This window comes from Perognathus longimembris, chromosome 11 (assembly GCF_023159225.1).
Source record: "Perognathus longimembris pacificus isolate PPM17 chromosome 11, ASM2315922v1, whole genome shotgun sequence".
NCBI lineage: Eukaryota > Metazoa > Chordata > Mammalia > Rodentia > Heteromyidae > Perognathus > Perognathus longimembris.
In genome coordinates, this window is record NC_063171.1 from 29,527,969 (window position 1) to 29,672,147 (window position 144,179).

Below are 144,179 nucleotides of genomic sequence, written 5' to 3' on the forward strand. Positions count from 1 at the left end.
AGTATTTTAGAGAACGCTTTCTAGTCTCAACTTTCTAGTGCAAGATTGTGATAACATTGCTTAGAATGCACTTTCCAATACAGAACTCAGTCACATGTAACAAAGGGACATTAAAATGTGGATAGTTCGGACTATTTTAAAGTATCAGACTTTGAATACAGGACTAAAATCCTATACAAATATCTGATTAATAATTTCTTATGTTTAGGGAATAGTTAAATCAGTATGTTGGATCTTTTGAGTCAAAATATAATATTAAAATTGAATTCAGTGTATTCACTTGTTTTTAATGTGGTTACTAGACAATATTAAATTAAATAGATGGAGCTTGAATTCTATAGAACAGCAAGGAGGCCAGACTTCATCAAGCTTATGAAATGGGTTTAGCCATCATTCTGTAGTCTCATAATTGCCTCATACATTTTAAAATAAGGATTAAAAATTTACATGTGTTTTCTTTTCATCGGAAGAATGTATGTATCCATGTTAAGTCATTTTGGGGCTCTATTATCAGGCAGAAAGAATCTAAAAGCAGTACGTGGCCAAAGAACTTAAACTCGGTTGTCAGCCCTGAGTTGTAGAAGCATTAGGCAGTAAAAACGACTGGTACAGATCCTCAGATGACGAGAGTGAAAACGTTACATTGTGCTTTGCAGTTGTTAGAGCATCGTGGGAGCCGGTGAGGCTTCCATCAGGAAGCCACCTGTGGAATGCGAGCAATGGGATGGGTGCTTTTTTTTTTTTAAGGAAGTGTAACACTTTATCTCCCTAACATTCTGCTGGGTAGGTAGCATTCTATTAGGCAGGACGCATTAATCCCAACAATAAGTACTCCCGGTATTCCCAATTTTACTTTTTGCTATGTACTTGGACCTCTCAAAAGCTGGAATCCAGGGGACACCTGACAGCTCCAAGCCTCCTTCCGCAAGACTGCGGGCCACGTAGCACAGCCAATCAGGGCTTGGGGTATGGAACGTCATGCTAGGGACTCCTAGCCAATCGCCATAGTTCTTTTTTTCTGCCCCGCCCCTTTACTGTAATGTTTGAAGTCACGTGCGGCCATCTTGGATCCGGGCGGAAGTGACATTAGCACTGGTTGATTTAAAGCCTAAAATTTAAAATCAAGACAAAAGTTTGTATCACTTCTGGAAGCCTACATAGGTAACATCCGCCGAACGTACTGGGGCTGCTGGGACCACAGAGAAAACCGCAGGGCCGTCGCTGCCGCCCTCACTTAAGATGGCACCTGTCGGGGAGTCACCTGTGCGGCCGCTCTAGCTCGGTTCCGGGTTCGTTCGCCTCCGCCGCGGCGTCGGAGGGGAATGCGAGGACCTGAGTCCTGTCCTGCTTCCGGGCCAGGCTCGTTGCTCTCTGGGGAAGCAACCCTGAAGGTTGCGGGCGCCGGGGCCACGACCTCCTTCGGTGAGGCAGAGGTGGTTGGTGTCGAGCCGGGGCGAAGAGGGGACGGGAGCCCAGACCCTCGGCCTCCAACCCGCCGCCCTCCGCAGGTATCTGGGAGCCCGGAACTGCGCTCCCGAGGTCGGAGCCAGGGTCGTGGGGCCGGGCGGGGGCCGGCGAGCGGTGGGTGGGCGAGCGCGCGTCCGCCCGCGGGGCCGCGCTCAAGGCCGGCGCGGGGACGATCCCGGGGCGGCCCCTGCTGCCGGTTGAGCTCTGATCTCTTCCGCTTGCCAGCAGCAGCAGTTCCTGCGGATTTATTTTGGGGTGCCTTCTAATCTGGGATTCTTGGGTGACCCCCTGCCCGGGGAGGCCGCGGCGGCCTAGCTCCCGAGAGAAGCGGTGAAACGGTGTTGGCGGGGAGGTGTGCGAGGTGAGGGGCCGGCGGCAGGGCGGGGGTGCGCGGCGGGCGGAGGAAGGGGTGCGGGGCCGGGGAAGAGGTGCGGGTCATGGGGAAGGGGGGCTGGTGGGCGAGGGAATGGGGTGCGGGTCATGGGGAATGAGTGCGGGTCCAGGAAAGGGGTGCCGGGCTCCACACCAAATCCCGGTCGGCCCGGCCCTCTCCTGTCCTTGTGCAAGGTGCTTTAATTTTAGCCTAAAAAAACATTTCTCCAAAGCTTATTTACTGAATTTGGGGGGTCGTTGTGGCTGCTCTTCTTAGCTTACTAGTGTGCAAGTCCACCTACTATCTGGAGTCATACCTAGTACTTTTGGTCCTTGGACGCATCATGCTTTTTTTCCCCTTGTCAGCTAGTAATAATAAATTGAGTTCAGTACAGGTGATCCAGATCCTCTTTTGGTAAAGTTGGTAGTCGATGCCTGAAAATCGATACCGTGTATTCTTAGAACTCACAGTTGTGCAAGCCAGTAGCTTTGAACTTTTAAGCTAAGAGAGCTGGGACCAAGATACATCCCCATTAGTTGCTGAGAGAATAATTAATAGAGAAATATTTTTCCCCGGAGAATACTGATTTCTTAGAGAAATGTGGGAAATAAGTTTCCCAGTGACCTAAACAAGGGCTTTTCCCATTCCACAGTGGCCTCTCAGAATCTTCACCTGCTGACTGTGGAAGCAGAAGGGTGGAGAGGGAGCTTGAAAAAGGGAAGACCATAGCACACACTTTAAGACAATTGCCAATATTTTATTAGAGAATGGAGATGTTGATTTCTGCATGCTCTCTATGCTTTGTACTTGCTGTTTGTTTTTTCTGTACTTTCCTTTTTTTTTTTTTTTTGGCCAGTCCTGGGCCTTGGACTCGGCCTGAGCACTGTCCCTGGCTTCTTTTTGCTCAAGGCTAGCACTCTGCCACTTGAGTCACAGCGCCACTTCTGGCCATTTTCTGTATATGTGGTGCTGGGGAATCGAACCCAGGGCTTCATGTACAGGAGGCAAGCGCTCTTGCCACCAGGCTATATCCCCAGCCCTTCTGTACTTTCTTGTAACTTAATTTTAGCAAGCACTATTTGGTGTGTGTTCTAAGAACAAGAGGAATCATTTGTTGAAATGTAAGTGTTCCTTATCTTACATTTCAGATTATACTTTTATTAACTTTAGTTGTGCAAAGCAGCGTTTTAAAAATTGTTTTGAAAGCGCTATTTGCATCAATAGTGTTTGTGCCTTTTAAGGGCTGAGATGTAATTCCATGACAAAGTGCTTGCTTAGGCTGTATGAGGCCATGGGTTCCATCCACAGCGAGAGAGACGGATTTGCACATTTTTAGATAGTTTTTGCTGAAGAATTAAAAATACTGCTCTAAACATTCTTAAACTGCGTTCATCAGCACAGCCTTTTATTCCCCCCTTTAAAAAAAAGTTTGCACTGGACTGATAATGTAACTGCTGTTCAACGTGTTAGCCTCACATTGATGTTATCAGAACAAGTCTGTCAGCATTAACACTGCTTCAAAACAAGATGGCATCGACATCTTGAATTCTCTCAAGTCACTTTGCTCTTTTTAAATTTTTAAATATTGGGGATCTTAGACATAAAACATATTACTGTAAAAAAAAAAAACCTACCAGTTTTAATTCCTTTCTCACACTTCTATAAAGAATTTTTAGTGTGGGCTAGGGATATGGCCTAGTGGCAAGAGTGCTTGCCTTGTATACCTGAGGACCTGGGTTCGATTCCCCAGCACCACATATACAGAAAACGGCCAGAAGTGGCGCTGTGGCTCAAGTGGCAGAGTGCTAGCCTTGAGCAAGAAGAAGCCAGGGACAGTGCTCAGGCCCTGAGTCCAAGGCCCTGGACTGGCCAAAAAAAAAAAAAAAGAATTTTTAGTGTAGTGATAATATCAAAAGTCAGAAGAATTTTCTACAAGGAAGTGTTTTTCGTTGTTTAGTAATAACTCATGAACTGATGGAGCCATTGCTTACCTCGGCTAACTGCCTTTCATTTCTCTAGAGCACTGTCTTCGAATCCTGGTGATGGATCTCTCATTGGGATTTGGACTGATAGTGAAGCTAAATTAACAGTGTGATTTTGTGTGTATGTATGTGTGTTAATGCATGTTGACTTTTGTGGCTAAGCAAAAGGTTGTTAGGCTAGCCTCAGATAAACACTTTTGAGTAACACTTCTACAACTCATTTCTCTTGTCTGACTAGTTTTTCAGGCAGGAGTTAAGAGAAGATTTTTCTGCTTAGGAGATGGCAATTGGTTTCAAAGATCTTAGACCCAGTTAAGCCATCTCAGGGAAGGAGCTAATTGTAACAGTGTCATGCAGAGAGGGGAAGATTTGAAGCTGGGCTCTCAGCCTTGAGATGGAGGGTGGAGATGTACCCAGCTAATTTCTCTGTGTTTGCCAAGTTTCTGCTTCATGTGGTTTTGGCTTGCCATAGCCCCAGTTCTATCTTATGGTATACTACTTTGAGCTATGATGCTACTGATAGATAAGATAAGTTAGACTCCTGGGGGAGATACTGATCTGGCCAGTTTACCTCTACAGTTGATCTCATGGTCAGGCCATGATGGCTGACCTGTGAATTGACTGCCCTCTTGGGTCATTAAGCAGTGCCCAAGAAGAGGGGAAATCCTGGACAATGAGAGTCAGGTGCTAAGCAAAAACCGTCTCCTTTCTGAGGAGGAAATTAAGCTGAACTGGCCACCCACCGCTGTATCTCCAGATGAGGGGAATTAACAGTTGCTTTTTCCACTGATTTTATGTTGTCTCAGAAAAATAGTTCCTATAGGTGAGGTATGTAGCTACTTTAGTACTGGTTTTGTTTCTTTGTTGTTCTGTATAGATAGCTGCTAAGTAGGTAGGAACTTGGTGGATTTATTACCAAGCAGAATTTGTTCTTCAGAAATATTCTCAATTTTGAAAAACTCTCTTAGCCTTAAACTTGTACATATTATACCCCTCGTGTGGTGATGTATTTATCTGTGCTCGTTAAAGCCTGTAGTAGGTATGTGTTTTGAACACCATTTTATGCAGGTGTTCTAAAAGGGAGTAGGAAGCACACCGAAATTGGAAACACCAGCAACCAGAGAGTCTGGAATGATTATCTGGCTTATACTTGACTGAGACTACAGATTTTAAGGAAAACTTTCATAGACGTTCAATGAATTGTTGCCTGTAGTATTCATAACTAGCCCTTGCCATACTGCCAGTAAGAGCTCGTGTGTGTGTCTGTGTGACTGTCCAACTTGAACTCAGGGCCTGAGCACTGACCCTGAGCTTTTGTTCTCAAAGTTAGCATTCTGCCACTTAAGCCACAGCTCTACTTCCATCTTTTTGATGGTTAATTGGAGAGAAGTCTCACTTCAAACAACAATCCTCAGATCTTAGTCTTCTGAGTAGCTAGGATTACAGATGTGAGCCACTAGCTCCTCACTTAAGAGCCTTAACACTTTAAAATTTTTTTGTTATGGTAAAGCCAAAACTGAAAACTCACAGATTTTCCAGAAATATGTTGTTTGGCCTATACAAATTTGTTTTTAATGGACTCAGCAATACAGAAATTACCACAAGCTCTGAGTTTCTCATGACAGTGAGAGATGGGCCTGCAGACTGCTGCCCTCACAGTGCAAGCCCTCTACACTCTATGCCCGCACAAGTAGCTGGCCCTTCCTGTTCTCCATGTTGTACTAGGCTACTGTGGTTAACATTATCATCGTAACCCTGTGAATTGCTATCCCTGTTGTAAAATACAGTACATTTACATGGTAGAAGATACGAGAGGTACAAGCAAGTGTGTTTGTGTGTGTGTGTGTGTGTGTGTGTGTAAGATTGCCCATAATCCTCCCTTCATACATGTCATTTTCCTTTGGCTTATTTTCTAGTCTTTCTATACACATACTTCTTCAAGCTGTGCATAGACAATACAGTTTTAAAAGTTTTGACATCACCATATCAAAATAACGAATATATCCATTCTTTCCAAAATTTCCTTACACCTCTTACTTGTTCTGTGACCTCTTGCTAGGCAACCACTGATGGGCTTTCTTTGGTAAAGTAGTTAAGCTTTCTAGAATATTTGTGTGTGTGTGTGTGTGTGTGTGTGTGTGTGTGTGTGCATGTTTGTACATGCACATATACTAGCATTTAAAATTATACAGTTCTGAGTCCCCTGCCCCTCCCTTTTTCTTTTTTAGCATACCTTTGAAAAGTAGTGAAATTGCACTGTTTCTTTTTTCTTCAATGAGTTGTCTGTTCTGTTTTGGTCTTGCTGTTTTTACAGTTCTATGGATCAGACTGGGCCTCAAGCATTGACAAGTGCTCTGTAGCTAAGCTGCAGCTCTCTGCAGTTTTTTTGTTTGTTCCCCCCCCACCTCTGCAGTTTTATCTTCCCATCATTTTACTAGAATTTTAGTTTTTTTACTCATTTTACATCCTCTTTCCATTTGTTAATAGATTTTCATCATTGTTAGAAATGTTACGCAATTTGTATTGTTTTCTCTTATTTTAGGCATACAGGTGAGTTTTTCTAAGTCTTTTGTAAAGAAAAATGAGTAAGTAGATTAGGAAGTATGAATTGCCTTTTTTTATATTTTATGTCTTAAAGTGAAAGGTTGTATGTGGTTAGATTTGGAGAAGGACGAAGAGCTGTATGTGACTATTTTGTGACAAACATTTTCTTTATAGAGTTGTTAATAAGCATTGCTAGCAACTCGCTGAATTCATACCAATTTTACTGTCACATGTCCTAATTATAAGGTTGGAAGAAATGAATATATGTGTGTGGGGCTGTGTCTGGATATCTTGGGTATTTCTTGCTGCTCATGTTACAGATAGAGAATTAATATTTGAATCTGCTTTCCATTTTCCTTTAGCTCTCATTGCCTTTGAGGGGGAGCTGCAATACTGCCTACCACATAAGGGATGGGATCAGAGAACAGTGCGTTAAAGAGCTCTACACTCAAAGAACCACCCTTCACCTTGCCCTCTGGACTTGCTGTGTATCCCGCTGTACTGCAAGATGGCAATGTGGCTTCAGTTTTTGTGTATAAGAGAGAAAATGAAGACAAGGTTAATAAAGCTGCCAAGGTACTGAGATAAGTGACAACTTAATTGTACTTTTTCCTATCTCCTGTCATCTGTTGAGGCAAGTCAGTAAAGATCAAAGATACAGCTATACGAAATCATATTTTATTGTGTATGTCTTATAAAAACATCATTGTCCTTGTATTAGGAGTTTTGCTATCTTTTCTTTTTTTTTTTTAAGTGACAAAGCTAGGCGTTCAATAGGAAGAAAGGGTACACCATTAACAGAAAAGATGGGCTTGAACTAGATGACTCAAAGGGAAACACATGGTTAAGAATTTCAGTTTTCTTGGATTTGGAATGTAGGAGATGTTCTGGTAATACTAGAGGGCTGATCTTAGGGAAGGGAGGGATCACTTAGAAGATTTTGAAGATTTTTGGAAGAGATCTCTGCATGTACAAGGCTACCATCTCATGGTTTTAAGTATATGTATGAGATGCGATACATATTCATGAAGCCTTAAGTAGCAGTAAGACTGGCCAAATTGCATCCATTCCCTACTTTTCTATTATTGTACTTCTACTTCCAATCACCGGATTAATTGAAAACAAAATACTTTAATGAAGACTGCCTTAATAGTATAAAAATTATATAGGTCTTGTAAACCTAAGTTTGACTGTACTGATGCCTCAGTTTAGTTAGAACTGGCCTTAGGGAGAAGTCCTAACCACAACTGACTGCTAATTATCCCCCAAGGAGGAGTAGCTGTGAAGTGTTCAAGGAAGAGGTAGGATGTATGAGTGTCTCCCTATTCTTTCTCTTCCTGAGACATTGTGATGTGCTAGAAAGAATTTTGAACCCATGTGTCAAATTTGATGCTCCAGAAAGAGTGCTGGACCTGGGCTGTAGTTCTTGCTCACAGACTCTACACAGGTGGAAGCATCGTTTTCTCCTCAGGAAATCGCTTGTAGCTTGTACCTGGTCACTGCTATTCCTGGCCAACAAGACCGGCATATTAGTGTACTGACACACTGTCAGGTCTAGTGTTACGGAAATAGCTCAGTGGTAGAGCATGTACAAGACCCTAGTACTGCCAGAGAGAAAGAGAGAAGAAATGATTCAGTCTTGGAATATAATTCAGTCAAGTAACTCCAAGTGTCTAAAAGACAGGTTGTTTGTTGATAGTTTGTTGGATAGCAAGCTTAGTGGATACTCAGCCACTTACATCACCAAAACGTTTCTAAAAAGGAAAATACAGTTGTATTACTTAATTTTTCAGTGTTTTCTATGGTAGAAATGAAATTTCTAGGTGGAATTTAATATCTTTATTTTGGTAGACTTAGTACTGTAAATCCCTGTGTGTATGTGGATGTATGTATGTATATATGTATGTATGTGTATATGTATGTGGATGTACCTATACTTATGTCCTGGTTTTTGAGCTCTGGGCCTGGGCTCTGTCCCTGAGTCTCATTGTTCAAGGTTAGTGCTCTACCACTTGATCCACAGCTCCACTACTGGTATTCTGGTGGTTAATTGGAGATGAGTCTCACAGACTTTCCTGCCTGGGCTGGTTTTGAACCACAGTCCTCAGATTTCAGCCTCCTCAGTAGCTATGATTACAGGTGTGAGCCACCAATACCTGGTATTAGTTTTTGTGACATATATGTCCCAGAGACAAGTAACTCTGATCATGTCATAAAGTTTTAAAAGGAAAATCACAAGTAACTACTTTTGATGTATGAGAGTTTCTGTGTTGTAGGAAATGTAACGCTTGAGAGTGAAGGTTTTTTTCTCTCTCCAGGTCCGTGGATACAATAGGTTCATGCTTGTTTCTTTTTCAGCCATTGTTGGGCTTTGCAAACCTAGCATGAATCAGGGAAATTTGGAAAAGCAACAAGGTGATAAATATTTTATCAGAATATTTCTGATAATTTCTGAAACAGTGGCATTCACTATGTTAAGTTCTAGGAATGTGATGCCCTAAATACCAGAAACAGTAAAGCAATGTAATGAGCTTACCACTCACTCTAGTTGGGTCCCCTAGCCTACGTTTTCTTGTTTGTTTGTTTTGTGCCGGCATGGGGGCTTGAACTTAGGAACTAGGCTTTCTTACTTTTGGCTGGCCCGGAACCACATGAGCCATGCCTGAGCCCTCTTTCCTTTAAACTTTTCAGTTATGGTCCCCACTTTGCCCACATTGGTTTCAGACTAGGATCCTCCAACCCGTGCTTTCTGAGTAGGTAGGCTCACTGGTGGCTCACATTTATAATAATCCCAGCTCGTTGACAGGTAGAGATAGATAGATCATGGTTCAAGGTCAGTCTTGGGCAAAAAGTTCAGAAGATCCCATCTCAAAAACCATGTCAGGCATGGTGGGGCTTTGTACAAGTAAAAGACCCTGAATTTGAACTCTAGTATTACTAAAAAGCAAAAACAGAAATAGTTCACTATAGACTTCTTAAATAAGATGAAGTAGCAGATATATATACCTGAGTCTCAAAAACTGTATGTTTGATTAGAGCTCATTTTATCTTGAATCCATCAACTCTGATAGTATAATTTGCTTACTAGTGATTATGACTCATTTTTAATCAGTAGCCTGTAAGGAATGATAAATTCTAAGTTAGAATTTGATTACTATACTTTTCTATAATTTAAATGCTTAGTTAATGCTTTATGTTAATTATAAGTTTATAAAAATAGTTCTTGGCTGTCTTGATACCAATAATAGTGCTCTGTACATAGGTCAATGCTATACAAGTAATCTGTTTGGTAACCTAGAAGTCGTTGTGCTTCTCTCTATCATAGAGGTTCATACGTGCACATATTCACGCATGTGCGCACACACAGATATTTGAGAAACCTAATGCACTCAGAAGAGTCTTCTGTGACTCTAGAAGTTTAATAGATGAGTAAACTGATGATAAAAATTGTACTGAAGGTGGGGTATGGAGTCTTATGCTGTGCTTATATTCCGAAAAGTTGCTCCAGTACTAGCTGCTTATCTGTGTTAAAAAAAAAAGCCTGGTGTTATGTTGAAGGTTGTGCTTTGAATGCAGTCATCAGCCTCCTCTCAATCCCCCCTCTCCCCCTCAGGGGCCTATGGATTGTATGGTATAGCTTTAAGGTAGACAATTTCAGAAGAAGGTAAAATTATATGGGGCAAGATAATAGATTATGGATTTCTTCAGTTACTCAGGTCAGAATGTTCATAAAATGAAGGCTGTGGAAGGACTAGGAAATCTAGAGCTGTTAAGAGTATAACAGAACCAACAAGGGAAGGAAAAAAACTCAACAGACTCAACTCCCAGGTGTAGACACAAAATTGGTTTTTTTACTTGCTATTTATGTATGCCTATTGTCTATCTGCAAAGAAAGCAGATGGAGGAGATGAGTATGTTCTTTGTTTCTGAAAGTTGGGGATTCATACTCAAGGAATTATACACCATAATTGGTTGCAGTTCTGGAGAAAAAACATATTTAAAATCACATATATCTTTAGTGTTTTCTGTATATGTTATATTCATTTTATATAGATACTCTATTGCAATATATGTATACACATATACATAGAAGGTTCTCATTTAATAAGTCTTATATGAACAAGAAAGTGGCAGTAACTTTCCTGCATAATAAAATGATAAAAGTTCAAAAAGTACTTAAAGGGGATTAAACATACAATACAGTGGTAAAAAGTAAAACAAGGTAAATTGAATTAAAATGCTTTGTAATAGTATTTCACATTTGTTGGTAGCCTAGGATGAGCTAAAAATAGTTTTTAACTTACAGTTTTAAGAGGTTTAAAAATACAGTCTACTCCATATAGCATTCAAAGCCTAAAATATTTGTTCTATTTGGAGTTCACTGAACTATAAATTTAAGTATATGTCAAATTTACATATTCAGCCATTATAATTTTTTGTGGTCCAGTTTTTTTCCCCCGTCAGGAACTTCAGTTACCTGCAAAGGTAACCTTCAGTTACCTTTTTTTTTTTTTTTTTGCCAATCCTGGGCCTTGGACTCAGGGCCTGAGCACTGTCCCTGGCTTCTTCCCGCTCAAGGCTAGCACTCTGCCACTTGAGCCACAGCGCCGCTTCTGGCCGTTTTTCTGTATATGTGGTGCTGGGGAATCAAACCTAGGGCCTCGTGTATCCGAGGCAGGCACTCTTGCCACTAGGCTATATCCCCAGCCCCCTTCAGTTACCTTTTGTTGTTGTCTTACAGGCACTATGGGCCTGATCCCTAAAAAAAAGAAAGTATTTTTTTCTCTTTGTTTTTCAGATTAGTTAATAACTTCAGACGCACTACCTCCTTCCTGTGTTGTGCCCATTTGGTTAGTGCATTGGATCTCTAATGTCTCATGTTTGTTTTTCCATTAAGAATTGATCACATTCTCATAGTTATTTGTGGCTGAGTACAAATATTTTGAAGCAGTGAAGCTGAGCTTTTTGATTCTTCCTTAATACTCCTTGGTATGCTAGTATAATGGACAAATCAAGCAGTTAATCCCCTGAGGTTCAGGAGCTACTCTACCCTTCCCTGGAATAAGTTGTTCCGTCTCAGTTCATTTCCCAAAACTTCGCTCTGCTGGTTAGGGTCTATCCTGTACATGCTTGCTGGTTCAGGGATTTGAGAATTTGTGGCTTTGTAGAAAATCAGTACCTCTCCCTGACCAACTCTCTTCCCTCTAGGATATTCTTACATTCTGGTCTGCCTAAGTTCCTTCTATAATTCTTCTGGCCAGAAAAAAAAAAAAGCAAGATTTTTACTGCAGTCTTCTTTTTTTTTTTTGGCACCAGGATGTGTCTTGAATTTAGGGCCTTATGGTTCTTGCTTGGCTTCTTTGTTCACTACTGGCACTCTACTTGAGCCATCCCTTCAGTCCAACTTTTTGCTGGTTAATTAGAGGAGTCTCACAGACTTCTCTGTCCAAGCTGGCTTTCAGCCAAGATTTTCTAGGTCTCAGCCTCCTAAGTAGCTAGGATTATAGGCATGAGCTGCCAGCACCCAGAAATTAGGCTGCTCTTTGACATATCCAGCAGCAGTTATGGTGACAAGTGCATGCCATCCTGCCCAGCTTCTTCCATTGAGTGGAGTCCTCCAAGGTTTTTGTAGGAGCTGTCATTGATCCTCTATATCTCAGCCTCCTGAGTTGCTGGGATTACAGGCCTTGTTCTTTTATTTACTTTTAAGAATTCTCATGTAGTTGTCTCTGGCTCTTGGTCCATAGTATTTGACAGTAATAGTTGAGAGGGCCGGGATCTTAAACTGTTATGAGGAACAGGAAGTCTCTGTACAGTTACTTAAATATTAAGTGAATAAAATCAGAACAAGTAGAAGCTCATCTTTGTAATTTGGGGAGAGGTAAGGAGCTTGAACCTAAAGACAAATAAATACTTTTTGACTTTGACTACCATAGATAGGAAATTATTATTTTGGTTTTCAGTCAGTAAGTTCATCAACTCTTCTGTTTGTATTTTTAAGCATTTAAAGACACTTCGTCACCCTTGCTTGCTAAGATTTTTATCTTGTACCGTGGAAGCAGATGGCATTCATCTTGTCACCGAGCGAGTACAGCCTCTGGAAGTAGCCTTGGAAACATTGTCTTCTGCAGAGGTCTGCGCTGGAATCTATGACATCCTGTTGGCTCTTATCTTCCTTCATGACAGAGTAAGTAACCTGTACATTCCACCTCAGGAATTAAAGTAGATTGGGGAGATGATATGGGTCACAGTTCTTATAAATTGGGGTGTGCATGCATGTGCACATACACACAGGTATGTGTGTGTTTTCTAAGAGAAAAATAAGTAATTGAAAGGGACAGCTGATGCTCTGGGTAATTTTTGGAAATCACAACTAGTTCTCTGTCCCAGGGCATTCATATAACTTTATTTTAGTTTTTATATTTCCCTCTAATTTTAAGTTTGGGGTAAGTCTTTCTCTGAAGGTGGATGGTCTGTATTATAACATAGGTTTAACATTAATTGTTGCTATAAACCAAAACTTTTGTTTGTAGGAATTTTGCCCCATTTTAGGTTTTGAAGAAAGAAATGACTATTTCTTAGGAGGAAACAGAGTTTTATTCATATCCCTTCCCATGTAAGTGGGTGGGACTAGTGGAGAGAGCCCTTAACACTGTGTAGCCCAAATGTTTAACTCTCTGATGATGTCTTCTATTATAATGTGGTAGTTCCTATGTTAGGTTTACTTCTGCTCTGTGTAAGACCTATAGTTTTTTTTTAAATTATATTATCTCTAAATAGTTGTACTAGGTGGTAACCATTCAGTTTGCAGTTCTAATATTTCTTGATCAGTTTCACCCCAGTGTCTTACTGGTATTTGCATTCGGAAACATTAAGGTCTTTGTCAGTTTTCCTAGAATTTAAAAACACCAGTCACAGATTAGAAGTACTTGCATTTGACTTGTCTTAATGAATGTTTTTAAAGTGTTTTTGTTTTTCTATTAATGAGGGACAGAATCTTCAAATATCATGTGGAATATATAGTCTTTTGAAAGTATTTTTATAGGATCGTTTAGTAACAGGAATTACTAATGCTTCTCTGAAGAGGTATCTTCTTTGTTGGGAAAAGTATACACACATGTAAAACATTTGTGCTGTTCAAGAGTGCAAATAGGTACAAGAAAATCTCTTCCATCTTTTAAGTCTTCTCGCTGGAGGCAACTGTTGTCATCAGTGATTTCAGTGAAGTTCTTTGTGCATAATTACTGTTCTAAGCTTCCCTTTAATATATGTCACTATTGTGTATAAAAATACATACACATAGCTGGGCACCAGTGGCTCACACCTGTAATCCTAGCTATTCAGGAGGCTGAAATGTAAGGATTCCAGTTCAAAGCCAACTTAGGTAGGAAAGTCTGTGAGACTCTCATCTCTAATAAATTACTCAGACAAAGCTGGAAGTGGCCCTGTGACTCAAGTGATAGAGCACTATCCTTGAGCAAAACAAGCTCAGGGACAGAGCCCAGGCCTAGAGTTCAAGCCCCAAGACTAGCCCCCCTCCCCCTCCCAAAAAAATACACACTGATCACACCGGTGGAATGGTTTATAAGTGTTCTTTTACAAAATGATTTCTGGTTTGGAAAGAAACTTAAGTACCTGAACTCTATTCTCATTTTCCCCCTCTTACTTGACTACTGTGTTTTATAATTTTAAAATCGACTCTTCTGTGGTCTGTGGGATATTTCTGGTAGTCCTTATTCCATTTTCCTCTTATTTAGGCAGAATTTTTTAATGCCTCTTGACAAGATTTCAGGTGAAGTAGATCTGGGTTCGTGATAGAATGTGGTGAGGAAGAATTCAGAGGAGAAATTAATATAATAACCTATGGGCACAAAGATAAATTTTATCCTTAAAGACAGTGGAAAGCATGGTATAGGTTCTAAAGGCTTCTAAGTTTGTGTAAGGACAGGCACTTCCTCTGATTCCTGCAAAAATTAGGAGTGATTCTGTCTGCAGTGGTTTTCATATGTTTATTAACCTTTCTTAATAAGCAGCAGAGATACTAGAACCCTTTCTATTTGTATTTTCCTTTCTAACCTCCTTCAACTTGTCATTCCTTAAAGCATAATTGCATTTATTATGCCACATGTGGGAAGGTTTGTCATCATCTTTTTTTGTGATTTGTATTTAGCTTTTTGAAACTTTAAATATTGGAGTAGCAGCCACCTTGTTGGTTTTTTCCCCCAGGGACACCTGACACACAACAATGTGTGCTTGTCATCTGTGTTCGTGAGTGAAGACGGGCACTGGAAACTGGGAGGAATGGAGACTGTTTGTAAAGTTTCTCAGGCCACACCAGAGGTAAGCCAGGGTACGTTGTCTTCATTCCCAGAGATGTGATGGTATCTCAGTCGTGCCTTGCCACCTGCCTTCAGTACTAATGTGATCTTAGAATTCACAGGATTTTACTACTCAGATAAGCACAGGGGATTATGTACATGTTCCATTCTCTTCATTTTGTAGATAAGAAACCTGAGACTAAGAAGCAGAATGGTTTGCTCAGACATATTAATGAAATGCTCTGCCTCTCTGCTCCTTCTAGCATCTCATACTTAGTTTGGTCATACCATTTAATGCTAAATATTAATGTTATGTGTCTGCCTTCTGTCCCAGGGGTTGAGCTTCTTGCATTTTTTAGTATCTGTGGTGCAGTGAGTGCCTATTCATAGACACCATCATAGGCTTATACTCATTTCAAATGCTGCTATGTCCACAAAGACCTCTGTGAATACTTCTGCCCCCATTAAGATCTTTTTTCTCTGAACTTACCTTTAATGTACATAGTCTAACACTGTGTAGTCCTTTCTGTGAGATGTGGGGCACAGAATTCAGTTATTTGCCATGGTGTATAAGGCCCTTCCTTCACAGTCTCTTCCCCATCTGCCTTCTGGTTCTATTCTTTTCCACTTAGTGCCACTCTTTCCAGATCTGCTGCTGTTCATTTTCTTCTTCCTTTGGTGCTACTCTGTTGCAGGAACACTTTCCTTCTCCTGGGCTCCCTGGAAAATGTTAACTGAAGTCCCTCTGAATCTTTAGACCCTCATGTATTTTTCTACCCACCAAGATTAGTCATTTCTTGTGTTTCAGAACACTTGCTGAATTCTTAGTTTACCATCTTGGTTAAGAGCATATGGGTTGGATTCAAGGAATCTGTTGTACTCATTTCATGTTAACATCTAAATAATATTTTGGACATGTAAGCTCTTCAAAACTAATGTTTGAATAGGTGAGCAAGTGTGCTTAGTCTGTGGATTGTGGTTTTTGTCTTAAGTCCTCAACTTTTATATCTCATGTGATAAGATTTAAGATTCACTTGATATGGTGAGAAAATTGATAGATTTGTTTTGTGCTGAAAAGCTTTTAACTTTGAAATGGATATTACTGTGTTGTCCAGGCTGATTTTGAATTTGTGGTTTCGTGATCATTCTGCCTCAGCCTCCTTAGTTGGTAGGAATATAAGCAGTTTTAACCACTCTTTGCTGACAATCTCACAACTTCCCTCTTCCCCTCATACTGGGGTTTCAACTCAGGGACTCATCCTTACCAGGCAGGCACTTTCTCGTGGAGCCATGCTTCTAGCCCTTTTTACACTGGTTATTTTGAGATAGAGTCTTGCTTTTTCTCTAGGCCTATACCTGGGTCACTATGCTCCTATTCTTAATTTTTCAGTAATGGGGCCTAACCTCAGGACCTTGTGCTGGTTCAACTTACTTGCTCATGCCTGGCACTCTACCAGCTGAACTGTGCCTCCAGTCCAACTTTGCTTTTTTTTATCCCAGTCCTAGGCTTGAACTCAAGGCCTGGGCACTATCACTGAGCTTTTTTGCTCAAGACTAGCACACTACCATTTGAGCCATAGCTCCACTTTTGGCTTTTTATTAGTTAATTGGAGATAAGAGTGTCATTTTCTTTCCTGTCTAGGCTGGCTTTGAACCATGGTCCTCAGATCTCAGCCTTCTGAGTAGCTAGGATTACAGGTGTAAGCCAGCAGCACCCAGCCATCCTAGCTTCTTGCTGGTTAATTGAAGATGGATGGAGTCGCGTAGATTTTTCTGCCTCCAGGTTTCAGCCTCCTTCATAGCCAGAATTACTGGCATGAGCCATCGCACCAAGCACCTATGCTCCTATTTTCCCCTTTGCACAGTAGCTAGGATGACAGGTGTGTGCCACCATGCCCAGCTTCTTCCCTTGCAATGGAGTCTCACAGACACTTTTACACAGACTTACTCGGTCCTTCCAAGCGCAGCCTCCTGAGTAGCTAGGAGTTCTGATGTCTTACATGACAACCTTGTGCCATACCTATACTATTTATATTTTCTTAATTTAAAGATTTTAACATTATGTACTTAATATATAGTATTGATGTAAAAGTTTGACTGCTGTTTCTGTTCCTTACGCTTTTGTAACAGGATGAAAGAGGGCAGTTCGTCAAACATATGATTGAATTATTTCTCCTGTTTTATTTCTGTCTAGTTTCTGAGGAGTATTCAGTCAGTAAGAGACGCAGCATCTATGCCTCCTGAAGAGATGGTAAGATCAAACATTCAGATGTGGAGAAGGGGCTCTTGAAAAACTTTTCTCTGCCTTTTTCTTCAGTTGTACATTGTGCCTCATAATATCTCTGGCTTTAAAGAGCTGCTGAGATTAATCTTACTATCACAGCCAAGGACACAGCTTACATGTTTTAAAACCCATAGATCCCTGTGATCTATGTCTACAACAGAGGTAGCCTCATACAAAGGGTGCCTTGTCCATTATGGAAGTCGTTGTGCTTTGCTGAAAGCTGTAATTGTTGGGTAAGCAGGGACGTAGGTCTTTGCTTTGTGTTGCCTCAGTCATTCATTCATCTGCCTAACTGGACGTTAATTAGAGCTCCATGATTACAGAAGAATGATTATCAGTATCACCATGCTAATAAAGAAGGTTTCTAAGTCGGGCCTCGGTGACTCACATCTGTAATCCTAGCAAACTAAGGAGGCTGAGGTCTGAGGATCACAATTCAAAGCCAGCCAGGCAGGAAAGTCCATGAGAACTCTTACCTCCAAACCACCAGGAAAGTGGTTGAGTGCTACCTTTTGCAAAAAATATTGGACAGTGCCCAGGCCCTGAGTTCAAGTCCCATGACCACCAAACTTAGCAGATTTTATTTAACAAAAGCAGATGCCCCCCCCCCATAAGTTTATTCTATGACCACTCTAAACTTTGATTCCCAAAGACAAATTTCGTGTGCTTTGCATTAAATAGAAGTACAAACTTAAGTATAGACATAAAATATGTAATAATCACATTGGTTCAAATCACTGTTTTTCAAGTTACTGAATGTGGATTTCAACATAGTTTGGGGTCCTGACCAACATTTTGAAAAAAAATCAAAAATGCAATAAAAAGGTAAATATCATTGGGTATCTGAGGCTGTTAGGCTAGGTATTGTCTGGGTTGCAATTCAAAAATGTTTTGAGATCAAAAGACTAGTACTATATTCTGAACTTCTGACCTTTTTAAATTTTTTACCTTCTTAGCTTTTATTTTTGGGGGGGGGGGCGGGTGGCAGTCCTGGTGCTTGAACTCGGCCTGAGCACTGTCCCTGGCTTCTTTTTGCTCTAGGTTAGCATTCTACCTCTTGAGCCACAGAACCTCTCGAACCTCTTCTGGCCTTTGCTATTTATGTGGTGCTGAGGAATTGAACCCAGAACTTTCATGCATGCTAGGGAAGCACTCTACCGCTAAGCCACATTCCCAGCCCCACCTTCTTGGCTTTTTAAAACCCTTTTTGTTTTCAGTATAGGACTTTGAATTCAAGCCTCATGCTTGCTAGGCAGATTCTCTCCTTCTTGAGAGCTATGGTAAAAAAGCCTTTTTAATTTTTGCTTTCATTGATTAGGTAGGATCTTGTGTTTTGCCTAGAGATGAGTTCATACTGTGATTGTCCTACTTATATGGTTTCCCACATAGCTGAGATCACAGGCACATTTCACTGTCGCTGGCTTATTCACTGCAATGGGTTCTCCATAGCTTTTTGCCCTAGCATTCTTGTAGATCTCTGCCTCCTGAGTAGCTACAATTATAGGCGTGAGCCACTGCATCTAGCTTTTAAAAACTTTTGCTTATTCCACTTACTAGGAGATGTTTTGTTTGAGATAGACATGTCATTTTAAAGCCTACTACAAATTAGTGTGTGAGACTACGCTAAAGTATAATAAATTTGAATGTGGAAGAAAGTGTTTCAGAGAGAATTAGAAGTGACTTTTAATTTCTAGTTTTAATTGTGCTCACTGCTTTTAGTCTCCAGAATTCACAACTCTTCCGGAGTCCCATGGACACGCTCGGGATGCCTATGCATTTGGAACATTGGTGGAGAGCTTGCTTACTGTCTTAAATGAGCAGGGTGAGTTGGAGTTAGACTGTTTCATCCACAGACTGAGTAGAAAACTGATCCACACCAGTTCCGTGTGGAATCTAAAGTACCACTCTCTGAGCCTGTCTGAGCATAGGAACTTGGTGTTTACCACGTATCTGTCTAGGGTGGTAATTAGCAATGAGGGCAAGTTTGAATCCCTTTCATTTGAATAGTACAAAGATTTTTAAGTCTCAACTAGGATTGTGACTGTTGTATGATGGCCATCTTAATTGTAATAACATTATTGGTTCAAAGACTCAGTTCCTTACTGAGTCATCCAATAAGTAAATGCCATTAATGATTAAGGTGTAACAGTCTGAATAATAGAGTTCAATATGTTTTCTTTTATTGCCTTTATTTCCACTCTCTTCTGTGTTATCTATTTTTGCATGCTTGGCAGCCTGTGTCACTCTGTGATTGTTCCAGACCTTTATTTGTCCTGTTAAGTTGGCCGAAGTTGCCAGAGCTCTGTGCAGTGCTGCTCTAGTTTCTTCTGCTGGACTCAGACAGCGTTCTGATGTTCCTAGCATCATGTGGCTGTCATCTCTAACCAGTCCCAGCATAAATATTTAAGGATGAAACCCTTAAGGCTTTAAGGCACTCGTTGTGCTTTAGTGAACCTCTCTCCCTTGCACCCAGTATGACAGAGTGAAAATAGGGTAAATAAATGTTTCTCTGTTTTGTCTGTGGTTGAGAAAGGCCCTCAAACCTGCCATCTGGTTTATTACACCATCTAGGGGTCTGAGCTGAGTCCAGTGTTGAGGAAAGGAGAGGCATAGAAGGGGAGGCACAGAGCGGGGTGGCTGTGTTGGCAGGGCAACTCTGCACACCCACCAAGGAGTCTGGCTTGAAGCGAGGAAGAAGCTGTTTAGCAACAGCCAGGGCTTTGTTTGTTTGGGCTTTTACAGGTTGGTTTTTGCTCTCGTCAGTCTCCAGCTGTAGAGGTCCCAAGAGGAGGGCGAAGGCATTGGAAACTAACTGTAGCTCTGGATTTCAGTTTCAGCGGATGTTCTCTCCAGCTTCCAACAGACCTTGCACTCAGCTCTGCTGAACCCTAACCCACAGTGCCGGCCAGCGCTCAGCACCTTACTGTCCCATGACTTCTTCAGGTGAGGGCTCCGGGTGACCGAGCGGCTGCTTCCCACTGCTGCCTCTTCTCCTGGGCATGGACTCATGTCATTGCACTGTGGACGAGTATATAGTTGACCTTGTTATTATTAGGAGAGAGTGAATCGTGTCCGTGGGAGAAAATAGAGAGAGAAAGGGGTTGCCTCTCAGGGTCCTATTGAAGATTAAAAGTTTTAGAAATTCTAAGTTGTCAAAAAGGCTTGAGCTGTAGAAATCCTATTAATTACTGCTTCTAATTGTGAGGAAGCTAGTGGTTTATGATTGAAACTTAACTGAAAAGGTGAGTAACAAAGGCCTCTCCTTTTTGCTTGCGTTGTATTATTCCTATGAATTTGTTATTTTGAATTTTTTTCTTGGGCAGAAGAAGTTTATTTTTCTCTGTTAATAATATATGATGGAAGAGAAGTGACTTTAGAAGGGTGGGCACAGTGCTTATTGTAGGCTGAAGGCCTTTATTAGTAAAAGTAACTTGTATCAAGGTTTGTTTCCTTTATCTTTGTCTTGTCTTTTTTGGTACTGGGGATCAACCCGGGACATCAATTGCACTTACTAGGCTAGGGCTCCAGCCACTCAACTATGTCCCAGGTGTTTACAGTTATCCAGGAGGAGCCATGATGAAGGCAAAACTAATGTCACCATGCCAACAATTATCTCTAGAATAGTCCTGGGATATGTTATTTAACAGTAGTATTTGTAGTTACCAGGACTATATTTGTCATTTATTTATCAGGAAAAAAACAGTCCTAAACCTTGGCCATTGTAGGAAAAAATATTTATTTTTAATGGACAAATACAAGTTGTGAACATTTACTGTTGTAAGATTTTTCAACCAAAGTATCTTCCAAGTCATTTTATTTTTTATTTTAATTTTTATTGTCAAACTGATGTACAGAGAGGTTACAGTTTCATACGTTAGGCATTGGATACATTTCTTGTACTGTTACCTCCTCCCTCATTTCCCCCCCCTTTCCCTCTCCCCCCATGAGTTGTTCAGTTGATTTACACCTAACAGTTTTGCAAGCATTGCTTTTGTAGTCGTTTGTCTTTTTATCCTGTGTCTCTTGATTTTGGTATTCCCTTTCACTTTCCTAGTTCTAATACCAGTATACATGGTTTCCAGTGTACTCAGATAAGATACAGTGATAGTGCAGGTACAGCCACAGGAAGGGGATACAAGAGGATCATCAACAATAGAAGCTACGGTTTCACATGTCATGTTGAAAGTAATTACAACAGTGTATAACAGTCGTTTCCACAACATGGAGTTCATTTCACTTAGCATCATCTTATGTGTTCATAAGGGTATGGCTATTGGGCTCTTGTGATACTCTGCTATGAGTAGCCTGAACCTGTGCTAATTATTCCCTATGAGGGAGACCGTAGAGTCCATGTTTCTTTGGGTCTGGCTCACTTCACTTAGTATAATTTTTTCCAAGTCTTTCCATTTCCTTATGAATGGGGCAATGTCATTCTTTCTGATAGAGGCATAGAATTCCATTGTGTATATGTACCACATTTTCCTGATCCATTCGTCTACTGAGGGGCATCTGGGTTGGTTCCATATTTTAGCTATGACAAATTGTGCTGCGATGAACATTGTTGTGCTGGTGGCTTTAGCGTGTTCTTGTTTGTGGTCTTTTGGGTAGATACCCAAGTGGGGCTGCTGGGTCATAGGGTCATAGGGTAGCTCTATGTTTAGCCTTCTGAGGAATCTCCATACTGCTTTCCACCAACATTCCCACCAATGATGAAGTAGGGTTCCTTTTTGGCCATATCCCCTCCAACATTTGTTACTGTTTTCTTGATATAGGACATTCTTACTGGGCTGAGATGGAATCTAAGTGTTTGTGTTTTTTGTTTTGTTTTGTTTTGTTTTTTTGTTTTTTTTGGCCAGTCCCGGGGCTTGGACTCTGGGCCTGAGCACTGTCCCTGGCTTCTTTTTGCTCAAGGCTAGCACTCTGCCACTTGAGCCACAGCGCCACTTCTGGCCATTTTCTGTATATGTGGTGCTGGGGAATCGAACCCAGGGCCTCATGTATATGAGGCAGGCACTCTTGCCACTAGGCCATATCCCCAGCCCTCAGTGTTGTTTTGATTTGCATTTCTTTTATGGCCAGTGATGTAGAGCACTTTTTCATATGTTTCTTGGCCATTCTCATTTCCTCATCAGAGAAGTCTATTTTTAAGTCTTAAGCCCACTTGTTGAGGGGGCTATTGGTTCTTTGCGGTTTTGTTTTGGAGGAATGTAATTTTTTAGTTCTGCATATATTTTAGATATGAGGCCTTTTTCCATTGTATGGCCAGTAAAGATCTTTTCCCAATCTGTGGGCTTTCTGTTTATCTTGAGAGCTATGTCCTTTGCCCTGCAGAAGCTCTGTAGTTTGATGCAGTCCCATTTGTCCATCTTTTCTTTGATTTGTAGTATTTCTGAGTCTTTGTTAAGGAAGTTCCATCCTGCGCCAAGGAGCCCAAGTGTTTCTCCCACTCCTTCTTTTAGTGTTTTCAGGGTATCTGTTTTAATTTCGAGGTCTTTGATCCATTTGGAATTGATTTTGGTGCAGGGTGATATATAAGGATCTAGTTTTAGTTTGTTACATGTGTTGAACCAGTTTTGCCAGCACCATTTGTTAAAGAGGCTATCTTTCTTCGAGCCTATTCTTTTAACTCCTTTATCAAAGATTAGGTAGGCATAGTTCTGTGGGTTCATTTCTGAGTTTTCAATTCTGTTCCATTGGTCTTCAGGCCTGTTCCAGTGCCAATACCAAGCTGTTTTTATTACTATAGCTTGGTAATACAGCTTGAAGTTTGGTATTGTAATTCCTCCAGCACTGTTCTTTTTGCTTAGGATTGCTTTTGCTATTCTGGGTCTTTTATTGTTCCATATGAATTTCTAGATTGCTTCCTCAATTTCATTAAAAAATGGTGTTGGGATATTAGTGGATATTGCATTGAATTTGTAGATAGCTTTTGGCAATATTGCCATTTTGATTATATTAATCCTCCCAATCCAGGAGCATGGGAGGTTTTTCCATTTCCTTAGTTCTGCCTTAATTTCGTTTTTCATGTTTTTAAAGTTCTCATCATAGAGGTCTTTTACTTCTTTGGCTAAGGTTATTCCTAGGTATTTTATGTTTTTTGAGGCTATTGCAAAAGTAGTTGCTTTCCTGATTTCAGCCTCCGCGTTCGGGTCATTAGCATATAGAAAGGCCATTGATTTTTGAGGGTTTATTTTATATCCTGCAACTTTGCCAAAGTTTTGGATCAGCTCTAGTAGCTTGGCAGTAGAGTCTATGGGGTTCTTTAGGTATAGGATCATGTCATCTGCAAAGAGAGAAAATTTAACTTCATCTTTTCCTATTTGGATCCCCTTTGTGTTTTCTTCTTACCTAATTGCTCTGGCTGAGAATTCTAGTACTGTGTTGAAGAGAAGGGGAGAGAGCGGACATCCCTGTCTTGCTTCTGATTTTAAAGGGAATGGCTTTAGCTTTTTACCGTTTAGAATTATGCTTGCTGTTGGTTTGTCATAAACTGCCTTAATTATATTCAGGAGCGTTCCCTGGAATCCCAGTTTTTCCAGGGCTTTTATCATAAATGGATGCTGGATTTTATCCAACACCTTTTCCGCAAGATATAACCACGTAGTTCTTTACCTTGCTCGGGTTGATGTGGTGGATTACATTAATTGACTTGCGTACATTGAACCAATTTTGCATCCCTGGGATGAATCTAGTTTGATCATGGTGTATGATTTTTTTTTTTTTTTTTGGCCAGCTCTGGGGCTTGGACTCAGGGCCTGAGCACTGTCCCTGGCTTCTTCTTGCTCAAGGCTAGCACTCTGCCACTTGAGCCACAGCGCCACTTCTGGCCATTTTCTGTATATGTGGTGCTGGGGAACCGAACCCAGGGCCTCATATATACGAGGCAAGCACTCTTGCCACTAGGCCATATCCCCACCCCGGTGTATGATTTTTTTGATGACCTGTTGAAGTCGATTGGCCAGAATTTTGTTGAGAATTTTTGCATCTATGTTCATCAGGGAAATCGGTCTATAATTCTCTTTCCATGATGAGTCCCTGCCTGGTTTGGGGATGAGGGTTATACTGGCTTCATAGAATGTGAAGTCATTTTAGATGATTAGAAATGCTGGGCTTAAATAGACTGTCTCGTCAGAAGTTCCTCAGTAAGATCTGTGTAGTCAATCCAGAAGGGAGAAGAAGGCGGCAAGCACAGCATCCGCACCTCTAGCCCCATGGTGGTGAGGTGGTACAGCCAGAGCCAGCCGAGCTGGTTGGCTTAGATGCAAGTGAAGAGCTACAGAGCGAGAGGAAAGTACTGTGGACTCTGAAACAACATGGGTTTGAACTGCACACGTCCACTCACTCGTAGAACTTTGACATTTTTTGGAAGTTTTTGACAATTTGAAAGAATCATGAAGACATATTACATAGTCCAGAAATACCAAAAATCTAAGTGTGATGAATGCATAAAACACATGAGAATACTAATCTTTCTATGTCATGTATTACCATGAAGTATGGACAGATATAAGTTACCATTTATCAAAATGTACACACAATGTTTACAGGTTGTATGGTGCCATTGTCAGCCAGTAAATACAAGCATGTAAAGATGTATTATTGAATCATAACTATAAACTAAGACGTTCTATACTACTATAATGCTTGCCAAGCCACCTCCTGTCACTATTATGATGAGCTAAAGTGTTTTGTCAGCTTAAGTACTTAAGTACCATGTGTAATCTTGGCATGAACAGCCAATTGCTAGTATAGTAAAAAGAGACCTCTGTGGTCCTTGTGGATTTTTCATTGTATATAATACATGCAACATACAAATTATGGCCAGTGGCCAGTAAGTTCTACATTTTGTTGTTGTTGTCTCCTGGTCCTGGGGCTAGAAGTCGGGGCTGTCTGTAAGCTTTTTAGCACTCTAACACTTGAGTCACAGCTTTATGTCCAGCTAACTTTTGGCAGTTAATCAAAGATAGTCTCTTAGACTTTCCTGCCTAGGCTGGCTTTGAATCACAATCCTCAGATCTCAGCCTCCAGAGTAGCTAGGATTACAGGCATGGGCCACTGGCAGCCAGCCTTCTGAGGGGTTTCTGACTGTGTGGCACATGGATTGGTCAGTGTCCCTAACCCTGGGCTGTAAATAGGGACATAAGATGTGGAAGGAGACTGGGGAGTATCTGTGATTAAAAGCGTGCTGCGCAGTCTGCCTAGCTATGAGCTTTAGGCACCAGGAGCAGCAGTCACATACAATGGAGTGTAAGTAACACTCATGTGGAGCTGAGCCTTCGGGACTGCCTGTGGCCCTACCTACAGGAGCTGACTCTGCCTGATTCAGAGACGGAATAACTTTGAACAGGAGAAATAATTCCCGTGACTCTCAAAAGAAATTCCACTTTCATATGTCTTTACTTTTTCTTTACCAAATGCTTGGGAACCTACAACTGTTTTATAATGGAAATGTAATTTCTCCATGAATATCTCATTTAACAATGTCTTTTTACAGTGAAAAGTTATGGTAACAAAACCATAAAGCATATCACATGTGTGTTTTAAGTTTATGTCTTCACAAATGTCTTTGGTATTACGATATCAAGTCCTCTGTAGGTTTGTTCCATTTGTCTCATAAAAAATTATGTGTTTTTTCTTCTTGGTGCTTCTGGGGATTGAATTCCAAGACTTAAGCTTGCTAGACAAGTGCTCTCTCGCCTGAGCCATGCCCCAGCCCCTTTTGGCTATAGTTCTTTTAAGACAGGGTCACAAGCTTTGTCCACTATTCCCAGCTGTTCTTCGAGGTATGGTCTTCAACCCTTTTTCGCCTTCTTTAATGGTCTCAAAGCTAGACCTTCCCATCTCTTCTTCCCGAGTGCTGGGATGACAGGCATGGGTCACCTACCAGGCCTTCAGATCTTTAAAATAGCACATAGGATATCTGTGGTTATGGCATCAGGATTTAAACATGCCTTCTCTAATCTGTTGTACTGCTTTCCCTTCTTTCCTTTTTGGCATTTAGAAATGATTTTCTAGAAGTTGTGAATTTCTTGAAAAGCTTAACATTGAAGAATGAAGAAGAAAAAACTGAATTCTTCAAGTAAGTTCATAAAGTTAAGATCTTCAATAACTTGAGTTAAATCCATGCAGTTCCTCAGCTAATCTGAAAAGAAGAATCCTGATTTCACAGTACTTACTGAACTTTTCCTGAATTTTAATAAGTTTATTTCTAGGTGCTGGAATAGACAGCTCTGATGGAGACAGGTACTCAGACTGCTAATGCTTATACAAGGAGTATATGTGCAGTGAGAAAGAATTTCCTGGGAGTCTTGAGGGCCCTTGGTAAGGAGGTGGTAGTGGAGAAAAGCTCCTAGAGATGGTGTCCATTCAGCAGATGTGAGGACAGGTATAAGGGTGTCAGTGATATCAGTGAAGAAGACACCAAGGATGAAGATGTCAAGTGAGCAGACCTCCACCAAATGATCTGGAGAGTACTGGAATGGAGGACTCTTCAGGCAGAATGAGGGGCTCATTGTTGGATGTGTTGGTATGAAGCTAGTATTTGTGGGTCTTCAGATAGATATGCTGGGGCAATTGGGCATATCTGAGTGTGAGGCTTAGGAGCAAAGTTTTAAGCTGATGAGCTATAGATGACAAACAGTGCTGAATGGGACAATGGCACTGATCTATGCTGTGCTATGCTATACTATACTGTATTATACTATACTATGAAGCTTCCAGCCAATTGAAGGCATGAATGGGAAGGATTGGCTGGTGAATGAGATAAACAGATAGATTGAGAAGAATCAGGACAGCTATATATTCCCAAAGAAGTAGATGGGGAACTTTAGAAAGCAGGTGGATCAATATGCCTGTTCATTTAGGATCAAGAAGACACTGGCAACTTTGTCTCAGCAAGAAGTATTTGAACAGAGTGAGAGAACAGTGGGTTCAGAAGGCTACATATGCTTATAATTCTATCACTTCAGGAGATGGAGAGCCAGAGGATCATGGTGTGAAGCCAACCTGGGAAAAAAACTTAGTGAAACTCTTTCTCAAACTTGGCATGGTAGTGCGTGCTTGTAACCCCAGATATACTGGGGGGCCACATATAGGATGATTTTGCTCTAAGAATGGTCCCAAGAAAAATCATGAGACCTTATCAGAAAAAAAATGGACCAAGGTAAAACCTGGAGACATTGCTCAAATGGTAGAGAACCTGTCTAGCAAGCACAAGGTCCTGAGTTCAAACCCTGGTATAATCCCCATCCCTTCAAAATAAAAAGAAGATAAATAGATGCTGACTAAAACCTCTTCCTGAAAACTTTGGAGGGGAGAGAACATTATTATTAAAGGCTCTCAGTCAGCTTCCTTGCTAATACTCTACCACTTCAGCCTTGTTCCCAATCTACTTTTTGCTGATTCATTGGAAATGGAGTCTCTGACTTCTTTTCTCAGGTTGGCTTCAAGCTTCAGTTCTCTGGACCTCAGTCTCCTGAGTAGCTAGGATTATAAGCTGCGAGTTCCCAGCACCAAGGAAGGAAGAAGGGCTTTTTAAGGATGGGAAAGATGGGAGCATGTTGACAGGCTGAGGGAAAGGAATGGCAAGTAATTGGAGCTGTGGTCATGATAGAGACTGTCAGAGCAGGGACCAGAGGGAAGAGAATATTCAGAGTGATGGCAAAGTTGAGGGCAGCCTTAAACAGCATCCCTGACTCCTGAGTAACTGGAAAAGAGGTAGGAATGTAGACCTTCGATGGAAGCAGTGTGGGGATTTGCTGATTATGCATGAAAGGGTATATATGTGCCTGAAAATGTAGGAAGCAAGTACTAAATAAGCAAGATTGCATAGTGGGGTATTACTATTGGTAACATATCTGTATTTCCTAGTAGAATGCTTTAAAGTCTAATTTTACTTACTGTGAAAATAAAGATAATTGGATATTATCTATCTTTTACAGTTAGGACAGTGTCTTTTATTATCTAAGATAGCCTGTAGCTTGTTAGGGAATAAAGGAGGAAAACTTTGCTAGTAATATGGAATAATTTGTTGAAAATGCTTCCTAGCTTGTATTGCAGGTGGGCGGACAAGCTGGCCTGGCCTGACATTTTGGCATTTTTCTTACTTGGCAACCAATGTACTCACCTTTTCTGTTTCAGATTTGAAAGACATGAGAAAGAAGGGTCACATGTAGCTAAATCACACATGAAAATCGATGTGTCACCACTGCATTACAAGCCTTTCTGTCTTTGCCCTCAGATTTTTGCTGGACAGGGTCAGCTGCTTGTCAGAGGAATTAATAGCTTCACGACTAGTGCCTCTTCTGCTTAATCAGCTGGTGTTTGCAGAGCCAGTAGCTGTTAAGAGTTTTCTTCCTCATCTGCTTGGCCCAAAAAAAGGTGATTTTTTTTCCAAGTATTTCTAGCAGTTAAGGGGTCGGTGATTATTAGTCCACTTTTGATGTACTGTTGTTAATGTTTGGCTTTAAGGTCAAAGCATGGTTACTGATCACTGATATGATTGCTCTAATGCAAACCTGGGTACGAAGGCCCAAAGATAATTATGGAGCATCTTTCTGGAGAGCGTGTGTACTGTTTCAAGTGGTTAACACACATGCATGTGCGCACAAATGTATAAACACACATGCAAACATGACCGTATTTTTAGGAAAGATCTTTACAGAACTTTGGGTTTTTTGCTGTGAATTGTTAAAGCCTGTACCTCCCTCATCAGAAACAACTTAACTTCCATTTTTGGTGAAAAATCACCGAAATCCTTCATTTATTGGAGCTTCAAGGATTTTTCTGAGTGTGAAATAAAAATCCCTGCTTTAAAACTTTATAGTTGAAACACCCCAAATCAGGGAATACATATACATGTATTCATACACACAAACACACACACACACACAATACAGGTTCATGGAATTGACAGGTACGAAGCTTTCATACTACTTTGCTAAAAAGATTTCAGCCAGGGGCTAGGAATATGGCCTAGTGGCAAGAGTGCTTGCCTCGTATACATGAGGCCCTGGGTTCGATTCCTCAGCACCACATATACAGAAAATGGCCAGAAGTGGCACTGTGGCTCAAGTGGCAGAGTGCTAGCCTTGAGCAAAAAAGAAGCCAGGGACAGTGCTCAGGCCCTGAGTTCACGGCCTAGGACTGGCCAAAAAAAAAAAAAATTTCAACCAAGGAGTATAATGGGTAGTTTCTTACACATTAATATTTCATTGTATCTGTAATTCAATGTGATTCTTTGTAGCCTTGAATTTCTCTTTATAGCTCTGTTAATAATCATTGGGTCCTAAACAGAGGTGAACCTGGATCAAGACTAGTCTACTCGATCTACCTGCAGGCATATGTATTTTTAAAGGCCCCAAATGACTCTTAGGCAAATTTCTGCTTGATAACGAGTACTGTAGCTACAGTAGTTCAGCATCAAAGTCCTATTGTAGCACTTAAATCGTTGATTTTTCCAACAAATTATAACAGCAATATTATACGTCACTAACCTACAAGAAATTCTTGAACTTATTGTAAATGTATCAAAAGCTACTCAATTCAGAGTTAATAAAACACTTGGGCAGTATTTTTCACATAAATTGCTACAAAGTTAGCCTTAGGTAATTTTGTATCATCCCAAGGAGTTAGGTCTTAAGAATTTAGAATGGTAGAGTATATGTAACATACTTGGCTCAGTTCCTGAATTATGTTCATTACAGTGAGTTTGTTTGTTCATCTGTACCCCTTCTGCACTTTGGGTAGACAATGCACAGGGGGAAATCCCTTGCTTGCTCTCGCCAGCACTGTTCCAGTCTCGCGTGATCCCTGTGCTTCTCCGGCTGTTCGAGGTTCACGAGGAGCATGTACGGATAGTGCTGCTGTCCCACATCGAAGCCTACGTGGAGCACTTTACTCAGGAGCAGCTGAAGAAGGTCATCTTGCCACAGGTCAGAGCCTGCAATGACTGTGGGGTTGCACACAGCCTTCCAAGGCAGGATCAGAAAAAAGTGAGCAAGGGTGTGTTAAATTGTGGAAATGAAAAGAAGAGTTTGGGGATATTGAGATGATAGTCTAGAAAGCCTGAAATCAGCAGTTTTGATTTCAGAGTTTAGCCTAGATGAAGAGGTATGAAGGATTGATGGGTTTGAGGCTTGAGTGGATTATGATGACCTGTAAGTAGATAGAATTCTAATTATATATAAAAAAATATGCTTGTTTACTTGTACAGTCTTGTTTTGAGAAAGTGCTTCACCTGTTAGCACTGAACTCATGATTATCTTACTGGGTTCTTTTGGAAAGCTGTGATCTTACATAAGCGATGAGACAAGGCCAGAAAAATACTGATGCATTGGTCCACTCCTGCCAAGAATTAGTAGCAGAGCAGGAGTATGATTCACTACAGCTGATACCATTGGAGACTAGCTGCTCTGTCATGCTTTGCAGTTTATCATATTGCACACAGCAATGATCAGTAACTAAAGCCCAGAGTAAACCAGGTAATGCTCTTAAAAAAAAAAAAACTGTAACTTGCTAATGTGAATATTGAGTGCAGATGCCTCACAGGTCATTGCTTTTACTAAACTGTCTGCATTTATTTTTATTTTTGGTAGTATTGGGTTTTTTTTTTTTTGCCAGTCCTGGGCCTTGGACTCCGGGCCTGAGCACTGTCCCTGGCTTCTTCCCGCTCAAGGCTAGCACTCTGCCACTTGAGCCACAGCGCCGCTTCTGGCCGTTTTCTGTATATGTGGTGCTGGGGAATCGAACCTAGGGCCTCGTGTATCTGAGGCAGGCACTCTTGCCACTAGGCCATATCCCCAACCCGTATTGGGGTTTTTAACTGGGCCTAAAGCTTGTGCTTGCTAGGCAAGTGCACTACTACTGACCCATGCCTCCTGCACTTTTTGTGAACTAGTTATTGTTGAGATTGGTTCTCACTACTTGGGTGTGCACCTAAATTCTATTTTTCACTTCCTGCTATAGCTGAAATGACAGGGGTACTTTACCACCTGTGATGGCCCAGAACCAAAATTGTCCCAATCTCAGCATTCCACGTAGCTAGGCATGTGCCACTATGCCCAGCTATTGGGTTGAGAAAGGTTCCTGTAAACTTTTTTGCCCAGATTTGAACTACGGTCCTCCAAGTAGCTATTAGCCATCATACCCAGCATGTTTCACTTTTTAATGTCTGAAAACCAGCTCTCACAGTTTTAGTGTGCAAATGGCCAAATATCCCATAATATCCAAGTCTTCTGTCTTTGTTTTAAGCAAATCAGATAAGTTTCTGAAATTCCACAGAAGATGATGCATAATAAACAAAGCATTTCTAAAGTCCTCCCTTAGAGCTGGAAGAAGGGGCAAAGAGCAGGAAGATGATTGCTGAGTGTTGTCACTGGTCTGCAGGTGCTCTACAGAGCATACCACTCTGAACTGTTAAGACCTGAGTGTAGATGTGGAGAGTTAGTTTCATTGATACAAATTTGATGGAGTTAATTGTTATTTCCTGTATTTTGATTTTTTTTTTTTAAGTCTGAGATGGATTGGGAGGGAAAACTTTTTGTCTTTTACCTCCTAAGGAAAAGGTAGTTCACTGAGCAAGCAAGTTCTGATTGCATCCCCAAAGCTTGTTTATAGGGGGACAAAGGGTAGGTACTATGCCTTTCTATACTTAGCATCTCTCTCGCTCCTAGGTATTACTGGGCCTGCGAGATACCAGTGATTCCATTGTGGCAATCACTCTTCACAGCCTAGCAGTGCTGGTCTCTCTACTTGGTCCTGAAGTGGTTGTGGGAGGAGAAAGAACCAAAATCTTCAAACGCACTGCCCCAAGTTTTACTAAAACTATTGATAATTCCCCAGAAGGTAAGAATGCCATTGAAAGGTCTAGCGTTTTATTATTTTATTAAGTTTATCAGGCAGGTTTATGTGCAGCTAAATAATACAGAAAAATGTAAGTTTTCCTTTCAAAACTCCTCAAAGTGAGTGAACTACTTGAGCCACCATTCTGGTCCCTTTTTGTATTGGCTCTTTTCTAGGTAGGGATTTGCTTTATGCTCAAGCTGGGCTGGGCTGAGACTCACCTACTTGTGCCGCCTGTCATCACTGGGGAGACAGACTTATGCCATAGCACCCAGCCATTGGTAAAGATGAAGTCATGTGAACTTGTTTGTGTGCCCAAGCTGGCCTTAAACTGTCATCCCTGTCTCAGACTCTCAGGTAGCTAAATTTCCAGGCCAGAGCTGAGTGTGATGGCTGGCAGCTGGCTGGCACCTGTCATCCTAGTTATTTGAGATGACTTACTCTGGAGGTATGATCAGAAGACTGTGGTCAGCCCTGGGGAAAAAAATAGACTACCCAAAAGATAACTAACACATGAAACAGCTGGGCCATGGTTCACCTGACAGACTACCTACTAAATAGGGGGGGGATCAGAGATTTAATCTCCTTTGATTTTTGAAGTTGCAATTAAGACTAGTGAGCTGTCAGCAGCCTGTTAGAGCAAAGTGTCCCTTTTTCTTTGTAATGTTGAACAAAGAGCACACATATAGAGGCGGAATTTTAACTTCTTTTTTTTTTTTTTGCCTTTTGCAGTTTGCCTGCATAGTCACAGGTAAAAGTTAATATTGAGGTTAATGTATGTAATGAAGGCAGTTCTGTTTGAAACAAAATTGTGGCACAGTTGAGACTAGCACACTGGGTGAGAACCATTGGGAAGTAGGACTTCAGCAGGAAGGATAGCTCCACCAATAGCCAAGGCAGAGCTTACAGATACTAAGCCCTGAGGTTTGATGGGACGAGGGCAGATGTGCTGGAGGAAGCTAGAGGCTTAGTGATAGTTTATTCCTGGCTATTCCCTTTTATTTTAAGACATGGAAAGTATTTGGCCAAAATTTTGCCAAATCTCCTTGACCAGCCCTGAGTATAAACAACATTTTCTAAAAACACCTTCCTGCAGTTGAGATAAACTATTAATATCCATTATTAAAGTATCCATTGTTAAAGCATATAGGTTCATAGTACATTCATGTAACTAGGTTTGCACTCTTTACTAGACAGATTTAAAAGGAAATTCGGTTTTAGATCTTCATCAGAGTATTTTCAAAGGCTTTAACTTTTTGATGAGGTAGATCATGAGGGTTCATACTTGAACCTTTTTATTCCAGGGACAAGCAACCCATTCTGTAGTAGGTATGTTTCTTCAGACATTTAAAGTTGTTCATTTATCCATTTCCCTTAACCACTGCTTACCAAACACATGATAGCAGACAGTTTTTTACTATCTCATTTCTTGGAGTTTTTATTTACCTTCAGATTCTCCCACACATGTGGTCGCCTGTAGCCCGCACAGTGAGATCTCACCAGTGTTGGAGAAGCCCTCTCCTGGCATGTTTCCTAACTGCTTCCTTTCTGGCAACATTCCCATCAACAGCAAGAAGCACATAAAGCAAGATTACTACAATACTTTCTTACAGACAGGTAGAAATTCTCCATTTATATGGGTTGCCCATTGCTTGGATGAAGGTTTTCCTAAATTAAGCTTAAGGGCACTTGAATTAAGCTTAAGGGCACTTTGGGAATTTTGATACCTATTTTTCTTATTTTCTTATTAAGAGATTTGGTTAGCATTGTCACACCTCATCATTATACCTCCCCAACTATTAAGCTTATGTCCCTAACATTCTTCCTAATTCATGAGAACAAGTTGATAGTACTTAAGGTACATTTTTGCATGAGATAAAATTTGGACTTTTGATGCCTTAACTGCATCTTCCAAAATGTACCAAGAAATGATAGACCAGGATATTATTGGGTTAGGCAAACTTCCTTGAACACATTTTTCAGAGCATATCTATTTAAAACATCTAGAAGGTAAAATTATCTAAGAACATTAGTGTAGACTATTTTTTAACTGAATTATGCCAATGGGCAATGTTTGCACCTGTTTGATAAAGAATATCTTAACTATTTTGTGTGGTATGTTTTATTAATATTATCCAAGCATTAGTATTAGGGTAACTTATGAAATATTTTAAATATTATGGTCTGGAGGATCCCTTAAGTAATTAGGTCTATACACTTCTTTAGGGCCAACCTTCTCTTATTAAATATATTGTTTGCTCTTAACTATTTTATTAAAGAATACTTGTACATTCTCATAGGCGATCAGTTTCCCCAGACCATTAAATTGCCCATGAATGGAATCTCAAATATGAAAAATACTCCTGGGAACAGCGTGGACTTCACACCAAGCTCTAAAACTTGTGAGGAATGGCCTGACTGGAATGAGCCTGAGGAGCCAGAGAACCAAACTGTCAGCTTTCAGGTTTGGCCTACAGAAGCCTGTGATGCCGCTAGGTCCCAGTGCACTAACCTGAATGTGGAGAAAGAATCTTGGGATGATTGTGAGCTCAGCTCAGGGACTCAAGTAAGCCCAAGAGGTGAAATCTCTGCTGCAGTGCCTGTTACCTCACTGAAACCGAAGCCAGTTCCTGTTTTGCTTCCACTCACTGAAGAGGCTAAGCCTTTGAAATCAGGTCTTCCTCACAAGACTAACTCTCTACAGAGCAGGGAAGACTCAGACCAAATCAAGCCACCAAAAGCACAGTCACAAGAAAGACCCCTTCAGACTCGATCAGAACTTGGTTTAGGAGAAGAATATACTATCCATGTAAAAAAGAAACCAGTACAAGACCCTGAGTTAGACTGGTTTGCTGATATGATCCCAGAAATTAAGCCTTCAGCTACTTTGCTTATTTTACCTGAACTGAGGACAGAAATGATACTTCCCAACAAGGATGATGTCTTACCAGTTATGCAGTTTTCCTCAAAATTTGCTGCAGCAGAAATGAGTGAGGTAAGTATTTTGCAGGGAGTGCTACTTATGGATTTCTTGTACAAGTCCTAGTTTATATTACGCATGCTATTTTCCGAATGAAGGAAAAAAAAAAACACTACTGCATGCAACTGATGCAGGTTAGAATGATCAAGTTGATCGAGGCAAACAAAATTAAGTTTTCCCCAGAAAATATAGTTTGGGGAAATGGTCAACTTATTACATTGTAACCCTTTTATTTGGAAAAGTAAATCAGGACAGACTTACTGAGTTAGATAGCTCTTGAGAAAGTTATTTTTCAGTGCAGTAGTTTTGTAAAACTAGTTCCTAGGTTGTCTTGAGTTTCAGCTTTAAGTTATTTTACTTCACATGAGGCCGTGTATCCTGGCACTAACATGTGTTGAAAATGGTCGTTTTTATGTTCCTAATTTTTTCGATTTGATGTGCTTCAGTAGGTTGTTGTTGGTATGTTTTTGTTGCAGGGAGACACTGAAGGCTGGGGAGAAGGAGAGCTGAACTGGGAAGATAATAATTGGTGACAACAGGTGTGAGTTAAATGTAGGAACAATTCCTTTTAAAAAATGAATACCTCAAAAGCAGAGTGTGTGGACAGGAAAGGCCCAAAGCAGCCTGTTTTCCCTGTACCAGGAGCTCTTTGTGAATCTGTGTGAACTCAGTTGTGAAGCCAACCTTGAGAGCTGGCTGAAGCCCCAGGGAAGTCAGGAGACCCATAATACTGGCTGCTAGGAGGAGGAACTGTTTGAGGCCAGTTTCCATGAAGAGCAAGTAGCTGAGGAAAGGCTGAACTTAGTGCTTTTTCCAGGATAATTCTGGAAGAAAAATAAATATAAAAATTCAAGCTGGTTAGCTTAATTTTGTGCCATTTCTTTACAAATGAGAAAAGTTCTATTACAAAATTTAACTTGCTGGAAAAAAAAGCTATAAATTATAAATTGCTATGGCTTCCTTAGGCAGCTTATTTGCTGAGAGTTGTACTATGAATGAAGGGTCCTTCAGTGGACCTGGCAGTTACTGACTGTTCCACATGTATTTCACTGTACCAAAGTTCTTAATGAAAAGTCTTACCCCTCCCCGACCCCATCCTGTAAATGTCAAATAAAAACTATTTTCACTAGATCCACTTTTACAGCTCTTTTTATATATGTGAAAAAACGTACATAAATGTTCATAATTAGAAATTTCATTTACAAAATATCCTGGCAGTTCTGTCTGGTGATATTGGGCCACTCAAGAGTCACCCTAGAGTATATGCTGTTTTAACCTCTCAATCCTTTGTTGCAGAGCTTCCATTTCCATGAGAAGCCAGGCTGGAGCAGGAGTCTTTTGAAGTAAGGACTCTGTTGCTTCCAAGGCCCCCATTGCTGCTTGCAATGCTGACCTATACTCTTCTTCCAGCGGGAGGTCATGGCGTGCTCTTTTCACACAAGGCTTTTTGGAGAAAAAAACATGAGATAATGATGTAAAAATTCTCATTTTAATAACTGGATCACAAGAATATGTAGTTCTCCACCCTCTGACCTCAGTCATCTAGAACAATGTATGAAGATGGTCTAAAGGTTGTGACTAAAACTTATACCTAACATCCAGGGGCAGAGACTGAGGTGCCAAAAGATCTAGTAGAATTTAGACCTTAGTGTGCAATGCAGGGGTTTCCACAAGGAAATGTAGCAGTCATTAAATCCTATTGTTGGTGCCACTTCTCTTCAGGAAAGAGCATGTTCCATGCCAAATACAAGCACATGTCAAGCATTACATTTGCATGGGATACCATTAAATTGCAAATAATACAAAGCACCAGTTTTGCTTGGTAGGATCCTAGTTCATAATAAATTTGGGGTGTTGTTATAGTCTTTGGAAGTCTTGGGAGACAAAATCACAACTGGCTACCCAATTGAAGCTTAGTAGTAGTGCCTATACATCCTAGTAATCTGTTTTAATTCCTCCTATCACTGTACTAAAGTAGGCCACTAGCCTGCAGTATTATATACACTACATTCTGAACCCTCAGGATTGGGGCTGGAAGCAGGTTCTCAGGCCTGTATTTATCAGCTATGTGTACACCTATATAGGACCATGCCGAGTCAGCCTTGTATACGCATAATGGTGCTCACCATCACACTCCTGGGAGTGGTTTGCAAAAGATTCAGTGCCTTTTTCTTCTCAGGAGTAAAAATACGATAAAGCAGCTAAGACTAAGGAAAAGCACTTATGGCATTTCCTAATGTCTCTGTCAGACAGCAGCTACATTATCCATTCTCAAAAGCCAGTCTGCAGATGTTGCACATTTTGAATTATAAAAATACTGAGTAGCAGGGACTGGTAATATGGCCTAGTGGTAAAGTACTCGCCTCGTATACATGAAGCTCTGGGTTCGATTCCTCAACACCACATGTATAGAAAAAGCCAGAAGTGGTGCTGTGGCTCAAGTGGTAGAGTGCTAGTCTTGAGCAAAAAGAAGCCAGGGACAGTGCTCAGGCCCTGAGTTCAAGCCTCAGGACTGGCAAAAAAAAACAACGAAAGTACTGAGTGGCAGAGAATTGCATATGGAATTGTATACGGAAAAGCAAAGGTATGTGAGAACATAAATATTTTTATAACATCTTCTGTAGTTTCAAAACAAAAAGTAGATAGACAATGGTCTATAAATGTGGAACCACAGCAGGGTTCTTTAGCTATTGAACCTCATAGCACTTCTTTACTAAAATTTCCATTATGAAACAAAAATCACGATGACCCTAAATCCTCCTTTTAAATTATTCCCTGGCTCAAAATAGTATTTTGAATATTCTTCGTGGTGTTGTTGCCCTTAGTGGATAAATTTTTAGACATTGCCAAATGATTAGTTTGATTTCTTGCCTCATCATTTTGATTTCTTACCACTAAACATTTTGGAAAGTAAGTTAATTTATCTCCTGTGGTTCAGAAACTACATTAGGTCTGACTTCCTAAGTATGTAAGTTTTCCCAACAGTTACTACAAATGACTGATAGATTATATTTTCTGTATTTCAACCTTTGTTAAGAGTTCTGTCTGGGGCTGCTAATCTTACGGAAAAAAATGTGGGGTTTCTTAAGTACAATAACTGTAAAACAGGAAAATCTTACCTGTGTAGTGTTTAGTTCAACATATAAAGATAAAAACATAAAAAAAAAAGTGATGAGGGCAGCATTCCCTCATTAACCACAATGAAAAGCAGCCAGACCTGTAAAGATGACTTCATTTCTACTACAGTCACTTGAGTGAAGGATTTTCGGAAAACAGCTTTTTCCTGTTTCACACGTTCTACTTTGGCAGCTTCAGTTTCATCTATACAACCAGACTTCCGAAGACCATGAAAAAAAATCAATTCAACAACACATAAGCGTTTTAGTAGATACAAAATGCTGTAATATACAGAAGAGGAATTAAGTACTTTGTGTCTGTATGTTTATAATGCTGAGTGTGAAATCATTTTGTCTTGTAAGCCAGTCAAATTTTAGAAGCAGACTCATCTATTAATGCTTGCTTTAAATATAATGTGGATAAAATTCTTCCAGTGTTCTTCCCTAAAGAAAGGAGGCTTTCCAAGAAAAGTCTTTACTCACTCGATTCTAAAGCCTAAAAATGTATATTTATACACTTACCTGTTTGAAGTCCAACTTACATGTATGTGACACAATAGATAAAATATGCAGACCCTAGTTTAACAATGGGCATATTAAGTACTTAATTTACTTAACATCAGCATCATGTTGACTTTCAAGGTATGCACAAACATAGAATCCCTAGGATTCAAAATTGTGATTCTAATGTACTGTATAAATATCCTATGAAGATAATTGTCACAGTCTTGGAAAAATGGATCTTGGCTTGTAAGAAAGCCATACCTAAATCATACTAAAAAGTTTTTCTTTTTAAATTCTCTTAGTTCTATGTAATCAGATGTCTATAATATGATGAACAACATAGAATTTGTCATCCCAACTGCCTATATTTTCAGTGAGACACTACTACTACTACAGACACAGTAAAATGCTTCAGATTTTTTCCCATAGACAAGCGACATTTTAGAGATGGGACCCAAGTTTTTGAATATGATACTCATTTTTGTTTCATGTACACTTCATATACAATAACCCAATGATAACTTTATGCAATGCATGAAACTGACAGTATGGAGTCTTTCCATTTCTTGGGTGCTTGAAGCTTTGGGTTTGGAGCATTTGCTTTAGGCATATTTCAGCCTACCTACTTAGTAACTCTGAAAAGTCTAAGTTGGTTACAAGGACAAAATTTTCCTTACAAAGATTAAAATATGAGCTATGTAATAAATACTTACCTTCTCCAGAAATGCTACTACTTTGTTCTTAGTTTCTTCAGAACTGAGACACTGTGGAACTATTTCTTCATGATGTGTTCCCTATTGAAAGATTCATAAGACCATATTTAATATACCTTAGCAACTTGCAAAGACAAGGAACATGACTTTTAAGAACCATTTTTATTAAAAATTTTGAGAATACTCAATGCAAAGAGTACTCGAAACTTTCAGACTATCTGGGATAATATTAACTACTGTACAAGCTTTGTTTACTTCTGTACTCACACTAGTCTCTATATATTCTCATAAGCAAAAGCCTAATCATAGGCTTTTGGATCACAGTTTTTTTAAAAAAAAAAAGCAACCCACAAAACCACAGCAGAAGTTGCTGGAACCACACTTAACAACTTTCCCCAAAATAAATATGAATTCTATCGTCATCCAACCCCAAAATCTGCCTGGAAGGCATTACATGAAAAGATCTGCTCTCAATGTTGTTAAGTCCTCGATATTGGGAAAGGTCACTACATATCTAGGCCTCACTTAATGTCTTGTAGAATCTTGTAATTATCTCCTCTAATACTTAACTTTTGCAATGGACGCTCAGAAATAGCTCAATATCTACATTAAATGTTCTAGAAGATTTGAAGTATTAACATACTTAGAAAGTCACTGTCCCCATGAAGATTTATTTTATAATTACCGCAGCAAACTGAGTAAATGCTTCCAAAGTATGTTGTTCTAGCAGCCAATTGCTATCAGCTAGCAGTAAGGCAAAAATAGAAGACAGGTGGGGCAGAATTTTGTCCTAAAATAAAAAAGAAAAAGAAACAACCCTGATTAAATAAAGAAAAAAAGTTCAGTGTAGCACAAGAAGTTGTCAACTGTCTATAATCTATCCCAGTAAGCATGTATGCAAAGCATGTTTGGTCTTTGCACTTTTGGTCAACAGTAGCATGCTACTATCTCAGGAACTTTGCACTTGTCATTTTCCCTGCTTAGAAAACTCACACATACTAACTAAAGCACCCAGGCTCTTAGTCCAAGGGTTTTTACTAAGTTGTAACACTCATAAGGATTCTACTTACGATGTCATTTTAAAATGAACTGTCAAATACATATTCCCTGTCTACCTCCCGTGCTTTGTATTTCTCTATTCACCACCATTTAGTACACTTTTTTACAAATGCACCCAGTTGTCTGTTACTTTCCTATAAGCTGACAGTAGGGATTATTGTATCGCCAGAATTAAAATGACACCTACCATGGCAACTCAAAATATTTCATGACTTCAAATGCCTCCTATATGCTCATGAATCTCAAAAATTTCCTCAGGACCTGACCTCACCCCCAAGTTGTAAGGCATTCAGTTTCTGATAGAATATTTATTGCGCAGTTAGGGCCCACAAGTGATGCAGATGAAACAATTATGAAATGAACTTATTGTATGGTAAAAGATTTCAAATTCAAGAGTATTTCTGGACACATGAGAATTGATAAGAAGCTGTCAATCTAGTTATACAAATTTACAGAATGAAAACCAATGTTTTAGTTATGTTCTCTTGTAAATGAAAGACATCTTTAGATGTCTTATAGGATAAAATTTTTAATTTCAAAGATTCTTTTGGGATGGGGGAGTGCCAGTCTTAGTGTGTGAACTTAGGGCTTGAGTGCTGCCCCTGAGATTTTTGCTCAAGGCTGGCACTCTACCACTTGAGCCAAAGCTCCACTTCCAGCTACTCTGGTGGTTAACTGAATATAAGGGTCTCATGGACTTTTCCGCCCAGTCTGGCTTCAAACAACAATCCTCAGTTCAGCCTCTTAGCTAGGATTATAGGTATGAACTACTGGCATTTGTCTAGTTTCAAATCAACCTGCACTGAGATACATTTTTGCCCTGATTATAGAGAAAGTTTTCACCAGTGATTTTAGTGGTGGTGGTGGTAGTGGTTGTGGGGCTTGAGCTCAGGGCCAGGGTGCTGTCCCTGAGCCTCTTTATGCTCAAAGATAGCACTCTACTACCACTTGAGCCACAGTACAACCTCTGGTTTTTGAGTGGTTAATTATGTATCTCACAGGGACTTTTCTGCCCAGGCTGGCTTCAAACTGTGATCCTCAGCTCTCAACCTCCTAAGCAGCTAGGATTACAGGAGTGAGCCACTGGTGCCCAGCTCATCAGTTTTTGTTTTTTTAATCTCTCAGGTAAAAACCAAGTCAACTACTTAGAATTATGTTTGTTCACACTATATAATAGTAAGGAGGACAAACTTTAGGATTCCCTTTAGCCTCATCTATCTTAAAATTCAGTAGACATGTTTTCCTAAGCCATTTCATTTGTATAAATAATTGCCTACTTGTCAGCACAAACTTTTTTGCAACATTAAAAAATACCTTTATAAACAAGCTTCCCTTTATGAATCTACAACTAATTATGAAATGTCCTAATTATACACAATCACCCAGAAGATCTGAATACAGTCTACCTTCAGAAAATGTTTGTGCTTGGGGTTCGGGGTAGTGGCAAGAGTGCTTGCCTCGTATACATGAAGCCCTGGGTTCAATTCCCCAGCATCACATACACAGAAAAAGGCCAGAAGTGGCACTGTGGCTCAAGTGGTAGAGTGCTACCCTTGAGCAAAAAAACCCAGGACAGTGCTCAGGCCCTGAGTCCAAGCCCCAGGACTGGCAAAAAAGAAAAAGAAAATGTTTGCTCAAATGAGAGTCTCCTCTCTCAGACCGCAGTGGCCAACTCAAAAATTATTTGTATGTTCACATACTTTTCTAAAAGAAAATAACTTAAAAAGAGCTCTATTTGACAGTTACCCTCTAATCAGAAAATGCTTATTTTTTTCTCCCACTGTCATTGTTAAAAAACTCACAAAATTTCAGAAATCAAAAGCAAAGAAAAAGTAAACCCTACTCATTATAGAGATTTTGTTTTAAAGCACAGGAACAACAGGAGTGTAGGTACCTTTATAACCTGAGGTATAAAAAGCTTTTCTAAGGAAGAGACAAAACCCAGCATTGCAAAACAGACGTGATCAGCAGGCTCCAATTTAAGTAGTGAGGTCTGCAAACTTACTACCTGGAGAGGATTAAAACCAAAGAAGAGCTGTAAGTGAAACAGTATCTACATAGAAACAAAGACTAAGATTTAGATAATTATGTGAGGAAAAACTAAAATCCAATCCATTAAGCTTCACAACCAGAACCTAAAAAAAATCAAATGGAGTCAGTTATTTGTGTTTTCTTGCCATATGCTTCTGCCTCTACTACTGAGGGAAGAAAATCCTTCTGTTCTTTAAAAACTTTATACACCTTAATCTTTAAAAATTATTTTGTATTTCAAATTCATTTGCAAAAAGTACATTAAAAAAAGGATTGACAAATCTGTTTAGAGAAAGATCCAATCTTTCATAACAAATTCAGTTTACCACATTCCAGGCTAATCCTTTTACTATATTTGTACCCTTGTAATTCAGTAATTGATATTACACACATCATAAAGAATACATCTAGTCAACACTCACTCTGCTAATTTGTCTTATGCACCATTGAATTTTTTAAGAGATGGTAAAAACAAAGCTGTTACTAGTTTCTGTTTCTCCCTATTCCACCCCATCACACATGATAAAATGTCTCTTCCATCTTCCATCATTTCCCAAAGTAGGAAGGCTTAATTTTTCCTACTAATAGTTTTTGTTTCCTACCTGACCTGTACTAAAGCTAAGTCTTGATTTAGGGGACCAGTTTTGTCGACTATGAACTTATCCAAAGCCTATATAAATCAGGTAAGAGGAAGTCCATCCCTATTTTCTGTGAGCTCAGAACCTCCCCAAAAGAATTTTTTGCGAATTATTGTCAAAGTGATGTACAGAGGGGTTACAGTTTCATATGTAAGGCAGTGAGTACATTTCTTATCAAACTTGTTTCCTCCTCCCTCATTTTTCTCCCACCTTTCCTCTTCCCCAATTACTGTCCCCCTCCCCGAGTTGTACAGCTGGTTTACAGCATATAGTTTGGTAAATATTGCTGTTGCATTGGTTTGCCTTTTACCCTTTGTCCATTTTGATCTTCCCTTCCCTACTTCCTATAAACGTATATACAATACCTAGGGTACCAAAATCAGTTACATTGACATCAGGGGTAAAACCAGGGGCAAGAAAGACAAAAGAAAATGGCACAATTTCACATGGTACGCTGAACATAACGATGATAGTGAAGTTCTACTACAAGGACTCCCACACAGTGAATCAAGCTTGCCTGTGTCCCAGCCAGGTAAGCCGGGGCCCAGTAAGAGAATTCAGTAGAACTCTTCTTTCAAATAACAGTATTTATTCAAAGAGAAAGAATCACCCACAAATTCATGTAGGTAATGTTCCATAAATTCATAGTTGCTAAAAATGTCTTTGCTAATGCCACAGATGTGTAGGGTTCAACATCAGAACTAAGACTCCTAATCCCAGGGAGTTAGAAGAGCAACAGTAAACATATTCAGCCTAAAGTGACAGAGAAGAACAGAGAAAGGCTGAATCAGTAAGTCCAGTACACCATACACTAGAAGGAAGAAACAGGGAAACATCACTGATAATGATGAGTGAACTGTGACACCTTCAGTTCACCAAGAAAGGCAGTGAAAGTGCAAGCAAGGCTCCAGAACTAGGCTGGAGCACAAGGGCTAAGCAAGAAGGAGCCATGAGTTCAAAGACCCAATACAGAAAGTTACAAGCAAACCAAGAAATCAATCATTATTAAAAGATTCTCTAATAAAGTGATTTCAGTTTAACAAACTTCATAGCAAACAAAGTAACAATCTGGCCACTGATCTTACCTGACTTATCAGCTGAGGATCTATAGTTTGAACAAAAAATCCTAAAATTGGCAGTAAAAGGCTGAATGTCTGTTCAACACAGGGCTGACTGGTTACCTTAAATAAGAAACAAAGTAATTATGATGCAGGTTTTCCACTACATGCAAGCTATTATAATAATCAGCTTTTACTGAGCATTATTTTATATCCCAGGAAATATGCAAAAATATTTCAAGATTATCCCAGCATGTCTATGAGGTAGTCATTATCCTCATTTTATTAATAAGAAAACATGGTGAGAGAAGTTAAATAATTTTCTCAAGATAACCTGACTAGGAAAAAGAAAAGTTATGATTCAAATCTACTTATTCTAAAGGGGATTCAGTTACTTTTGTCTGAAACTGGAAAGCTTTAATGTGCCTTTGTATTCAAAGAATTCCATTTCTCTCTGCCATACTTACTGACATGCCACACTATTGTTAAGCTACAACTACAGCATAATGAATGACTATTAAATGATGTGTGGACATCAGCAGAAGGTATTTGTTGAAGTCAGTAATGCAGGAGCAATGTGACCAAAAGCAGACATTAATGATAAAACTATCTGTGTTGTTTTCCAACATTATGGATTTTGCCTTTAGCTGATTACCAGGGGCCATATGTTTATTTTCACTTACTCTAAAAAGTCAATGTAATAATTGGAGTTTTAAATGAAAAAATCTGTTCAAAACAATTTCAGTACATTTCATTGAAATCTGTTCAATTTCAATGAAATCATCTATTTCAACCAGAGTGTTTACCATTTTTATTAGACAATCCTTTGACTTGGCTTTGCTGAGAATATATTTACATCCATTCACTAGATCCTTCTACCTTACTCTTCCCTTTCTAAAAGAACTTAGAATCACACAGACAGACCATACTAGTCCAAAGAAGAACAGAAACAATATAGGAAGGTGCTTTTTCTAAATTAGCATATAAATCAGGTTAATGGAAGAAGTTTTATTTCCATACATGCATATACTGTACTTAGTTCATATTTATCGACTATTACTCTTTATTATCTCCCCTTTCACTTCCAGTAAGTAATTTTTGAATGTATTTTTAGAGATATGCATATTATAAAAACTTTCATCTATTCACTCCCTATATTATTCTTATCCCCACCTCCCTCCTTTTGGTCCCTCTTCTTACACAGTCAGAAGAAAGTTTGAAAGGTGAGAAAAGTGTCCTGCATGTCATGAGAACACTTGCTAGACTAGCTCCGCCACTTTCCTAAGTTATAACTTCATAATGCTATCACACAATGAAAAATAATTGCCTGAGAATAAATGTCCTCATAAGTTATACCAAGCACCTAAAAAATTATACTGTATAGGGAAAATTTAATATATTCTTTTTTAGCACTATGTGTTCTTCAGTACATAATCAGTAGCTCTTCTTACCTGTTTAACACTTAAAAAAGCCCAAAGCTGATTCCCAACTTCAATAATTGCAGTCTGTTGTGCAACATCTAAAGCTTCAGCAGCAGAATTACACACAGCAAGTACAGCAGAGAGGGCTGTGTTCTAATGAGGGAGAAAGAGAACCTGAGACAAAAGGCCATTCCAAGGACCAGGAACTGAAAAACCTAGAGGGCTTATACTAGTCATTTAGAACTATTCACATAAATCTGCACAGAGTATTTCTCAGAAGCAAGTACTATATAGACTATTTTATAAAAAAAATAAATAAAATTTCTTTATTCACAGAAACATTTGCTTTATTTTCCTAAAACTTTTGGGTTTAGGCTAAAACTTAACCTAAAACAGAAACATTAAATTGTAATAAGTAGGTTTCATACAAATGGTAAGTATGGGTGGCATAATTTAAAGTACGCATCAATGCAAAGTTCTATTTTTTCACATGTAAATAGCAATCTTTAAACATTACTAATTTTGTTCTAAAATTTGAGATACTTCAGTGACAATGCATTTACTAAACAAATATTTACATGTACTACCAGACAGGCACAGGTGGCTCACACCTGTAATCCTAGCTTCCTAGCTACTCAAGAGGCTTAGATGTGAAGATTGCAGTTTGAAGCCAGCCTGGCAGGAAAGTCCATGAGACTCTTACCTCCAATTAAGCACCAAAAAAGCTGAAAGTAGAGCTGTGACTCCAGTGGTAGAGCACTAGCTTTGAGCAAAAACAAATGTTCAGGAACAGTGCCATGGCCGTGAATTAAAGTCCCAGGACTGAAACAAATCAATCAATAAATGTACTAACTAGAATTTAAAACAAAATCTCTTGGATTCATGCTTTCCTACTGACAGAAAAATTTAAATTTCTGGCTAGGATGGAGATATTTAGGGTGTGCTGGAGGTATGGTAAAGGCCATATAATTGATCAGTAACAATGACTTTAATCCACTAAACCCACTTTAGGTAATTACTTACAGCTTACTTAAGATTATGTTTATGTTATGTTAACATGCTAAGTTTTGTCCTAAGTACACATTAAGAATCTACTGAATGAACTAGATGTGAATCCAGAATTTAGAAGATGTTAAATGCAAATTAACTAGGTATTAGTTTTTCCAAAATAAATGTTTTATATTATCCTAATAATAATCCACTGCTATTAGATAATAGTGTCTGAACACTCAGTATGGAAACGAATGTCTTACAAAAACCCGAACTTCGGGCTAGGAATATGGCCTAGTGGCAAGAGTGCTTGCTTCATATACATGAAGCCCTGGGTTCGATTCCCAAGTACCACATATATAGAAAATGGCCAGAAGTGGCGCTGTAGCACAAGTGGCAGAGTGCTAGACTTGAGGAAGCCAGGGACAGTGCTCAGGCCCTGAGTCCAAGGGCCAGGACTGGCCAAAAAAACAAACAAACAAAAAAACCCAAACTTCGCAATTTAAAAGGGCAAATAAGCCAGCAACCCCACTAATGCCTTGTCCCTATACTTGCTTGATTTTTCTCCAGAAAAAAAAAGGGGGGGGGGGGATTTATGTACTGTCTACAGCTTAGCTAGAAGGCAAACACATGAGAATTTTTTGTTTGTTCCTCTAGTTTATCTCTCAAGCCTATAACAGAACTTAGTACATAAGGGCACCCAAAATATATTTCTATATTGGTTGAAAAAATTTAATGAGCAAATGAACACTGAACTGAAAAGTTTAGCTATTCGAACTATATCTAGTCAACTGTAAAAATATGCTTTCTATTTTTTTGTTGTGTTTACTACTTCTTGTAGTATAATCCTTCTTTATTCCATTATTTATAAAGGAGCAGGTTTGATCTTATGGTGTTAACTGGGTATGGTGGTACATACTTAAAATCCCAATACATGGGAAACAGCAGATTTCAAGTTAAAGACCAATGTGGGCTACATAATTAAGACCTTGTCCTAAAGTGGGGGGGGGGGGGGGGGGAGTCTGCTCAGTCCAGTCATGTACATCAGCAAAAGTGAGTCATTTCATTTTTCCCAATGTGTCTGTCTTGTGCAATAGAGGGAAGACCCCAACCTCAATATTAAGTTTTTCAAAAACACCTTTATAATATACAAATCTGAAAATCCTAGTTGCATGCCCATTTTATTATCAACCTACTACCTCAGAAAGTGCTAGATAAAGCTGGTGGATGAATCAATCCACTGCAAATTATCTTACTAGAGATTGGAGTTCTCCCAAAGTTGGACTGGTGTTCAGCCATCTCCTGCACTGTGCAGTGCCCACTCTGGTGACCTCCTGTGCAGTTTGTTTCCTGAGCTCGCCACATAAGGCCTGGAAGGAGATACACTGCCATAGAGGCAAATTTTCTGCTTCTTTTGGAGAAAATTTCTTGATAAACTCCACCTGAAATAAGGTGTGAAGAAACAATCTCAGACAAGTGGATGAATTTGGAAGAACTGTTTCCTCATTTACTATTTAAATGAGGTCATGTTAATGGGCTTGGCTTGTTTTGCTATTGCTACATTTGTTACTAAAATGGAAACAAAAAGTTCAAGCACAATACAAATGCACTGAGAGGGGAGGGGACAGAGAGATGGTGTTGGGGCAATACTCTGTGTACACATAAGTACCATTATGACACTCGTTAAAAAACCCATCACTGTAAAAAGCAGCTTTATCACAAAGCCAAACTGCTCCATGAAAGCTAAGAGAATTATTACACTGGCTGGTGAACATCATCTTCTGTAAAAAAAACAAACAAAACCCTGTATTTTACTATTTTTTAGTTTATGAGTACAATGCATCTTGATCAATGGCCTTTTATCATTCTCTCTATCCCTCCTATCCAGCCCCTCCCCCCTAAATTTTCATAAGATATGCACTGAATATTACAAGTGCATTCTCCTGCTCTTTTCCTCTTCATTTGTCTAATCTCCCCTACCTACCCTTGACCTCTCCCCACATCTTTCAACTGCCAATTTCCCAGTATTCATTTTGTTGGACTAAGTTTTCTAAGGGATTACACCATTTGAAGTCTCTTCTGTAAAGACCATACTTGTTTGTGTACACTTGCATACAACAATATAGGTGTATTTACATTTATAAACTAGATCTAGCTTCCATATATGAGAGGAAACATGCATCTGTGTGTTTTGGGACCTGACCACTTATATTTTCAGGTTCATCTATTTTCTTTCCTAATAGATGAATAAAACTTATCACTGTATTCATAATTTTATGTGCATAGATGCCACATTTTCTTGATCCATTCATTCATTGAAGGGTATCTAGGCTGTTTCCAGACCTTGGCTATGTGGCTGGGGCAGCAATGAACAGGATTGTGCAAGTGGCCTTACTGAATCCTGATTTGAACTGTTTTGGATAAAAGCCCAAGAGTGGTATTTCTGGATCATAAGGTACTTCTATACGTGTAATAAAATCCAATGAGTGAGCAAGTTTCCTTCCCAAATATGAATTATATGTAATAATGACTTAGACAATAAAGGGTCATGCCAAAATTCGTGACAGAAAGAGAACAAGATTCTAATGGACTCAACTATAAACTTTCAAGTTGAAATCATTTTAAATATTTCAAACTCATAAGGCAGACAATAGTTTATAATGAGTGAAATTAAACAGAATTATGACCTCCCAGTTTAAAGCTGAGAAGTGTATGCTGTAAATTTTACCTTATACAAAAACAGCAGCACAACTATTAGTATTCTTAAATAAGATATATAAAAATACTTTTTCCTTCAATTGACTTTGAACTTCTGCTTTTCTTTTAGAAGAAGAATACTAGTATTTGTGTACATACAATAATTAGTCCCCTACTGAACAAGAAAACATTTTAATATCCAAATATACTGTCTTTTCCCCTCAGGTTGTTATTCATCCCAGATGCATTCTCTTCATTTGTAATGCTGTGTCACTGACACTAAATCAGCTTTCAAACCAGGGCTTGTGGGACCTTAATGAAGAGTCTGCTTCACTGCCCTAGTGTTTCCCAAGCTCAGCTCTACCAAAAAACCACACAGGAGCTTAACAAAGAAACAAGTTACTGAGCCATATTTCACACTCAACATTCCATCCCAGATCAGAGGATGCACAAATCCACAGAAGCAGAGAACTTGCTCAGTCATGCCACTGTTTGTTTCCCGCACAGTAGCAAACAAATTAGACTTGTTATAGATGCAGTTTTCCCCCTAAAAGTTCAACTATGAAGAAGCATACTATGGTAACTCTTCAAAATAAAAAGAGCAGAGGATACAGATTTAATTACATGCATCTATGACATCCATTGTATGAAAATTAAATGGATTTAATCCCTTGGATTAATGAAGATAGAATCAGATTAATTATCTGTATATAATTTGAAGCAATAACATCAAAATCTACTCCAGAAAGAGGTAAGCTAAGTAACCAACATGTTAAAATTTTACGCTCAGATGACATTTAAATACAGAATAAACAGAAGGAGGGGAGCTTTTATGGTCATCTGAATCCAATTTTTACCATATGCATCCAGGACAGTAACAAAGACAATATCCTTACCTGATGGGGTGGGGCCATGAAGAAAAAGAGACGCTTCAACAGTATTGATAGGTTGATGAGCTGATGACATTCTCCCTGGCAAGATTTTATCTAGGAAAAGATAGGAAACAGACAAAAGATATGACTGACTTAAAATATGAGATTTTTTAAGAAGACAGATGCCATGGTTCTTTCTGAAGGATAAAATTATAGCTAGTTTTAACTTTTTATTTTGGTCTATTTTTTCTTTCCTAGAACTGGGATTTGAAACAGCCTTGTGCTTGCTTTCAGCTGATGCTCTACCACTTCAGCCATGCCATCAGCTCAGCTTTTTGTTGGTTATTTGAATATGGGACTTTCCTGAACATTTCTGCCTGGATTGGCTTGGAACTGCAATCCTCTAGAGCTTAGCCTCTCTGTACCTAGGATTATAAATGGTGGCTAATTTGGGACTATTCTTTCTTTCCCAACGCAACTAGTCTGCTTTCATGTTAAGAAATTTTGGCCCAGGTGTCTCAGGCCTGTACCCTAGCTACTCAGGAAGCTGAGATCTGAGGATTTGGGTTTGAAGCCAGCCCAGGTAGGAAGGTCTCTGAGACTCTTATATCCACTAAAAACTACCAAAAAGAGCCAGAAGTAAAACTGTGGCTTAAGTGACAGAGCACTAGCCTTGAGCAGAAAAGTTCAGGAACAGCACTCAGGCCCTGAGTTCAAGCTTCAAGACACACAACAACAGAAGAAATTCTTGAAATAATGTTTAACAATACTTTGTCATTTCTTTTCGAAATTACCATTTTGATGATAACTTGGTATCACAGACAATTAATGGAACATTTTAAGATCTTTTATTAAAGAACTTTTTAAGATCTTTCTTGGCAGTACTGGGATTTGAACTAAAGACTTGCACCAAGCACTCTGTCACTTGAGCCATACCCACAGATCTTTTCATTTTAGTTATTTTTCAGATAGGATCTCATGTTCTTGAGCATGCCAGCCTGAGACTACAATCTCCCTATCTTGTCTCTCACATGGCTGGGATTGGAGGCATGAACCAACACACCAGTCTTGTTCTTTAAGATAGGATCTCACTAACTTTTTGCTCTAGTTGTCCTCAAACCATGATCCTTTCTACTCTACCTCCCAAATAGCTGAGATTGTACGCATGTACCTCGATGGCCAGCCCCAAATTTACAAGAACTTTTCAATATCTCAAGTACAATAATACAGAAGTGAAGGGCAATGTAATATAGATACCTAATATTTCATAAATTCAATTTTATAATTTTTTTGGTAATAATGTACCAAAAGAAATCAAGTCCTATCTTAAAGCACTACAAGAGCTTTAATTTAAATGAGATTGGATTGCTGAGCAGAGTGGCAATCAGAAGGCTGAGGCAGGAAGATTGTCAATTAGAGGACAGCCTAGCTACATAGGGAGACACTGTCCAAACAAGCATTGTAACATCAAAATCACTGTTTTGTGCAACATGTGTTCAAGATTCAGTACAGGAAGTTATAATACAGATAATAATGGCAGCATAATTACTAAAAAACACAAAAGGGATGGAGGCTCACATGATCAAAGAGCAGGGACAGAAAAGCCTAGCAGTCACAACCATCTCAAATGAACACATCAATCATCCCACACGTTCTAAGCAAAACAGTCAAAACTAAAAAGACTTAAGTCATTAAGTCACTTTGTCTTTGTACTCTTGGATAATAAATGACTTTTCCTAGCAGCATCAACCACAATCAAGCTTAGTCCTCTCACAATGCCCTAAAACTCAAACAAGTTCAACAAAACCAGGATCCAAATGAAGTACAATTAAAATGAGAAATAGTTTATTTTCTACTTTGCTTAAATTCAACTTTATTCTCAACCTAGGTTGTCTTTCATTCCCAGAACAATCTCAACTTCCTAAAATTTTGGAAATATAGGAAAAAATTCCCATTTTTGTATTGTTAATGCTTTTAGAACTAAGCTTACTAAAATTAGTATTTATGCAGAACAAAGAAACTGTCAAAACCATTGAGCTCTATACTGTTTCTTTTTCTATTTACATTATCCAAAACAATCATATCCCCCCCAGAAAACATATGTGAAGTGGGTGTTCCAGTCCTTCGCAGCACTCACCAGATGAGCAACTAGGGTGACATGGTGCGCACAGAGCTCAGCAGTCCCGTATCTGCAATGTACAAAGAAGGCATCTGAGTGTCTACACTGTTCCAAAGAGGAAGAAGACAAATGTCCATACAGATATGAACATTCTGATAAAACACAGACACGGCTGTTACAGGCTGAATGTCTTATCTCAAATTGCTTTGGACCAGAAATATTTCAGAATTTGGATATTTTTGTACTTGAAATATTAACCTATGCATAATAAGGGATTCTGGGGATGGTAACCAATCTAAATATTAAATTCAAAATTGTTGCATATGCATCTTACCTATATATCCAAATATATAATATTTGTGAATAAAATGACGTTTCATTGATGCCATTTTCTATTTGCAACATCAAGTCTATGCTCAAAAGTTTGGGTTTATAGAGTATTTTGGATTTCAGATTAGGCCTAAATGTCCCTGGCAAAGGAATATGACAATATACAAATTTACCTAAATAAACATATGGACTAGCTCATAGCTTACATCAACAAAAAAAGAGGAGGAATGATTCCTTGTTCCTTTGTATAAAATTATTTAGAGACATAATTCAAAATTATTAAAAAAAAAAACTTTTCTAGGAACTTAAGGTCATTTATAGTTAGTCACTAAAAACCAATGCCAACTCCAAAACATAAGTATATAGTACCGAGCAACAAAGCACCACACGTCCATTGCTAACAAGGAGGTAATCATGTTCACACTCAGCACAGCGTTCAGAAGCACAGCATCCTAACGAAAACAAAAGTGACTTTATTAATGTGCTAAATCCCATCAAATATCATTATGAAAAGTCATATTAAAATAAGAATCCAAGAGGGAAACTTAATTTTGTAAGTATTTGAAGGACCTACAATGTCATTCCCTCACCAAGTATACTGAGCAACTAATCACTATGTTGGGCTGTGAGGAATCAACTTGTGTTTAAATGTGTAAATCAGTAAGATCCACAAAAATTAAGTACCCTGAAAAGTTTAAAGCAACATAAATAAAATTTGCTGTTACACTTTTCTTTCTGCCTTAAATTTCCATACACAATACTTTAGATTAGATGTCACCTATACCTTAAATTTGATCCTAGGATTTACTCAACCTCTTTTCTAATCCAATTCCATTCACATTTTATGCCTAAGATATATAGGAGACCTACTCTATTTTATTTTTCTTTTTGTTTATGTGGTACTGAGGAATTGAACCCAGGGCTTCATGCACGCTAGGCAATCACTCTACCACTAAGCCACATTCATTCCCAGCCCAACCTACTCTTATTTCATTAAACATTAGCTGTAAGTACAACAGGAAACAAGGACTATCATTTCCTAGAGCACAAATGAATTAAAGGGTAAAATGTGTAAGTTGAAGAAATGATGTGTACAAAAGAATATTCACTATTCCCACATTGTCTTTTACAGATAAGTCACAATTTCAATAAAGAAAAAACAAAAGTGTAAGCTACACTTTAACTGCTTACCAGCTCAGGAAAGAGCGAAGGATGAAAGGAAGCAATAAATGTGCACAGATGAACACAAACATGCTGATACAAGGTGACAGCCGCCTCAGCTTGCCCTTTACTCTTTACTCCCAGTAAATGAACAGGCAGAGAGAGTTCTCCAAAACACTGCTCAAAACTGTGGAAAATGGCTTTAAGTAGAGGTATCCTACAGGCAAAATGAGAACATTGAGCCCAACATTAATGGACGGTTATTTTAGCAAATCAAACTTTCAAGGTATAGCCAGTAACAGTTGCTAGTATGTATGAATACATAAAAATATACTCATTGGCAGAAAAAATTCTTTAAAGAACGATTTCCTGGACAAAAAAATAATTTCATCATTTACCAACTGTTTGTCATAGTACTGAGTTACACAAAATCAAAATAAACTACATGGAGTACAGTTCACACAGGGAGGGATCACTTTAATACTGTAACGGTTAAAAAGCTTATATGAAACACTTAAGAAAACATTTTTTTAAAAAGGTAAAATGCTAAGCATTGGTGCCTCAGTTATAATCCTAGCTACTCAGGAAACTGAAGTCTGAGAATCAAAGTTCACTGTCAGCCCAGGCAGACAAACTATTATCTCTAATTACCCAGCAAAATGCTAGAAGTGGAATTGTGACTTACGCAGCAGAGCACAACCTGTGGAGGGAAAAGCCAATCAAGAGTATATGGCCATGAGTTCAAGCCTGAATACCAACATTAAAAGAGAGAGAAACACAAATTGGTATAGACATCAAGCCCTGTATATAAAAGCAACCATGTAATAACCTCTTGTACGCAGCAAGGTGTATGTATTAGCAATGAAGGAGGATGGGGAACAAAAGTAGATGATGAGTGGGACAGCTTTAAAGGCAGACCTGGGCCCCTCTAACATTATGCTTCATTTTTTGAGCAGGAGAAAAGGAAGCTCAGAGCCAGGTTTGGAGAAACTGACAGAATGGACTACAGAAAAAGAATTAAAAACTTAGAGCTTAGCAATAATTCAGAGTATGGAACTATAACCTGGACTAGTGTTGGCAAGGAAGACAAGTGAAGTATCCCAAGAGACATACACCTTTACAGTATCTTATCAAAGCTCCTTTCTTAATGTCACTACTGAAATCTACTCTATTACAGGTAACAATTATTTTTAATGCTGACCACAATAAACAATGGGCCAAATTTAAATACTAAAAATACCTTAATATTTTTATCATGTTACCAATTTTACACCTACTTTTATAAAGTAGGTCATTGTAACTACAAACATACCTGACATTCAAAAATGCATGTTGTTTTCTGATGGACTTTATTATGCTGCCCAGGCTAGTCCCAAACTCCCAAACTCAAAAAAAAAAAAAAATGCTGCTGTCTCAGCTTCCCAAGTAGATGCAATTCTAGGAGCACAACATTTCTGGCTTACACCTAATTTCACAACCACAACAATAAGGCAACCCAAATTACCAGTAGTAAAATCAAATATAAACTCATTTGTTACCTGGTGGCAGCTTCCAAAACTTGGTTTTCTGTGCACCACAGGGCCTGCACATGCTCAGGCTGAGAGGGCAGCTTGTCCATGACAACAACCAGAAGTAGACATTGTGGAAACTGTAGTTCACATGGCAGGTCTCACATGTAATTAGGTTACACAGTAAGTTACAACAAACTGGTAAAATTATATCCTAAATATTTTTCAGAACTCTGATATTTTCATAAAGAAATTAAAGGCATGATTTTCTTTTTTGGGGGGGGGCTTGGGTGTGGGGCTTGAACTCAGGGTCTGGGTGCTGTCTCTGAGCTGTTTTGCTCAAGCCTAGTGTGCTCTACCACTTTAAGCCACAGCTCCACTTTCAGTTTTTGAGTGGTTAATTGCACATAAGAGTCTTAGGCAGACTTTTCTGCCCAAGCTAACTTGGAACCATGACCCTCAGATCTCAGCCTCCTGAGAAGCTAGGATTATAGGCATGAGTGACCAGCACCCGGCTAAAGGCATGCTTTTTTAAAAAATGAAAAATGTCTCAATAAAAATGAAAGACATTTTAAAACTTAAGAATGTGGAAAAGAATGACTACAAAGAGGGAAATAACACTGTCTCTAACACATAATAATCACTAATGATTTAAATGTTTGAAACTTACCTAATTTACTATCCAAAACTGCCTGCACAAAAGAATGGAGTGTGAGAAGCTGACTGACAAGTGGATCCAGTGTCACAAGGAAAGTACATGCTATTTCCTCCTGTTGTGCTTTGGAAATCTGGGCAGCATACAGGCTTGGAGGAAGCTTGCTAGAAAGGCAGGGAGAAAAAAATCATCAACAGCTGTGTTCTAAAATGATGTTTTAGTAGCAGAAATATGTAAAAAACATACAAGTACTGGTAGCTCACACCTATAATCCTAGCTACTAAGTTGGCTGAGATATGAAGATCATGGCTCAAAGCCAGCTAGAGCAAATGAATACTTAAGACTCTTGCTTCCAATTAACCAGCAAAAGGCTGGAAGTGGACATGGCTCAGGTACTAAGGTTCCAGTTATACCATAAGGGAAAAAGCTGAGGGAAAGCTTGAAGACAAGCCCAAGTACTGACACTGGCATATGTGCACATGCACACACACACATGCACACACAACATGCACGCACACACACACACACACGAATAACTTAAAATAGGTAACTTAAAATAGGTAGAGTATTTGCATTTACTATGAAGCAATACTCTTTCTCAGCTGCAAGAGCTTTATAAGAAATAAAATACAGGGCTGGGAATATGGCCTAGTGGCAAGAGTGCTTGCCTCCTAAACATGAAGCTCTCGGTTCAATTCCCCAACACCACATATATGGAAAATGGCCAGAAGGGGCGCTGTGGCTCAGGTGGCAAAGTGCTAGCCTTGAGCGGGAAGAAGCCAGGGATGGTGCTCAGGCCCTGAGTACAAGGCCGAGGACTGGCCAAAAAATATATATATATATAAAAAATAAAGTACACTAATGCTAAGGGGAATTAACTTTAGGCAAATGTTTCATTCAATTAGACATGTATTCAGGGCTGGGGATATGACCTAGTGGCAAGAGCACTTGCCTCCTATACTTGAAGCCCTGGGTTCAATTCCCCAGCACCACATATACAGAAAATGGCCAGAGTGGCGCTGTGACTCAAGTGGCAGAGTGCTAGCCTTGAGCAAAAAGAAGCCAGGGACAGTGCTCAGGCCCTGAGTCCAAGGCCCAGGACTGGCAAAAAACAACAACAACAACAAAAAAAAAAGACATGTATTCAATATTTTGCCTTTACTTTATAGCAAATGTATTTATTAACATAACACTTATCTATTAGTGATGAGTAAGGAAATAGTTAAGAATACTAAGATTAGTAAAACACATGAATCTATCCTTCAAAAGCTTCGATATTCATTTCGTTAAGCAAGCAGACAAAACTTTACTACAAGCTTGAGAACGATCACTTTGATGTTTTATTTTAACTTGATATATATTTAAACTTTGCATGTAAAAGATGGTATTGTTACATTTTAAAAATTATAAGACATTCTTTTTACCTGTGTATTTGAAGGTACAGCTGGTGCAATATAGAGCAAGAATCAGAGAGGAAAGGATGAAATTCCTAAAATAAAACAATATTATTTATTCCTTGAATACAACAGGATTTTCCAATATATTCTCCCCCATCATCCAGGTATGACACACTTTAAAAAATGATCTTACGTGAGAAAGAATGAAAAGGAGCTTGAGGCTTAGTACCTAAAACTCTTTACTGTTGTACCTACCATCATAACCAGAGTTATCAGTTATCAATTACCAAGCATTTAGTATGTAACCAGACATACATCAAGTGATATTTTAGTCCTCTAAATATACTATGTTATTATCTCCATTTTGTAAAGAAGGTTGAAGCTCAGAATCAAATAACTTAGAGCATGGAGCTAAAAACCATTTAGGCTGGGATTCCAGCCCTGGTGTAATTTCCTCATCCATTATTACCAGTCTATCTCTTAGAAGGTAATAGTTTATATTAAATTTTAAGATTTAAGGTAAAAAAGCTGCTCATCAAGTTAATATGGAGGGATTGTGTAGGAATGGAAACCAGTCAGAGGATGAAAGGAAGACTATGAAGGGGGAAAGGGTGAATATGATCCAAGTACTTTATACACATATATGAGAATAGTATGAGGTCCATTAAAACAGTAATAACAGTGAGGGTGAATTTGATCAAAGTACATTGAATGCATGGATGGCCATATAACAATGACACTCTTTTGTACTAATAAAAGAAATTTCAAAATTACTCTGGTTTTTAAAACCGGCATAATTAGACAATTTCGCTTTTAGCACACCAAGAGAGCATCAAATAGGTAACTACCATCATGTGCCATTTGTGTACCATCCACAATGTATCTCTGCCACTAGAATATACACCTTGCATGCTGCAGAAGACCAATGATAAGCAGACAACCACTGTAACTGCCCAGAAGGACCACTTGGTCCATCCACCAAGCCTAGCAACCTGTCAAAAGACAGTGTATCGGGCTGGGAATATGGCCTAGTGGCAAGAGCGCTTGCCTCCTATACTTGAAGCTCTTGGTTCAATTCCCCAGCACCACATATATGGAAAACGGCCAGAAGGGGCGCTGTAGCTCAGGTGGCAGAGTGCTAGCCTTGAGCTGGAAGAAGCCAGGGATGGTGCTCAGGCCCTGAGTCCAAGGCCCAGGACTGGCCAAAAAAAAAAAAAGACATTGTATCAGCCATGGAATTCTAAACATAATAAAGTCATCAAAGATTCCCTCCTTCCTCAAAGATAAACAAGGTAAGATCAAAAAGAAACTCACAGGAATAGCATTTTTGCAAATCATTAACATCTATTACTAATGTTTCTTTCATTGACAATCTGCCTGGACAACTTAAATTTATTCTATTCATAAAACATCAATTATCACTGCTATTCTAATAACTCCCATTTAGGCAGATTTCCTTAGAATTGACAGTTTGAGAATTTAAATGACTTAATTCAGAAATACAAAGAAAATAATTTCTGAATATTATTTAAAGACAAATTCGGTTACTTTCTGAAAATTCGTTGTTTTACAGAAATAATTTTGTTTATATTCATATTAATATTTTTAAGAAAATTGAATAAAAATAATGGTGACAACTTGGAAATGTATCAGATACTCAAAAGTAAATTCAGAAAAAAGTAAATCCAGAAGACTGGCTTTAGCAGAGTGATAAAAATAGGACAATTCACAATTCATTGTAGACTTTACATTAATGATTAAAAAAAATAAGCCTTACCTTGGTATAGTGTAAAATAGAGTTGGTAAAGAAACGACACAGTTTGAGTGTTTTCTGAAATAATCTGTAATCAGCATTATCCTGTTTACAAGAACATGAAATTGGCAAAACTTATAACTTCGAAAAATACTTAATTTTCAAAGAAAACTTATTCTCTATACGTTAAACAATACAAATACCAAAAGAGAAAAGAAGCATTTCAAACAGTTAATTCTATATTACTGAAAGCAACAGTAATAGTACTAGTGGTCTTTAATAGTTGACTTGAAAGTAAAATTTAAATAATCTACTATCATTCTTTGCTATATAAGAATCAGGTTAGCCGGGCACTGGTGGTTCATGCCTGTAATCCTAGCTACTCAGGAGGCTGAGATCTGAGAATCACAGTTCAAAGCCAGCCTGGGCAGGAAAGTCTGTGAGACTCTTATCTCCAGTACACTAGAAGTGGCTCAAAGTGGTAGAGTAAGCTAGCCTTGAACTGAAGAGCTCAGGAACAGTGCCCAGGCCCAGAGTTCAAGCCCCATGACTGACCAAAATAAAAAGAATAAGGTCAATAGCTAAAAATTAAAAACAAAAAATCCCAGATCCTGATATATTAAAGAAACAGTTGGGGCTGGGAATATGGCCTAGTGGCAAGAGTGCTTGCCTCCCACACATAAAGCTCTCGGTTCGATTCCCCAGCACCACATATATGGAAAACGGCCAGAACGGGCGCTGTGGCTCAGGTGGCAGAGTGCTAGCCTTGAGCGGGAAGAAGCCAGGGATGGTGCTCAGGCCCTGAGTCCAAGTAAATAGATAGATAGATAGATAGATAGATAGATAGATAGATAGATAGATAGATAAAACAGTTAAAAGACATGAAAAGGAGGGGAAAAAATACAAGCTATCAACTAATAATATCAAAGAAATCCAAATTACAAACTAATTCCTACCTTTGGGGAGGGAAGGCATGAAAGCTATTTAGTAAAGATTAAAATCACACAGAATGCCCTATCCTTAAGCTGGAAAGTAGGGGAATAAATGTTTTAACATTGGTGATGCACAAAATAAATCTTGATTCAAGTATCAATAACTCTCAAGTATCAAGAGCTAAGGTATAAAATTCCTTCACTAAATGGCAATTCAATATCTGGAACTATATCATATAAACACAAATACGAGCACAGGTAGTTATGCAATGTTTTTTATATCGTGAAAGCTAAAATGAACCAAGGGTCCATCACATAGACAGTGTCTAAGTAGATTTCTGATATATTCATATACTATAATTACAGCTACTAAAAAGAATAGAGCAGGGGCTGGGGATATGGCCTAGTGGCAAGAGTACTTGCCTCTTATACACGAGGCCCTGGGTTCAATTCCCCAGCACCACATATACAGAAAATGGCCAGAAGTGGCGCTGTGGCTCAAGTGGTAGAGTGCTAGCCTTGAGCAAGAAGAAGCCAGGGACAGTGCTCAGGACCTGAGTCCAAGCCCCAGGACTGGCAAAAAAAAAAAAAAAAAAAAAAGAATAGAGCAGATATACTGTCATGGATACAGAAAACCCAAAAACAGATTAAAAGCTTTGGAGTACTGCCATAAAGTTAAATTATACTGATAAACTTTCTCTAATTGTGAGCATTATTTTATAAAAAAAAAAAACTTCCCTTAATACTGAGTATGTTTGATTCTTTTCCAAATATAGCTTTAATAAAACTTAAGTCAGGAATCAGTAGCTCACAACTGTAATCCTAGTGACTCAGGAAGCTGAGATCTGAGGATCTCAGTTCAAAGGCAGCCCCAGCAGAAAGGACCCTGTGAGACTCTTATCTCCAATTAACCCCTTAAAAACCAGGGACTCAGGGGCTGGGGATATAGCCTAGTGGCAAGAGTGCCTGCCTCGGATACACGAGGCCCTAGGTTCGATTCACCAGCACCACATATATGGAAAACGGCCAGAAGCGGCGCTGTGGCTCAAGTGGCAGAGTGCTAGCCTTGAGCGGGAAGAAGCCAGGGACAGTGCTCAGGCCCTGAGTCCAAGGCCCAGGACTGGCCAAAAAAAAAAACCAGGGACTCAAATGCTAGAGCAAAAAGAGGACAACACCCAGGCACTGAGTTCAAGCCTCACAACCAAAAAAGAAAACTTAATCAAAATGTTAATGATGCAGTAACTGAATACAATCCTTCATTCTGACCTTTATTAGAAATTGAAAAGTGACTTATCTATAAATGACCTAACTTAATGTACTTTATTATAACACTCAAAATACATTAAGACAAAGTAGAAAATTGTTTTGAAAATGTCCTTAATATCAATAGTGAAGAGCAGAGGACATTATTAATCAGAATTTAAAGTATACAAATTAAGTTATGTTTCAGCAGGTTATCAGATTCAAATTTGCACAAATGGTCAAAAAATGAGAATTTGGACAGTTAGGAAACTTTTTTCAATTAAATTCTCTGATTTTTATACAAGATCTTTTAATATAAATTACAAAATAAACCATTCTGGTTAGATAGGCCCTGGACTCACTTTTTTTTTGGCACTACACACCATATTCTTCCTGGGGCTTTCTCTGCCTCCATTGTGTAGGGTCAAGATAGGCACAAAGGAAATTAGCAAGGGAGACACTGAAGATATGGTACACAGGACAAAAAAGGGAACAATGTCACTGCATTGATCAAGTAACTTTCCTTTTCAGCAAAGATGGGGGAACCTTGCTGAAAGAGATCAAAAAGGAGAATAGACAAGAGAAAAAAGGGTGGCTGTGAAAGAAAAAAGTTAGCCCCTTTCTAAAACTATTCTCACTTAGTACTTTCAGAACTCCTTTTCAAAGTTCTACCCTCATCTAAGGTCAGTCCTTCCACATTGTCTCTGTTCCTAGAGTTGCCAAGCATACTAGTTTTAGGCCCTGGATGAATTCTATGCTTCAATTTCCACAGCTGCTTGGTAGAGAAGAATATAGACATAAATGAAGTCTGTACCAACTTGCAGGTCCAAAAGAGGGACTGAATAATCCCTATTCTAGGAAGAAATATTCAATTCATTTCCCACTAATGTGATTAATATAGCTAGTAGGTCCTGAATAGTTAATCGTGGGCTGATTAAATAAAATGAGAGCACCAGTCTGAGAACAAAAAGCAATGTATATAATATTATTACAGGGAAATGAGCTGTAATTCTCAATCTTTGTACAGATTTTAGAACACATCTATTTCATAAACAGGATGCCAATTCAACAATGATTTACTGAAGTCAAACTGCACCAAAATCAATTCCAAATGGATCAAAGACCTCGAAATTAAAACAGATACCCTGAAAACATTAAAAGAAGGAGTGAGAGAAACACTTGGGCTCCTTGGCACAGGACAGAACTTCCTTAACAAAGATCCAGAAATGCTACAAATCAAAGAAAGGATGGACAAATGGGACTGCATCAAACTGCAGAGCTTCTGCAGGGCAAAGGACATAACTCGCAAGATAAACAGAAAGCCCACAGATTGGGAAAAGATCTTTACCGGCCATACAACGGACAAAGGCCTCATATCTAATATATATGCAGAACTAAAAAAATTACATTCCTCCAAAACAAAACCGCAAAGAACCAATAGCCCCATCAAAAAATGAGCTAAAGATTTTTTTTAAAAAGAGACTTCTCTGATGAGGAAATGAAAATGACCAAGAAACATATGAAAAAGTACTCTACATCACTGGCCATAAAAGAAATGCAAGTCAAAACAACATTGAGGGCTGGGAATATGGCCTAGTGGCAAGAGTGCTTGCCTCGTATACGTGAAGCCCAGGGTTCAATTCCCCAGCACCACATATATAGAAAACGGCCACAAGTGGCGCTGTGGCTCAAGTGGCAGAGTGCTAGCCTTGAGCAAAAAGAAGCCAGGGACAGTGCTCAGGCCCTGAGTCCAAGGCCCAGAACTGGCAAAAAAAAAAAAAAAAAAAAAATTGAGATTCCATCTCAGCCCAGTAAGAATGTCCTATATCAAGAAAACTAACAATAACAAATGTTGGAGGGGATGTGGCCAAAAGGGAACCCTACTTCATTGTTGGTGGGAATGTAAACTGGTTCAGCCACTCTGCCAAGCGGTATGGAGATTCCTCAGAAGGCTAAACATAGAGCCTATGACCCAGCCGTCCCATTTTTGGGTATCTACCCAAAAGACCACAAATAAGAACACGCTAAAGCCATCAGCACAACAATGTTCATCGCAGCACAATTTGTCATAGCTAAAATATGGAACCAGCCCAGATGCCCCTCAGTAGATGAATGGATCAGGAAAATGTGGTTGGTACATATACACAATGGAATTCTATGCCTCTATTAGAAAGAATGACATTTCCCCATTCATAAGGAAATGGAAAGACTTGGAAAAAATTATACTAAGTGAAGTGAGCCAGACCCAAAGAAACATGGACTCTATGGTCTCCCTCATAGGGAATAATTAGGACAGGTTTAGGCTAGTCACAGCAGAGGATCACAAGAGCCCAATAGCTATGCCCCTATGAATGCATAAGATGATGCTAAGTGAAATGAACTCCATGTTATGGAAACGAGTGATATATTACTGTTGTAATTACCTTCAACATGCCATGTGAAACCATAGCTTCTATTGTTGATGATCCTCTTGTATCCCCTTCCTGTGGTTGTACCTGCACTATCACTGTATCTTATCTGAGTACATTGGAAACTGTATATACTGGTATTAGAACTAGGAAAGTGAAAGGGAATACCAAAATTGAGAGACACAGGATAAAAAGACAAATGACTACAAAAGCAATGCTTGCAAAACTGTTTGGTGTAAATCAACTGAACAACTCATGGGGGGAGAGGGAAAGGGGGAGGGGGGGATGAAGGAGGAGGTAACAAACAGTACAAGAAATGTATTCAATGCCTAACATATGAAACTGTAACCTCTCTGTACATCACTTTGACAATAAATAAGAAAAAAAATAAAGATACTTTAGGAAATTCCCCCCTCCCAAAAATACTTAAGTACATTCCAATTTCAAAAGACTGATATACACATACACACAGGTATCCCTAAAGATTGGAATAAAGACACAATGTTTGAGTGTGGCTATCAGAAATACCTTAAATAAATACAAGATAAAGAAGTTAGAATTTTGTTCTAGGGCAGAAAAAAATAACAGGAGAATGCCATGAGCAACCATTTAGTATATAAAAATGAGAGATGTATAGACTACAGGTAATTAAAAAAATACAAATCAACACAATGTTCTAGATAAAATAGTCAACCATAAATTAAATTATTGATAAAATAATTGATAAAATTATCAACCTTCAATAGTCCTACAGATTATTTACTATTCATCAGTAGAGTAACCCACATATTCAAATGTGATTAAATAACTGCAAAGGAACTAAGAATTTTTTTCTAGTGCTGTTAGACACATTTACCTGCGATTCCGACTGTGTCATCTGTTCAGCCAACTGTAAACAAGACTGGAAGGAGAACAGAATGTCTTCACATAAGCTAGAAATAATATCTTTGTGTTTCAACTGGCTCTTTATAACTGACTGGTGCTTAAGGCTCTGCCTAAATAAATAAAAAAGAACACAATCACTACACGTAACACAGCCAATAACTCAGGCAATAAAGTATCTTCCTTACACAACATTTAGAAGTATATATAATGCAACACTTACACTCAAGGTGATGCAATTAAAATGGGACAATTTTATTTCTGAAGCATCTGAATTTATTTAAGTTAGTTCCTAATGTTTTATTTCTCTGTGTTATAGTTGAACTCACTCTATTCCAGACATTCTTTTAGGCGCTGGAGCTAAGAATACAAAGGAACACAATAACTGACCTATCTTATGAATGTGAAAAAATTGCAAGAATAATTATAACAGTATGCTAAATGCTAAGATGGACAAGTCTAAATGCTACAACTAGGGACTCAATCTTCTAAAAGTCAGGTTTTCAAAGTATACTATGATAAAGATAACCTGAAGCTGAGAACTAAAATGTAAGCAGGAGTAAGTAGCATGCACAGCAGGAGAGAGGGAAAAGCAGTAAACACTCAGGGAAAGAAGAATTCTATGTTGTTAATATAATGAGCTAGGATAGTGAAGGAAGCAAGGTCCAGAGAGGTTTTTAGGTTGTTACACTTAGTACAATGGGATAGATTTTAAGCAGTATAATGACATGATGATTTACTTATTAAAAGGACCACTCTGAGGCAGGACATGGTGGTTTATGCCTATAATTCCAGCTACACAGAAGTAGAAATCAGGAGAGATGTGACAATCATGGCTTGAAGCCAACATTGAAAAAAAAATATTAACCAAACTCCATTTCAACAAAACAATTTAGGCATGGTGGTACACACCTACAAAACTAGCTACTGGGATTCAGAAAGTGAAAATTATCTTATAGATAAAATTAGACTTAATTCAAACATAATGAAGGAATTATAGCTCTACAACAGTTACTGACTTAACTAAAACAGGATACTTGATAGAGGATTAAACAACAGTAGCAGAAAGCAAGTGATATAGGCATACTCTGGTCTATTTCACTATTTTGTAGCTAGCTAACTACACCAACCTCCCCTTTACCCCTATTTTAGAAGTATGAGGATAAAGAAGTCCAGTTTGGTTTGGGAGCTACAAGTAGGACACCTGGCTTACCAAACAGCAGTGTCAGTAAAGGTTACACTTACCCACATAAAATGTGTCAAGTTCCATCTAAGAAAGCATGAATAACTAGGATATGGGCTATGGAAAATACAATGTAGAAAGTAAAAACTATTCAGGCACTGGTGGCTTAAACCTGGAATTCTAGCTACTCAGGAGACTGAATTCTGAGGATCAAGGGTCAAAGCCAGACCAGACAGAAAAGTCCTCAAAACTGCATCACCAATTAACCAGTAAGAAAGCTGGACTGGAGGTAATAAGGCTCAAATGGTGGAGTGCCTGCTATGACTGATAAAGTTGAGCAAGAGTGCTAAGCCCTGAGTTTTTAAAGTCCTAGTAACAAAAATAAAAATTTCAAAAAAAACCCACAAAACTAAAAATGAATAAACTTACTTTATTATAAACTTCCAAGTATTAGCATGAAATGCTTGGTCCATACTGGAAATAACAGAGCAGATGTCCAACAATGAATGGATAACTACAAAGAGAGATAATAGAACTCTTAGGATATTCAAATGTCATATGGGATGTTTCTCCTATATTTAAAAGTATCTGAGGAGGCTGAGATCAGAGGACCATGGTTTAAAGCCAGTCAAGACAGAAAAGCCCTCAAAATTGCATCTCCAAAATAACCTGGAAAAACATGAACTGGAAGCATGGCTCAAGCGGTAGAATATCAGCCATTAGCAAGCAAGCTGAGCTAAGTGCCCTGACTCCAAACCCTAGTAATAGAAAGTTCAAATGAGTATTTGACTGAATTAAAATAGATAAGAGCAAGCAGCTCCAAAGCTAGAATGTGCAGGGATGTTTGGGGGATGACAGTGGGGACAGAGTGGATCAAGGCATGAGAACTGCAGGCTGTCTCTTGATGGGGCCACCTGCACTGCTTAAGCCCCTTCAGCTTCTGCTCCTTCAGCCTCTGGGCGGGCCCTAACCATTGCTTCTTGTCTTCTAAAGCCCCAGCCTGTGTCTGCAGCTGCCCCATTGGGGGTGGAGCCTGGGTGGGGGCCCAGAGCCCCTGCATCCACTGCTCTTTTGGCTAGCCTCCAAATCCCCTTTCGTGCTTTCTCAGTTTCTCAAGTTCCAGTTTTTCAATTTCAAGCAGTTCTCAACAGGTTCGCAATGTAGACACACAAGCAAGTATCTATTGACTGAACTGACATGATACTCAAGATTTGCTGTCAATAACCAATTGGGGGAAGGAGATTCTGATGCAATAAAGATGGGAGCAGCACCATTCTGAGACTCCATGAGCCTCCGGTGAATGACACTCTGCACTGGTCTGGGGATCATTTACTGAGTAGAAAGGGACAAGATAACTTTATCTTCACAATTCAGTGACGCTAACATTATCTCCGTTTTAAAGAGAAGAAAATTAAAGGATGAGTAGTCAAAGCTGTCTTAAAAGACACAAAGTTGATGAGGGTAAAGATTGTGAAATCAGTTCTAGCTCAAGAGTTAATAACTGTTGGCACTTCTTTAGCAGATGCCAACAAATATAAGTGCTAAGACTAAGAAAGATTTGTCATGAGCATGGACGTTTTCTCTCTCTTTCCTGGCTGACACCATGTGAGCTGCTGTCCTGTCACACATTTTTTACAGTCGTGAACGAACACCAGAGAGTGTGAGCCTAAGTGAAACTTTCCTTCCCAGAAGTCATTTATGTCAGGATGGCACTGGCACAGAGTTAACACATCTAAAAGATTCTCACCTGCTCATCATGGTTTTATTTATTTTCAATGTATACATAGGTTTTATCTCCTTCACTAAAATATTAACTTGAAGAAAGTAGGAACTTTGTCAACTTCTATGCAAAGCACATAAGTAATATTTCTTTGGCAACTTCCTGGAAAACCTGTATTGCTTGCACTGCAATCTCCTCTACAGTTCAACTTGTCCTTTTCAGTTCAAGGTGCTCAGCTGTACCTTGCACTGAGAGTGCAGAAGATAGCCCTAACTGATGCAGGCTAGGAGCTGAAGCATGTTGGAGGATGGAAGTGGAATTGATGACAAGACTCCCAAAGTCTAGAGCATCCAAAACCCAAAGACAGACAACCCTACAGTTTCTCTGGACCCTTCTGCCAGTCATATACATCCTCTTCCATACAGTTACTATGCCCATGCCTTAGAAGTTATCAGTTTCTTTGGATATCACTCTTCCAGCTGATGCACAAGAAACTAAAGGGAAACTACCAAAGAACAAGAGGCTCATCCCATTACCATGCAAATTCATCTTTCCTCCAGCCCCACTGACAGCATCACAGAGGCACTTGGTAGCTAGACAGTCACCATCCAATTCACATTCTAGGCTCTGATTGTTCAAAGAATTCAGTTTGCTTTTAAGTTTTGGAGAGAGAGCCATGATGCAAGCCACATCTCATAATCTAGGATCCTATACCTGCTAATTTGGAATTGTTTTTGTAGTTAAAGATATTTTTAATGATATACTGATTGGAGGCCATCCTACAGAGTAGGAGTTGGAAAGAACAAAGTCCTGATCCCTCAAGGGAAGCTAGGACAATCGGACCCAAAGAGAACAGAGAGCATTAGATGAAGTCATCAACCAGCCATCGATAGGACATCTACAGAGACAAGATCTATTTCCATACAGGCAGGATCTCGCAGTAAGCAGCCATAGTAAGTACTTGGGTAGTGTGGGCCCCCAAGTGAAGGGCAGAGTCCCAAGACCACCCATCCACTGAGGGTCACCTCTCTGTCATGAAGGAAGGTTATCTGCACAGACCCTCCTAGATGACCAACATTGGCAAAGATCTACCCCATGTGTCCCCATATAGCGGAGAATGAACACCCATCCCCGGGGAATGGGATGAGAACTACCTACTGGGACTCCTATTTTGGCCACCTAGAATGGTAATCTGCTCAGACCCTCATGAACTACCAACAGCATATTTTGAAACATAATGCAGGTCAGACCCACCACAGAGCCCTCCAGTGAGGTTTATTTGTAAGACAGAGAGAAGCTTCTGCCTGGACCCTTCTGAATGACCAATGATGACAAAATGTCCAACCATCATGGACTCAAGTAGCGTAGAACAGAGCCCTCAGGGCATCATCTATTAGGTTCATATGTCCGCCACGGATGAGGGCAATCTGTGCAGACCTTCCTTGATGATCAATAACAGCAATTACCCAATAGTCAAAGATGGAGTCCCAAAATGGATATCTACTGCGACTCATATCTGCCTAGAAGGAGGAAAATGTGGGCAGGGCCACCTTAATAACCAACATCAGCATTATTACCAATTTAAAACCTAAAATTTCTTGCTATGGGTTATGGTGAAAAATCTGAAAACGACAAACTATCTTACAGAGCACAAAGTGGCGCAGCTTGCTTTGTTAAATCTTATGGGTCAATTACCTTATGCAAATGTACAATAAGGCACCAAAAAAAGTTTACACTTAAAAAACTGACAACCTGGGCTGGGGATATAGCCTAGTGGCAAGAGTGCCTGCCTCGGATACACGAGGCCCTAGGTTCGATTCCCCAGCACCACATAAACAGAAAACGGCCAGAAGAGGCGCTGTGGCTCAAGTGGCAGAGTGCTAGCCTTGAGCGGGAAGAAGCCAGGGACAGTGCTCAGGCCCTGAGTCCAAGGCCCAGGACTGGCCAAAAAAAAAAAAAAAAACAAAACTGACAACCTATCCATTATTAATGAGCAGATATCATGAATCACTAGAAACAATATTGGGCTGAACCATTTAACTGGTACACAAATACAGTAATTTTGCACAATATTGTAAGCAGTTTTCTTCACTCACCTATTACCATATTCAAAATATCATCATTTGAATCTACTGATGGGTCCAGGAAAACCATGTCCAGCAATTCCATCAGTTGCTTTTGAAGAGAATAAGCCTCCTTGAAGAGGGCCTGGAGAAGGTCTGACACTAGGTGTAAACGTCCAGAATATACAGATTCGCTATTCTGATCACAAAAATGTAAAAATAAGCGCAAACATAAGCCTTTTAAAAAGCTCAAGAGCCAAATCTACTTTAACTCATTCTACCAGAGATCATAAACTTAATGCTTTTAACCAAATTACATATTAAACATGCATTTTAGTGAATATCCATTTTATGTATTTCTAGAGATGTAAGCATTTGTAAAATGATTTCTTTCTTTTGTGATCTTTCAAATAAAGAATTTAAAAAATATAAAAAGAGGTAAAGTACATGGCATTTTACCACACTGTCACCAAGTAAAATTAGTTAACTAGTATTTTTCATTTTCTCAACAAACATAAATATCAAAACTGTTATGTCCTATAAATTTCTTACCAAATATTTTGTGCATTAAAGCTACTTCATTCCCTCTGTAAAAGGAAGTTCAGGCACCTACTAATTAAGGTGACAATCACTGATACACAAAGACTACACAACAGAAAGACTACAGCAATTCTGTGATTACACACAAATCTTTATCATTCTTTCAGAGGAATAAGATAGAACAAAACAGCCCTTAAGGGGCCACTCTTATACTTTAACTACCTATTTTGCTGCTTTACTTGGCCACTTTGCCATTGATTCTCAGCTACTTAAAGTATTTTAGACCTTTTACTTACCTTACAATGTACAAATGTACTTTTTATTACATGAAGGACAGAAGAAGGAAGACTATGAATATTTTCTAGAATGACTGATTCCTGTGTGGCACAGACATGCTGAACACATCCTGTAAGAACTCCCAAGACCTGCACCATTGTCTGGAAATAAGAAGTTTCATTCTAAATATACATTTTTGTGTACACTAAAAAAGATACCAAACAATATGCTGTGTGCTAGGAGCACAGCAGTGAACAAAAACCTCCTCTTTTCACAGAACCATAAATATTAAACCCACTGGCTAGCAACTTAGAATCCTAACCCACACTTTAAAGCATTTTACATATAGGTCTTAAAATTGTAGGTAGTGTACTATCTTGTTACTTATCCTCTTATAGGAAAACAAGTATTTACCTAATATAAAAATATATAAAAAGAACTCAAAATTCACCTTTCTATATTCATTTTAAGTCATTACATTTAATTCTAAAAATACACAGCTAATCAACAGAATAAAAATTATTTTTATTTATTAAGAAAGAGGGTTTGACTATGTAGCCTAGGCTAGCCTAAAACCTGCAACCCTTCTGCCTCAGCCACCCAAGTGCTAGGCCTACAGGTATATAGTTGTAAATAGCCACTCTCTCTCCCTTTCTAATACATTGAACTTACTTGTAAAATATTCCTTAGAGTGGTCTGTATTTCTAAATTTTGGCTTGACAGACCTCCAGCTTGACTAGTTAATTCATACATCATGTCATCAAATAACTTTACAGCCTATGGGGGGAAAGTCAGGTTATATATAGGAATACAAATGACCAGAATAATAAAGATAAATCTTTAAGGAAAAAAAAACCAATAAGTTGATTTGACTTTACATTAGTATCAATCATCCATTATCTACCTTAACAATTACAGCCAACTAAGTAAAAAAAAAAGAAAAGTTTTCTACAACAGTCCCTAAAACCTAAAATAAGCTTTGGAAAGAAATGTACATTTATTATTTCAGTCTACTTAATAAAATAATAGTTAATAAGTTCGTTTGCAGATGCAACAAATGCAAATAATTCTCTGCAAAATAAACAAATGACTATCTTAATCAGAATTCAAGTGGGCATTTACAAGGCTACTTTCTGTTGGTCATAATCTGTAATGAATCATCCATTCCCTATTCACTTAGATTCTGAATACTTTGCCTTTCTGACCAATTCAAGATATCCTTCTTGAATTAGGACTACAGCATGTAATCTTACAACTCAACTTTTTGTCAACAAGGTTAACCACAAGGTCAAGTATACAATGTAGTTAAAACTATACAGTGTAATTTTAAAAAGACTTAACACTCACATCTCACTAATAGCTAGATGTTTCTCTGGTAGTGATGAAAAGGTTCCAAAAATGTTCACAGAGCAAGTTAATATGAGCAAAAGGAATTCTGATGATTAAAGGGAAAATTAAAAATATGCCTCAGTAAAAGATGAGTTATCCTAAATAAATCTGTTCATTTTGACACCAAAGTATCTTTAGTTCCCTCCACTTAAAAAAAGACACTTATATCTAAAATAATAATGCAGTCCGTGAGTTAATATTTACTCTTAAGTTACTTGAGTTTACAAATATTTCAGCTTTTAGGGCTGGGGATATGGCCTAGTGGCAAGAGTGCTTGCCTTGTATACATGAGGCCCTGGGTTTGAGTCCCCAGCACCACATATACAGAAAACGGCCAGAAGTGGCGCTGTGGCTCAAGTGGCAGAGTGCTAGCCTTGAGCAAAAAGAAGCCAGGGACAGTGCTCAGGCCCTGAGTTCAAGGCCCAGGACTGGCCAAAAAAACAAAACAAAACAAATATTTCAGCTTTTCTTCTTTTAAAACTTTAATAAATTTTGGCCCTGTGTAACAATTATGTATTACAGAGAATATAAAACAAAATGATTTTGCTAACTTCCATCACTCATTCCAAATTTTCATTAAGAGCTTTAAAATGTACATATATTTAAAGTCACTCACAAATAATTTAAATTAGTAAAGGATCCATCTATTTAGTAAAGAATCTGAAAATATCAGTTTATCACCCAATGATCAAACTAAAACCATTATATTCTCACATTGTCCACTTTTTACTACTTACTTTTACTTTATTTGATATATTAAAAAAACAGAGCCATAATTAAGATTTTTTTTTAAAGCCTAGGCTTTAACAATCTTTATAACGTGTACATTAGGATAACCATAGTGTACCTTTGGCAACACTTGTGAAAAGAAAGCTTGTTCCAGCGTTAGGTGGTTCATATGAGGTAAAAACATCTCTATAATAACTTTCAAAATTTCTGTAAAGCAAAAAAGCAACATTTCGTGAAAACACTAAATCATGACAAATGTGAAAATATGTAAGTGCTACCAATCTAAAGCTTTATCAAGCTTCAAAATCCTTGTTTTACACAAATAAACTTAAGTATTTAATAGTAAAAAAAGTATAATAGCACAAAAGAAAAATAAAGGAAAGCAGCAGCTTATACATATACAGCTAAAAACCTGTTAAATTGATTTGAATATATCTACTAAACACGATCTGCTATTAAGATGTAGTTTAAAACATACAAAACAATTTCACAATACTTTAAAATTTCTAAAAACAGTAAAATTCCAGTTTTTATGTAATCATGTAGACCCAAAGAATGACAGACTGAGAATTATTCTCATGGGAATCTTAACAATTTCAGATTAGTGGACATTTTATCATTTCTAATTCTGTGGACATCTCAGTGTTTTACAATAAATACAATTTCTAGACTCAAGATAAAAAATGTTACTTAAAAAAAACAACAAAAAATTCAGACCTGAGTGCCAGTGGTTCAAGCCTAAGGATCCTAACTTTTCAGGAGGCTGAGATGTGAAGATCAAAGTTCAAGGCCTGCCCAAGCAAATTCTTGAGACTCATCTCCAACTAACCAGCAAACGAGCCAGAAATGGAGGTGTGACTCAAGCAGCAGAGCATCAGCCTTGAGTGAAAAAACCTGAGAATAAGAGGCTCTGAATTGACACAAACAAAAAAATTAGACCCCTAACAAGCAACTTATATAAAAAGAATGTTAACTCAAAATATGAGTAAAAAGATCAAATATGAATAAAGAAAACAGGTCTTAACTCTGCCTCTTCTGGCTAAAACAATCTTACAAGACTTCATGAGGACAGATAAAGATGAGAAAGTCAGATTTTTCCAAGTGACAACTTTGCTATCACCTGGGCAAGTAAGTCTTTACTAAGTAAGAAAAGTAGTTTCTAAATGACACTAAACATGTTGGAGGATGAAGGTTACTAAGTAAACTGAAAATTATGTCATATATAGGTCTAATCATAGTGTTAACAACAAGGAAAAATTATATTATGCTTACACATACAGCACCATATCATCCACAAAATTCCTTGGCACTTAATCAAAATGAAATTTAAAATTTAAACTATGATTCGAACAAATTTGCCCCATGCTTTAAGTTTGCAGATGGCAGAAAATTTAAAAAAAAAAAGATCATAGAAAGGAAAAATAAAATTTCCAAGTCATATTTATTGACCTGTGGAATTCAGGCATTAATAACATTTAAGTAAATCATATAAACAATTGTAATTTACTTACGGATATGCTCAATCCAACTCTCAGAATGTTGATACATGGAGTAAAATACAGTCAAGGAAGATACTAATGAATATTCATTACTAACAATAAATTACAAAGGACTTTTGAAATTTAGCAATGATTCAAAAGTGACTGAAGTTAGATTCAAATTATTGGCTTACTTTTATTTTGAAAACTGAAAACACTTAAGAAAATAACAGTACTGTGAAAATACTTTAAGGAAATTACTAAGATAGAAGTTTACCTTTTCAAACTGTGTAGTTGTGAAAGACTTTTGACAAGAAAAACAGGGATACGAGAACCCATGGTTTCTAGTATTTCTCTCTCCACAGTATATCCGCCTTAAGTCTTCAAGATTCTTCTACACCTACCTTACCCACCTTCCCAGACTGAAATTCTTCTGCACACAGCAGAAACTTACAAATCTATGTCCAATATAAAAGCAGTACTTACTGCTACAAACTACACTTATATAACCAATGAAAAATACTAGAGACATCTTACTGTAAAACATAAGTGCCATGAAAGAATGTGTCAACAAGAGAAATGAATACCTATAACATCACAATAAGAATTGACTCCTCTTCTGAAACCTTAATCTTTGCATGTGTTTTTAACAGCAGTAGCAAAAATGATAAAGTACAGTCAGGAACTTATGGGAGTTCAGTAAGACAAAATTTACCTTATGGAAAAATTCCAGTGAAGCTCAAAAAGAGTCTTACGATTTCACAATTAGTCATGTTACATAACATAAACACAATGGTAAGAACTGAACGATATGAAAATATGTACATGGGTTTGGATATGGGATTTATTGCATTTTTTATTTGTTGCACTTAAGAATACTACAAAATTCTGACAATATTGTTTGAGATTTTCAAGCATTTTTGAAACATTTAACATTTTACTGAACACATGATTCAGGCATACTTCTCAGTGTTGAGGACAGAGCAGTGAGAAAATTAAATCCCTGTCTTTATACTTTACTAGTCAGTGAGGAAACCTAAGATAATTTCTGTTAGTAACCAAATATTCTCTAGTAAATTCCACAGAACAATGTGACATAAGTTTGACAGAGTGGGTTTGGGGAAACTACCTAAGATTGACTACAAATGAATTCACTTGACAACCTCTGATAAGAGAAGGTAACATTTGAAGCAAGACTTGAATAATAAAACTTCCAAAAAGCCAAGTATCAGGGTTGGGAAGTAGCTCAGTGGGAAAGCGCTTGCCTAGCAAGTGCAACGTCCTGGGCTCGATCCCCAGAACCAAAGAGAAACGTTACAAAAGCCAAAACAGGATCTAGCTGATGGCAGAGGTTGGGAGGATGCAAAGTGCATGGCCCTTTAACATGCAGGGTTGGGTCGCATTTACAACCACAAAGGCATGAACTGATGAACGGTTTGCACCAGGCAACGGAGGCGTTCACCAACTCGGGTGTTGCAGATTGAAATTAACACGCGAAGCACCTCTTTCTAATTAGCAATAAAGGGTAAAAGATCCCAGAGGAGCGGCGAGGGCAGGAAAACATTTGGCACCAGAACAGAACGACATCCTTTCTTCCTCACACTGCTGATACAAGAAAGATACAGCTCCCACTTACCACCGCCTGAACGGATTATAAAAACTCAAACACTTCAACTGTGAGAGAACCAGAGACGGTCTTAACGGCTGAGGTCGGAGTTCTGGCCTCCCCCAAGGTGCCCAAGCTAAGAAATCGCCCCGGCCGCCACGGGCGTTCGCGACTCGCCGTCCTTCCCACTCCCCTCCGGGTGAAGTAACAGCCAAGGATATGAGCAGCCGCGGCAAGACGGAAGGCAGCTCCCGCCGGCACGTCTCCACCGGCCAGCCACTCACTTCCTCCAAGGGCACAGCGCTCGCCGGAGCCGCGCGTTCCTGAGACATCCTTACCCCGCCGACGACCGCAAATTCATACCAGTCCCGCCACAACAGACGCCGGAAGTGGCACTGTCCCAGAAGGCTCTGCGCGCCCTCTGAAACCATAGAGAGGAAGCGAGGGAGGGAGTCCCTGGATGAGCCCACGCTCCTCGCGGACTGGAAAATGCCTGGGCCTCTCTAGCTCGCAGGAGGACTCGACTCATTGCTGAGCGCGCCTGCACGCCGGAAGAGCCATAGAGACGTGGGGTTTCTCTGCGGGTTGATTTCCGAGGAGCTTTCCGAGACGCCCTGCTTGCTGTGTCCTGTATCATTTGGCTGTCAATTTTATAACTAGATAAGACGTTTCGTGGAGGTAAGGTAGGAGTTCCACAAGTTTGCTAATCTCAGTCCCTTGTAGATTTGAGGGTGCAGTTTAAAGGGCAGGTCTAACCAGAACCTATAGCTTTCTTGACTCTCAGCCCACAGCTTGGTGGGATAGGTTTGGTTTGGTTTGGTTTGTTGTTATTTTTGTTTATGTCGGTTTAATTGTGTCTTTCCCCTATGCAACGGAAATAAACACCCCACCTGCAAGAATTGTGCAGATTAAAATAGGTAGTACTTAGTGTGTGGTATAGCTGATACAAAGATGTTCAGTAAAGTCGTTTGTACGGTCCTCCAGTTAATACAGTATCCTTATTTTTGTCTTGGGTCTACAATCAAACTAATCTTTATTATTTCATTCAGGGAACACCTAAGTACGCTGGTCTGGACTAAATGCTTTAGATGAGGCCATCTGGATGCATTTACACACACCAGAACATACCTGTACATACTTTTAAAGCAATGCTCACTAATCAAATGCAACTTTAAATTCCTGTTTACTTTTTTAGGCGGTAAAAGAAGTGAGGAGGTTATGCAGATTTAAAGGATGGATATGTTTGGGCACAGTGAAGACAGCTGAAAGACAATTAAGTATTTAGGCTGTCCTGGCTGAAAGTCGTGGCTCAAGAAAATAGAGTGCCTCCCTAGCAAAAAACAAAGCCCTTAGTTCAAACCTCAGTGTAGCATGCATGCAAAATAAATAAACAACAATATTTAAATCTTGAACTTTATGTTCATTCTGGTGCTGACCATGGCTGCTGTTGCTGTTGTTTTTAATTTACTTTCTTCTCTAACTTTTTCGGGGGTTTTTTGTTTTGTTTTTTGCCAGTCCTGTGGCTTGAACTCAGGGCCTGAGCACTGTCCCTGGCATCTTTTTGCTCAAGGCTAGCACTATACCACTTGAGCCACAGCACCACTTCCAGCTTTTTCTATATATGTGATGCTGAGGAATCGAACCCAGGGCTTCATGTATAAGAGGCAAGCACTTTACCACTAGGCCATATTCTCAGCTCTCTTCTCTAACTTTTGAGTGTATAAAGTTCAGTGTGTTTTCCCAAACCTAATACACACTTATACAGCTACTTTAGAAAAGGGAGATATATGTGGAGAGCTATTTGATATTCTAAACATTTTGGTTTAATCATTGTTTTTAATTTTTGTATCTTAGGGCACAGTTGAAAGAAGAACAAAGACCTCTAAAAAGTCTTTGGAAACATTTCTAAATATTTGCCATGGTGTATAAGCAGCTAAACAGAAACTGACCCAATGAAAGTAATTGAATAATTGAAGCAGATGTGAGTATATCATCACCTTGTTTAGAAGTTGAAGCATCTTCCTTTGAATTGAAGGATTCGTTGCACGTAAGAAGATAATGTCCTTTCAATTTAATTTCACAATAGAAGACCAGTTTACCGCCCTTGGAGATGGAGCTTTGACCCTAGATTCCTCAAAAGAATCATCAGCCTCAGAAAGTAGAAAAGGAACACAGAGGGGCAGAAAATGTTCCACAGCATCTTCCGATGTGTCTCAGAATCATTTGTTGAAAACTACATTAATGGGAAATACAGACCTCTCCCAAGATACTGACAACCCACCCAGAGTAACTAATGGGCCAGGTGATTTGGAGCCAGGTGAAAGATATCCCTGCTTGAGAGTTGCCAAAGAGCATGCTATGCCTAAAGATTTAAAGAAAGTGTTAGAAAATAAAGTCAGAGAAACACTACCAGGTCTCCAGCATTTTAAAATGTCAGTAGTGAAAAACAGCTTGTTGAAAGGGAACTTCCCTGGAGAAAACATGGTTTCAACAAGCCTTTCCTCTCACTCTGATTTAATTCCAGGTGTTTACGAAGGAGGCTTAAAAATCTGGGAATGTACTTTTGATCTTCTGGCTCATTTGACAAAGGCCAAAATAAACTTTGCTGGGAAAAAAGTGTTGGATCTTGGCTGCGGATCAGGGTTGCTAGGTATATTTGCATTCAAAGTAGGGGCCAAAGAAATTCATTTTCAAGATTATAACAGTTTGGTGATTGATGAAGTGACTTTACCTAACTTGTTGGGTAACTCCACTTTGGAAAATGAAGAAACTGATGTCAAGGAACCAGATATGAAAAGATTCAGAAAATCAGAAGTAGCACAGGAACTATCTAAATGTCGTCTTTTTTCTGGGGAATGGTCTGAGTTTTGCAAGCTTATACTAAGCCATGAGGAACTCTTTGTAAAATATGACTTCATTCTCACTTCCGAAACCATTTACAACCCAGATTATTATAGCGCTTTGCACCAGACATTCCTCAGACTGTTGGGGGAAAATGGACGTGTGCTTTTGGCCAGCAAAGCACATTATTTTGGTGTTGGTGGAGGTGTTCATCTTTTTCAGAAGTTTGTAGAAGAAAGGGATGTATTTGAGTTTAGAATCCTTGAAGTAATTGATGAAGGACTAAAGAGGTACCTAATTGAAATGACATTTAAGTATTCAAATTAATATTTGCCAAGACACCTAAGTGAAATAAACACAATAACCCAAAATTTGTGAATATTCAATTTCTGTTCTCCTATTTTATGTTAGCTTTATCCTGCGATTGTAGTGTTTCTTCATTCTTTTTTTCCATGAAGTACCTGGCTAGATTTAGGTCACTAAAAGGTAGTGAACCTAAATATTTGGTTGAAGGCCTTATGAAAGTAGGAAGAAGATTGTGTTTTTTAATATTTGCCTTATATAGTAAGGAATTGGAGCTGAGTGTTTGAATTCACATTGACATGAGACACTAGGGAATCTGATAAGAGTATAAAAGTGATACCGATAATGCTTAAAGGCTAACCACTTGGAGCCAAGTTAGAGACCCTATTGATAGGAAGAAAAACTTTTATCCTTCCAATCTGTCATGTCAAAGCATGCCCAAATACTTTATGTATGTCCAAAATGCCCTACGACTCACAATTCTTTTATATATGTCCTGTTCAAGACTAAAGTTCTAGAAAATTTCTGTGAATTTTGTGCTGGTACTGGGGCTTTCAGTTCTTGCTTAGTTTTTTCACTCAAGGCTGGCACTCTACCACTTGAGCCACACCTCCACTTCTGGCTTTTTGCTGGTTAGTTGGAAGTGTGTCTCTAGGATTTGTGTGTGTAGGCTGGCTTCAAATCACAGTCCGCAAATCTCAACCTCCTGAGTAGCTAGGGTTATAGGTGATAGACTCTGGCAGCTGGCATGATTTTTATTTTAAATTGAATGAAAGCTTTGTGGGGAAAAGAAGAATAAAGCCAAGAAATTTAAAGCACACCCATTCTATCCAGTGGTACACCACATTGCCATTCACCAAGAAGCTTTAGAGGAAGACATCATTTTTAGTGATTTTCTTGGCTTTCCATAAACTGAATTCTGTTTCTTGTTTGCTTTGCTGTTCTCAACTTTCTCCAAGATTTTACAAAGAAAGATTCTCTTACAGGGAAAAAAACTTCAGAGAAACATTCTAGTAAGGGGGGGGGGGGCGGGGAGAGACACGGGAAATGTGTTGGAGCCTGTGTTTTAAGGACTAAAGCACTCACCCTCTTAATTTTGTGGCTGGTTTTTATTTTCTTATTCTACAGTCTCCCTTTCAAATACTTGAGAAAGAAAGTCCTTTATCTTGTCTCCCAGCGTGGTTCAATATAAAGGAAAAAAACCTAAGATAGATTCAGAATCATTGGAGACTTTTTGTCTGGTAACTTTAATTAGTTTGCCATTTCTTATTATTGTCAGATACTATATGCAACTGCTTCAAAATAAAGCTAAATGCCAGAAGCAAAGTATAAATTCTTTTACTCATAGTTGTCTCTATTTGATCCTTCATAAAAGTGCTCACAAAGTTTTCTTTTTCACCGGAGTATCTTAGCAAGAGGAAGGCTCAACTCCCACCCAGAACCTGTGTGCTAGGTAGCAGTCCCTTTTATATAATTTTCCTTGTACTTGCAAATCAAACAAGAATTTTGCCCTGTTCTGATATGCAAACATACTCTATATCAAGAATTTATAGATAACTTACTGCTATCTAGAGAAAACAATTTCTATTCTCAATAATTTCAAAGAAATTAGTTTGTTGTAAGAAAAAGTTCATTCTTCATAAATATTTTTGTTCCATTCTACTTCTTCTGAGACTTTTATAAAAGCAGAGTGATAAAACTGGGTCCAGTGTCTCACAACTATAATCCCAGCTAGTCAGGAGGATTGTGGTTTAAGATCAGCCAGGGGCAAAAAAGTTCATGGACCCCACCTCAACCAATACAAAGCGGAGGCAATAGTTTGTGCCTGTCATTCATGAGCTAGGTACCAGCTATTCAGGAGTCTGAGATCTGAGGATCACAGTTCAAAGCTAGCCCAGGCAGAAAACTCCATGAGACTCTTATCTCCAATTAACCACCTAAAAACCAGAAGTGGAACTGTGGCTTAAAGTGGTAGAGTGCAAGCCTTGGCACAAAAGCTCAAAGACTGCACCTAAGCACTGAGTTTAAACTCTATGACCCACCCAAAGGCTGGGGGGGGGGGGAGGGTGGAGGGGGGGAAGGGTACCAGTCCAGCCAAATCAATAAAAGCAAAAAAAAAAAAAAAGGTCTGGAGGCATCACTTGTGGTAGAGTACTTTGTCAAATTTAATTTATGAAGGGTCAGAAATTAACTAATAGGAAACAATAGATAAAATTTTGGACTCACATGTCCCCTGAAGAAAAGAGATATATAAAAGCCAAAGACCGGGGCTGGGAATATGGCCTAGTGGCAAGAGTGCTTGCTTCATATACATGAAGCCCTGGGTTCAATTCCCCAGCACCACATATACAGAAAACGGCCAGAAGTGGCGCTGTGCCTCAAGAGGCAGAGTGCTAGCCTTGAGCAAAAAGAAGCCAGGGACAGTGCTCAGTCCCTGAGTCCAAGCCCCAGGAGTGGCAAAATAAATAAATAAATAAAATAAAATATGCCAAAAACTAAAAAAAAAGCCAAAGACCAAACAAATTAAATGGACGGAAGGGTGAGGAAAAAGATGGAAGAGTAATGGAGAAGCATACAGTGTTAAAATAATTACAATGCAAGAGTAGCAGTAAGTGTTTGGGAAGTTAAAATGGTGGAGCCTTAGGAAGAAGAGCAGGCAACCAAGAGGCTTACACTTGAGCCACAGAGCCAACTTCAGGCTTTTTCTGTATATATGGTGCTGAGGAGGCTAACCCAGGACCTCATGTATGTGAGGATAGCACTCTACCACCAGGCCATATTCCCAGCAACTTAATCTGAACTCTTGAAACCAGCAATCCTTCCTACTGACTCCTCTTTTATAGTCTAAGTCTACAGCAGAAATCTGACCTACAGCGCCACCTAATGTCAAAAAGCAGCAGCAGTAACTACAAGTTCAAATGCAAGACTGGGAAAATCACATATTTTTGCCTGTTCCATGCTTGCTCTTCTCAGGAATCTTGCTGACTATAGCAGATATTCTCTCATGATCACAGGAAGGAGGGTTTGTGCCAAAGGGCAATTTGCTGCAAACTTGTTGGAGTTACTCTAGCCAAGAGCATTCGTACTAGTTACATTATAGAGAAGCACTTAGTGACTTTGCTCTACCCCTACTGTTTGCCCCATATACAGTTTGTACATATCTGTCACATTCAGCAGATCCATCCTGGATGGATTGTGACATCACTGGGCAGTGGTGGCAGGGCTTATTTAGAGGCTGGCAACAGAGGGGAGGAAAAAGAACCTGCAGGGAGATGTGTGCATGTGTGCTCAGATTTACACTTTGCTTTAGAGCCATTGTTGTTTGTGATTCTGGTTGTACCATAGGGATACATACACTTAGTAGAAACATTCTTGCTAATATTTTGATAGTATACTATAAACCTACTAATGAGCTTAAACTGGCTTAGTATATCTTGCTTTATAGCTCACTTTAAATTGAGCATAAAGGAAATGCAGCATTTTAATTGTAACTGCTAATACTTCTGTCTAGAAGCCTGTTGCTGTTTTTTGTCTTCAGTGAAATTTTTATACCTAAGAAAAGCAGGATTGCAAATTTTTTTTACTAAACAGATTGAATTTGTGTAGTTTATTTTTGGTTATCAAAATATTCATGTAGCTTTGGGACTTTGAATTGGTGAATTCATAACATTTGGAAAATCATTATGCATACCATGCGATCTCAGTTACCTAAAAGGGATTGGTGTGTGTACATGGAGGATCTAGACAGTTATGTCCAACTGAACTGCTTGTGGCAGTAATGCTTTGCACTTTGCTTTTATGTTTTCTGTAATGCACATGTTAAAGGTTATTTTTTAAAAAGTTTGGGATTGTGGAACAATGTGGCTGAATAACCAATATTCTAGTCTGCCAGACACAGTCCCCATTGTGCAGGCTGTCTCAGTGTTCTTTCTGATTTGTCATTCTAGCACTCGCAAGGTTGCATTGTTTATACTAAACCTGCAGCACTATCCTAAACTTATTATTCTGAGTCATGAGTGAAAAAAGTCATTCAATAAATAAATATGTTTACAATCATTTCTTAATAATACCCATTTTTGTGTTTGGGGAGAATGTCCGATCTAGGGTAGGCAGAGTACTACAATCACTGCACTTTTTTGTGAGCATGTGATCCATACAGTGTAGATTTCTGACAGGCAAGACCTTTTGAGCTATGTAGAATAAGACCTGATTCTTATAATGGGTTGAACTAAGAAGAAAGTTGAAAAGGAAGAGAATTTATATCTCCCGGTGATAACTCCTGGTGACAACTGGGTAGATTTTCACACAGAAACCGAATTTGGAGTGGATCACAGAGGTACAAAATTTTGTCTTTTCTGTGTGTATATGTGCAGGTCCTGGGGCTTGAACGCGGGGCCTTGGAGCTGTCCCTGATCTTCTTATTCTCAACGCTAATGCTCTTCCACTTAAGCCACAGCATCACTTCTGGCTTTATCTGAGTAGTTTGTTGAGAAAAGTTTCTCATGGACTTTCTTGCCCAGGCTGGCTTCAAATTTCAATCCTCAGACCTCAGCCTCCTGAGTAACTAGGATTACAGATGTTATTCACCACACCTGGCTATGTGTCTTTTCTTTTGAGAGTCAAGATTTCCATAGTAAGAGGACTGATGTACTCTGCAATGCAGAGTTAGGTTATCTGGAACCATGGGCTGAAGATGAGTCTCCTAATGCTTCTAGAGGGATATTAGGTGAACACTCATATTCCACTTCCAGTTAAAACTTCCCTTTCCCCCAATGCCAACTCCAAAGGCCAGTTATTTTATTTTTTTAAGAAAATGAGGAATACATTTATTACCTTCCCCCATCCTTTTAATTTGTTTATATGAAGTTTGTTCTTATTTTATTGTCAAACTGATGTACAGAGAGGTTATAGTTTCATACGTTAGGCATTGGATACATTTCTTGTACTGTTTGTTACCTCCTCCCTCATTCCCCCTTCCCCTCCCCCTTCCCCCCCCATGAGTTGTTCAGTTCATTTATACCAAACAGTTTTGCAAGTATTGCTTTTGTAGTCATTTGTCTTTTTTACCCTGTGTCTCTTGATTTTGGTATTCCCTTTCAGTTTCCTAGTTCTAATACCAGTATACACGGTTTCCAATGTACTCAGATAAGATACAGAGATAGTGCAGGTACACCACAGGAAGGGGATACAAGAAGATCATCAATAACAGAGCTACGGTTAAACATAGCACGTTGAAAGTAGTTACAACTGTGATATAACAATCGTTTTCATAACATGGAGTTCATTTCACTTAGCATCATCTTATGTGTTCATAAGGGTATAGCTATTGGGCTCTTGTGATCCTCTGCTGTGACTTGCCTAAACCTGTGCTAATTATTCCCTATGATGGAGACCATACAGCCCATGTTTCTTTGGGTCTGGCTCACTTCACTTAGTATAATTTTTCCAAGTCCTTCCATTTCCTTACAAATGGGGCAATATTTGAAGTACTGTCATTATTAGGAAAATATCAGAATGTAAAGGGAGCATCCTATTTGGGGAAATGACTACTTTCCTTACAAATACAAGCAACCAACTGACATGGAAACTAAAACAGACTACATTGCTAAAATATGGAAGAAATGCCTTTGGGCCAGGAAGAAAAGACTTCTCCAAAGGCAAAACTAACCCTTGGCCTCAGAATGAATTGGAAGTGGCTTTTTATCAGATCATCAGGGAATGGGATGGATGCTAGAGTTGAGCACTTAACAGAATAGTGTGTGAAAAAGCACAGGACTCTAGCAACATGTTAATTCATCAGTTTATTGAGTATATAATGAGTGCCTATTGTCTGCCAAAAACATTCTAGGTACTGGGATGGAGAAGAAGAGTTCACATCTAGAACAATGGTCCTGGGCCATTTCATAAGCCCCTAGATGGCCAAGTTCCAAATGAATTAGCCATAGGACCTTGGTTAGATGTGAAGCTGGCTTGGTTACTGATAAGTTTTCCTCTTCATTATTTCTGGTTGGAAATCTTTCTTTCTTTCTTTCTTTTTTTTTGGCCAGTCCTGGGGCTTAGACTCAGGGCCTGAGCACTGTCCCTGGCTTCTTCTTGCTCAAGGCTAGCACTCTGCCACTTGAGCCACAGAGCCACTTCTGGCCATTTTCTGAATATGTGGTGCTGAGGAATCAAACCCAGGGCCTCATGTATACGAGGCAAGCACTCTTGCCACTAGGCATATCCCCAGCCCCCTGGTTGGAAATCTTTAAAGCTTCATTTTACCACTCTAAATTACAGGTTCTGTGGACATTTGAACAAAAAAAATGGCACTCTTTTGAAGCATTCTAATATAGTTTAACACTTTAGTTCTTTTCTTAATTAAAAAATTGAAGTCCTTAAAAAAAAAAACCCTACCTACTTCCCAGGTTCAACGAAAATGCTTGCCTTTCTATTTGTTAAGCAGATAATAAGCCTCTGAATATAAACTTGAATTTCACTTACTCAGATGGATCAGTTTATGATGTGTGAAAGCTACCATCCCACTATGTGGACATAGTCATGTACAGCAAAAGGAGTTTCTTGTTAGCAGGGGCTGGCAAGGCCACCTCTCTCATGAGAGAGAGAGAAATGGTGCCTGTCCTTTGTTTAGGGTCAGATTTATAGGATCTATCAGCCCCTCCATAGCAGAAGGCAACAGGAGCCTGCATTCCAATTCAGATCTATTGCAACCACATCCTTGCTGGAAACAAAACTTTGTTAGCATGCCAGAGCCTTACTTCCCCTTCCAGGATACAGGGAGTCAGGTATTGGCAGATGAAGACCTCCTCATGTTCCCAAGCCATAAGGAGCTCCAGGAAGTGAAGTGGGAGGAACAGCCAGGGCTGAAGGCCAGCTGCATTAGGCCTGACCAGATCAACTGGTTTTAAGGGGCTGGGGACCTAAGATGGAAGGCATACTAACATTTCCCCCCCTTGTTGTGTAATAAGTACAAGTACTGGGCCAGGAGTATGGGCAAAGCTTGCTTCTTCTGGAGCTGCTTCCTGCTGTAAAGGGTGAAGTAATCAAGGGTCCCTGATTTGTCATTGACAGGTACCCTCCTACAAGCATTTTTTACTTGGCAAAGATCCTCATCTTTTGTTATAAGAATGTTTAGCAGACACCTGAGTAGGCAAGGTATAATTAGAGAAAGGCAAAAAATTGCTGCCAGTGGGCCTAGGAAAGGCAGGAGCCAGGTAGTAATTGGTCTCCTGAAAGGGCTGCCAAAGACCTGGGAGTCCTAGTTGGGCCTTGCAGCTTTTGTTTTGTTTTGATGCTTTGTTTTACTCTGCCAGTCATGTTAATATAGTAGCAACCCCCTCCCCCGCCTTTTGTAAAGAAAAGGCAAGTTTCCCCTTTTTTTAGTTGTCAGTAAGTCCAAGACCCTCTTACTTTGGAGGGCCACATCAGCCAGAGGACTTAGCTGAGTCTGTAATAGGGCTACTATGCCACTGTGGGGTTTTTTTGGGGCAGAAGCCTGTAGAGCTTTGTGTACCTTGTTAGCATTTCCCTAGCCTCAGGTCCTCAGCTCCTCCCACTAGCCCCCAGATCCACCCATACCTAATGAGCCACTCCTACTCACTACCTAACTACTTCCCCTTTACCCCAGAGAGAGAGAGAAAGAGAGAGAGAGAGAGAGAGAGAAGCTGCCACCTGGATAAGGTGAAGACACCATGTAGCTCCCTCTCCCATGGGAACTATGGCCCCACTAATAAACCTCCTATGAACCTTCTTCTCCTGCCTGTGATTATCTCTGCATGGTCCTCTGGGATGTCCAGGACCTATGCTTTCATACTTGGTTGTTGGTGTTAGGTTTTTAAAGTAGGTAGCCAGTAAAGGAGAACACCACCATATTTTGATAAACTCCAGTGGGATGCCATGTTGAGGGGGGTGGCAGGAGGACACAAACACACTAACAGAACACGTGGAATGGCATAATGGCACCTGAGCTGGTGCCTGTTAAACCCAATATCCACCACCACTTTTAGATATCTTTGCTGACAAAGCACATTAGTGGTCAAGCCTCAGTTTCAGAGTTCTGTGAAAAGACGCAGCTTTGTGAGCAAGGCACATTATCAGGATGGTACGACATGGAGTTTTTATAAAGTAAGCAAGTAAGCAGGCAGATGAGAGAGGGAGAAAAAGGAAGAGAAAGAGAGCCTGAATATAAGTGACTTCTGACCATTTACCATTGCAGTGGCAAAAACTGTATCTGAGCGAGTATTTCGAGCAGGCCTCATTGCACTGTCAAGAGGCGTGCTAGCAGTGTCCCGGCTCGGGTGTGACTGTGATGCAAAACCCAAAAAGCACGGGAGGGAGGCACCTGGTGAGTGGATGAGAGCTTACCGGGCAGAAGCAGCAGAAGCGGTGGACGGAGCGGCAGAGAACTGGAGCAGCAGCAGTTTCACTCACCAGGGTAGACAAGTGGTGTGGAGGTGGAGATGGATGTGGAGGCCAGCAATGGTATTAGTGAAAAGTGCCACGTGGCGACTCGCAGCAGTTTGGTTCGCGGAAAAAGGGCTGTCAGGACTGGGGATACTCCCAGAAAAAGGAGAAAAATAGAGGGGAATTCCGCCTGTCCTGACTCTTAAGCCCCATCCGAGTCACAGCACCATATATGTTAGGTTTTTAAAGTAGGTAGCCGGTAAAGGAGCATGCCACACGGTATCAGGCAAGAGAGAAAGTTTATTACTGAACGTATGATACTGTAACCTCTCTGTACGTCAGTTTGATAATAAAAATTTGAGGAAAAAAAAAAAAAAGAAAGTTTATTACTGAACTGCTGGCCTGTGGCCAAGATGATCCATGGCCGGAGAGAAGGCAGAGAAGAGAGAGAAGAGGGTGATCCCCACTCAGCCCTGCTTTATTTAGGGCAGGGGCAAGGGGTATGGCCAGGTGGATTAGGATGTGACCTCAGGGAAAGGGAAGTAACTGCCTCCAGGTCTGCTGGTTACCCAGGTAACTGGGTGGACACTTAATGAGGTGGGGGCATCTACATGGAGCCTTCCAGGGTACAGTTGGTACAGCCTTACAGTTGGTAGTTGTGGAATGATATAGACCTCCTGAGGCTATTTTTTTTTTACACATGTTACTGTAGTTATTGGGCTTATTTTTTACCAAAAGCATATTTTTACCAAGCTTATGTCAGCCTGGGATGCTGAGGTGCCCTCTATGGGCCAACACCTGACTCCCTGCATCCTGGAGGGGGAAGTAAGACTCTGGCATGCTAACAAAGTTTTGTTTCCAGCAAGGATGTGGCTGTAATAGATCTGAATTAGAATTCAGGCTCCTGTTGCCTTCTGCTATGGAAGGGCTGATAGATCTTATAAATCTGACCCTAAACAAAGGATAGGGACCATTTCGCCCCTATGGAGGGGTTTATTGGTCTAACAAAACTCTCAGGAAAAACAATGGATAGATATTAAGTCTGAATATTTAGTGTGGGTCTCAATATTTCCTGTCCCCTTAGAATGATGTATGTTTTGTTGTTTCTTATACACTATACATCTCTGAATCATCACCAGGCATCCAAGAAAGGAGCAGATGGTGACGTTTGGTGATAAGCAACAGAATACAGTTGAAACAGGCTCATGGTGAACCCTGATTCGCATCTTTTGTACATGTACCTACCTCCATCAAATGACAAAGATTTCTCTAATAGTTTCTTTGATGACATATTGGATAGCTTTGATTACATAATAGTTTCATAGAAATCCAGGACTATTATTTCTAATCTCCATGATTTCATTGTTTTTTTTTGTTTCCATGTTTGAATAAAACAAAATTTTCTAATGCCATGGCTGCCAATATCTAGCTAATTGCTTCCTTTATTTATTATCTTTTGCCTACCAAGGATTACCCAATTCACCCCATTTAACACTAATCCAGGCAACCACTACCACCAGATAATTTGCTTTTTCCGTGCCAATTTCATCCCATTTCTTCCTTGATTGCAGTTTCTCCCCCGTTTCCCATTTTCAAAGATTATAATCTCCAAAGTGAGTACATAAAACACCACATTCTAATACAGAAAGAAATGCTAGACCAAATATGTGCATTCATTTTTAAATTTTTATATGTTAGACTAAATCAGTTCTTAAGCTGTCTACCATGGCAGATATGCCATCAGGTTAAGTGTAGTTTCCTAATACTTCACCAACAAAACTATGATTTTGTTTATACAGTCCCAGGATCACAGGAACCATGGTTATTAGGAAAACAATTTCTACTATCTTTAAAAATAAGTCTTAAAAGCTGAGTCATGCTAGAAGACTTTCCAGGGAAACTTTTGAGACTTACACAGAATTATGGTTTCTCCAAAGAAGTCTTTCCTTAGCAGAGTGCTGAAGAAAAAGCCCAAATACCAGAAAAAAAAAAAAAAAGATAAGGGTTTTAGCACATCACTCTCTTGCCAAATTTTTTCAATGGCTCTCTCTTACCCTAAGAATAAAGTGTAAATCCTTTGATCTGCATTGAATACTCTCTTTAGTTTGGCCTAGGCTATTTTTACCCTGTGCCAAAACACTATAACTATTTCTCCCAATGAGTCTGTCTTTATCAAAGGTTACCAACTTTCTTGTGTCTATCTGACCTCCCCTTTTCTCTCTTTTTTCTCTCTGCTGCTTGTCACTCAATATTTACCTTGAACCTTAGGTCCATGAGACTTGTTCTAATTTTTAACCCTTGGTAATGTCTGTTCTCTCTGAATTTTTAAAAGGATGTGTTCATATAAATCTTTATTATATTCAGCCTGAGTATGCAATTTATCTTTCAAAACAGGACACTTTTAAGAGTGACTGAAGCAGTTTTAATACTGTCTCTAGCCAAGTGCTTGTGGCTCATGCCTGTAATCTCAGCTACTTAGGATACTGAGATCTGAGGATCACAGTTTGAAACCAGCCTTTGCAGCAAAATCCCCATGAGACTCTTAGCTCTGATTAACCACCAGAAACCTGTAAGTGAAGATGTGGCTCAAAGTAGTAGAGTTCTAGCCTTGAATGAAAAAAGTTCAGGGACAATGCCCAAGCCATGAGTTCAAGCCCCATAACCAACAAAAGAATAAAAATAAATGAATTAAAAAATATATTTTTTCTTAGACAACAGGCACAAACTAATACTGTTCTGGACAAGCCAGCATAAGTGATCCATGGATGTGATGTATATTACATTCCAGGGAAATTTTAAAGTCTACTTGTCAGAACCACATACCTTAATTTTTTCTAGTAGTTGATGCTTTATATAAATGGAAATTTAGTAAATGTTGATAGATGTCCTAATTAACATAGAAATGTCCAGAACCTATCAGATTAGATATTTTTTATCATCATTAACATTTACACAAAAGAAATCAAGTTTGTAAAAGTCCCCTAATATAAGGGGGAAAAAAACATTGAGCCACATTGAACAAAACAAACTTAAAAAATTGTTTTCATAGAATCATTTCTCCTCTATTTTGATTGTTATGAGTTTTTTTTATTTTCAAGATGATATACAGAGGGTTTACAGTTACATACTTAAGGTACTGAGTACATTGTCATACTTGTTACCCCTTTCCTCATTTTCTCCCACCTCCCCTCCCCCCAACTTTCATAATTTCTTTTTTACCTTCCCAATGATGGGCATGGTCATTCTAATCTACAAAGCTTATGAAATCGACAAACATTAACAATAAGGCAATTGCTTCCAGGTCGAGTGATATATACATTTCTTTCCTTTTGCTTTGTATAATGTTCCCTCTTTTTCTCTAATTTCTTCCCTCCCCTCACTGCCCTTGATTTACTTAGTTTGCTTTCATCAATGTCCATTGCAGCTGTTGGGCCCCCTCTACTGTATTTTTTTCACCCACTTTCCACTCATTCTGTGCCTTCCTCCCATCTTCCCTCAGATGTGCACTTGTATACACAGTATGTGAGGTAAAGAATATAGAGTCCTCTAAATACTATAAGACTAATTAAGGAGAGGTCCTTTGTTTCCTTATCTTTGGAGTTCTTTCCAGTCTGTATATTGAAAGCATAGGTATCGGCCATCCCAGAGGACCATGCGGAGATAATCACAGACAGGAGAAGAAGGTTCATAAGGAGGTTTATTAGTGGGGCCATAGTTCCCACGGGAGAGGGCGCTACATGGCATCTTCACCTTATCCAGGTGGCAGCTTCTCTCTCTAGGGAGGTGAAGGGGAAGTAGGTAGGTAGTGAGTAGGAGTGGCTCATTAGGTATGGGTAGGTCTGGGGTATAGTGGGAGAAGCTGAGGACCCAAGGCTAGGGAAATGCTAACATTCCCCCATTTGTTGTTTATTAATAACAGAGGAGGGGTTCCAGGCTGGGAGTATGGGCGGAGGTTGTTTCTTCTGGAATTACTTCCTGCTGAAAAGGGGCGAAGTAGTCAGGGGTCCCTGATTCATCATTTGGCCTGGTACCATCCAGTTTGGTTGGTAAAAGTCCTCATCATTTCCATGAGAATGGTTATCAGGGCCAATGGGTGTCATGGTGTACTCTGGCTACCTCCTGCAGCTTGGGCACATCAAGGAGTCACTGGGTCTGGGGTCTTCAGGGTCCAGATCTGCACTGGGCAGAGTAGTGTAGTAAGAAGATGGCCTTGAACTGCAAGTTCCCAGGTGGCGTCCTGAGTGAGGGATGTTATCCTGTTAAAAGAGACTTGAAAAGGTCAGGCAAAAGGCTGACAAGTTCACAGGACCAGTTAACATGAACGACATGGGAGGGAGAACACACTCTGGGCACAAGCCAGAATAGTTCCATTTGGAACATAAACCCAATTGTGGCCCATTACAAGGAAGGAGGAATAACTGGACTGGGGGCAGGAAGGAAGTGTTTAGGGATAGTGGACTGGTTGGGAGTAACCAGTCAGATTATATATATATATATATATATACACACACACACAAATAGCAAGTAACAAAGGCAAGAGTGCAAGTTTCAGTCCAGATGGAAAATGGACAGGTATGGACATTAGGTGGGTAAACAACTATTCCTCTTGATCTCCCAGCTCTGATTAATTTTGAAAGGGCAAGTTTAAATTGACTCCATTTAAGATGAGACTTCCTCTCCTCTTACTCCTCTCCATGGTTCCTTGTTGTCAGGATTGACCTCATCCTGAAGGTTTATAGGTGCTCATTGCTTGGATAGCTTGTCCCAGTTGGCATTCACGGGGTTTGAACTCAAGGCCTGGACACTGTCCCTGAGCTCTTCTGCTCGAGGCTAGTGCTCTACCACTTGAGCCATGGTGTCGCTTTCAGCATTTGGCTGGTTCTCTTGAGCCAAGCTTCCAGTCTGGCTCTTTGCTGGTTAGTTGGGACATGGAGTTTTAGAGGGATATCTATTTTTTCCTGCCTGGGCTGGCTTCGAACTGCAATCCAAGGAGTCTTAGCCATAAAAGCCCTTTTTATTTCCAATTAGAGCAACAGGAGAACAGTAGGAGTAGAGCTTACCTGTAACTTGAAAATTGACCAACAAGTACTTGCCAGAGTTCTGCTGTAACATTTAGAGAACAGCAGGCTGAATGAGATCCATGTGCCGTCAAATCAAATCATATCATTTAACCTTACTGGCAGGTGGAAGAGAGCACAAATGAATAACAATCAAGAGAGCAAAGGGTTGGGCTGGGAATATGGCCTAGTGGCAAGAGTGCTTGCCTCCTATACATGAAGCCCTGGGTTCGATTCCCCAGCACCACATATATGGAAAATGGCCAGAAGGGGCGCTGTGGCTCAGGTGGCAGAGTGCTAGCCTTGAGCGGGAAGAAGCCAGGGACAGTGCTCAGGCCCTGAGTCCAAGGCCCAGGACTGGCCAAAAAAATAAATAAATAAAAATAAGAGGGCAAAGGGTTGGGACAATGTAAAAGTCTCAGCTTCAGCAGATCCGAAGTGGCTGTGTCTTCCATCCGAATCAGCAGGCTTTGTTAGTCATGTTGAAGTAGAGTGGGGGATCACTACAATAAAACGGGGTTCCCCCCCAAGGGAGTGGATTCCTGGTTCCCCAAGAGTCCACCACACAGTCTCCAGCTACAAGATGACAAAAAGACAGATTTATTGGGGAAGTAAAAAGTGAACAAAAAGTGAACCGACCGGCCTTGGTCGCAGCCCAGACTTGGGAGCCGAAACTGCCGACCACGTGTGCAGGATCAGGGCCCAGATTCAGGAGCTGGGACTGCCCGCATGTGTGCAGCCCAGACTCGGGAGCTGGAACCGCGTGTCCATGTGGCCGTGAAGTTCCTCCACAGCTAATGATGGCACTGGCCAGATCTGACCTCCCTATTACAATGTGTGATGGAGGCAGGCAAGAGAGATGGGTTGGATCTGGGCAAGGCTATAGTGGCATCTCTCAGAGTCCCCTGGATAGATTGTCACACTTCCTGCTGGGTTGCCTCCAAATTTCTAAACAAGACTGGTTAAAGGCATTTGAAATCTCCCAGTATTCCCTGGTTGCTTACTCTGAGTACTATGACTTTTTGTAGGTTGGTGCCCTACTGGTTTAAGCAGGGTGACAACTTTAAACAGATTTTAGAAGGCTTGGGCCTTTAACCATCTTCCTAGTCACAAAATCCACAGAGACCAAAGGCCGACCAAGTCTGCTCTCTGCAGCAGCCATGACAGTTTCTGAGACATGGAGGGGGAAGACACCAATGCTACCCCAAGGCAAACCTGTGTCCACCAAACACAACTCTGATGCTTTTATTTTATTTTATTTTATTTTATTTTTTATTTTTTTTTTTTGGCCAGTCCTGGGCCTTGGACTCAGGGCCTGAGCACTGTCCCTGGCTTCTTCCAGCTCAAGGCTAGCACTCTGCCACTTGAGCCACAGCACCGCTTCTGGCCGTTTTCTGTATATGTGGTGCTGGGGAATCGAACCTAGGGCCTCGTGTATCCGAGGCAGGCACTCTTGCCACTAGGCTATATCCCCAGCCCCAGCTCTGATGCTTTTAACCTTGGAGTAAGTCTCAGTTGCCACTCTGTCATGATAGGCCTGCTATAAGCCCAACTCTACCCTTGGGAGGGGGTGGGGCAGAGCCAGGGCAGGAGCACTCAGGGCCTGTCAAAATCTTCACAGGACTCCTAGATTCCCTGAGCAGTTTTCCATGAAAGAGAGAGAGAATAAGGAATCAGTGAAACCACGCAGTTTGGGAGCAGACTGTGGAGGCAGCTTCCTGTAGCCACGACCCGCCACAGTCCACACAGCTAGCACACATGTCCACAGTCCACGCAGCTAGCACATATGTCAACCTGAATCTTATAAAGCAAAATATTAATTCTGGGTCAGGAAAATCGAGGTTAGCAGCCACATTTGCACACTCATTCCAAAATGTCTCTGGTCCCTTGATGTTAAAGAGTTTATGAGAGCACAGGAGAGAAAAAAATGGAGAAGCAAAATCTTAGTCTATACCAAAGAATTGTCAGGATCAGATGTACACTTGACTTTTAGCATAGATGGGGATAAAGAATAACACACTGGTTTTACATCTTAGACACATTTGCTTACACCCATTTGCTTGTATCAGTTTGGGTTTAAAACCTGTTTTTTTTCTTTTGGCTTGGAGTCCGGTGATAAGAGTCAGGATTGCCTCCAGGCTGTTCACTGTGACTCCACTCACAGGGTGCAAAGAACAGTTTAACACAAGAATTAAAGTGAATTAAAATAGTAGTCAAAAAGCAAGTAATTTTGAAACCATGATGCCAGTTTTTACATATTTTACCAACAGACAAACAGACATACAGACAGTTGTGCACAAGCTTTCTGGTGTGCTTAGAATTTTTTTTTAATTGGCCATGTAAGTTTTCTGGAATTCCAGTGGCAAAATGATATTATTTTGCCCATATTTTAGAACCACGTGGTCAGTTAGAAAAGAAAACCTTTCCTAGCAAACAAAAAATTTTCACAGATTATCTGGCGAGGAAGTGAAGAAGCCATATTTTGAGAAACCAGTTTAGCTCCAATGGGGAGCTGAAGTGGGATGCTAAGACCAGAGAAGGTCCAGGAGATAGGAGACAGGACACGAACAGAAAACAGGCACCTGGCAAGGCATAATGGCAGCGGAGCTGGTCAGAGCCTTAGCAGGCTCACAGCAAGACACTTTCACCTCTGAACATTTGATTTTTTTTTTTTTTTTTGGCCAGTCCTGGGACTTGGACTCAGGGCCTGAGCACTGTCCCTGGCTTCTTTTTGCTCAAGGCTAGCACTCTGCCACTTGAGTCACAGCGCCACTTCTGGCCATTTTCTATATATGTGGTGCTGGGGAATTGAACCCAGGGCCTCATGTATACGGGGCAAGCACTCTTGCCACTAGGCCATATCCCCAGCCCCGACCTCTGAACATTTGAATTGCAAGGCACATTTGAATTGCAAGGCCACAGTTACAGACTTGGGGGGGGGGGGGGGGGGCTTGAGTCTCCAAGTCTCTGCCCTGCCCTGCCTCGAGGAATTCAAGGAATTTTGCATGCCCATTACCTGGGGGATGGGTGGGCTCTACCTCCAAGAGTTATTGGAACCTTGATGGAACCAAGATGGTGCTTGCTAAAACCAATTCTATTGTCTACCACGTGATCAATGCTAGAGAAAACAGGATTTAGCTAACAACAAGCAGAACTTAACCGAATCTCCAAGCTTAATAAACATCAATCAAAGCAGATGTTAAACAAATATTGGTACCTTTGGAAGCTAATACCAGCCCATCCTATCACAGGCAGGCAGTCAGAGTTTAGAGAGGTAGAGAGAGAGAGAGAGAGAGAGAGAGAGAGAGAGAGAGAGAGAGAGAGAGAGAACTCCATCTGCCCAAGCGCTCATAGAAGTTATGTCCTGTAGAAATATTCCGAATTTGTAAGATTGGGCTCAAAATTGAGCAGCTTTTAGATTGTGCCCCTCCCATGGTAATTGATTAGTGGAGCTGAGGAGTTAAATACCAAGCATCCTCAGTATTACTCTGGTCAGCTGAAATGTGAGAGACAATCAGCGATGGAATCGTCACCCCAATCACTGTGTCTCTGACCGAGCGCAGAGTGTGGCCCTGTGGCCCTATGCTACGGTCATTGAGTGGGGCTTGGATTTTTGGTGTGGACCAGAAGCCACGGCCCTGTGGCCCTACGGTAAATCAGAAAATCAGATCGGAGCCCTTGTTTAGATGATCACTTACCCTGGGTGTGAGGGCAAATTTGTAGATTGTCGTGGTGGATGGAAGTAGAGCGCTCAGTCAGGAGAAGTTACCTTGGTGGTTGTCTGCGTGGGCTTATGACAGCAGAATAGGTCCCGGAGGCAACTTGGACCCCCAAGAAATGGGGGAGCAAATCCACCGGGGAGCCTATCCTGGGGGTACCAATGAAAGCATAGGTATTGGCCATCCCAAAGGACCATGCGGAGATAATCACAGGCAGGAGAAGAAGGTCCATAAGGAGGTTTATTAGTGGGGCCATAGTTCCCATGGGAGAGGGAGCTACATGGCGTCTGCACCTTATCCAGGTGGCAGCTTCTCTCTCTAGGGAGGTGAAGGGGAAGTAGTTAGGTAGTGAGTAGGAATGGCTCATTAGGTATGGATGGGTCTGGGGTCTAGTGGGAGGAGCTGAGGACCTGAGGCTAGGGAAATGCTAACATATATTACTTTAGGTACATGAAGTAGAGTTTGGGTCTTACTATTTGATGCATTTCTCCCACAACTGACCTTTTTTAGTCTCACTGTGTATTGGTATCTTGGGTCCTGTTTGCTTTCTCATATCTCATTGCCATTTGATTCTAACACCCGCATATCAGGGAGACCATGTGCCATTTGTCTCTCTGTTCTTGGCTTGTCTTGCTCAACATGATTTGTTCTAGCCCTCTCCATTTCCCTGCAAATGCCATTATTTTATCCTTTCTAATGGCTGTGTAGAATTCTTTTGTATATAGGTACCACATTTTTTGGATCTATTCATCTGTAGTGGGGCATCTGGGTTGTTTTCATATATTGGCTATTATGAACAGTGCAGTAATGAATATGGAAGTGCAGGTGTCCTTGTCATATCCTGGACTCCATTGCTCAGGGTAGATGCCTAGAAGTGTTATGGCTGGGTTGTAGGGTATGTCTATGTTTAATTTTTTGAGGAACCTCCAGACTGCTTTCCACAGTGGTTGTACTAGTATACATTCCTACCAGCAGTGCAGTAGGGTTCCTCTTTCTCCACATCCCCTGTAGCATTTGCTGTTGCCTGAGTTCAGACTATAGGCCATTCTGACTGGGATAAGGTGGTAGTATCTCAGGGTTGTTTTTATTTGCATTTCCTTTACTGTGAGGGATGCTGAACTTTTCCTCATATGTTTCTTTGCCATTTTTATTTCCTCTTCTGAGTAGTCTCTCTTTAGCTCCCGCCCATTTAGTGATTGGTTTAGTAGGTTTGTCAGGGATTTGTTTCTTTTTTTTTTGGTCTGTCCTGGGCTTGGACTCAGGGCCTGAGCACTGTCCCTGGCCTCTCTTTGCTCAAGGCTAGCACTCTGCCACTTGAGCCACAGCGCCACTTCTGGCCATTTTCCATATATGTGGTGCTAGGGAATCGAACCTAGGGCTTCATGTATACGAGGCAAGCACTCTTGCCACTAGGCCATATTCCCAGCCCAGGGATTTGTTTCTTGATCTCCCTGTTTATGATGGATGATGGCCTTTGTCGGTTGCATTACTGGTGAAGATCTTTTCCCAATTGGTTGGCTGTCTTTCTAGTTTAGTAACTATGTCTTTAGCTGTGAAGAAACTTTTTGTTTTAATGCAGTTCCATTTGCCAAGTCTCTCTCCAATCTGTTGTGTCCCTGGAACTTTGCTTGGGAGTTCCTGCCTGTGCCTATGAGTTCTAATGTCTCTCCTACTCTTGTGCAGTACTTTCAGAGTTTCAGATCAAATGTTGAGGTCTTTAATCCATTTTGAGTTGATGTTCGTGCATGGTGACAGGCTGGGATCTACTTTGAGATTTCTGTATGTGGCTGCCCAGCTCTTTAAGAGTCAAGCTATTCTCAAACAGTTCCCCAACATTGGCAAAAGACCAAGAAATATGAGAAGTTAATAAGTACAAATAAGTCATTCTTTTGTTTATACTTTGCATGGGCTCTTGACTTGATTGCATTTCTAAGGGAGCATGGAGCAGACACCAAAATGAGACCCAGTAGTTCTATGCATTCTTACCCTCTGGGTCTCTGGCACCCACGTTAGTCACTTGTTCCTGGAGTAAATGATCCAAGCACACATTCCACAGTTATTTCTCAGGAGATATTTCCGTAAACAAAGGAAATCTGGCCCTTTCTCCATGATGTTTCTTTAGTGTTATTTTAAGCTGAATCACACTGCATTCACTTACTGGGCACCAAAGCTCCTTTCTGGGTGGTGCTGACAGTATTTCCTCCAGGTGCTGTTGATCCTAGCGACCATTACCCAGCACCACTACTACCAGCAGAGGACAAACTCAAGACACCAAAGTTAGTGAACACAAAGAGAAATTTTTGCCTCCTTTCTCAGTGTATATTCTATTAGTGCCAAAGGTCTTTCAAGTGTTTTAATTTTTTTTCTTCCCTTCCCCAATAAAGCACCTCAAGCTTCCCCTGGGCTCTGTCATGAGTTCATTAAAGGTTATGTCAGGATGTAGAACTGGAAGGAAGCTGACACACTCTAATTAGAAAGGTATCTCCCTTTCACTGTTAGGGGTTTGTTATAGAGATTGATTCTAGTTGAGTTCTGACCCAGGTAGCATTGCTAGATAAAATACTAGTGTTTAATCAGACACACTACTAAAATTACATTCACTATTGGAATCTTAGATTTTACAGTGTACTGCTTTTGCATTTGCTAATTCTGACAAACCAACTTTTAGGAGATTCTTTGGTTTCTCATAGAATTTTTTTATTAATAATATGTAAGACCTAGAGATCCAACTACATTTGGTTACATAAGTGCAAATCTTTTATTAATTTGCTTAACAATGAAACAACGGAGAGAAATCCATTCCTATCCTTCTGCCATGAAGGATGACATAGAATAATCAGACTGGAAATAAAAAATATACCCCATATTGGAATATATTTTACTCTAATAAGCCAGTAACTATTAACTGTTATCACTTACTGGGTAGTGAAATGCAATACATCTTCAAACTCAAAATGAGTCAAAGATTGGCAGAATATATAAAAGGAGTGAGAAGTGAGTTAGGGAAGTGTCCTGGAAATATTCAGATAGATGGAGGGAGAGAGATTGACGGTGTCAAATGCTGTTAATATGTGTACAAGCAATTCTGATGAAGTGATTGGAATGAAAGCCTAAGTAAATTGTGTTCAAAAGAAACCTGGATCTGGGGATTGGGAGCCAGAATACATATATAACTAGTTTGAGGAACTTTTTCTTTTTTTTTATAAAAACATGAGAGAAATGAGATGACAGCTGAAAGAAACTGGAGAAAGTTTTCCTAAACTTCAGGAGAAAATAAAACACAGGTTGTTTGGATGATCTACTAATCCTCTAGACATGGTGGACTTCAATGAAGAAAAAGAAACAGAGAGGAGAATCTCTGGAGCAGAGGGCTTGGAGTTAACTATATCCAAAGCTTAGGAGGGAAGGTGTGACATTGTGCAAAAAGAAATGTACTCATAACCTGGCTTATGCAACTGTAACCCCTCCATACATCACCTTGATAATAACAATAACAAGTAAAAAATTTAAAAGAAAATAGATATGCCTGAGCTAGGAGCACAGACATCTATGGTAACAAGAGGCCACAAGAGCAAAGTACTTGGGACAGGGTTGAATAAGGCAGTGTGAATCTGTGCCGGGAGCCAAAACAGCTGTGGGGATGTAACTTAAAGAAACTACAAACATCTGGGTCTAGAACACTTGATGCTTTTACAACTTTGCCTGTTAAGCCTAACATCTGGTCTAGCTTTTTTTTTGGCCAGTCCTGGGCCTTGGACTCCGGGCCTGAGCACTGTCCCTGGCTTCTTCCCGCTCAAGGCTAGCACTCCGCCACTTGAGCCACAGCGCCGCTTCTGGCCGTTTTCTGTATATGTGGTGCTGGGGAATCGAACCTAGGGCCTCGTGTATCCGAGGCAGGCACTCTTGCCACTAGGCTATATCCCCAGCCCTGGTCTAGCTTTAATTAACAACCTTGTGAACTTACCCAGTCCCTGTCCTGAGAAAGAGCATCCCACGGTTCTGTAACCTAGCAACCTAATGACCCTGTCTACATGAGTTACCCTTTGCTGATTACTATATAAGCTGCTGTGCAAAAATAAAGTTTGAGACCTTGATCAGAATCCTGTCTTGGTCTCCCTCCTTGTGTCAGGTTTGTCTCTCATTCAGGTCAATTCCCCCTCGGGCTCCTGTTGACGAAACCCCGGGGGCCGGGGCAAATCTGTGCAGAATTGCTTCTGATTCTTAAAGAGAACAGAAAGCAAGCCCATCACTTATGCTGAGGGCAAGGGAGGAGGTAATGAGGTCTGAAGAGAGAGGGAGCTGCATGAATTAAGCTAATAAATGGAATGTGGGAAATGTAGCATGGTTGGTAGAGAGGTGACTACTTAACACTACTAATTATGGATTTGAAGGGAGACCAGCAAGGACCTAATGGGTCCAAAATGTGACCAGCCACAGGGTGATGATCCGGAAGAGGCAGAGAATGAGACTTAACTGAGATAGATTAGTTATCTCAAATGCTCAGCTGCAGGATAACGAGGAATGATACACCTGGACTGTGTCCTCCCCAATGCAAGCAAGCCATGCTAGAACTCTCAGACTCTTCATGCTAAGCTCACACTAGATAGAAGCTTGCCATTGCATGTGCTGCTGGAGGTGAAGGATTAGGGTAAGAACACGTGTTACATCTCTCTCTAACTGTTCTATGGTCTAGTCACGTTAGTTCCCCCAAGAGACCAACTTCTTTACTCAAATTTCCACACACAAGTGCTTCACGGCTTTGTACGTTTTGTTGACTTGGATCAAGATTTTTTAAAAAGTAATTTGGCTCTTGATGGGGGATTTTTTTAATTGTTACAATTCAATGTTTGGGCTTTCCTGTATTATAGAATTGCTGTTTACTTAGTTTTAATTGTTAGTGAGAATAGACGTAATATCTGGTCTCAGAGGGCTCTATTTCCACACATTGATTAACCCATCCCTGACTTTGAAGGCCTTAATAATCTTACTATGCAGCTGGGCATTGGTGGTTCATGCCTGTAATCTTAGCTGCTCAGGGAAAGTTAAGATCTGGGGATCATAGTTCAAAGGCAGCTGGGGAAGGAAAATCTGTGAGACTTGGGAGAGGGGGAAGGTGTAGGGAGGAATGAGGGAGGAGGTAACAAGTTGAACAAGAAATGTACTCACTGCCTTACATATGAAACTGTAACCCCTCTGTACTTCACTTTGACAATAAAGGGGAAAAAAATCTGTGAGACTATTATCTTCAATAAACTGCTTAGAAAAGAACTGAAGTGGTGTTGTGGCTCAAGTAGTAGAGTGCTAACCTTGAGCAAAAGAAGCTCAGGGACAGCGCCCAGGCCCTGAATTCAAGCCCCAGACTGGAAAAAAAAATCTATGCAGATAGAGTATAGATACTAAAAACCTCTTTACCTAAGTAGCAGACAGAAAAGTTGTTTAAGATTTCAGAGAAAAAAAGCCATGGTCTGAATATTTAGGACAGAACTCCTGGAGGTAGGTCTTGAGGTGCCAACATTGATAAACTGGAGAGAGTGAAATGATCCTGGAAAAGCTATGACATCATGATGCTTTGTTAAGGCTGAGATTTGTTACTGCTGAGCTACATTCCCAGCCCATATTGAAGTGTTCCAAGGGAAGAGATTATCTCAGACTGATTGGGGCAAGAACCTTGAGAATGGTAGTTTTAAAAAAAACTCCTAATGGTGTGTGTGTGTGTGTGTGTGTGTGTGTGTGTGTGTGTGTGTGTGTGTGTGTGTAATTACTGAACCTTGAACTCAGGGGGATGGTCCCTTAGGTTTTTCACTCAAGTCTGGCACTCTTACCACTTGAGCTACATCTCCATTTCAGGATTTTTACTGGTTAATTGGAGACAAGAGTTTCACACTTTACTGACCAAGCTGGCTTTGAACCAGGATTCTCAGATCTCAGCAAGGATAACAGGCATAAGCCACCGACACTTGTTATCAAATCATGCTGTCTTCAGAGCTAATGCAAACTACTGACGGATTTTAGCAATGCAGTGGTGGTGTGAATCACTGACAATCCTTGCTGGGCGTAGGCATTTTAATGGAATGTTATAAGGGTAAGCTTTCCAACTTTGAAGCAGGGTTGGAAATAAATAATAACTTCATTGTATTTATTATATGACTCCACTGTAATTTACAGTCTCTTTTTAAACATCTGCTTCCAATTTTTCAGTATTAAAAACATCAAAATAGACATTTTTGTATATAAACCATTCTGCATACTCACAATTCTGCTGGCCAGATTGATAGGTCAAAATATGTAAATATTTTTCATTTCTGATTTATGTTGTCAAATTAACATCCAAAAATTTATACCAATGCATGACCAACATTATTTTGCTGTATGAAAATGTTTCCATGCAGAAACATTTGCAGACCAATATTCTTACCTATTTTTTCTTATTTCTAAAAAACATGCACACTTCCTTGGTCAGTGTATATTTCTTTGAGGAGGAAGATAATGAGGTTGAACATTTTCCCTTAATATGTAGCTAGTTTAGGGCTTTTTGTTTAGAACTGCTGTCTCAGCAGTTCATTTTTTTCTATGAGGAACATTGTTTTTGCTTTCTAAAGGTTCTTTCTCTAATATATATTCATTCCACAATTTTTTTCTGTTTGGCATTTGCTTTTTAACTTTGTTTATGGAAATTCTTGATACTAAGTTAAAATCTATATTATAAACTTCCCATTTGTGGTATTACATAAAATATATATCCCACCAAAAGATTAAATGACTCATAATTCATATCCTTTATTTTTGTGGTTTCTTATTTTGTTTTGTGCCAATACTGAGGCTTGGACTCAGGGCCCCTTCTGCTGTTGCTTGCTTTTTTGTTTTTTTTCTCAAGCCTGACATTCAACCACTTCAGCCACATCTCCAGGCTATGGTTTCTTTTTCTTTCTTTTTTTTGGACTATAATCTATCTGTAGTTCATTCTATGTTAGTGTAAACTATAAGGAAAGATTTTATGTATTATAAATTATACATTTTATGTATATATAAATTTTTTATATACACACGCATACACACACATTGGTTTGTGTGGTGCTGGTACATAGACTTAAACTTGGCGCTTCACACTCTCACCCAGAATTTTTCTGTTCATAGCTGTTACTCTACTACTTGAACTACACCTCTTTTTTTGGCTTTTTAAAAAAATAACTATTTAAAGATACAATTTTTGAGAATTTGTTTGTCCATGTTGGCTTTGAGCATGATTCTCAGATCTCAGTCTCTTAAATAGCTCCAACTGTATATTTAAACTGGTAGTATTAGTAAGTAAAATAATTTATTTGGATAGTTCCTTTTTATAGTAAACTTGTCTTTTTGGTTTTGTGGCTCTTTTCTTTCTGGACCTCAGATCTCCTAGGGAAACTGCACATAGCAGTAGAAAGACCTTTGAGATGAGACTATGTTTTTGGCTCTTGGTTCTATAATAGTATTACCTTGATCAGTCAACTGATTCTGAGTATCGAACTGGTTCTAGAATCAATTCAATCATAAAATTAACCTCATGGGTCCAGGCACCCATGGATCAAGCCTGCAATCGTAGCTATTTCAGAGGCTGAGATCTGAAGAACATGGCTTAAAGCCACTCCAGGCAAGAAAATCCATGAGACACTCCAGTTAACCAATTAATCTCAAATTAACCACCAACTATATAAATATATACATAAATGAATAAAAAATGGAGTGTGGCTCAAGTGGTAGAGCACTACCTTTGAGGGGAAAAGCAAAAGGATAGCACCTAGGCTCAGAGTTCAAGCCCCAGTGGCAACACACACACACACACACACACACACACACACACACACACACACACCATGGGTTTACTGTAAGAATTAAATGCTATATGCTAATAATACATTTACCAAGATCCAGTTTCTAGCATGATGCACAGAAGAGATGTTCAATAAATGTTAGTTGGATAAAATGGAATGGGGACTTAGGAAGCTCCCATTTATACATACTTTTCAGCTCTTGGGAAGAGAAGTAGAGAGTAAAATGAGGCCAACAGTGTTCTCATTTTGGGATCCTTTTGGCAATATGATTATATTTAGGTAGTAATCATTGCCTATAGATTAGTTTATCAAATCGCTTTTTTTTAGAGATGAAATCAAGGGATACATTATCTCTAGTTGGTGCCTACGGGAAAGAGAAGACACAAAACAAGGAAACATTTTCTAAAGTAGGTGCCCTGGCAGCTCTTTACAGGGTCCCACTTGCAAACTATCAACTCTCATTTTCTGTCAGGGTATTTCCTATTAGTCAGTTACTACTGATTCCTTAGTAAGTTTCTGAATTTGGCAGTCTTAGGAGCAAAGGGTCAGGAGGTAAGGTGCAAGAGCCCTGAGATTGGGGAGAAAGAGCTAATATCCGTCCCGTATTAGTCACTGACAACTATTGTCTAATTCCTATGGAAAGTATCCTCTTCAGGGAAGTAAAATGGTAATGTTTTTTTCTCATTAACAGAATTTTGGGAACATCAAGTCCCAAGAATCTTAGAGAAGCTTGCAACTTTCTAATTGGATCTTCAGATTTTCTGTCAAGAAGTACTTTCTGGGAAAGATGTACTTTTGCAAGATTAGTCACAATAAGTGAAACATTAAAAATATTCCTTAGGGGGCTGGGGATATGGCCTAGTGGCAAGAGAGCTTGCCTCGTATACATGAGGCCCTGGGTTCGATTCCCCTGCACCACATATACAGATAAACGACCAGAAGTGGCGCTGTGACTCAAGTGGCAGAGTGCTAGCCTTGAGCAAAAAGAAGCCAGGGACAGTGCTCAGGCCCTGAGTCCAAGCCCCAGGACCGGCCAAAAAAAAAAAAAAATATATATATATATATATATATTCCTTAGGAAACATATCAGTATCAATGATCATATTCTAAAATGCAAATAATTGTACAAATTTTTCTAGCTACCCTCTTAGCATCTTTCATGTCTCATTAGTGTCAATGTTACAATATTTCCAACATTGTTTGATTTCTGTTACCAGTGTCCTCTTGGCAAATTACAAATATTCGCCTATCCATTCAGTCATTAGCAAATGAGAAAATACTTGACAACAGCTAAGGAATGCAATGACATAGGAAGGCAAACTATAAAATACTGTCTCTGTTCTCACACTATGCACTTTTCCCATAGGATTAGACATGCTACGATTTTGTCTGTCTTTTTACATAAAAGTATTCTTTAAAAATTTAATTATCATTATAATGGTGATATACAAAGGGGTTATAGTTACATAAATCAGGTAAAGAGTACTTTTTGGGGGATAGTGTCACCCCTTCCCTGGCTCTCTCCCAGTTTATCCCTCCCATCCCTCACCTACAAGTTGCATAGTTCATTTTCAACATAGTATCCAGTCAGTACCATTAGTGTATTTTTGCACCCTGTCCTGCCACAGAAAAAAAGTTTTAAAGAATTGTATATTTGCAATTTCCTCCTTCTTTCCATTCTACTTAATCTATCTTAATTGGGCTTTTGTCTCATTGCTCCATTCAAAGTACTTTATCATACAACTCTTTATATTTCAAAACTCAATGGCCATTTTTTCTGTACTAAATATTATTCAACTGCATGGCAGCTAGACACTGCCTCTTTGAAGCCTCACTACTGGTTCCTCATCTCTGCCTCTGTATCTCTCTCTGTCTTTCTGTGTCTGTCTCTCTCTCTCCCTCTCTGCCTCTGTCTCTCTCTGTCTCTTTCTCCCTCTCTCTCTCTCTCTCTCTCTCTCTCTCTCTCTCTCTCTCACACACACACACACACACACACACACACACACACACCTCATTGGCTACTCCACCTCTGTTGACTGAATTCACCGCAGAGTTCTAGGCCTTCGTTGATTCTTTTTTTTTTTTTTTTTTTTGGCCAGTCCTGGGCCTTGGACTCAGGGCCTGAGCACTGTCCCTGGCTTCTTTTTGCTCAAGGCTAGCACTCTGCCACTTGAGCCACAGCGCCGCTTCTGGCCGTTTTCTGTATATGTGGTGCTGGGGAATCGAACCTAGGGCCTCGTGTATCCGAGGCAGGCACTCTTGCCACTAGGCTATATCCCCAGCCCGCTTCGTTGATTCTTAACGTTCATGTGCTCTGAGTAGCTCATCTCCTCCCACGGCTTTAATGCCATGCATGTGAAAAAATTATTCTCAGTTTCTTTATCCTTTACCTTGTTCGTGAGTCTCAGTAATGTAAAATCACTTGCTGAAAATATCTACTTGACATCTCAAATCAGGTAAAGCAGAGCTTGTGGTTTTTATTCTTTCTTAACTTCCTTTATCTCAATCCATACTGCTCATTCATGTAGTTGCTAAGCACACACATAGGAAATAATTGATTTCTTTCTTCATTACTTTCATATATGACCCATAACCTATTTGTTTGGCCTCCAAAATATATCTTGTATATGCATCCCTTGTATTTATTTATATGGCTACACTCCTAGGCAAGCTATCATATCTTATTGAGCTATGCAGTAGCCCTTCACTTTTGTCACTCGTGTCTCTTATAATTAATTTATAAAGCCTTAACAAAACCTCCAATGGTTTTCAAGTGCTCCAAGAATGAAATTTAATTTTCTTATTTTGATGTACAAGGAACTATATTATCTGGACCTACGTATAACTCTAATATTAGCATATATTATTTTTCTCTCCATTGACAATAAACGGATTGTGTCCCTTGAACAAGCCAACTTGCTCACACCCAAAGGCAACCGTACTCACTACAGTTTCTAAAAGTTCTGTTCACACATCTTTGCATATAAAAAGCCCTCAATTGATATTTCTTGAAGGAATAAATAAATGAATGACCCTACCTCTGTTCCAGGGTACCACAGAGCTCACAAGCCAGTTCTTCACAAGGATAAAATTCCTTTTCCTATTTTTATTTTTCACTACCCAGATTGCTAAATTCTTCTTGGCCGAAACCTATCATTTACAGTGTCTGGATTTTTATGTATGTTGTTCTTGCCTGGGTACAGTTCTTCTTTATCTGGCCAATTTCTACTTAACTCCTAAGTCATAGCATGGACTTCACTTTCTCTGTCAGGGGAGTTAGTGATTTTTACCAACCTGCTTCCTGCTGAGAATAGAAAGCCCAGAGTCCTCATGTAGAAAGTTCAGAGGTTGCATCTCTAGTCTTCTTGGAAGTGAATAGTCCCATAAATGTCAATACCAAGAAACATGCTGACAGTTTTGACTGAGACAATAGTGTGACAATTATTAATAAAGGTGTGTTTTAAGCAAATTACCATAGCAATAAAAATAGTTGTAGTGAGTAAATAGTAATAGAAAATGAAACAAATTAGGTTAAACAAGTTGTTTCCTATGCAAACTGATGGCTCCTGCTCCTTCACCTCTGTGTCCCCAAGTCCCACAGCTCTTTACAGCACGCTTTCTAAGGAAGGGGTTATGTTCACAAACTGGCTACTAGATGCCAATTTTCATGATCATATTTAGAGAAACTTGGACCTACCTCTGAACTTGACAATAGAAATCTGTCACCTTTAACAAGCATTCTTGTTTTCAAGGAAGATACCTGAGAAGGAAAAAAAAAACAACACAATAAGTAAATGCCATTATATTTCTGAGTTGATTTTGAGCTTGTGAGTATATTTCTTGGATTTTTGGCTTAAGTCCCCTTTGCTTTATGCCCCAATACTTTCTTTTATCCCCAAGCCCTGTTATAATTATCTTTGTATTTGCTAATTAACAGAACCTCATAACTGTAATCTACATAAAGGCAATCATATTTTAGCTTGGCACTTAATAAATAGTTAATAGGTTATTGAAGAAAGTCATGCCAATATCAAATATTATACAACCTTATAGAAATCAATTACAGAGTTAGGAGAATGTATGATGAATCAAAAGAAGTAAAAATCACTATTGGAAAAAGTAGTCAGGAGAGGCTCTGTAGGAGGTAGATATAATTGGACAGATCCATGATTGCATAGAGTGGTGGTAGAGTGCTAGCCATGGGCAAAGAAAACTCAGGGACAGTGCTCTGGACCTGAATTCAAGCCCCAGAACTGGCACCAAAAATAGTTGCAAAACAACAATGTCTTCAGCAAGGAAAATGGTTGGTGTAATGGAATATTAGATGGCAATAAAAGAAAAATGAACTATTGATGCATGCAATAACTCTTGTGGATATCAAGGGAATTAATACTGAGTAAAAAGAAAATAAGAACAGCAGTTGCTAATGATATTTACTGTGTCAAAGGAAGGAAGCAAGAATGAGAAAGAGAGAAAGGGATACATGAAGATTCTAATCTTGAGGATTTTAGAATTTAGATTTTGAAATTATAAAGGATGTTGTGAATTGCAGGTATGAGATAAATATAAGGAGAGGAATCCACACAAGACACACCAAGAACAAGTGGTTTTGCCCTTTTACATAAAGACCAATGGTTCATCACCTCCCCAACACTATCTTCGCTACTGGTTGCTCTTCTTATTCAATACTCCTTCCCAAGCCACTCGCCTAACTTGAGCTTTCCCTTCACAAGCATTTCTAACTAGTTTTCTTAACTACCATTTCCTTCCAACATATCTTACATTCTATAACAGTAGCATATTATTTGTGCAATTAAACATGTTTAGTATTTCTTCATTGTCTCTAAGAAAGAAGGCTCTGTCTTTCTGGATCAGTATTCTCATTCCATCCTGTATATCCAATTATATAAGATTATAGATATGAGTCACCAATGCCTGACTCTAGATTTTTTTTTATGGATAAATTTGTGACCACCCATGTACAGGTCTTTGTGTAGATAGAGATTATTTTTCATTTCTCTTAGATAATTGCTAAAGACTACTATCTTTGTGTTATACAGTGAGTAATGTGTGGTTTTTAAAGAAACTTCCAAATGATTTTCCCAGGTGGATGTACCATTTTATAGTTATACCAGTTTTTGGTCACATTTCTCTCCCAAACTCCTGATCTTTCCTTGCACAATTGCCTACAGAAAAACTTTCCTCAGTGTCTCACATCCTACTAAACTTAAGCTTGTGATCTTCCCATATAAGACACTTTCTGTCTGGCTAAGAATTGTGTATTAACTAAGCTAGACACTAGCAGTAACCTTATATTCTCTTTCTCTCTCTCCCTCTCATCAAGTCCATTTAATTCATCACTTAGATTGTTCCATTTTTTAGAAAGATGAGTTACAGAAAGCTAATTATGAATAATTTTCATACTGATTGAATATATTTATTGTTATGTCTTTTGACCCATGAGCTTAAAATGTTACAGGACTCATTGTCACCACTGCAATGCATTTACCGTGATGGAAGCACAACCTGTGTCTCAATGTAGCCTCAGTGACCAATTTTGAACCCTGATCAGTGCCCATTCTTATCTGGAATGAGGCTGGATGTTTCCATTTTATCACCTGTATCTCAAATAACAGAAAAGATAGATCATTGCCATCCATTGTAAGTGTCTGATATTCACATAAAGATTCCATAACTTGAAATAGTTTGCCAAGTTGAGACCATATAGTTTGGAATATATGAAGGAACAATGCAAATAATTAACTGGTCACACACAAACAGGCATAAACCACCAAGTGAACTCAAATATATATATAAGCAACCAATTGGAAAAGACAGGCCTACTCTGGGTAGAGCTCTGGCCTTGCATCTGAATGGAAAACACTGCTTTAAAAAATTAGTTTACATTAATTATACACAGGGAGATTTTATAGTTACATTTTTAGACATGCTTACAATGTGTTCCAATCACTCTCACTCTGATTTTAATGTATTTGTGGAACAACTTATTTTATGTCAGTGTGGACACCGTCAATTGATCTCTCATGGCATAGTCTGCTATCAGTTACAATAACTTTAAGAATGTTTCCTAAAAATCATCTAGGAGTCTAGTTAACAATAATCCTACTTAACAGATTAGTTATTAAGCATCTGCCTTGGAAATTTCTGAAGAAAAAGATCAAGTTGTTTTTTTTTTTTTTTCTAGATGAGCTAGTGTGTACTTACTTGTTCCTAGTTCCTAGTCAGTGTTTGGTCCTTCAGTGGAATTTTGAGAGCCAATAATTCACTATTACTACTAACTACACTGAACTAGGTAAGTTACCCATATGATGCCAGATCCCTAATTCCCCGTGTTCCAGGAACAAATTATCTTTCAATCAAATCCCTAGGGACATGACTTCATACCTATCAAATTTCTATCCTTTAACAAACGCCTTGCCAAGAGCTACGAAGTTACACAAGGAACAGTACAGAAGGCAGACCATGCCATGGCTCCCTTGAGTAGCCACTTTGTTCCTTGTATAGATATGTATTAAGAAGTCACTCCTGTTGAAAAAAAAATCACTAATATCATATCCCTAGTGGCTGTGTGGCATGACTACCTGGCATAGTTGTAGGTTAGAAAGCCAGCCTGGCTTCCTAACAATAGGGAATATGCTTAGGAAATTCTCCATTTAAGCTCATTTCCAACTACATTGTTTGGGGTTTTTAAGAGGACATTAGAGTCCTTGGAAGTCTGAGCTACTGACAGATTTTTTTGGTTCCTTTAACTTATTTAACTTAACTCACTTATTTTTAGCTTTGTTCTTTTCTTTTTCTTTGTGTATTGGTTGGTTGTAGGGCTTGAACTCAGGGCCTGGGTGCTGTCCCTGAGTTTTTTCCACTCAAGGCTAGTGCTCTATCACTTTGAACCACAGCTCCACTTCTGGTTTTATGGTGGATAAATGGAGATAAGTCTCAAGGACTTTCCTGCCCAGCTGCCTTCAAATTGCAGTCCTTAGATCTCAGCCTCCTGAGTAGCTATATTACAGGCATGAGCCATGGGAACCTGGCTTGTTATTTTCCTCACAGTTATTCAGTTCCATCTGGACTTGTCAATGATAACCTCACAGGAGAAAAAATCCTCTCAAGACTCAGTGTGAGGGGAGAGAGGGAGGGAGGGTGAGAGAGAGAGAGAGAGAGAGAGAGAGAGAGAGAGAGAGAGAGAGCAACATCCTGCCACTTAAGCTCTTGTTTATGATACATTCCTATTCCTATCTTTTTATTCCAGCTCCTCAGGGTCCAGCTTTGTCTTTCCTATGCTTGTAGCTGAGATGTGGTGAGCCTAACAAAATGATACTGGAAGACAGATACTATACTGTGCTAGAGACCCCACTAATCTGTCTGGCATTGGCTCAGATACCTTCAAAATCATCAGTGAAGAGCTCCTTCTCTGACTCTCTGTCAATTCTGTTGGCATTAGCTTTTTATTGCTTTGATAATAGCATGAATTTAACTTCTAACATTAAAGTATTATCTGACAATTATGGAGGTCAGAAATCTGACTTAACCTGGGTAAGTTGTCATAATGCTGCATTTTTCAGGAGACATGGCCATTCCCTCACTATCTGAGTTGTTGGCAGAAAGCTTATCATAGCTACAGGACTGTTTTCCTGCTGGCTGTCAGCTGAGGGTGCTTTCCCCAGTCTTCCAAGACCACCCACATTCCTTGTCTATTTTGCCTCCTTATCTCATCCTTAAAAGCCAGTACCAGTAAACAGTCATTTTCACAAGTTAAATCTCCCTCCTTTTAATTCTCCATCTTCTCTCTCTAACACAATAAGGAGTTTATGCTTTTAAGAGGGGTGTGTGTGTGTGTGTGTAAACTGGCTCATGTAGACAATCTCAAAATGTATGCCTTTAATCATATCAGCAAATTCCTTTGTACCACAACATGTGACATTCACAAATTCTGAAGACTGTAGAGTTTGGATACCTCTGGGGATTCGTTTTCTATCACATGATTAAAAGGAATAAGATGTCATTCAACAAACTTTTATTTAGTGCCTATTACATATAAGACAAGTTAAGAGGCACTGGATGTTCTGTCCTATCTCACATGTGAACTGTGAGAAATGGTAAGGAATTTTCACATTGAACTCATGTGTTGCATTTTCTCCTGAACCATACATTATTCATGAGAAGAGGCTGGACCGGAAAAAATTACATAAGATCAACTTCCATTTTCATGGATTAGAGGATGGGTGTGAAATGAGCTCTACCGTGAGAGTTATCTTTAAGTCAGAATCAATCCATTTAAGAAGTCATAGGGCTTTTGATTTGTACTGTAGCTTGTCACATTTAGCACCCACATATACGGTTATTGGCTTTGTTATTAGCACCATGTGTATGATTTTGATAATGGTCATATAACACATTGTATTTTGAAGAACATCCCCTCTCCTCTTCCTCCTCTCTTCTCTTACTGTTTTTTAAACAGGATCTTACTTGATAGCTCAAGCTGGTCTCAAGAATCAGTGCTGCTATGTTCAGGGAATCACTGATTCCCTCCACACTGGAGTGAGAAAAAAAAGTGGCTGACAAGCATTTGATAACTACCTTCCCCTTGCTGGCCACTGGGTGAGATTCTTTAACTTAATCTTATCTCATTGGCTGAAGTTTGACAGGAGAGAAACTGCCAAAACTACAGTAAAATTAAAAAAAAATACTGCTTTCTTCATGTGGCAAAGATGAGTGACATGTTTGTTTGAACTTTAAAATTAATGTTTCGAAATATTAAAGAAATTTAAATTGGCATAATGAAACCATAATCCTACTAATCCAATGTATCTATTTTGGTGCATTGTTTTATTATTCTGCAAATGTATTTTACCCTAGAAGCTACAATTGGAATAAACATAAAATTTGTGCTCACCTTGTATAATTTTGCATCATAATTAGCATTCACGTTATAGTAGTCATTATGAGTTTTTTATTAGTTGCATAGTAAATGATTTCCCTAATGAACAGTTAGGTTGTTTCCAGTGTTTGGTTGCCCAAAGCAAATCTTTGTGTTTTGTACTAATAGTGTTTTGTAACTATGAAGTTATTTCCTTAGAGTGAATTCTCAAGAGTCAGATTATTAACTAAAAAGGCCATAAACACTTTTATAGTCTTTGCTACATCATTAGGCAAAGGCACTGGGTGAATCCCAGTAACATGCACAAGGAAGCAGCATTGGATGTTTTCAGAAGAAACCATGCTAGTTTCTATCTCTGACAATATGGTGAGTGAGAAACTCTGAAAAAGTTAACAAAAACACTGGATAACATATAAAAAAACCATCCAATTAAATAAGTCACTAAGATGACAAGAATGTAAGGGATGTAAGGCCTTCAAAAAGAATCCAAGCCAACACCACTGGCAAAAGGTAGAGCTGCTCTCTACGTGGATGGACTAATCACTACCTGCCATCATTTTAGGAAATCTCTGGCTCAGTGTCACTCCTCATCGGGATGTTAAGTCTCATTACTGGATAAAAGTGACATATGAGTTCACTGTTTCGTTCTCTTCACTCTTTCTAGGATTCATTTACCAGAAATGAGATTTATCACATTAGTTTAGAAATCTCCCACTAGTGTAGAACTTTAGGCTCTTCATTAGGATTAGACATTGCTGGCAGGTTATGTATTTCTGTTTTAAATGCCCAGGAAATTCTCAAGTTTCCTTCAGACATATTTAACCATGAATATTCATTTCTGAATGGCAAATTCTAAAATTTCAAATAGCAGCTTCAATGTGCTGTATTGTGATTATATATGTCTATATATACTTATGTTCTAGATATTTTATAAATATAATAAGTATATTATATATTAATTATATAATCATATAATTGCTATATGCTACATATTATGTATATTTCATATAATATATTGTTACATATAATATATTGCATATAATACATATGCATATAATATATTATATTACATATAATATACATAATATAATACACATAATATATTATATTGATATAATATAATTTTGTTTAACATATATAAATATCTTATGCATATAATAACTATATTACATGTATAAAATATGTATCATATTTTATAGTTGTATCATATAAAATATAAGTATATATTATAAATATATTTATATAATATGTAATATATTAAATAAATACAGTATCATATATAAATATATTCTATAATATTAAAGTAATATTACATATTATATAAAATACAATATTATATAATATTGTATATATATAAAATATATATGTAATATATAATATATATATCTGATGCTTTACTTATATTATCTCATTTATATTTTTAAATTATGTCATTATTATACAGTCCACCCTGGAAGGGCTCCATGCAGATGCCCCTGCCTGGCTAAGCTCTCCATCCAGTACCTGTGTTACCTAGGCAACTGGCATACCTAGAGGCAGCCTCCTCTCTTTACCTGTCCTCACCTCCCCACCCCTGTCCTAGATAAGGGGGGGGTGGGAAAAGAGGGGGGTCCCCTTCTCTCAGGCCATGCATCATCTTGGCTATAGGCCAGCAGTTCAGGAATAAACTTATCTCTCTTCCCTGAATACTGCTTGGCAGTCATTCTTTTTTTTTTTTTTTTTTTTTTGGCCAGTCCTGGGCCTTGGACTCAGGGCCTGAGCACTGTCCCTGGCTTCTTTTTGCTCAAGGCTAGCACTCTGCCACTTGAGCCACAGCGCTGCTTCTGGCCGTTTTCTGTATATGTGGTGCTGGGGAATCGAACCTAGGGCCTCGTGTATCCGAGGCAGGCACTCTTGCCACTAGGCTATATCCCCAGCCCTTGGCAGTCATTCTTGTTCATTGACACCATACTATTCATATTATTTTATACATAAAGAACCTGGAATTCCATATTTTCATACCTTGCTTATGGTCATCACACAGCCAGCAATTCCCAGTATATTTTGTTGGCTTTCATATGTGTATGGCTACAATCACCAGCTTTTTCTTCTATTTCCCTCCACTTCCCAGCAATTTAATAGAGTGGTCTGTTACATACAGAAAGCCCAAGAGAATGGACTTTTGATTTAATTTTTAAGAATATTTCAGGGGGATTAAGTGACTAATTTCCAACCATCTTATCTATAGCAGCCATCTTTCTACTGATCCGTTTAATAGCATGAATAGTGGCGCCTACAAACTGAGAATGTTTGATTTCCCAGAGTCAGGCAAGGCAGTCTAATTAAAGGAAACATTCCACTTCTTAGCATCATAGTCTTTTATGCAGATTGCTTCTAGTCAGACTGACTGGAGGCATCTTTTAATGAGATAAGGTGATTAAGCTGAGCTGCTTAGAAAAGCTATTGCTTATTGTTCATCTCTTCCTCTCTTCCTATCTACTCAAAGCAGAGCTGAAGCCTTGCTGGCTTGGAGAAATTGCCCTCTAGATTCCTGTAACATCCCCTAGGGAAGGACCTGTGGAGTTTACAGCTCTTTTTTTTTTTTCTCTCCAAAATCAACACTATTCAACGACTCAAAGGAACCTCACAACATCAGAGGGCAAGTGTCAACATCCAGAGAGCAGGGAAATTCTGTTTTGAATGTCAGCCCAGCATTTTTCCTTCATTGTCTTGTTCCTGGACAATGTTTGCACACTACTCGTGATTACCAATTCATCACCTGAGATGATCTCCTCCACACAAACATTCAAATTGTAACATGCCTAAACAAGGTAAAAGGGCTGTAGCTAACCCCCCGACTCCTGCATCATAGACAGATGGCATTGCGATAAAGAAGACATACAGACACACAGGCAGCTCCAGGGCAACTGGTATAGGCAGTGTTTTTAGATCAGGCACCCTGCCCACTCCTCTGTCTGGATGTTTTCCTACTTTTGTGCTAGCATTGTTCCATTTTGCTGTGGAGGTTGTAACCTCCCAGAATTAGGCTTAATTTACTATTCTCAGAATCTTAAGATGCTCTAGGAGGGCTTTGCAAATGCTCTAAGTCAGAGGAAATACTGTCTTTACTTATATCAACATCTCAGTTCTGTCTATAATATTTGCATCTAGGACTCAGCATATAGCTGGGTAGAACTTTACCTGTCCTATGATGCACAAAGCTCTGGGCTCAATCCCCAATACTGAAAAACAAAATATCAAAGACTTTATAATAGTTGGATTCTATCATTTTTCAGTGTAGCAATGTGCTCCTTGAAAGGTCTCACGGCTGCCTTAAGGGATAACCACCTGCTAGGTTCTCATGATGAGAGGTCAGGCTCACCAATCTCTCTCTCATTTAGCTTCTCAGAGTCCATACTCAGTAATGGGTAAGAGATACAAAGGCTGGTATTTTTCAAGTGTGCTTGTCTTTGCATTCTGAGAAATTAAAGTAGAATAGTGTGAATGGTACCTATGGTTCTCGACTGTGAACCTGGATGAACTGAGAGACACTAAGAGATTAGTAAAGTAGACCTCTGGGTGTATCTGTGAGGGTATTATTTAAGTGATGAAGACTTATCCTGAATGTGGTTAGCACCATCCAATGGGCCGTGGTCTAAAATAGAATAAAAGAGGAGAACAAGGAAGACTAATGGCACCAAAGACCAAAAGCATGGCTGGCCTTTCTTTGCTTTCTGCCTGTGATGAAGTGGGCAGCTTTGTGTTGCCATTCCTTCTGTTATGATGTTTTGCCTTATCACAGGTTCACAATAAGCTGACCATGGGACTGGAGCCTCTGAAGGTGTGAGCCAAAGAAAATCCTTCCTTCCTTAGGGCTTGCGTATCAGCTATTTTTTTTTCACAGTAATGAAAAAGCTAACACACTCTCATCTTTAAAAAGCATGAATACACAGTTTACATATCTCACTTGACTTTGTTCAGTTATTCATTCAGGAAATATTTCTGATCATTTACTAAAAGTCAGGCTGAGTCAGGGCCTGGGAATACAACAAATAGAATATCCTAGGAGGAGGCATTACTATGATTTGCAAAATGATTCCCCTTTGAAAGCAAAAATTTTGGAAATAGTAGCTGTAAGTAAAATCTGATAATGACAAACATCACTATTACATCACCTATTAGAATGTGCTTCTGCATAACTAGCTTCTCCATACTTTTTTTGTGTTCCTAGTATCCTTGTCTGTACAGGTGCATAGGAGCTGCCAAAGTAACACACAGTCTAAACAGAGTGGCAAAGACACAGGTCAGCTACAGCAATGACATTGTGGTAGCCAGAAACTTTGTAATCAGTTGAACATGGGTTTGAGATAAAGTTCTACTGATTACAAAATTTGGAGAAAGTTATTTAAACTCTATAAGCAGCAATGTACTCATCAGAAAAAGTGGAGATACAATACCTAATTCTTGACTGTGTTACAGTAATCAAATGACATGATTTAAGTCCTTAGCCCAACATCTGATGTTGAAGTAAGTGGACAATTAATAGTAGTTGCTAGATTATTAATTACTAATATTGTTCAAATAGGGTAACTGGCAAATAGGGTAACGGGCAAAAATTGTGTGGGGAATAGTTCATACAGTGAAGGAACAAGTAAGACATAAAGACCAACAGACTTACTTGAATTTATTCAAGAAAAATGTGTGTCAAGGGAGCTGTAGATACCTAAAAATGTTAGCTATAATTTGTATATCTTATTTACACTTAAGGATAAGGATAATCTTTGTATGCAGGGAGTAGTCCCATTTTAAGAAGAGGAGCTAATTCATAAGATACACCATCCCAGTGCTAACTTAGATTAACTATTCAACCTAGTCTCTGGATTACATGTCTGAAGATTAAATTCCTACCATAATAGGCATGCTTTTTTGTTGTTGGTGGTGGTCATGGGGCTTGAACTCTGGGCCTGGGCACTGTCCCTGAGCTCTTCAGTTTAAGGCTAGCGCTCTATCACTTGAACCACAGTGCCACTTCCCATTTTCTGGTGGTCAATTGGAGATAAGAGTCTCACAGACTTTCCTGCCCAGGCTGGCTTTAGACCGTGATCCTCAGATCTCAGCTCATGAGAAGCTAGGATTACAGGTGTGAGCCACTGGTATCTGGCTGTAATAGGCATACTTTTAAAGGTGACCTTTCCCCCTCCCCCATCAATCCAGGTTCCTATGCCAATTATCTAATAAAATAGCAATGCAGGGACCACTGAGAAAGGCCTTTGCAGGTTGAATTAAAATTACTAGCCAGCTGAACTTAAAACAAGAATATTTATTTTTATTATTTGGGTAAACAGTGCAATCTCATGATCTCCACAGAAAGGAATAGAGAAGTGGTATGCAGAGGCAAGTTGAGGTAGAAGGGGAGTTTGGAGAGGTTTGAAGGGAGAGACTTAACCAGCTATTGCTCATTTTGGAGATGAAATAGACACGACTCTGGTCCAGTCAAAAAGTTCAACCAATAGCTAGGTGTAATGGTGCACACCTGAACTATCAGTTACTGGGAGGCTGAGATTGGATGAATTGCAGTTCTAGGCCAGCTTGAACAAAAAAGTTCATAGACTCCCATTGCAACAAGGACAAGCTGGTGCAGTGGTGTATGCCTATCATCCCAGCTATGACAGGAGACATAAACAGGAGGATTATAGACCTCTGTTTCACAACCACAAGGAACTTTCTTCTGCCATCAGTTTGAATGATCTTGGAAGTACATTTAATTTAAACCCAGAGCAGAGAAACCCATCTATTAACACGAAGTTTTTGTTGCTTGCAGCCACCAACTTAAGGCAATAATAGAAAATGAATAATCTTACCATGACTTCACACAGCATATACAGTTATGTATATGCTGTAGCATATGTAGCATATACATATCTGTATATGCTAAACTCAGTTACTTGAAATAATTGGCATATGTGGATGGTGTTCTCTGGTCTCAAGAATCCACCTCAAAGCATAGGAGCAGGGAGAAGCCCTCAGCCAATGATTGAAAATGACTGATTGATTGACTCCAGCTCTCTTGTCCCTCTTTGGGATTTTCTGAAGTGTTCTGCACTGTCTCCTGGTGTTCCCTGAAGAGAATATCTCCTGGCTGTTCTTTGAGGTGACTTATTTATTGACATACCCCTGTTGCATGCCTTACTTTCCCTTTTCCCTTCTTCATATCCCTACAGTTTCTGGGGATCATTTCCCAAAGAAATAATTTGTACCACTTCCATGGTGACTCAACATCCTCTTCAGAAAAGTCCCTTCATAAGACACTAAACTTAGAGAGTCAGGATAGAGTAAGTTGTTCTAGCATTTTCTCGCCTGTAAAAATTAAGGTGAGCCTCCCCAATGAGATCAAAAGGACATGGATAGTAGGGCAAGACATATGTGGAATGGAATCCCAGCTTTATCATTAATTAACTAAAAATATGCAAGTTGTTTAACCTCTCTATGTCTCTGTTTTATCCTCTAGAAAAATAAAATTAATGCCTACCTTCCATTTTGTTGTATTTGTTTAAAGGCATGTATGTAAAGTACTTGGCTTACAAGCCAGAATTCTCTATGCAGTATCTATTATGAGTTATTCTCTCTCTTTTTCTTTCCTTCCTTTCTTTCAACCAATGGCTGGAAACAATGGTGCAGGCCTGTTATCCAAACTCCTGCGAAAGCACAATGACAGCATGCAAAGGTAAAAGATAAACACCAGTCATGTCCAAATAGGAGGACCACAGTCCAGGCTTCCCAGGACATGAAGCAAGACCCTACCAGGAACATAATCAGGTACAAAAGGGATAGAGGTGTGACTCATGTAGTAGAATGTCTAACTTGCAAGCTCAAGGTCTTGAGATCAGTCCCCAATGCCATCAAAAGTGTCTTTCTCCCTATATTTGTCATTATGTCATAACATGAAAGCCATCTGCAGAAATAGTACTTCATAATATGACAGCCAGATGCACCTCTGATTCCCATATTGGAAAATGAAGCTTAAAGAAGCAAAGGAGAGTGCTCCACATTACAGAGCTAGTTGGTGAAAAAGAAATATGTCATGTGTTAAGCCACTGCATTGAAATATTCATTTTTTTAAGTTAGTGCAGTCATTTCCAAATAGAAAAATGCTTACCTAATCAATGGTATCTATTTCTGAATTATAAAGAAAGCTAGAAAATTCAGGTTGTTCTCTGATTTTTTTAGTGTGGGGTAAGAAAAAAAAGTGGTCCTTTTTTTCCTTACCCTTTGGTGTCCTTTAAGAGTCATTTCGAATTGTTGCATTTTCTTCCTGACATGATAAAAATCAGAGCTGTTAAAAGTGACGAGGCTGGAATTTTTCTGATGTGAGGTACTGAGAACACTGCTAATAATAGGCCCCTAGGAAACTTCTGACTTAACACAAGGCATACAAATGGCCAAGGGAAACAAAGCCAGGGAGCTTCTCTAAATCTTGGAGGTATTTTTTTTTTCTTCTTCTTTCCCTTCCTGTTAACAATGGTCTGCAAACATTCTGTCCATATTCAGGAAAAGTTCTGATAATGAACCAGCCCACCCACCCTCCCTGTTTCTTCCGCTTTGGAAATTCACCAGAATTGGCCCATTTTGTAGATACTCCCATTCCTTAGTCCTTAAATCCCCAAACAGAAAAACGGAAGCTTCTTGATAAGGTGCTGCCAAACAGGAAGCAAATTAAAATTAACCATCTCAGATCATCTAGGAAGCCCCGAAAGGGGGAGTAGTGCAATTCTGAGTCCACTTAAATCACAGGAGAATAAGCACATACTCATACTTGTGCTAATCCCCTAGTGGGTATTCCTTTTTCTTGGTCAAAAATTATTTACTTTCTTATGTGTGAGAATTTATAATATAACTCAACCTATTTCTGTCATGTAAGTTAAAAAGATGCTGAGATAAGGAATATTGTACAGTCACCCAAAAGAAATGCCAATATGAAAAGTGGGAAGGGATGATAGTATATCCAACCTTTTCATTTGAATTTGAGCACATGTTTTTTAAAGACTGTATTCTTTTTACTGTAAAAGTGAAAAGGGAAGCCAGGCACCAATGGTTCACACCTGTAATCCTAACTACTCAAGGTTGAGATCTGAGGATTGCAGCTTGAACTCAGCTTGGGCAAGAAAGTCTATATTGGAGATTCTTATCTCCAAATGACTACCATAGAAAAAACCCAGAAGTGGAGCTGTGGTTCAAGTTGTATATAGCACCTACTTTGAGTGAAAAAACTAAAGGATAAGGCCTGGGCTATAAATTCAAGCCCCCGTACTGGCATCTGCCATGCAAACAGGTATGTGAGCTTGTATACACACACACACACACGTATATACAATGAAAAAGGATCATGGGGTTGGGAATATGGCCTAGAGGCAAGAGTGCGTGCCTCATTTACATGAAGCCCTGGGTTCGATTCCCCAGCACCACATATATAAGAAATGGATAGAAGTGGCGCTGTGGCTCAAGTGGTAGAGCGCTAGCCTTAAGCAAAAAGAAGCCAGGGACAGTGCTCAGGCCCTGAGTCTAAGGCCCAGGACTGGCAAAAAGAAGAAGAAGAGGGAAGAGGAGGAGGAGGAGGAGGAAGAGGAGGAGGAGGAGGAGGAGGAGGAGGAGGAGGAGGAGGAGGAGGAGGAGGAGGAGGAGGAGGAGGAGGAGGAGGAGGAGGAGGAGGAGGAGGAGGAGGAGGAGGAGGAGGAGGAGGAGGAGGAGGAGGAGGAGGAGGAGGAGGAGGAGGAGGAGGAGGAGGAGGAGGAGGAGGAGGAGGAGGAGGAGGAGGAGGAGGAGGAGGAGGAGGAGGAGGAGGAGGAGGAGGAGGAGGAGGAGGAGGAGGATCACAGCAAAACCTGAGAACAATTAGGAAAGAAATAAAAATTCCTAGTTACTGATAATGTTTTAGTGGTTTCCATTCTTTATACACGTACAGTTTTAAAGGTTAAAATAAATTTTGCGTAAAATATGTATTTTATGTTTAACATGTACATTTCTAAAAATAAATAGTATCTTACTATGTAGCCCATGCTGAACTGGAACTTGATTTTCTTGCCTCTGCTTCCAAGTGCTAACATGTGCTACCATACCTAGCTCTAATTTTTAATTTTTATTTATTTTTCTTTCTTTAGTTTTTCTTTGCTCTAACCATGAATGTTCCCAGGAAGGTACATCTAAATCTATTTCCCACTTGCTTCTTGTTTTAGAGACACAGGTATTTTTAGACTATCTAAGTGAAAGGTAGTTTTTATGATTTAGTCTTTTTTTTTTGCCAGTCCTGGGCCTTGGACTCAGGGCCTGAGCACTGTCCCTGGCTTCTTCCCGCTCAAGGCTAGCACTCTGCCACTTGAGCCACAGCGCCGCTTCTGGCCATTTTCTGTATATGTGGTGCTGGGGAATCGATCCTAGGGCCTCGTGTATCCGAGGCAGGCACTCTTGCCACTAGGCTATATCCCCAGCCCTGATTTAGTCTTTACCTGTGTGCAAAAATCCAAGGATCAATGTGTCCATTCTGGTATATTCCTCTGTGACAGTGTGTATTCAAAAAGGCTGAGTTAGTCCATTAGAGACTTTTTTCAGTGTATTCACAAATGATGGCTATGGAGAAGAAAAGTCAAGAGAATTGAACATCACACATAGCAAAACATTCTTAGTTATGTTTATGAAACTCTGAAAACAACCACAATTATATGGCTGATTAAAGTCTTAAATATTTAAAAAACATGAAATTTACATTATTAGAATTAAAAAATCTGGTTCTCCTGTCATATGAATAAAATCACATGAAAAACATAAAAGTATGGAAAAGGGAGAGTTTCTGACATCATGGTTTTGGTTTTCTTTCTTCTTCTTTTTTTTTTTTTTGTTTTAATCATGGTGGGTATTCCCAGGAAACTTTTTGGATGTTGTAAAGGATTTCCTCTTCAATAGACTTTGGCAGTATCGTCCTGTTACAGGAAGCCAACCCACCTATAAAAGTGTTCCAGCAGAGCTAGACTGCTCAGGGCTTCTCAGCTAACCTCACATCCAAACTGCCAGGACAGAGGGGACAGAAGTAGCACACAGCTGAGAAGTTGGGCACTCCAGTAACCAGTTGACAAAAACGGTAAGTGTAGAAGAACCCTTTATCATAGCGACTTTGGTCATGAAACAGATTTCTCAAGGTAAAGAGATATGCTAAAAAGCCTTCTCATAAAAACATCTCTGCCAGGTTTATTGCATTGTAGTTAAAAATCTGTCTTTTATCTTCATCCCTAAATGATAAAACCTTATATTTTGTACATATCCATGATAGAAAATGTCTTTGAATGACAGATGGGGCACTGGGAGTCTATGTGTAGTTTCCTTTGATGCTGCTTTCAATAAGATTCATGGTAAAAGACTGTAACTAGTTAAGGAGTGTTTCCTTCTATAATCAATATTGTATTTGTACTTTCTCTCCCCAGAAAAGCATCTCACACTTAACCCTTTGTTGAAAAGCCCTCTCGGAGTCATGATTGCCTCACACTTTCTCTCCATTCTCACTTTGGGTGAGTAGTGTCATTAGACACACCAGGGGTTCTCAGCTTCCCACTATGTTCTTCCTTGCATGTGGGGCTGTACTTTGTAGGAAGTTTAGTTGTACCCCGCCAATCGCTACCTGCTACCTTGTGTTAGGAGCAGTTTGCTTTGTTTCTTAGAGATTTAGTTGCACTATATCTCAAGTATTGACGATTAGTGTCCCCTTTAGTCACAACAAGGATTCAATACATGGTTCTTTTCAAAATCTCAGTATTTGGTGGAACACAGTAAGGGCCCCAAAACTTCATTGTGTTGGTTGCTATTCTACTGTAAGGTGGGTATACTACTAGCTGGTGGCAGAGGAAGACAATAAAGAACATTTAGTGTGGCTGGTGGCAATAGAGAAACACAATAAATGCTAGTTCCTTCCAGTGTTCTTTTTCCTGCTTTTGAGAAGTTGATAATGCTTGAGCCATTCCAAAGACCACCTGTGTGTGTACACATTACAAAGCAATTAAGAAAGTTAAACCATTCCAGAAGTAAATTCTCCCATTTGCACTCCTCTCCCTGCCCTCTAGTGCTTCTCACTGAAGAAAGCGGAGCCTGGTCTTACCACCCCTCCACAGAACTCCTGACTTATGACGAAGCCAGTGCTTATTGTCAGCAAAGGTATACACATCTGGTAGCAATTCAAAATAAAGAAGAGATTGCATACCTAAATGCCACATTGAGCTTTTCACCAAGTTACTACTGGATTGGAATCAGAAAAGTAAATGGTGTGTGGGTCTGGGTAGGGACCCAGAAGCCCCTGACTGAAGAAGCCAAGAACTGGGCTCCAGGTGAGCCAAACAACAAACAAAACAACGAGGACTGTGTGGAGATCTACATCAAGAGACAGCACGATTCTGGAAAATGGAACGATGAGAGATGCAGCAAAAAGAAGCTGGCTTTGTGCTACACGGGTAGGAAGTTAGCGGCAGCAGGTGGGGGGGAGTAGTTTCAGCGTTTGAGCAGTTTGTCAAATTTATAGCATACCACGATTGTTTCTACTCTGGTTAGTTTTATATATATATATATATATATATATATATAATATTAGTATAATATATGCTTGGGCCTCAGGGCTGAGCCAGTCTTGATGCCCATTCAGCTTAGGGTCTGGGAGCCAGCTAGTTTGAGGGAGCTGGGAAGAACTGGGAAAAACAGGGAGCCCTAAGGCTGAAGAATCATCTCCCAGAGAGACCAGGCCAGGTCAAGAACTTGGTTTGAGTGTGAGGTTAAAAGAGAGGGTGGAGGTTCGGGAATCTGGAGACTGTCTATCTCGTAAATAACATATTAGAATCCATGGGCAAAGAGTTGACAGCAGGAGAAGGACAGTTGGGAAGCTGTAACAGAACTCCAAGGCAGAGCTGGCCAGTCCTGGTAAGAATGGGAAACACTGGCTGGATTCAGGGAGATGGGGGATGGGAGTCCAGACGTCTATTTCAGTTGGGAACATGTCATTCTCTGGGAAGAGGAGCTTGGACAGAGGGCCAGGCTGTCTCTGGGGCCAGGTCTACCAGGCAGGTGCAAAACTACAGGCTTCAAGGGCATTATTTCAAGGAGAATCAGTGACACGGAGAAAGTAACCAAGCCAGTCCTGGGCTTGGGCTCAGGGCCTGAGCACTGTTCCTGGCTTCTTTTTGCTCAAGGCTAGCACTCTACCACTTGAGCCCCAGCGCCACTTCTGGCCTTTTTCTATATATGTGGTGCTGGGGAATCGAACCCAGGGCTTCATGTATACGAGGCAAATACTCTTGCCACTAGACCATATTCCCAGCCCTAGTTTATATTTTTAAGCACACAATTTATTTATTTATTTATTGGCCAGTCCTGGGTCTTGAACTCAGGGCCTGAGCAATGTCCCTGAGCTTCTTTTGCTCAAGGCTAGCACACTACCACTTGAGCCACAGCATTTTCTGTTTGTGTGGTACTGAGGAATTGAACCCAGGGCTTCATGCATGCTAGGCAAGCACTCTACTGCTAAGAAACATTCCTAGCCCTAAACATGCAACTTTAAAACACCATGTATAACTGCCATGGTATCCCTTTTAACTTCATGTGAATGCAGGCAGGAATGTATGTGCATTCTCCATATGTGTGTGGGGAGGTATATGTAGTTTTATTGGTGTAGAGAGTACCTGTAAACACATGGATTTGTGGGTTTGAGGTAGGGGAAATGTCTTTAGTGCTTGTGATAGAATGATTTATTTTTCTGCTTGGTGCCAGCAAAAGCTGCTCTGTTGTCTGTGTATTAACTCTAGGTATAAAAGAGATGATCCTCACAATCAGACCAGTTTGTATAAAGCACTTCCGTCAAACTCATGAGCACATTGATGATGCATTTCTTGCACTCATAAAGTAATTCATGGTAGACACCCTTATAGTTGCCTTCATTTTGGATCATTATTTCTGCAGCTGCCTGTACCCAAGCATCATGCAATGGCCATGGAGAATGTATAGAGACCATCAATAACTACACCTGCAAGTGTGACCCCGGATTCAGTGGACTTACATGTGAGCAAGGTAAGTCTTGAGAAGGTAGCACCAATCTCACATTCCAGCTGTCTTGAATGCCTGCCTTCCCATCACTGAATCATAATGGTGCAATAAGTTATTTGGGAGCTGAGCCTATGTAGTCATTCCATTCCTGGGGTCATAGCACAGATTCACTATTTGCTATTCTATGGCACCTTGACAAGGTATATTTATGGAACCACCATTGTGCATGGGGATTGCCATGAAAGTCATTATATGACTGCCATTAAACTCTCTAGGTTGCAGAGTGAAATAAAGATGGTAATAATAGATGTTTAGTTCCACGGTGATGGGTTCACAGGATACATTCTGGAAGCCATAGTTAGAATTCCTAGGGGTCTGCCTCACATCAGCAGATGAGAGATTGAACACAAATGACTTGGGTTCTTCTTCTAGTTGTGACCTGTAAAGCCCAGGAGCATCCTGAGCATGGGAGCCTGGACTGCACCGGCCCGTTCGGGAGCTACAGCTACAGTTCCTCCTGCTCTGTCAGCTGTGACAGGGGCTATGTGCCCAGCAGCCTGGAGCCCCCACAGTGCATGTCCTCAGGAGAATGGAGTGCTCCTCCTCCAGCCTGCAATGGTAAATCCCTCTCGGAATGCACAGAATATTCTCAAACATGTCCTCATTTCCTGAGTTTCATCCAATTCAAAGCATTTTCAAACTGCAGTGGAAGTTCTTTCTATGGCTATCTTTAGAAACACAGGTTAGCTCAGTCAATATGTATGGCCAATTTAAGACCTGTGGGCTCGAGAGAAGCTTTTTCTTGTTTGAAGTGGCATTTTTGAGGCTCTGGTAACCCTAAAAGCAAACCATCCAAGGCACAGAGGAGCTGTACTCTGTAAGTCTCAATGATAGTCTCACCTTCCTTTTCTGCTTATCTTTTTCATGAAATGGGCAAAACCTAATCCATGCTAATCAAGCCATTTCTCTTTTTTTTTTTTCTCACTGAAGCTCATCTTTCTGGAGGAAAATGTTGGTCCTTCACATATCACTGTGATAAAAGTAAATTATTTCATTTATGTCTCTATTGCTTTTATCTCAACCAGTTATAAATCCTGATCTGGAACCTATTATTTTCACCTTATACAAATAAGGTATCATTTTTACTTTGACCATGCATAGTGGCATGCATAGTGGCATGGTCAAAGTAAAAATGAATCAGAAAAGATGGCGACAGTGATAATAAAGAAAAAAAACTGTGTTGTCATAGGACTGTTGTAGGATTATCATAGGACTTTGGGACCTACTCTTTGAAGGTGGCATTCTTGCTCTGCTTGAAACTCCAATTCAACAAGAGGTAACATGTCATCTTTCTGTAAAACTCATTGTGCTCTTTCCACTCCCCAGTGGTTGAGTGCGATGCTTTGACTAGTCCTGCCAATGGGGTCAGAAAATGTTCCCAAGGCCCTGGAAGCTTCCGGTGGAACACAACATGTGCTTTTGACTGTGAGGAAGGGTATGAGGTCATGGGTGCCGTGCTCCTCACATGCACCTCATCTGGGCACTGGGACAACAAAGAACCAGTGTGTAAAGGTAGGGCACGCACTCTTTCTCAACCTCCACTCAAAATTGACAAGCTAGATTTTTTAAATTTATTGTAAAGGCGATGGGCAGGGACAGATTTCTTACTATGAATGCATGCATGTGTTACAGCTGTGGTATGTGGTGCCCTCCACCGTCCTCAACATGGGTTTATGTACTGTACCAACTCCACGGCTGGAGAGCTCACCTTCAAGTCATCCTGCACCTTCGCCTGTGAGGAGAGCTTCACCCTGCAAGGGCCAGCCAAGGTTGAATGCACCGCCCAAGGGCAATGGACACAGCAAAGCCCAGTGTGTGAAGGTGAGCCTAAGATGCCCTCCTTTACACTTGTGTTTCTAGAATAGCAGTAATCTTTTATCTTGGGTGCTGAAAATGAGCTCTGAATCCAGGTGTCCACTTTAAGTATAGATATCAGATTTGACACTAATTTTTTAAAGATTCATATGAGAAAAAAAAACTACCAAACATTTTGTCAGGGAAAGGACTAAATGCAGCATAAATGAATCAATCCTATGCTGCTTTTAAAATGCAGGTATGTCAATATTCACTGATAGACATTGAACATCATAGAGTTGTGGGGTTTTTTTTCCCCTTCAGAATGGGTTTGAAGTCAGGGCAGGTTTGCTCTATCACTTGAGCAGTTGGTGGGTTTTGTTGTTGTTGTTGTTATTTTTGTTTTTGGTTCATGTTTGTTTTTGCTTCTTTGGAACCAGGATTTAAACTCAGGGCTTTAAACTCTGCACTATTTGCTTGCTCTGCTGGCTAGCACTCAATTGCTTGAGTCACATTTGCAGCCTGGATTTTTGATGGTTCCTTTTGTAGATAAAGTGTCATGGACTTTTCAGTCCAGGCTGGCTTTGAACCACGTGTCAGCCTCCTGAGTAGTATTAGAGGCATATACCAACAGAATACCCAGCAGAATTCTCAATAGAAGGGGGAAAATCACATTACAAGCTTTCACATGTTGACTTTTGAAAACATTATGTGAATCTCAAAGCATTGTCATCTTTTTTTTTGGAAATTCACAACTAGCCATGATGTGAATATCTCCACATAATGTCACCACAGTGGTCATCTTGATACATACAAAATTTAGAGCAAGAGCCTGATCCGCTTGCATCATGATCAGCTTACACCATCAGGCACTATCTTCTCAGAACCAGGTGTGAGAGAGAGTACATTTTAAGAGCAAAAGCCACCATCCTGTAACCAAGCTGCAAACCATGGCAACTTCATGGGGATACCTCGTCTTCACCTTTATTTTAGAAACCATCTGGAAGTAGCTTTCTGGTTGCCTAAGATTCCTTAACTTTGTTTCTGTGAATGTCACAGGGATCAGGAACTAATATTCCCTATTAAAGACTTCCCACTAGTTATTATAGCCCTACAGGGTACTAGGACAGTAAGAATTACACATAGGAAGGTAGCATCTTTGTTTCGATATTATAGCATGGGACCTGGTTACCTCTATCTCCACACTTGCTGCAACATGACACAAACACCTCTGGAATGTTCTCTCCTGTCTTCCAGCTGTGAAGTGTGATGCTGTCTCTCAGCCCAGGAATGGCTTCATGAACTGTACTCACGCCCCTACTGGAGAATTTACCCACAAGTCCTCTTGTGCCTTCCACTGCAAGGAAGGCTTTAAGATCCACGGAGCAGCTGACCTTGAGTGCACAGCTCAGGGACTGTGGACACAGGAAATGCCTTCTTGCCAAGGTAGAACTAAGTTTAGATTCTTTGGGTGCAGGTCAAATTCCTGATAAGTTTCTAAATTTAAATTATTCTAAGGGGTTTCATTTCAGCTTCTTACATGGCTAAATGGTACTCATAGTGACACAGATGGTGACTGATTTTTTAAGCCAGTTTTAAGGTTTTGCATTGGTTTTTCTAAGCTCTACCTCTGTGCTTCTCATTTGCAGTCATGCAGTGTGTAAGCCTAGATGCTCCAGAAAAGATGAACATGAGCTGCAGTGGGGCTTCAGTGTTTGGCACTGTGTGCAAGTTTGCATGTCCTGAAGGATGGACTCTCAATGGCTCTGAAGCTCTTACCTGCGGTGCCACAGGACTCTGGTCGGGGATGCTGCCTACCTGTGAAGGTAACCCATTGATTGCTTGTGATTGTCTCAGAGGCTAAAGAATCGGGTCCGATCTGGCTGCAATGATTAACTATCCATCACGTCCAAATCAGAATGGACATGGATAAGGAGCTGGTGGATATTTAGCCGTTTGGAGCTAGAAAGCATGTGACAGCATATTCTGACAACTGGAAAAGGGAGAGTTAGAGGAAAAAGAAGAATAAGAAGTGGAAAATGGGAATGAGAGTAAGATACACACACACACACACACACACACAGAGAGAGAGAGAGAGAGAGAGAGAGAGAGAATGAGAATGGGACAGTATTAACCCAGATATGCTGTGACATGTGAATAAACTTGGTGGCAAGTTAGTGTTCTATCTGGAAGTTCTGGCAGGATTTAGCCACTAGGTTGGTTTGGGGAAGATCTTAAAGACCTTTGGTGGCAGGTCTCTGCCTTAAGCACTTAACTGCATAGCTCTTCTGCTCCTAGAAATCAATGTACAGACAAATGACAAAAGTGATTTTAAAGCCAATCGCTTCTCCTCATGATCCTTTCCCTCTTGTTTCCTTAGCCCCTGCAGAGTCCAATCTTCCCTTGGTAGCTGGACTTTCTATCGCAGGGACCTCCTTTCTTGCAGTGACTTCATTTCTCCTCTGGCTTATAAAGCGCTTTTGGAAGAAAGGTAAAGGAGTTCCTGAAAATACTCTAAAAACTGTTTTTAAAAACTTCCTTCTGGCACATTTTAACTGGAATCTAGGAACTACTGCATATTTATTGGATGCATACTAATAGACTAGCATGCAACTTGGCAAACTCATGGGAAAAGCATTTATAACGCAACTCAATCTACAAGGCGCTTAAGGAAATCTAAATGCTGGTTGTGTGAGCACTGCACAACTCTAGGGGACACGGTTGACAATGATTTCCACATTGTCTTTATAGTGCAACACGATTGCTGTGATGAGCACTCTCAGAGATACGGACCAAATGTTCCCTAAAAAGATGACTTGAAATATAGTCTGACATTTGGGAGTCTCTTTGAAGGAATATGCTAGCATATCTATCCATACTCATGGTTTGAACCAAGACCAGATATCTAAAGATTAGAACAATTCAAATATTTTTTTAAAAACATGAAAAATCTCTATGTTTGATTCTCATGAAAAATTGGAAGAAGAAATATCTGGCAAACTGGGCCTGTAACTACTTCCTAGTGTTAAAAAGGCACTGTGCCTCTGGATATTTTTAGATAAATGCTGTTACTACTGATTTGACACATGGTCTTTGACCTATTGAATTTGCAAACTCTGGTGAATCAAGTCAAATTGTGTTTGAGTTTGCTTAATAGCCAAGACTCCAAATTGATATCTTTTCTTTCTCTTGCAGCAAAGAAATTTGTTCCTGCCAGGTACGTTGCATTCCTGTACAAAGCATGTTTCTGAACATTCTGTGTACTTTTCTCTCTTTGTGTGGGGAAATGGTGTTTGATGTAGTGTTCTCCTGTATTTTACAGTACCTTCCAGAATTTTGAATTACATGGAAACCACTAAAAGCCTTCTGACACCTACTAAATTCAAAAGAACCAGGTAAGGATTGAATAAGACAGGATCATGAGACAGCCTCTTCTCATAAAGTTCTACTTGTCTTCTAGACCTCTTTCCAAACCTACCACTTGCTAGAGAGAATCCTTACCTTCATGGTAATTGTGTCTTTTCTTTGCAGAAAGAAAAGAAAGAAATAGAGATAGGGCTTTCCCAAGCCATTTCATTTTTGAAAGATAATAATGAGGTGAGCTCATCTTTATTCATCACTAAGTTCTAGACACAGTTCTAAACTAGGAATTTAATGAGACAGAAGCTATTATGCTATGTATTGCCATTCAGAAATAAAATGAGGCACACAAGTGAGCCAATGTGCCTGGCCAAGTCACTAAGTGATATAGCTGGGATTCAAACACAGGCAATTCAGTTCTGAAATTTGTGTTTCTAAACAGTAGTCCATGCTAGAACATGCATTTTATTATCACCACAGTATAGGGCAGTGTTCTGATAACACTCACCCTGTGTTCATTTGCAGGAACAAGGGTGCTAGCTACTACAGGAACTGCAGTGATACACTGAAGACAGAAGACACAGCACTGTCCTTGGGTCCCGAGTCTTTCTTGTCTGCTGTACTTGCTGCCTTAGCGATGGGACCATAACTTCAATGGATCAGAAGTCAGTACTCAGGAGACTCAGTACCAAAGGCTCAGTTTTCTCTTTCCTAGTCTTGGGACCAAGACCGTGTTGACTGCTGAGGATAAAGGCTATTCTCTTCAAGAAAAATGAAGAGACCAAGGCTCTGGATCTCCAGATTTCTTTTATGACTTGCCTTTGCCTCCTCTGATACTGTTGTGTTTCAACTACTAACTACATAGTTGTTGTCATGGGGAAACATAATAACCTTCAGAAACTGGGAGGAAAGATACTTTATTTCTATGTTGGAAAAAAGATGACATTTTAAAGGTCCACAGGCAGCTGTATGGCAGAGTTGCCACTGACATGAGAAATAAATCTTACTAACTGTGGTGTGGCAGGATTCCCAAGCACAGTCGTGATCACATTCATCCCTGTGGGATTCAGTACTTTCTAGAGAGTTGTTGGACACGGTGTTCTGATTATGTGTTTTGAATACAGCTAAATGTGCCACCATTCCTCTCTCAGTACAAGCAATAAAGAGAGTTAAAAATTGGTTGTAGTCTATGGTAGGGTAGGCAAGCGTTACTTACTCTAAATTCCAACTTCTTTACTCATTAGAAAACCTGCAGTAAATGTATTTTAAACTGGGCAGATGGTGATCAGGGTGAGGTTCGGGGAGTTTTACTACAGTTGTACATTCAGAAGCATTGGAGCCGAATAGAGGGTTTGTATTGTCAGGTTATTTTTTTTTCTCACAAATATGTGGTTTCCAGGATAGAAAGCTTACATATGGTTAAATGTTCTGATCTTGATAAATGGAAAAAAATAAAGATGCAATTTCATGAATATCTTTTCTGAAAAAGTTATAGAGGAACATGTTTGTGATTTGCATTCCTGCAAAGATGTCTGTCAGGGGTGACAGGCAAACACACGATTCTTAAATATTACATGAGATTCCAAATGGGCCTATCTGGGGGCTGGTGACTCATAACTTGCACCCCAATAATAACTATCCTAGCTACATAGGAGGCTGAGACCCTGAGGACTGAAGCTTGAGGCCCACTGGAACAGAAAAGTCTGCAAGACCCAATTTTTCCATCAACAGGCAAAATGTCAGACCAAAGGTGTGCCTCAGGTGGCAGAGGACCAGCTGCCAGGAAGGGAAAAAAATGCACCCAGTGTAGTTTCAAGAAGGGAAGCTACATAACAATTATTCTCTAGTTATTTTATTCTGTGTGCTTGTGTGATCTGAAAGAGGGGAACATTTTGTCAACAAATATTTATGTTTATTTATAAGCAGAGACGTGAGTGTTGAAATTTCCAGTCATTCCTGTCAAGGAGGAAGTTTTGGTCAGTAATGGCAAAGCTACCCCAGAAAACCTCTCCCCTACTTTCATGAACTTTATATGTTAAAGAAAAGATTCAGCAGAATTTTTGCTGAATATTGATAATGGAAACCACGAGTAAATAGGAAGTGTGATAAAGATCAGAACAAGGAAGAATCTTTAACAGAAAAACTTAAGGGGGGCCTTGGGGGAATGGAAAGAATAACAATTGTGATCAGAATTGTTAATGTCTCTGAAACCACTCAAATGTTGTACATTGTTCTAGATATGCATCAGAAGTAACTCTATGAAATGTAAACCTTTGTGTTCAAATTTATATAATATTTTAAATTATGACTTAAAATATTTTTCCTTTAAAAAGTCTATATTTATTTAAGCTGTATTAGACATATTTGATAGGGCACCATAACATTTGGTAATAAATGTATTTATATTTGTTGTAAGTAGTCTCTTTCTTAAATATATTATTTCATTTAACTAAAAACTCACATATCACAAAATACTGTCTTTTAAAATGCAATGCGAAGCAACTATCTATCTAATGCTGGAAGATTTCTGACAGAGAAAGCCCTGCATCAACTAGCATTACTTCTCATGTGTCCCTTCTCTGGCCACTGACAATTCGAATCTACTTTTGGTGGCTATGCATTATCCCATTTGGGGCATTTCATACGAAAAGATTCCTATATGAACCTTTGTGTAGAGTATTTTTAAGGTTCACTCCTACAGTAATGTGTGTCAGTACTTTATTCTATTTTGTGGTTGAATTCCATTCTGTTGTATGGCTATATCATTTTGTTTCTATACTCAATTTATGAACTTTAGGTTGTTTTTAGTTTTGGGCAATGATGAGTAATGCTTCTATAAACATTTGAATACAAATAGACATGTTGTAGAATAGACATGTCTTTCACTCTTCTGCTCATACATCAAGCAGTGAAATAGTTGGGTAGAAACTGTGGATACTATAGAAACTATACTTCATGGTTTTCTTTTTGAGAATCCTGGGGCTTCAACTCTGGGCCTAGGCACTGTCCCTGGCTTCTTTTTGCTCAAGGATACACCCTACCACTTGAGTCACAGCGCCACTTCCGGCTTTTTCTGTTTATGTGGTACTGAGAGCTTCATGCACAGTAGGCATGCACTTTACCCCCATGCCACCTTCCCAGCCTCATGTTTTTCTTTTGGAGATTGTTTTTAATGACCAATCCCAAAACATATCTCAGGGAGAGTAGAATGAGTAAGAAAAAAGATCATACTCCTTTTTCCTTGTTAACATAAAGCATTAAAATGTGTTTCAAAATACATAGCTAGATCACCAATTCTAATCACTGCCTTTGTTCAAATATTTACTAGGAAAATAGTCAAGCAAGAGAAATCCATTTTGAAATACCTTCTAGAGAGAAAATCTAGATTGTTATATATAAATCATGAATGCTGTGGTTTAGGCTTTCAATATTTATCAGGTTTATTCAATGATGATTTATTTTGCTTACAGTAATTTTAATATAAATGCACCTGAGCTCTTTAGATGACACTAAATCATGACAAAGCCCCCCAAATCATATGACCCTTTATCAACACATCGGACTCTATGAATTATTGCAAATGGACTCACATGTGCATATAATTTAAATTAAACTTTGGGGGAGGGGTATTAAATAAATACTACATAATTTTACATCTCTATGTTGCCAATGGTTTGATGAAAAGATTCACAGCAAAACATTACTAACAGGAAGACATTACTAACAGGAAAAGTTAAACTATCTTAAGGATTATTTTTGTGTGTGCCAGTCCTGGGGCTTGAACTCAGGGCCTGGGTGCTGTTGTTGAGCTTTTTTGGTCAAGGCTAATGCTCTACCACTTGAGCCACAGTTCCACTTTTGGCTTATTTTGGTGGTTAATTGGAGATAAGTTTCATGGACTTTCCTACCCAGGCTGGGTTTGAACTTGGGGTGTGTGTGCGTGCGTGCGTGCGTGTGTGTGTGTGTGTGTGTGTGTGTACTTTCAAAACAGTTTAGCGTCTGTGTGAACTGAGAAACAAGATTGCTTTTACCAACATGGATGGACCTTGTTAAGTCTTTAAGGGTCCTAACTGAGGGAAACATTAGAGGAAGGTGAGCTTCCTGTGTTTATCTGGGGCAATCATGTTCCCCTGCCCTTGGACATTGGCACTCAGGCTCCAGAGCCTTGGGATGTACACTGAATTCTACGTCATTGGGCTTTTCTGTCTGTCTATTTGCAGGGAGTAGATAGTAAGACCCTCAACAACCATATGACGTAATTCCTGTAATAAATCTCTACACACACACACACGTGCTTACCCATTTCTTACTTGTTTCTCTGGAAAAATGTTAATTCTGGATTTTCTGTCAAGCACATGTGAGCATGCACATTCACAGATGTACAAACATGTACATATTCCTGTGTTCTAATTACACAGATTTACCTTGAAACCAATGAAAATTAGCTTTACCTGGACTCGGGTATCACAGGGGCCTGAGACCTAGAACTATGTTTGTATGAGAATGCCTTGTAAATACCTATAACATCAAGGTACTTTTATATTCTTTTTGTAAAGAGAGACCTCAAATTATTGTGATCTGCAAAATATAAAATATCATTGACTGCTATAATTTGCTAAAGCTGAGTGAGAATGTAAGGCCTTCAGTTCAAACCCCAGTAACAGCACACAAATCAGTGGAACCAAAGAAAAAAGAATAAAGAAGAGAAGAGAATAAAGATTTAGAAGCTAAGGCAGCAAGGAAGAATCATCACATAAACAGAGGAGGGCCTGTTAATGAAGGAGGAGGAATTCCAGAGCAGCCAAATCAAACAAGACGCAGCTGCCAGCACTGGAGAAGGTAAGGAGCTTGGTGGTGAGAGAAGTCTCCGAGAACTAGTGGGGTTAAGATCCCAGTCGAATATGGTTCAGGAGAGAAGTAGAGGGTATCCAAGTCTAGACATTTCTTTCTGGGTATAGTGAATGTCTTAGCACTTTCACAGGTCTCCCTGGCTCCCTGTTTGTACTCATTTGTCATGTCTTCCAAGACCATACCAGAAATTCAGCCTAATGATCCGAAATACAAAATTCAGAAATGGCTGCCCCAGTTTGGAAGCCAAGTGTGTCTCTCATAGGTATGTTATTGAGGCAACTTCCTTAATCTCTCTGAGAGACTCGTTAATGTGGGAATAATAATAGTCCATAGTCCATATAGCACAGTGCAATTATTAAAATTGAATAGGTCATTTATATAAGATACTAAGTTCTAGTGCTTTCATGACTTTATATTCTTCTATATTCATATTTACATTTATATATTAGAAATATATAATAAATTATAAGATAGTATAAATTATATTTAAATATATTTACATATTGCACATAAATATATTTAAATACAACAGGATGTTTACAATATATTTATAACATAAATATTATTTATAATTACATATTTATATTTTACTATTTTATATTTCTTACAATGCAAATATGAACAGGTCAGTGACCTGATTTTTTTATTATTATATTTAAGTAATGATTTATTTCATCATGTGAGACCTAACTTCATATGAAATCTTATATCCTTCATACTTTATGGAATATAATGGTACTTGAAGGTCCCTAAATGTTCCTGGGGCAAAAAGCTGGATTTCCTTTACTATTATCATCTTTAAGTGTTTCTACAGAGGTTTCAACTCAATCAGTCAGGTGATGAGAACAACGCATCTTGACCAATGGTAACCCCTTCCTCATTCTCCCCCATCTCTCTCAACCTGGCCGGTCCCTTCAGTTTTCCATTTGCACTGAATATTATGACTGCATCTGCCCACCCTTCCTCTCCCTATTCAATCTTCCCCTCTTCCTTTGACCCTGGGCTGTTTTCAAGGCTTCACTTTAGGAAGTGTTATTACTAGAGACTTCCACTAGGGGGCAATCAAGGAAAGAGAGAGGAGAAAAAAAAAAGGTAGCCCAAGTTGGCTGGTTAGCTCTGCTGAAATTTTTTTTTTTTTTTTTTTTTTTTTTTTTTTTTTTTTTTTTTTTTTTTTGGCCAGTCCTGGGCCTTGGACTCAGGGCCTGAGCACTGTCCCTGGCTTCTTCCCGCTCAAGGCTAGCACTCTGCCACTTGAGCCACAGCGCCGCTTCTGGCCGTTTTCTGTATATGTGGTGCTGGGGAATCGAACCTAGGGCCTCGTGTATCCGAGGCAGGCACTCTTGCCACTAGGCTATATCCCCAGCCCTCTGCTGAAATTTGGTCACAATCATCCATTTGTCTGAAGTACAGTTTTTTGATCTGTGAAATTGTCAAGAACCTCTTTCATGTGTAGACAGGAGTTATATTAGTGTCTTAGACAAAGAGATGGAGAGAGAGAGAGAGAAGAGAGAGGTGGGTGAGAAGGAAGAATGAATAGGGGAGGAGGAGGAAGATTAGAAAGGAGAGGTTAGGAGAAAGAAGGAGAGAGAGAGAGAGAGAGAGGAGAAAGGGGCGTGGCTACAGCAAGAACAATAGGAGGAAGAGGAGAGAAAAGAAGGGAAGAATGCATAGGAGAAGAGAAAGGATGGAAAATTGGAGGGAAGGAAGGAACAATCTCATCACAAGACCCTTTTTTAGTCAGCAGCTCAATATTCTTTTTCTCCAGGGGAGGTGATAGAGGTCACTCTCAGAAAGGGGTGGGGAAAGAGGAGGAAGAAGAAGAGGAAGAAGAGGGGGAGGAGTTGGATGTGAGGTTGGGTTAGAGAAGTGAAAGAAAGTGAGTCCTGCTGGTGGCATTTGGTACACCCTCCCTATACCACAACAACCCTTGCACAAGGACCCAGAGACTCAACTTGGGAAGGCCAACTTGAGGAGCTGCAGGCTGCACAGGAACTGGAGAAGGACGGAGGAAAGCCATGGTGAGCCTTTCAGCCTACAGGATTTCCAGATCCTCAAAGAAACTCTTCTTGGGGTTGTTGAGGCAGGTGGCATTAAGAAGGCACTAAGCAATCCATTTCAATTTTGGTTTTAAAAATAATAGAACCTCAAAAATATTCTCAAAGTTTCTAAAAGGTGACCCTAGAATGTTTACTCTCAGATTTGCTGATTTTTTTTTCACCTCTGCATTGTTTCTGGTAAGAGTCTTGAGGTGGTACTACTCAAATGAGTACCTTTGAGATTGTTACCTGAAAAATGGTATGCTTCTGAAACTATGGTTCTAAAATATGCAGAAAAATCTATGGACTTATCATTTGAGTTGCTCAAAATATATTGCTTTTTACCTGCCACAAAGATGTTTTTCCTTTCCTATTGCCTCTTTGGTTATCTAATTCTTTTAGGTATTTGAGGCATTGACCCATTATGGTTCAGGATGAAAAGATAGTACTAGATGCAAATGTCACCAGTGTGTTTAGCTCTAAAGAACACTTTTAAAGATATACACACCAAATATTAAATGGCTTGATTTAAAAGCCAAGCTGAAAAGTAGGTATTAAAATGTTTGAAATCTAGAAAAACACCAGACCAATAATGACTAGCAGCTAGAGACTGAAACGTGAAACAAGTTGAAACAGCACTATGCACTAGCTGGGGAGGAATTTGATGTTATTCTTTTCTCACCCTTGTTTGAAAATTCTCTCCTCTGGACAGGCTTGTTGCGCATGCAGGCTCTAGTCTGAATTGTAAGAAAATGACATCAAAGTGCTCTACACATAAGGCTTACATAAATATCCTTTTGTATTTTACTTGCAGGGATTTTCATGGAAATGTCGGAGTGTTCAGAGGGGCTCCTGGGCTGTCTGCAGATGGTGGCTCTGGGCAGTGCTCTGCTGTGGTATGCTAGCTGCAACACTTGTACATTACCAAGCCTTTGGAAGTTCTCTTCCTTGTTCTTCATTCTCCACTGAGGTCTGGACTTGCAGGGAAAATTATTAGGTCAACCTCTGTGAAGTATCCTTTCAATGAACATCTCTTTTCTCCCTCCTTTAGTTCCTTCCCAGAATCATTTGAACCTTTTCTTTACCTGCCACACCCTGTGTGGTAAAATTGAAATCCCGAAAAAATCCCACAGCAGGCTTCAAGTCATGTAGGGTTAAAATTAACTACAAAATACCTAATAAGGCACTCCCAGTTGAAACCAATTATTTAGCATTCCATTTTCTATGTGTGGTTTCTGTATTTCCAGTGTGAGTTCCACCAGCTGGGCACTGGTGGCTCATGCCTGTAATTCCAGCTACTCAGGAGGCTGTGATCTGAAGTTCATGGTTCAAAGCCAGCTCAGGCAGGAAAATCTATGGTACTCCTATCTCTAATTAACCACCAAAATGTTGGAAGTGGAGCTATAGCTCAAGTGGTAGAGACCTAGCTTTGACTACAAAAGCTTGAGGATAGCACTTAAGCCCTGAGTTCATGCGTATGCTCTCTCTCTCTCTCTCTCACACACACACACACCTCACAAAATGAGAGTTTTTACTACTTATTTTGGTCTTTTTCCACTCATGTTGCAAGTTTTAGAGATCTTTCATCAATACCTTTGAGCTTACTTTCCCATTTCCTATAGGCTAGAGTCTTCTTCCTCCCTCACTCCTATTTTCAGCTCCAACTGTGCGCACACATCCACAGCACCCCATATACTCCCTGTGTTGTGTTGGTCTTGTTGCTTCTGGGAAGCCAGAATTTCTTTTCTCATCAAATGTTTTCTGAGTCCCTTCAATGTACATGCAGTACTTTATGAACTGAGGAGATAGAAGTGTTAAGTGATTGACAGGCACTAAGAAAATGCAATATGAATTTCTAGAGTGTGCTGGTTAAATTTCACTTGAAAGAATTTTGAGGAAGACACTATTTCATGAAAACAAATCTAGAAAAACCATTAAATGTGCATACAATAATGCCAGGTGCAAGAGCCTTCTACATTCAATCCAAAAGGTCTGGGTTCTGCTTCCAATTTGCAATCAACTCATGCTCCTAAAATGGTCACTTACTCTTTGTTGGGCTCTTAGTTCCTCATTCAAATTCCTAGCTCAGCAGGGAGGAACGTGGGCTCTTGTCAGCTATAACATTATATGAGTCAACATATTTTATGCTGATGTCTTTCAGGTTTCTTGTCATATCATGGGACTGAGTGTTGGACTTACCATTATTCTGAAAAACCTATGACCTGGGGAAATGCTAGAAAGTACTGCCAAAAAAATTACACAGATTTAGTTGCCATACAAAATAAGGGAGAGATTGAGTACCTAGAACAGACACTGCCCTTCAGCCGCTATTACTACTGGATAGGAATCCGGAAGATCAGCAATACATGGACATGGGTGGGGACCAACAAGCCACTCACTGAAGAAGCAGAGAACTGGGGAGCTGGGGAGCCCAACAACAGGAAATCCAAGGAAGACTGTGTGGAGATCTATATCAAGAGGGAAAGAGACTCGGGAAAGTGGAATGATGATGCTTGCTACAAACAGAAGATAGCCCTCTGCTACACAGGTGGGCAGTGCCAGAACTCTGTGCTACCTCAGGAGGACCTAAGTTAGAATAATCAGACTTAGGCCATACAAGTTACTATATCCTTAAAAAAATAGCTCTAGCCCTCAAAACAAGCTTGAATCATGTACATTCTCAGCATTTTCGGTGTGTACAAAGCTGGTCCTTATACCCAATGACCCCATTCCTCTAGCAAGTTACATCAAGGTAGTAAGTTCAATAGATAGGAAGAAGAGAGAGACAAGCGATGCCCCTGGTGATTGACAGGAAGGAAGCTGATGTTGAGAGTTTTCTCATTGTGAAGTAGGGGGCTGGGGGCTGGGGTCCTAGCCTCCTCTTAATAATTCTGTACAACAACACATTGCACTCATTTTTAGTTGAATATTCCTGTAAAAACCACTACAACAATTCCAGCCTAGTCAGGATTTTTCCAAACCCTATTTTAACAATGATATGGAGTTACTTTGGCTTCTGGCAAATAGGATTCTACTCCTTTTTAAAGCGTGGACTTTTTTACTCTAGTACTTCCTGTAAAGATGTGGATTTCCAAGCAGAATGCAGAAACCATGAAGGTTAAACCATCATTTAACTTGTTTAACTAAAGACAAGTAATATAAAAGGTTTTCATGCATGCTCCTAAGTTTGCCCATACAGAGCATTACTGTCAGTAAGTTCATCCTAAAAGCAAATAAATGTCTATGGCTCCATGGTTAGTATATTCCATAAATAAAAAGAAAATAGCATATTTTAAGTACAAAAAGATGTTAAATAAAGAAGCCTGCTAAAAATTGTTTAAAATGGGGAGAGGAAAAAGGAGAGCTAAGCTGGGTACTGCGGGTCATGCTTGTAATCCTAGCTACTCAGAAGGCTGAGATCTGAGGATCGAGGTTCCAAGCCAGGCTGGTCAGGAAAGTTCGTGAGGCTCTTACCTCTAATTAATCACCAGAAAACCGGAACTGGAGCTGTGGCTCAAAGTGGTTGAGCTCTAACCATGAGCACAAAACCTCAGGGGCAGTACCCAGCCTCTGAATTCAAGCCCTATGCTGGACAGAAAAAAAGGGGTGTGGGGTTAAGAGTCCTAAAAGGGATGAATGTAACCAAAGAACGTTACATGCCTATATGGAAATCTCAGGGTAAACTCTTCATATAATGGAAATGCTATGACTATATAAACTTTTCCTAATTATTAAAGTTATCTCAATGAAAAAAGAAATTATGTATAGGGAAATGACTAGGAATACCAAAATGTAACTCTATTAAATGGTTATATTCTGACCTCCTTACAGCTTCTTGCCAGCCACAGTCATGCAGTGGTCATGGAGAATGTGTAGAAACCATCAATAATTATACCTGTAACTGTGATGTGGGATATTATGGGTCCGAGTGCCAGTTTGGTAAGCCCTTTTCCTTTTTCTTTCTTCCTGCAATATCACATATTATATAACTTATGGTAGAAGATGGCTGGGACAAACTGATATTAGCCACTCTGAGAAATGGGAAGTTTTGATCAGAAAGTTGTGCTTACACAATGCTGCTCTCTTCCCATGGAGATTTCGTAAGTCAACATGAATTTTCAATCATTTCACAAGCTTTAGTTTTTAAGTACCACAAGGAACAAGGTGTTGAGTTAAAAAAAACTGTGCAAATTATAATAAGGAATCAGGCACGGGAGAATTGTAAAGTCAGAATGAAATTGTGCCATTTACCGTTAGGAGGTACTCTTGTTCATGCACAGACAAAGTCTTGACAGGCAAGGGCAAACAGGAAAGCTCATGTAAATGACTCATACTACAGGTCAGAGAAAGATAACATGTTTATTTGGGCTAAGTGTTTCAGGAGATCCCTCTTTCAAAGGGTGTACGTGAAATTACATAATTGAGTTTGAAGGAAAGCAAGACATAATGGAGTATGCTTTCAGAGATTAGAGAATGTGAAGAAAGGGAACTTGTCCTTTTCTAGGTTTGGCATTTAAGGCAAATATCCCAGGAAAAGCACATAAAAATGCTCGCAGGGGAGCAAAAGCAAAGAAGAGAGAAAAATCAACATGACTCTTGAAGTCATTCAGAGGCATGGTGATAGAAATAGAAGGCACTGGTTTAAAGTCTTAGACCTACTTGACCACCACAAAAGATATCAAATCCTTTGAGTTATGTTAGTCAGGTTTCAAAAGTGTGAAGTATCTGATGCATAGAATAGAAAACAAATGCTTTTGCGACAAATAGTGCTTTTAAAGAATTGAGGCTAAGATAGATTTAAGTGTCAATCAATTAAGGTGTCATACTTTAATATTTAACCTTGAAGCCCTGAATCTCACCTAATACCTTATCTCCAGCATAGAATTCTAGTTTTTAATCTAGTTTTCCCATTTCACTAGGCACTGTAGTCCCATTTTGGGGGGAGGGAGGAGGGTGTTGCTTTCCATCATGTCATTGTTTTCTGGTTCTCTTTCAAAACTATGACCAGGTCTCCTAGATTGCTTCTTAGATGCTTATTCAGGCCCATAAAGTATTTTATTCCTCATCTTCTGTCTTTTGTCTATTGTTCTTCTGACTCAACATCTTTCCCTGTGTTCAAACTTCCTGACTTTTGAGAACTCACATATCTCTGTGATCTTTCAATGGACAAATCTGTCTTCTGTCCTGAATGTCACATATATTAAAGCTATCCTCTGAGATGTTCACAAGACTGTCAAGGCTAACCAGCAGGCCTTCTTTTTTCAGAATCTTATTACATGGAGTCAACTTTTACATGGGCATTCTGAAGTGAACTTCTCTCACCTCTCCCCACATATTTGCAAGAAAATATACTACCAATTTTTATTACTTACTATTGCTCCAATTTTTCTCCTACATGATACCTTCCTGCTATTTCCCTCTTGATCTTTCTCCTCATTTATTATAGTAGTCTTTAGCAAGAGCACCACAACTTAAATCAGTTCCACCCGACTATATTACTCATTCTACTGGCAGGCTGATTAATTAAAACAAATAAAAACATGTCACATATATGTGACCATTATTCCTTTAATTTGTATTTGTATTAGAGAATTAAATCTGAGGTCATCAAGGTCTTGGAGTAATGTTTAAAATATAATAGATTAAGGGCTGGGAATATAGCCTACTGGAAAGAGTGCTTGACTTGTATACATGTAGCCCTGGGTTCGATTCCCCAGCACCACATATATAGAAAATGGCCAGAAGAGGCGCTGTGGCTCAAGTGGCAGAGTGCTAGCCTTGAGCAAAGAGAAGCCAGGGACAGTGCTCAGGCCCTGAGTCCAAGGCCCAGGACTGGCAAAAACAAACAAACAAACAAACAAACAAATAAATAAAAATAAAATAAAATAAATTAAATTAAATTAATGAAAAAGCCAAGTTTTAGCTCCTATCTTCTTAACCATACCTCACACCATGCCTTTCCTCCTCTTGTTTTCTAATAATCTTGAGATACTTACACCTCTCCACTGCCCACATTGGCTTTGTATCTCCTTGATTTTGGCTCATGCCTTCTCTCTCATTTTACTCATGGCTCATTATCTACTCATCTTTAAGACATGACTCAGAGACTATTTCATTCAGGATGACTTCTTTGGATATGTGCCTATCAAATGACAAATCTAGTATTCAAATTCATCAGGTCTTCTTAACACTCCCAATAATGTTTCTTTGCTTATTGAAGTGGTCCAGTGTGAGCCTTTGAGGGCCCCGGATCTGGGTACTTTGGACTGTTCTCACCCTTTGGGAAACTTCAGCTTCCGCTCCCAGTGTGCCTTCCACTGTTCTGAGGGAACAGACTTGATTGGGGTTGAAGAGACAAGCTGTGGGCCACTGGGAAACTGGTCATCTCTGGAACCAGCCTGTCAAGGTGAGCAACTTCATATGAGACATTTTATTGTGATACAATACAATGCATATAAGAAAATGCAGGTAAGAAGTTTGTATTGTGTTCTGGAGCATAACTTAGCTTAGCTTGCATTGTATTGTGATGCTTTCAAAGAGGTTTTTTTTTTTTTTTAATTTTAACGGGTTTATTTATTTATTATGTGGTTCTAAGGAATTGAACCCAAGGTCTCATGCATGCTAGGCAATCACTCTACCAAAAGCCACATTCTCAGCCCCAAAGAGATTTATTCTTACTAAAATTAAAAAGAAACCTCCCAAACAGACACACAACAACCACATTCTTCACAGGCCATCTTACCAT

General features: G+C 39.6%; 5 protein-coding genes and 1 non-coding gene across 12 annotated transcripts in view; 4 read left to right on the forward strand and 2 right to left on the reverse strand.

The window, feature by feature from the left end:
• The first annotated feature begins 1,056 nt into the window (after nucleotides 1-1,056).
• Scyl3 (SCY1 like pseudokinase 3) lies at nucleotides 1,057-35,711 on the forward strand. 5 transcript variants are annotated; one of them, XM_048356411.1, is made up of 14 exons: nucleotides 1,057-1,161; nucleotides 6,729-6,942; nucleotides 12,368-12,553; nucleotides 14,593-14,706; nucleotides 16,879-16,935; nucleotides 18,688-18,790; nucleotides 19,800-19,911; nucleotides 25,970-26,047; nucleotides 28,208-28,347; nucleotides 29,716-29,900; nucleotides 31,641-31,812; nucleotides 33,262-33,426; nucleotides 34,110-34,804; nucleotides 35,266-35,711. In XM_048356411.1, exons 2-14 carry the CDS (start codon nucleotides 6,778-6,780, stop codon nucleotides 35,320-35,322), a joined length of 2,229 nt encoding a protein of 742 aa, XP_048212368.1. In that variant the 5' UTR covers nucleotides 1,057-1,161; nucleotides 6,729-6,777; the 3' UTR covers nucleotides 35,323-35,711. The 5 variants fall into 5 exon arrangements, with proteins under 5 accessions (XP_048212368.1, XP_048212370.1, XP_048212367.1 ...); XM_048356413.1 differs by lacking the exon at nucleotides 1,057-1,161 and adding an exon at nucleotides 1,207-1,508 and having other exon boundaries at nucleotides 29,755-29,900; XM_048356410.1 differs by lacking the exon at nucleotides 1,057-1,161 and adding an exon at nucleotides 1,209-1,508.
• Nucleotides 21,866-75,637, reverse strand: C11H1orf112 (chromosome 11 C1orf112 homolog). 3 transcript variants are annotated; one of them, XM_048356407.1, is made up of 24 exons: nucleotides 75,481-75,637; nucleotides 73,687-73,726; nucleotides 72,294-72,382; nucleotides 70,730-70,834; nucleotides 70,078-70,218; nucleotides 69,275-69,440; nucleotides 65,888-65,972; nucleotides 64,250-64,388; nucleotides 58,836-58,916; nucleotides 57,086-57,150; nucleotides 55,677-55,825; nucleotides 55,037-55,166; nucleotides 53,529-53,715; nucleotides 52,707-52,789; nucleotides 52,026-52,077; nucleotides 49,913-50,002; nucleotides 47,576-47,761; nucleotides 45,360-45,482; nucleotides 43,936-44,031; nucleotides 42,076-42,189; nucleotides 39,808-39,912; nucleotides 39,123-39,203; nucleotides 38,007-38,123; nucleotides 21,866-21,880 (listed from the first exon to the last, which is right to left on the reverse strand). In XM_048356407.1, the coding sequence occupies exons 1-24, from the start codon at nucleotides 75,589-75,591 to the stop codon at nucleotides 21,875-21,877; spliced, it is 2,541 nt and encodes an 846-aa protein (XP_048212364.1). In that variant the 5' UTR covers nucleotides 75,592-75,637; the 3' UTR covers nucleotides 21,866-21,874. The 3 variants fall into 3 exon arrangements, with proteins under 3 accessions (XP_048212364.1, XP_048212363.1, XP_048212365.1); XM_048356406.1 differs by lacking the exon at nucleotides 21,866-21,880 and adding an exon at nucleotides 35,766-36,232; XM_048356408.1 differs by lacking the exons at nucleotides 21,866-21,880; nucleotides 38,007-38,123; nucleotides 39,123-39,203; ... (13 more) ...; nucleotides 64,250-64,388; nucleotides 65,888-65,972 and having other exon boundaries at nucleotides 69,281-69,403.
• A 200-nt stretch (nucleotides 75,638-75,837) lies between these two features.
• Mettl18 (methyltransferase like 18) lies at nucleotides 75,838-78,474 on the forward strand. The gene is made up of 2 exons (XM_048357783.1): nucleotides 75,838-75,942; nucleotides 77,114-78,474. Exon 2 carries the CDS (start codon nucleotides 77,318-77,320, stop codon nucleotides 78,425-78,427), a length of 1,110 nt encoding a protein of 369 aa, XP_048213740.1. The 5' UTR covers nucleotides 75,838-75,942; nucleotides 77,114-77,317; the 3' UTR covers nucleotides 78,428-78,474.
• Nucleotides 78,475-108,858: 30,384 nt separating this feature from the next.
• Nucleotides 108,859-108,988, reverse strand: LOC125360285. Its single transcript, XR_007212686.1, has one exon. It is a non-coding gene; the product is annotated as a small nucleolar RNA SNORA1 (small nucleolar RNA).
• Nucleotides 108,989-122,335: 13,347 nt separating this feature from the next.
• Sele (selectin E) lies at nucleotides 122,336-129,785 on the forward strand. Its single transcript, XM_048358181.1, has 10 exons — nucleotides 122,336-122,397; nucleotides 122,738-122,821; nucleotides 123,371-123,754; nucleotides 125,250-125,357; nucleotides 125,766-125,951; nucleotides 126,720-126,905; nucleotides 127,026-127,214; nucleotides 128,445-128,633; nucleotides 128,837-129,013; nucleotides 129,568-129,785. The coding sequence occupies exons 2-10, from the start codon at nucleotides 122,785-122,787 to the stop codon at nucleotides 129,783-129,785; spliced, it is 1,674 nt and encodes a 557-aa protein (XP_048214138.1). The 5' UTR covers nucleotides 122,336-122,397; nucleotides 122,738-122,784.
• Nucleotides 129,786-137,274: 7,489 nt separating this feature from the next.
• Sell (selectin L) overlaps nucleotides 137,275-144,179 on the forward strand; it is a 17,056-nt gene continuing 10,151 nt past the window's right edge. Inside the window, exons 1-5 of the mRNA XM_048357296.1 lie at nucleotides 137,275-137,416; nucleotides 138,249-138,330; nucleotides 139,596-139,982; nucleotides 141,266-141,373; nucleotides 143,655-143,840. Of these exons, the coding sequence (XP_048213253.1) occupies nucleotides 137,414-137,416; nucleotides 138,249-138,330; nucleotides 139,596-139,982; nucleotides 141,266-141,373; nucleotides 143,655-143,840 (766 nt within the window). The 5' untranslated portion in view covers nucleotides 137,275-137,413. The remainder of the gene's footprint in view (nucleotides 137,417-138,248; nucleotides 138,331-139,595; nucleotides 139,983-141,265; nucleotides 141,374-143,654; nucleotides 143,841-144,179) is intronic.

What these genes read in the sequence shown, in the direction of transcription:
- Mettl18 (XM_048357783.1), top strand. Translation starts at nt 77,318, where the DNA reads ATGTCCTTTCAATTTAATTTCACAATAGAAGACCAGTTTACCGCCCTT.
- C11H1orf112 (XM_048356406.1), bottom strand. Translation starts at nt 75,591, where the DNA reads ATGTCTCAGGAACGCGCGGCTCCGGCGAGCGCTGTGCCCTTGGAGGAA. An exon ending in GTTTTGGAAGCTGCCACCAG is followed by an intron (nt 53,716 to 55,036) that starts GTAACAAATGAG and finishes TTTTGCCTGTAG; the next exon opens with GATACCTCTACTTAAAGCCA. An exon ending in TAGTAGCATTTCTGGAGAAG is followed by an intron (nt 38,124 to 39,122) that starts GTAAGTATTTAT and finishes GGTCTTCGGAAG; the next exon opens with TCTGGTTGTATAGATGAAAC.
- Scyl3 (XM_048356411.1), top strand. Translation starts at nt 6,778, where the DNA reads ATGGGATCAGAGAACAGTGCGTTAAAGAGCTCTACACTCAAAGAACCA. An exon ending in CTATGCCTCCTGAAGAGATG is followed by an intron (nt 16,936 to 18,687) that starts GTAAGATCAAAC and finishes CACTGCTTTTAG; the next exon opens with TCTCCAGAATTCACAACTCT. An exon ending in CTGTCCCATGACTTCTTCAG is followed by an intron (nt 19,912 to 25,969) that starts GTGAGGGCTCCG and finishes TTTGGCATTTAG; the next exon opens with AAATGATTTTCTAGAAGTTG.
- Sele (XM_048358181.1), top strand. Translation starts at nt 122,785, where the DNA reads ATGATTGCCTCACACTTTCTCTCCATTCTCACTTTGG. An exon ending in CAAAGAACCAGTGTGTAAAG is followed by an intron (nt 126,906 to 127,025) that starts GTAGGGCACGCA and finishes CATGTGTTACAG; the next exon opens with CTGTGGTATGTGGTGCCCTC. An exon ending in GGAAATGCCTTCTTGCCAAG is followed by an intron (nt 128,634 to 128,836) that starts GTAGAACTAAGT and finishes TCTCATTTGCAG; the next exon opens with TCATGCAGTGTGTAAGCCTA.